A 105,750-nucleotide genomic window follows, 5' to 3' on the forward strand; every position below is an offset into this window, starting at 1 on the left:
AGGTGGGCAAGTGGCCCATCGCCCGCCCTCTGCGGGAAGCCTGACGTGCCAACTCCCACAGCTCAGCCCCACGCAGCACCAGCTTTAGCATGTGCCGCCCAAGTTGTCGGTTCCCAGGTCTCGCCCAGCCCCACGCAGCCCCCCCCGCAGCCTGGGCACCCCGTCTTTGTGCAGCCGTACAAAGGAGAACCTGTCCGGGCTGCTCTGTGTCCCAGGAACTAGCTGATAATTAAACAAAAGCAAAACAGCCCTGGCGTGAAACTTGACCTTTCCAGAGCTTGCGGGGGGAGGGGAATTTTGCATAATTTCTGGTGGTGGTTATTTTTTATGCATTACGCTCGTTTGATGGGGATCTCTGTGCTGGGGGAGCAGGGAGTCCCCATGCTCTGATGACGGGCTGGGATGTGGGAGACAAGGTCCAGGCTGACCCTTCCCAGGGCACTTCATTCCCTCTGTGCCCCACAGATGGAGGGAAGCACCCTCTAGCCAGGAGTCCAGGATAACAGACAAGGCCCTCTCGGATGGAGGGATCTCAGCGCTGGAGGGATGCCAGTGCCTAGGACGTGCTGGCCCCGTCCTCATCCCTGTGTGGGAGGGAGGCAGTGACACCGTGCCCAAGCCACCTGCATCCCAGCTCAGGGACCTGATCCCCAATTTTCAGCAACCTCTGCTTTATAAAGAGCCCTGCAATGCCAAGGTGCCCAAACCGCTCCCAGGAAGGGGCTCTGCTTGGCTTCTCGCCTTGGTCCCAGCTGTGGGGGGTCCCTCCCCTGCGCCCAGCCCATCCCATCCCTTGCTGCACCTCCCAGCACAGGGCTGCCACCTCCTCTCCCCAGACCTAACAAAGCCCAACAGCAAATTAATCTTCAACTGGGTACCCAGGATTGTTGCTGTGATGGTTATTACACCGTGTCCTGCCCGGCGTTAATGATTAATGTCCCATGTTGAATGTCAGCTCCTGCCTTTTGAATAGCCCTTCCATCGCCTCCTCTGATATCCCGACAAATAACCAGGGCACGGAGCTGCCCGGAAAGCACACTTGGGGCTGGGTGGGCACACAGGGTGATTTACCTCTGGGGCAGGGAGGAGGAGAAGGAGAAGGGGAGCCAGGGAAGAAGGCTGTGCCTGGCAAAGGGTGCATTGCCTCACTTCTTCCTCCAGGCCAGCCCATGTCCTTTGAGGATGTCCTCTCCTCCCCGATCTGATCCAGGAACGTCCTGGCCAGGCTGTTAGGGCAGGCAGGGGATATCCCCTGCAGCGGGCACTCCCTGGGCAGCTGATACCAGAGGAGTTTGCTTTTGCGTGCCATTCACTCCCTTCATCAGCACAAAGAGTTGTGATTCCTCCTCCCGCTCATGATGAACATGTCACCAAAGCTAATTCCCAGGAGGGAGGGGGCAGCTCGTTTCCTAAAGCTCTGAGCATTGCCTGCTCCCTGCCAGCACACAGCCCTCTGCCATGCAGGGTTTTGCCTGTTGTGCCCCAGGGCAGGTGATGCTGGTGGTGAACGCGCCCTGCAAATCTCCTGACACCCGTTGTGTGGGGCAACACATGAGCCATCACCGCATGGTGATAGGTACATCACCCCATGGTAATAGATGAAGATACTCTTCAGGAATCTGCCTTCCCCATATAGCCGGGGGCTTCAGCCCCTCACTTTCCCCACCCTGTGCCCACGGGGATCCTAAACACCCCACCGGGCAGGAGGCTGCCGGATCCACCCCACCCGGCCCGTTCCTTCTTGCCTCCTGGGGCGCAGCGCAGCTTTGAGCCTTCCTGCTCCCCAAGCAGAGGGAAATTCCCCACGCGGGCTCCGAGAGTGGCTGTTTGCCACAGGCTTCTCCCAAGGCTGCTGCAGGAGGGGGAAATATGGTGACATCGGGCCAGACCCCATCACATCGGGGCTGTGGGGCCGCAGCAGATGGGATGAGGCTGGAGATGCCACGCTGTTCCCAGGGGCTCCAGGCGGGTGGGGGTCTGCGTGCACCCGTTTCCCCGTACAGAGCAAACCCCGGAGCGCGGGGACCAAACACCACCCGTTTGCTGAGCCTGGCCCTGACAGTGACCTCAGCTCTGCTGCCCAGTGTCCCCCCACATAACCGGGTCTCTCCCCTGCCATTCTCATCACCTCCCCAGCCGGGAAAGGGGCAAACCCCACCCAGGAAAAGAGCAAAGTCTGCCCTGGGCCCAGCCACCCTGCCCTCCGCTCCTGCCGGCTCTGCCCATCCCGAAGGGTTTCTGCCCGCGCTGGTGCAGGCTGGTTGGCACCCACACAGGGGTTATTGCCCACGGTGGGTGGCACAACCCGTGGCAGGGAGCACCAAAGGGTGCGTAGCTGGAGACAGCAGTGACCCAGGCTCAGGCGGGCGGCAGGGCGCTGCCTGCAGTCCCTGCCAGGGAGGTTTCACCCTCCTGCTCTCCCCCACCCTGTGTCACGGGTGGAAAAGAGGAAACCCCCACCACAGCACACACACCCTGTCAGCTGCTTGTGCACCTCGAGCCCAAAGACACGTTCCCAGGGGCAATAAGGAAGTTTCTGTTTGCTACCACGTGCTCCCGCGGAATATTTGGCCTCACTCTCTGATGCCACAAGTGTCAGCTCTTGGGGTGCTGCCAGGCACCCCGGGGTGCCAGTCAGGGGGAATCAGGCAAGTCTAAGGGTTGCAACATGCAGAGATGCCTGGTTGGTGGGGATGGGGTGGTGAGCTGGGGTGCGTGGGCTGGTGGTGGACCGGCTGGGGTGGAGTGTCCTCCCAGAAGCTCCGGCGGTGGGAAGCAGAGGGCAGGGGCACAACGGGAGCACCGGGGAGGCTGCACCGGCCTGGCTTACCCCCCGCTGCTGCCCTTCGGCTGCCAGGGGAGCAGAGAGTAGGGGAGGGCGATGGGGAGGGATCGTATCTGGGAGGAGAAACTGGTCCTTCGAGTTTCCCCAGCAGGTGGAGGGGAGGAACCAAGCCCGTGGTTGCAGAGTTATTGCCAAAACTCAGCACCACAGAAACTGCCCTGTCCCGGAAAAACCCCGCGGCAGGGAAGAGGCTCCCGGCCGGCCAGGCATTGCCCCCACGCCTGCTCCACCCTGCGGGGATGATGGCAAAAGGGGTCGGCTTGGCAAAGCAGCCCTGAAAAGAGGGAGCAGAGGGTGACACAGCCAGGCCAGGCGTGCCCAGCGGTGCCCAGCTCGGTGCCAGCTGACAGGGCTTGGTGCCATTTGGCATCATCGTGGCTCCTGGGCACCACAACACATCCGGGAAGGGCTTTGGACAGCACTGGGATCCGGGTGTGCTCAGGGAGAGAAAAGAGGATCAAAAATCCTGACAGCACTCGTGAGGTCACCAGTTTATGGTGGAACCTGGACTTTCACCCATCCAGCGAGTAGGAGGAATAGACCAGCTTCCCCCACGCCTCTCCATGGGGCAGGGCCAGAACCCCCGTGCCCGGGGCTGAGTCACCCAGAGCGGGGAGCAGGTCCCTGTGCCCGTCCTGTTGTCACCCAGCTGCTCCTGCCAGCACGTCGGGTGCTGCATGGCACTGGGGAGATGCCAGACCTCAAAGGGCTGCGGCGGTGCCCCAGTACGGCTTGTGCCGGGTGCAGGAGCTGATAAGGGGTGTCGTGGCTGGCACAGAGCAAGGCAGCGCCCGGGGAGGCTGTTTGCACACTGGCCTCCTGCCCCACTGCTAATCACCCCGTCCTTCACCGCCACACAGCCCTCCTGCTCTGCCCCACAAGCGGGGAGGTAGGGAGCCTCATGTCAAAAATGGGGTGAAGCAGCCCTCGACAAGACCCACCACCCAAACCGCCTGCTTGGCCTTGTTTTTGGAAAGGGGAAACTGAGGCACAGTGAGCGGATGCTCAAGGTGGGGTAACCTTCTGGTGCTGAAGCCAGAGAGGGTGCGATGCTGGGGTCCCTCCCACGACCCCCCCCCACCACCATCCCCAGACATTGAGGGACCGTAGGTGCATCACACAGGTGGTGTGGGACCATGCTAGGGGATGGAGATGCTTGGAGATGGGGCCGGCAGGACCCCCTCCCCACCCTAAACACCCTATTTGGGGTTCCTGGGGCTGATGGGGACACCAGTACAGCCCCCCCCAGAGCCAGCCCTGCCTTTCAAGCCAGGCTGTTGCTCAGTCCGTGAACCGGCATTGCCGGGCGAGGGGCAGCTGGTGCGGAGGGCAGGGAGGGTTTGCAAGGCAGATAGTAGCCCCTGCCACTCCCCGGCTGTTGTGAAAACACCAGGCTGCTTGTTTCCAAGCACAGGAGCAGGTGAGGAGCCGCAGCGGAGGGAGGGCAGGCAGGCTGCAGGCAGGATACGTAGGGCTCATGGGGCACAGGGGAAGGCAAGGCAGCCCCCCACCCTGCTGCGCTTCCCCAGGGAGAGACTAGTGATTGAAGGCAGCACCGAGACAGACTCCAGAAAATAATTTGTATCCAAGATGAAAAATTTATTTGTTTTTCTTCACAGCATGGAGAGGGGCTCAGCCATGAAATGACAAGGGGTACAGGGCAGGTACAGGGTCCTCAGGGCTGTGCTTCATGGCGGGGCAGGGCAGAAACTAGCCAGCACCTCTTTTAGGGGACAACACCGTGACGGGGTCAGGGCTGGCAAAGGATGGGTGTAGGGGTAGGTACATCCCCATTTGAGGGTAGTTACCACCTACAACACCTCGGCTGGGCAGCAGCGCGAGTTTAATGGAGTGATGCGGGGGGTCATGGACCAGCCCCAGTGCCAGCCCACGCACAGGGAGGCCATGGGGACGGCGTGGGAAAGGTTCAGTACATGCCTGCGAGGGTTTAATCAAGACATCAAGACATCGCTGTGCCACTGCCTGATCAGCAGCCCTGATGGGCCCCTGTACCGCTTTATCTCCCAAACAGGCCAAGCAGCTTCCCCCTGTACCCCCTTCAAAAAAAAAAAAAACAACCACCAAACCCAAAAAACCCCCAGACAAACCCCAAATCTATGTACAGACTCAGGCGTGACATATCAGTACAAAAATATACACATAAACTCTACAGATCCCAGCTCAGTAGATCAAACACAACTATAAATCACAGTGAACAGGACAGCATCAGGCCTGGGGAGCAACGGGGTCCCCCCCCAAGAGCACGGCACACCACAGGCGTACCCCGGCATGGCGGGGGGGGGTGGTGTGGTGGCAGATCATCCTCCTGCCTCGTGGGGTCATTTCTGATCCAGATGACAGTACAGGTACATGGAAACTGCCATGGCCGCAATCTGGGGGTGGCAAGAGGCAAGTCAGCCCCCCTAAATGTCCCCCCCAGCACAGGTCTGGGTCACAGCCCACAGCATCCATCCCCAGCACATGCCAGGAGGAAGAGCTGGGTGTGCCCAGGGAAGAAGGCTCAGTTGCCTCCCTGGGGTAGATGGTGGTCTGCACCAGCCCCCAGCAGCCCCTCGGCCACCCAGGCTGGTCCCAGCCCCACTGCTCACCTCCAGGTACAAGGAGGAGGCAGCACAGCGATGCTCAGGCACTCACCTCCAAGGCAGCGATGCCGGCTGCAACGCCACCCACCACACCTGCGTTAGTCCTGATTTCTTCCAAAATCTTATCAAAACAACCCTGCAGGAAGCAACCACACAGGTAAGGATGAGCAAGGGCTAGCGATCCCCTAACCGCTGGGGAACAGCATCCCCAGAAAGGGAGGTACAGTTCTCCAGCCCATGGAAAAGAAGGTCTGCGGTTTCAAGGGGCAACTCATCTCAACCACATCTCAGGCCAAAGCACAGTATTGGAGGGAGGGAGGGGGAAGGGGGAGGAGAAGAGGCAAGGAAATCACCCAAAAAGGCAGCGTGGTGCCTGGGTTCTTGCTCAGCTCCAGGCATGCCACCCTGCTGCAGAGGCTCCCTTAGGACTGGAGCAGAGGTAGCAGCTTTGCTTGTCTCCACCAACGACAAGCCAAGGCCACCACAAGATCCCCCAGGACTTAAAGCCCACGGGACTGCCATGCCCAGAGCTGGGGCTGGAGCTACAGACCAGGTCTCCCTCCCCATGCCAGGGCACACCCCAAACCAGGCTCTGCCAGAAGGTGAGAGCCACTGCTGCATCCGTACCTGGACCTCCTCCTGTGCCGCGAGCGTGTCGTTGCAGGGATGCATGCCCTTACAGCAGGGCTCTGGGTAGACTCTGTATTTCTCATACCAGGTGGAGTTGGTGAAGTCCGTGTAGTTATTCAGGCCACAGCAATGGACCTAAGAGGGAGAGAGAGGAAGGGATGGGGAGAGCATCCTGCAGGTCTCCCTCCTAGGTCAGACATGGTCTGGACCCCTCTGCCCCATGGAGGGGTCACCCAGCTCAACCCAGCTCTGGGGGGATACTCATGGACCAGGATTTTGTCCCACACTCCAGCATGTACAGCTGTCACCCCAGCAACAGGACCTCTAGATCCCAAGTGCGTAGGTCCCAGGCACCTGGGAAGCAAATGGGGTGGCGATAGCTCTGCACATCCAAGACCACGATGATGTCCCCATCCCCATCCTGCTGGCCCACTCAGGTGTGCACCATGAGGCCTGTGCCGGGAGCATCCAGACCCACAGATGGGGGCCACAGGGCTCAGCGCACCTCCTCCATGGTGACATTCCAGATGTGTGTGAGACTGTCATCCTCCCCATACTTCTCCTTCAGGAGAGGGGTCACCACACTTGTCAGTAGCATCTCTGCCTGGAAGAAGAGGCAGAGAAACACCATCAGAGAAGGTCCTGGGTAGCACAACAGAGCCAAGAGCCCCTATACTGGTCTCAGCCCATGGGGAGGAGGCCAACCAGACCCAGCACATCACACCTTGTCTCTTTGGCCCAAGGACAGCTTGCCCCCTTCCCCACTAAACAACACTTTATGGCACCAAGGCCATTTATAACCAGTGAGTCATCTGATAAGCAGTGTAACTGAGGGAGCCAGGAATGACGCTTGCCCTGCGGTTGACTTCTGTGCCTAATGAGGCAAAGTGCACGAGCGTGGGAGCAGTCACCTTTCTCCTCAGGTGGTTTCTCAGGTGTCTAATAAGGGGTTGAGTTTGCTCAGCATGAAGCATTAGGGACTTCCTCTCCCAAGTGGCTCCTACCATCAGAGGTGGAGAGGTGTCAAGCCTCAGCTGGTATTGGAGTCAGGGGTTTGAAAGAAAGTGGGTGAAACTTGTACCAAACTCCCATTTCTTTAGGGCAATAGGGATACCTGTTCCCATCAACTTCAACCCATCCAGGCCACCCCAGCCTGCCCATGTAGCTGGCGCCAGTAGGGACCAGCATCCCTTCTTCCTGCAGCAGTGCCCACCTCTCAACTTCCCCATCCATGGGCAGCACTGCCAGTCCCCCAAAGTCTCGGGTTGGGCAGGTCTCAGATTAGCCCAACCCAAGACTCAGATATGCCACTCACAAGACCTGTGTAGACCAGAGCCACCACAGCAGCAGCAACTTCGGCAATAAAGATGATCAGCACCACCGAGAAGAACTAGGATACATCAAGGGGAAGGAGGTCAAAGAAACAGCCAGAGTCCACAGAGCCCTCAGGAACCCATCTGCTTCCCAAGGGCCGCAGGACCCTCCCTCAGGGCTCAAGCCCTGTCTCATTGCCTTCAGCTCTGCTCCAAGGCAGAAGCAGCACAACCTTGGGGTCCTCCAACCCTCTGTCTGCATGGAGCTGACCTCTCCGGACATACTCCAAGAGAGACCTCTGCTCAGCACCAGCTTCTGCTCCCTTTCACCCTTCCCCACAGCAGACTTTGGGTCCAGCATTGGCTTTCCGAGGTTCACCCAGCCTTCCACCACATGGGAACATCCAAGGAGCACACCTCCACAGAGAAATCTGTCCCTCAGATCTCCCCCACCAGAGACCTAGCTCAAATGAGGCTTGATAAGGAGGTGTCAGGTCCATACCATCATCAGGAGACATTTGCTCTCCTTCTGGGCACCGTAGCACCCAAGGAAGCCAATCACCAGCAGGATGGAACCGATGACGATGAGGAAGTAGCTCACATTCACAACCTGCAGGATGCTAGAGGAGAGCGTCCCAAATATATCCAGGAATGACTTTTCATCCACTGTGACCCAGATGCCAACTCCCAGGAGGGTCCCGCCACCGAGCTGGGAGAAGAAAGACAATGTCATCTCCCAGGCAGGCAGAGATCTGCGATTTCAGGAAGGTCCTGGCACAGCTATTTCTCCCCTCTGCAAGTTTTTGCCGTACCAAAACAAGACTTTGTGGCCACCAGGGGCAGCTTGGGGCATTGCCACCGTACGCTTGGGGCAGCCGGATGGGTGACTACCCTGAAACACACCCCACCACCAGCACATCCGTGGCTGCGGTGTCGCAGCTGCCCCCTTCTCCAGCCCAAGGGGTTTCGGTGCCAGCAGCGGGGCAGAAACCTCCATGCAGGGCAGCCAAGCCAGCAGTGCCACCAGCCGCTCCCTGACCCCAGAGGGGCCCTCATGGCCAGCTCAGACACTGGCCACCATCACGCTGCCGCAAGTTCCTCCGTCCGGGGAAGCTGCCCACTCACCTAGGGGAGCGGCTGAGCAGCCACAGACGCTCACATGCTCCTGGCAAGGTCAGCTCAGGGCTGCCTCCAGCCTGCCCCAGCCCTGCCCTCCAGCAGCTTGTCCTTCGTCACCAGCCCCAAGTCATGGCAGGAGCTTTGAGGAGGGAGGATTTCACCAGCGCGAGCCTGGAGGCTCTGCACCCCCCCTTCCCAAGGCTATATCCCACCACACCACCTTCCAGGTGGCTCCGCTGCTCCTGCAGAGCCAGGGTAGCTCTCAGGAGCTCCACTACCCTTTGCCTTGGGCGGGAGCAGAGGCTCTGTGTGCTCTGGAGACCCTCGACATCCGAGACCTCCAGCACTACAGGTCACTGGCACACACATGGGCTGCTCCCCTACAGGGATGGGGTCCCCCCAAGCAGGGACTCAGCAAACGCCCCTGCTCTGGGGCACACACCAGATCTTGGCGTCCCAGAAGCACAAGTCCCACCTACATCCAACCGCCCACACCACCTGCTCCGTCCCCCACAGAAAGGGGCATACAGAGGCAGGAGAGCCATGCGGGCAGGCTTCACCCACCCCATGCCCAGCTCAGGCTGCTCCCCAGGAGCTGCTCTCACAGAGCCCAGCCCCTCATCCCAGTCTCCTGGGGCAGACGAGGGGGCTGCCAGGCTCGGGCCCCCCGGGCAGAGACAGCAGCCGGGGTGCACTTACAAATATGGCCAGGTTGAAGAGGATCATCATGACCTTGATAAAGGTGAAGCACCCCATCTTTGCACCTGGGGAGAGCAGACAGAGGTTATCAAGGGGAGCCCCCACCCCAACACAGCCACTGCTCTGCTGCGAGTGGGACCTTAGCCCCCCTCTAAGGGGAGTCTGGGGGCTCCCCACGGGCAGAGGGGGGGAACCCACGGGATCCACTACCCACAACCGAGCCCAGCCTACCTGAGTGGAGAGCACGTCCCAGAGCCCCGACCCAGCCCGTTCTGCCACCCCCTTCCCGCCGCAGCCGCCCTTTAAGCGGGAGCGGCCCCGGGGCCGCCTCCGCCGCTGGAGCCCCCCCGCCCCCCGCCGGGGCCAGCCCCAAGGGGGTGGCGAAGCCACGCGTGTCCCCGGGTGCCTGGTGACTTGCTGCCCTCTGCCGCCGGAGCCGCCCGCCCCGGGGCACCGGGATAGTCCGACCGGCTGCCGCCCGTGCCCATCGCCGGGGCCTCTTGGCGTGGGGTGGGGGAGATGATGTCCCCGTCCCGCTGACAGCCCAGGACTGCTCGGGCAGGGATCTCTCCAAAACCCAAATCTCCGACCTCCTGGGCCAAACCAGAAGCAGGCAGAGGAGGGCACAGGGGGATGGATGGCCGTGCTAGGCAGTTTGCGAAGGAAAAGCCGAAGATTGACGAGCCGTCCATAACTGCTGCGCGGGGAGGCAGATTTTCGCTGGCGGGGACAGAGCAGGGTGACGGCAGGAGGGGACAGTGACAGCCGTAACAGGTGCCAGCGCTGGAGCAGGTCAGCAGAGACCTGCCGTTGCCTAAGGGCTGCCAGAAGCGATTTTATTTGGAAAGACGCATTGAAGCAGGGCTGGTTTCCCACGGAGGGGGGCTGCAGCAGGGAGCCAAGCAGTGCACGAGGGAAAGCTGCATCCCCGGGCCAGACTGTGGGGATGGTCCTCACCCATCCAGTATGGCTTTGGGGCAGGGTCTTGGGGTTGGTCCCCTCCCCAGCACCCACCGTGTGTCCCAAACCAAGGCCGAACAATGTGGGAGGCTGGGGAGCCCTCATTCCGCGACAGCAAGCAGCGAACGCAGGCTCTGGCTGCTCAGCACGCCCCACCCCACGCCCCGCTCCCCCAGAACCTCACAGCAAATTCCCTGCTTGGCCATAATGATACATTTCAGCAGGATGAAGTCAGCCCTGTTGGGGCGCAGCCAAAGCCCAGTGGCATTTGGGGAAAACCTTCAACCCTTCTGGGCATCCTGGGTATTAATGCAACCTGTGCTGGAGCGGGGGGCTTTAACCCTTTCTCCCTCACTGCCTGCAGCCTCAGCCCTCCCCTGCAGCTGCCCATCCACTGCTGCCACGAAGCCGCACGGAGCGAGGGGCTGAGCCTTCATCCCTCTCCCAAAGGGGGACCGCTGCCCCCTAAATGCGAATGAAGACCCCCATCATATTGCCCCTCTCCCAACAGTTGCCCCATCCCAGCCTGACCCCATTCACTGTATGCAATCCCCCCACCCTGAAAATAATTTCTGGCAGATATGTAACTACTTGCTGTCATTCCCAAACATTCCCAGCCACAGGAAGGATGAGCTATGGGCTGCTCCATTTGCCTCCCCAGTGCCTGGCACTACAGCCTGGGGTTTGGCTGCTCCCCAGCATCACCCATCCAAGCCCCAATTAGGGAGCTGGGGCTGGATTTTCTGGCTCTCCAGGAAGGCCTGGCCTGGCCACAGCAGGACGAGCCTGGTGACATTCCCATGTCCCTCCTGCCCGGCAGGGCTCCGACACTTCCCTGCTGTCCCCATCCCACACACAGTGCAGCTGGACCCCAGGCATCCCTTTCCCCGGAGCGCGGGGATGCCTCTCACCAGGGCACGGGTACCACGGCTCCTTCCCAGCAACCCTGCCCTGGGAGGCTGAGAGCACGGAAGTGGCCATAAGCAGTCACCCCCGAGGTCCTCTGTCCCCAGCCCTGCCACTAGTCCATGCCCGAGGGAGCACGGGAGCCAGGCACAGGTCTGGTGTCAGGATCCAGCCATGGTGTCTGCACCGAGCACCCCTCCCTCAGCTTTTCTTCAAAGAAAGGCTGCAAGCTCTGCTCCCAGCCTCATGCCTCTTCCAGCTCCCGTTCGCATTTTGAGCGTTCAAGTGCTGAACTTGCACCTCGCTGATGATCCCGGGCCTTGGCATCCTCTGGTTAACAGCTGGGCTCACTGCGGGCACAGCCTTCCCCATCCCTCCCACCCCTGTGCATTGGGACCTCCCTACTCAGGGCTCCAGCGAGGCAGCGCAGGCAGCTGCTGGGTGCTCCGAGGTGGGACTTCAGAGCAGCCATCCATTCCTCTCTACAGGCAAATTAGCCTGTGATACTAACAAAGCATCTGCTTGGGAATAGGAGGAGGGGGAACCTAAACTGGCATCTCACACCCAGCAGGGCATGGGGTGCCCTGGCAGCCCTCCCGCCAGCGGGGCTTGCTGGAGCCTGCTCAGCCACCTGCAGGAATTAGCAAATGCTAACGAGCCTGAGCAGTCTGCCAGTGAGGAGGCCAGGTGGGTGCTCAGCCAGGCTCGCTTGGCTTAATGCCATCCACAGGGACTCAGCTGGGACCCGGGGATGTCCCCCCCTGTGCCTCAGTTTCCCTCCTGGTAAAGCATTGGGTAAACAAACCCGAAGCAGGGCCAGCCACGGAGACTAGAGACCAGACAGGATTTCGGGGTAGCCCCAGCCAGGTGAGCACCTTGCAAAGGGCTTTCATGTGCATGTTTTGGGCTGGCAGCATCTGTCCAGCTGTCTGTCCAGCATCCAGTCGCCTGGAAGTGGTGGATGGATGGACACACTGCGACGTGCCAGAGATGAACCTGGCTTCGGATTTGCAGATGGAAGTTACTGAATGTTGCAAATTTGTGCTGAATTCATCACTTCCTGCCTCCTGCTGGGGAGAAATAAAAATCTGCAGGAGCCAAAAGTTTTTGACATCTTGAAAAAAGAAGTATTTCAGTTCTCAGATTTGAAAGGACTCAAAGCATTTTGGCTGGAGAACTGTGGAAATCACCGACTCCCCCACGCTGGGAGGGACTGGGGAGTGAGATCAGACTGATTTCCCCACGGCTGCAGCTCCCGCTTCAGGGGCATCCTCCTCATTTCTGTGGCTATGTGCAAAACCACAACTTGAGTCCGAAAAATGGGAGCTGCCTCATCTGGTGCCATGATCTGTGCCGTGCAGAGCCCAGGGTGTAAATACGGGGGCGATAAGCTGGGGCTGCAAGCATGTCCCAGGGGTGCATCCCCCTGGTGTGAGACCCTCAGGGTAAGGATCCAGCCCTGTGCCTTATGGAGACGATTTTAATCATGCTGCTGTTGCTAGCTGCGTGTTAATAATGCAGTTAAAGAGGGGCTCAGTGACACATCCCTGCCTGTGTATCAGGCTGAGCTTCTTCCTGTGCATTTACCCCCTGGCAACAAGTCGTGTCGTCCCGTCCCCCCGTCCCGTCCCGTCCCCCCCGGTGCCTGCCCTGCCGCTGGCTGCCTGCCAGTGCCCCTCCAGATAACATTTTCTTGTTTCTCACATGTGTCCAGGCTGGTAAATCCTTCACGAATTAATTAACAAGAGCCATGCAGAGGCGCCAGCTGCCGTCAAGCCGAGCTGGGTGGGTTCGGGGATGCGGAGGGCTGCGCTGCAGGGTCACGTCAGGACAACCCCGTGCCCGAGCGCTGATGCTCTGGAGGTTGCTGCAGGCGAGAGCCGGGCTGCAAAGCCTTCGCCGTCACCTTGCCAGCGAGGATGGCTGGGGCTGCCCGGTTGATGGAGCTTTCTCCCATCACCGGTCAGGGTGCCCAAACCCAGCTTGGGGCTCGGTGCCGGGGTGCGCTGATGCCCACTGCCCAGGGAGGTGGCGATGAGCGGCCATCGGTCCCCAGTGCCGTACTGGGATGCCCTGCCTGGCACGGCCGTCTCTCTGCTGGCACCTGCTCCGGCAGCTCTTGATGCCTGCCGTGCTGTGAAGCTCCAACCCTGCAGAGAGGCACAGGAAAGAGCCCCAGCGCCGCCCCGGGCCATGCCCTGAGCCTTTCCTTACGTTCCTCAGGCTTTTTCCAGCATCTCCCTCCCCAGGCTCAGGGGTACCCCCAGCCCAGCCGGGCAGCTCGGCGGCGGTGGCAGAGCGTGGCTGCAGGAGCGAGCAGCTCCTGGCTGCCTGCAGGCACCCCACTGGGAGGTTGTTTGAAGAAGAACTTGGCTCTTCCTAAACCAAAACCCACAGAGGCCAGAGCTTACTCCCAGGCACCCTGGGAGAAAACCGAGAGGGAGTTTTCCTGCTCCTAAAGAGGAGAAAGCAAAGCGTGGCAACCTCTGGAGGGGGGAAACAGAGAGGAAACCAAAAATGCCGACTCCAAAATGTCAGCAGAAATCAAACATAATTTCTTTCTGATTTCTCCAGCTGGGCAGGGTTCAGCCTGGTTTCACAGCCTCACTTACTCCAGCCAGGCACGTTAACAACTCTATTTATGCTCTATTTATTCACAGCCGTGTGGCTAACTTCCCCCAGCCGCTGGTGGGAAGCATGGACCTGGGCAGCCCCCTGAAACGAAGAGGGGAGCAGTGGAGCTGCCCCTGCTGCTTTGGGAAGGATGGAGTGGGCAGCTGAGGCGGGTGCCTGGTGAGCATCCCCTGGAGATGCTCCCACCAAGGGCTGTCCTTCCAGCCAGGAGAGGAGAGGGGCTTGCAGTAGGGCATGGTGACCCCAGCAAGGAGGCATGTGCCTCTCCCCGCCATAGCCCAGCCTGGGCTGTACGGACAGTGAGCAAAGGGGGGCTTGAAGGGGAACGTGGGGTGCAAGGTGCAAGGATGCCTCCTCCTGCATGCCTGGCAGAAGAGCAGCAGCCAGTCAAGTCAAAGGCAAAGCTCTCATTGCAATGAGTGCTGCTCATTAGGCAAATGAGGAAGGATCTGTAGCTAATCAGGGCCTGACAGGCAGCTCCTCTGCTTCCTCAATAAATAGCAGTGAAGGCCTAGAACACTTTTCCCTTCTTCACAGGGTGCTGCCTGGGGACTGTCTGCCCACCCCAGGGGATGCACCCACCCCTCTAGGCCTGGGGCAAGGTGAGGGGTTAGTGGGGGTGAGGGGCAGCCCAAGGTGGGGGACTTTGGGGAATGCCCGTGCTGCTGGGGTGTGGGTAAGGGGTGCTCTGGGGGATGTCTGGAGGCAAACAATGAGAAGGAGCCCTGGGACAGGATCTGGCCATGCTGGGTAGGGCTGGGGTGATGTTCAGCCCTATCCAGTGGAGAGGGGGGGCAATGGGACTGGGCTCCAGCAGGAGATGGTGCCTTTGGCCTTGGGGACCCTGAGGTATGTTGGGAGGGGAAGATGTTTCCTGCTGGGTGTGAGGGGTCCCCCTCAGCAGTCTGGGAAGAGGAGATGGTGGGTGTCATGCCAGGGGGTTCCCCTGCCCCAGAGCCCTGGGATGGTGTTAATTCCTGGCCTGTATGTAGGGTTGATCCCAGGGTAGGATGGGTGGTAATATCAGATGCTGATGTACCCACCAGCCTCCTCAGCTTTAATCCTCTCGCAGGAGGAAAACTTGCTTTTCCCCCTGGCAGCCCCTAGAGTGCTGGCACTGTGCCTACCCCTGTTTGGCTTGACAACCCCAGTGGGATGGGCTGGGGAGACCAAGCAAGGCAGACCCCCATCATCCCCAGTGGGGCACAGGGAACACGACTGGGGCAGCCCCAGGCAGGGAAGCAGATGTGAGGGGAGGGCAGTGTCTGGCTGTTTGCAGCTGGGCAGTAGCCAGGAGTGACTCCAGCTCTGTCCCAGCAGCTGTGGCAGCAGTGTGGTGCCAGCAGGAGTGGGATGGGGGGGAGAAAAAGCCCTTTTAGTCCTCAAAGGCCAGCAGCTTGGCTGGACCCTGGCTGGGGAGCAGGGTGTCGGGGGCTGTGTGCTGCCCAGGGAAACGCAGCTGGAGTGAAATCCCCCTGGGATGCTGCTGTGCTGCACAGTCAGGCCACATGCTGTGGGGAAAGGAGGGGGGAGTTTGCTGAAATCATGGGTGAGAAGGGCTGTACATCTCCTGCCCTGCTTTGCTCAACTCTGTGCCTCAGTTTTCCCAGCCCTTCCCCAGCACCTGGGGTGCCTCCTTGGACTTCGTGCCACCCCTGCACTGTTCTAGCGCTGACTCAGATTCAGCCAGCATGAATTTCCCAGAGCTTACATTTTAGGTACCATCTATTTTTAGGATGCCCAACCTGCAGCAAAGACAAGGAGCAGCTGCCGGCTTGAGAAGTCAGCGTGAGAAGCAAGGATTAAAAAAAACCCCAGCAACCCAAGCCTCTGCACTTCTGGGAACCTCACATCCATGCTGAGACTCAAGGAGACATGAACCACATCAGGGCAGAGGCACCCCCAGCATGGGTGTCCCCAAGCTGGATATGAGCTGGGAACTGATGTTCTTGTTGCATGCAACCATGCTGCTGTTGCCATGGGCTGATGATGTGCATGTCCCTGCTGTGGCAGAGCATGGCCCTTTCCTTATGAGCCCTACCAGCTCTCTTCAAGTTCTCGGCCCCATTATATTTTAACTGCTGCCTCGTTAATTTTTAAGGAACCTCTCTGCATGCAGGAGCTCTTGCAGCATCGCCCTGTGCTGGTTTATGAGGTGCCCAGCCTGGGGAACGTTTCTGGGCAAACACTAAGGAGGAGAGTGAAGAACCAGAGCATCCCTGGGCTGGAATTCTCCATGACAGCTCCTGTGTGTGTTTTCGATCCCAGCTAAGGGATGGGTTTGCCTGTGGGTGGGTTGGGTGCTGGGGCAAGAGCCGGCTGCCAAGAGGGGTGTCCATGGGGTGCTGGTCCTCCCCTATCCTTTAGCATCCCTAAGGATGGATAGAGACCTCCCTGTCTGTGGCTCTCCATCCTACAGAGGAGGCAATTTGGGAGCAGAGATGCTGCATCTGGGGATGATATCATCCACCTACTCTTATATTTCTCCCCCCTCCCCGGTAGCCGGGCGTCCCCCCCCCGCCGCAGCGCGGCGGGGGGGGGACGCCCGGCTACCGGGGAGGGGGGGGAGGAGGGACGCTGACATCACCGCCGGAGCTCGGCGGGGCCGAGCCGGCTCCGCTCCCGTTCTCCGCTCCCGCCGGGGCAGCCGCCGCACCCGGTAAGGCTTTGGGGGAGGTGGGGGAAGCGGGAGGGCTGTAGGTGGCGGATGGACGGAGGGACAGCCGGATAGACGAACGGCCCCGCGGTTGTTGCTCATCATCCATCCATCCATCTCTCCTCCACGGGGGTCCTACGGGAAGATGGGGGGGGGGGGGGGCGGGCAGCAGCATAGCCTTTTTCCCCCTGGGAAAGATGTGTGTGTTGGAGGATTATTTAAAAATGCACCAAAAAAAAAAAAAAAAAAAAAAAACAAAAAAACCAAAAAACCAAAACAAACACCCCAACAAAATCTGAAAATCCTGTATCTTCATCCACCGGCTCGGTGCAGCAACGCCAGGCTGGAGCTGCCAGCGGGGATCTGCGTGCAGGCGGGAGGTTTCTCGGCACATATGTCTATTTTAAAAGCCCGTGGTGTGATCTCTTGCCCTACTTTCCAGACTCTTGCCGGTACTTTCCTTGCGTGCAGCAGCCGAGCCTTGCTGGCGGGAGCTCCCCGGGAAGCTGGAGCTGAGCGAGCCACTGGGCTCTCCCTGGCGTCGGGTGGGTGGGATGGGGGACAGGGCCGTGAGTTTGGGGGTCGAGACAGAGGTTTGGTTGGTAACACACTGCCTTTCTCTCTGGCAGAGAGAGGGAGGTCCCCTGTGCCATGTGGATGAGACCAGGCTGAGAAGAGGAGGGTGTGGTTGTACCCAGCACCCCAATTATTCTTGTTTGCCCCGGCAATGAAAAGGCTCCCTACCCACACCTGAGCCAACCCTGCCAAGCTCGAGGCACCAGTGTGGCTCCACAAAGATTTTCGGGCTGGAGGGGTCAGGAGCCACTCTCCAGCATTGAGATTTTCCAACACTGACATTTTATTCTGCGTGCGCAGGTAAGGGAGCGCTCCCATCCCTGCTGCGTTGCTCCAGCCCGGCCATACCTACCCCGTGCAGACACCCCATACCTCTGATGCCTGGCTGGATTTGGGCAGCGTGACCCACGGCACATCATTGCCATGGCTTCCTCGGACGGGCTGCAGTACCGGGCTCTCTACGAGTACCAGAAGGACCGGGAGGAGGACCTGGCACTGTGCCCTGGGGACGTGCTGACGGTCAGCAGGGCCGGGCTGCTCAACGACCCTGATTACAAGGACGGGGACGAGCGCAGCCCCCAGGGTTGGCTCCACGGCCTCAACGAGCGCACCAAGGAGCGCGGTGACTTCCCCGGCACCTACGTGGAGTACCTGGGCCCTGCACGCATCGTTGCCGCTGCTGCCAAGGCCAGGCCACGGCCCTTGCCCCCACCACCAGCTGGGACCCCCACACCCTGGGGTGAGTGCTGGGGGAGCGGGAAGGTGGAAGCCCCCGGGGGGGGTGTACCCTGCAAGATGGTGAGGGTGGCATGGAGCCCAGGAGGGATGGTTGCTTTTGGGATGGCTTGCTGGTGATCCACCCTTGGGATGGGGATACAGCCCCAGGAGGAGGAGCTGCCCTGGGAATTACTTGCCCTGGTGTGTCAAGGCAGCCGCAGGAGGGGCACAGGGTGCCTGGGGTATCCCCCCCCCAGGCAAACACGCTGCAGGGATTGCTCTTCTCCAACACCCCAGGCTGGCTGCTGGGCTGGCGTGGGATGGCCGAGGGGGTCCACGTCTGAGAGCACAGGAGAAGATGCAGAAGCCCCATCCCCGCGCCGCAGGGAGGAGCGGAAATCCCCATGGCAGTCCCTGGGGACCTTTTCTTGCAACTGCTCTTCTCTCCCCCACTGCGGCACCCGATTCTGGCTGCTCTCGGTGCCCGGGCGAGCGCTGGCACCCACCCAGCTCCCGGCCTCACCGTCCCTTTGTGCAAGCTGGGACAAGGGACAGTCTGGGCATGCGATGGGGTCAGTCTCCGGGGGGGGCTCCTCCATCTCCAGGGGCTGCAGCACAGCGCTGAGGGGAATATTTGGCATGGCCCTTCCTGGCATGGGGACTCCGGCCATTTCTCTGCTGCGATCTGCTGAGCTCGTGAAGCCGCTCTGCCCTCACCACTTACCATGGCCGGTGCGTCGGGGCTGGGAGGGATCTCACAGCAGTTGCATAATGTACCCAAGCTTAAAAAAAAAAAAACAACCTAAAGAAACCCCACTTCCACCAGGCATGACCCAGTGACCCCAGCCAAAGCCGTGGTGCTCTCCTTCTCTGGGATGCCATGGAGGAGACATGGCTGTCCGTGTGGGCCTGGGAGAGCAGCGCCGCCTTTAAGCCGCAGCTGCCCAAAACCAGCCCGGCATCACCAGCACCCTCCTCACCTGGTTTGGGACCAAGGTGCAGATGTGGTAACTGGAGAGGCCATTTCCCTCCTGGGCTGGTGGGGGTGTTAGAGGGGCACCCACTGGCAAGGAGCCCATCCCTCTCCAGGATACAGTTCAAGGCCCCCTTGCCACTGTGATTTAAGTGGGTGGGGAGCACCCAGCCCCTGGGCTGAGCATGGCAGGACTCAGCTGGTGTTGGGCAACTCCTTCCCCTGACGCCATCCACCACCACCTATGGGGTTTGCTGTGCGGATCCTGCCGCTCAGCCCCCCCCCAATGGTGCAGCAGGGATGCTGAGAACCCCCTTTGCCTCCCATCACCGAAACAGGAGTGCTCCTCCCTGACCGATGCCTCGAGTGCGCCAAGGCAGATGCTGTCCTGGGTCAGTGAGCAGCTCTGTGCTGCCATCACAGGGAGGAGGAGGTTGCTTTTTGGGGGTGACCCACCCCCTTCCCGGCCTGGCACATGAGGAGCCCTCTGTCCCTGGCTGTGTGGCGGGCAGAGCCCTAGCAAACCCAGTGCTGTAGTGTGGACAATTTGGGTCAGACAGAAGTGGACCCAAAGGTTTTCCAGCCCCATTCACCAGGATTTTTAGAGATGGGAGAGTATGGAACCACCCTCTTGTTTCTGCCCCTGCTGCCCATCACTGCTGCCTTCGGGCCTGCCCCACTGCGGGAGTGGTATGGGCTCCCCCCCAGGGCTGGGAGGTGTGCCTGGGGACCCCTGCCCGCGGGTGCCAGGGACGTGGCCATGCCCCACAGATCCAGGCACGGCCCCAGCAGCAAGCGCAGCCTGGCCGCTACAGCAGGTCTCGGTGCAGGAGCTCCAGCCCTTCACGCGCTTGGGCAAGAGGATAACAACTTAAATTAAAAAAAAAAAAAAAGTAAAACTGAGATTTTTATTTTTTTTAATAGGGAAAAATCCATGAAAACCAGATTTTGGGGGTAGATTGGGAAGGGTGCTGCCATCTGCAGGACATGCTCTGGCCATGGCCTTGTGTCCAGCCCCACTGCCCAGGGGGACATTGGGTGCTGCCTCCCCGGTGCTGTGCTGTGGGGTGCCCCTCCATGGGGTGCCTCCCCTGAAGCGATATTGGGGTGCATGGGTGCCTTGGCAGGAGACAGTCATGGCCCATGACCACGTCTTTCTGCAGCAGCAGAGCAGCATGTACTGTTCTATGTCGCTCTAAACCCAAACCTCCCAGCTGGCGGGATTTCTCTTAGAGTAAAAAATTTCCGACATACTCTAGAAAAAGAAGGGACTTTTTTTTTTTTTTTTTTTTTTTTAAATTATTCCCATACTGTTTCCATTCCCAGATGGAGGTTTTGAGGGATATTTGTTTTGGCTTGCCCAAATGCTTATTTTTCTGCGACAGCGGCATACCACCCTGCGTGCCCTCGGTGCCCACTGAGCCCCAGTGCTGGCCAGGGACCCTGAGCAGGATGAAGCCCTGGGGGGAGCCCTGCATGGGAGAGAGATGTTGTGTTTCCCAGCCGTACCCCAGAGCCAAGGCTGGTTCTGCAGGGAGGAATGGTCTTTTTTTTTTTTTTAATTAAATAATATCCTAAAAATGGTTCTGCAGTGGATCCAAGTCCCTGGAGGACTTCCCAGGAGCTCAGTGGCTGTTTTGCCCCTGCCTGGTTGTCCTGGGCAGCATCACTGCTGCAAGGCATCACCTCCACTTCACCCGGGGTCGGAGCCAAGCGATGTGTCAGGATGCTGGGGTCCAGCCTGGCACCCTGAAGGGAGAGCATGGGCCAAAGCTCCAACCTGAGCTTGGGGCTATTCCTGCTGTTTCCAGCAAGGAGAAACAGATGGTTGTTTTTTGCCGTTGCTTCCTTTCCCCAAGCTATTGCCTTGGAGGCCAAAACCCAGTTTTCCCTAATTAAAAAACCACCTGTGTGGTGGGGACATTTTCCATGGGCTCCCAACTGCCTATTTTGCTTTAAACCCTGCAATCTTCCCCAATTTCACCCAACACATCCCCATCAGGCAGTGGAGGGGACCCTGTGGCCAGGCTTGGGGGTCAGAGCCATGCCTGGGGACCAGATCAGCCACCTACGAGCAGGAGGTTGGATCCCTCCTCGCTCTCCAGGGAGCACCAGGGCATCACCGTGGCAAAGATGAGAGCCTGGATCTACCCGTTGCAGCCAGGTTGTGTTTTTGCAAAAGGTCAAAGGCAGGGTGGTCCTGTCCACAGCTGCCTTTTTTTTTTTTTTTTTCCCCCATTCCTTAAAACCATTATGTGTTTATTGGCTTCACACGAGCTCCCTGCCTTCTGTCAAGCAGCAAAAACCAAAGACAGAATGAATCTAATGCTGGAGTTGGCCTGGCTGGAGCGTGCCTCGCTGGGGGGGGAAAGTCACACTCGGGCTTTATTTAATTTGCTACAATTTTTTAAAATTTATTTACACCAGAACAAATCTGCTCACCACATAAAACAGGCAGAAGAGCTCTTGACACATCAGCCTTTCCAGATGCTATCCATGTCCCAGTGGTCACGCATGGCTCTGATGTGCTGCAGCTGGTGGCAGCTCCCTGTTCCTGCCTACCCCCTGCCTGCTGCCTTCCCGGGGGGGGGGTCCAAGGCCACTAACGAGAGAGTGTCAGAGTCTCTGTCAGGCATAACCCCACAGCTGGAGGGATTTATCAGCCAGGGTGAGATGGATGGATGGATGGATGGATGGATGGATGGATGGATGGATGGATGGAGCGAGCCCTGGGGTGAGAAGAGCCGCTCTCACCCCTGCCAGGGGAGTTGTTCCTGCCTGGGAGGGTCTGGGGTGAGGTGTCCTTGGTATAGAGCCCAGGAGCCAGCAGTACCTGGGGATTTATGCCATGGGAAGCCTGGCCCATGTTTGGCTGAAGGGCTCCTCAAGGGCCGGTGGAGTTCTACTCCAACCAATGTGGGCAGCTGAGTCCTCCCTGGGCTTGTGCTCAATCCTGTTGTAGACACTAAAGAATCCAAGTGAGTGAGAGCTGCAGGGAGCCATGTCCATGCTGGGTAGGGATGTGCCCCCCTCCAGCTCCTGCCTGGTGCCACTAAGGGCTGCGTGTGATGAGAGGGCACAGTTCTCAGTCCTGCGGGGAGAGGGCTGGGGAACGGCTTCCGGCCCGAAGGAGCTCCACGCTCAGGGAGGGATGCTCCCCGCAGCAGGGCACGTGCCCGAGCAGGTCTTTGCATCTCAGCAAGTGGCTGAGCCCCCAACAGTGACTCTTACTGCAAAAAGATGATAAAATAAGGGAGAAGTTTTCCAAAATCAGATGCATGTGAGCCAAAGTGTTGGTTGTGGCTGTGCCAAAGCAGCAGCTTGAGCCTGTCCTGGGGCAGCTGAAGACAGAGGCTGGAATTCCCGCAGGCAGGAATTTCCAAGCCTCTTTTCCCCATCTTTCTTTCACAGGGCTCCCTGGGCAGGCAGAACTCGCCGAGCAGCCCACCCTCCCCGAGCAGGCGCTGCAGACTGTGGCCAGGCTCATCGAGGCGCTGGAAAAACAAGGTACGGGCAGCCGCAGCATCTGTCTGCAGGGTGTACGTGGGTGCACACGCGCAGCCACCCGCTCTGCCCGTGTTTGGAGATGCCCCAAGAGCATCACTAGAGCCAAACCTCTCCCCACGCACCCTGGTACCCACGCAGGGTGGGCAGGGTGAGGGAGCCTGGCGATCTCAGTCTCTGCCCGCTGCCATCGCGTTGGAGGCAGGATTTGGGGCTCAGGACTGACCCCTCTCTCCTGGCTGCTCCCCAGGTCTTGACAGCGAGGTACTCTACAGATCCACCCCTGGCGTGCTGGGGGATGCTGAGCTGAAGCAGGCTCTTCTGGCAGGTAAGTCCCAGCGCCGCGTCCCTCCCCGTGTCCCTGGGCAGGAAAGGGGCTGTGGAGGGGATGCTGCCAGGCGAGCGATGCTGCCCGGGCACAGTGGGGATGGGTTACTGGCTCTGACCTCGTTATAGCTGTAATTACAGCTCTGTAAGGCCCTGTTTGCATGCGAGCCTCCCCCCCCTCTGCTCCCCCCAATATCCCAGTGTGATGCTGCCAAGAGGGATGTAGGCAGAGGGTTGGGGCCCTTCACTAGAAGCTCTATTTTTTTTAGGGCAAAAAATACTTTGTTTTGCAAAACTTTAGGGTTTCTATTTGAGAAGCAGGGCAGGGAGAAAGCCTCTTGTGGGTGTGACAGGAAAAAGGGGAAGAAAAAGCTCATTTTTTTAGGAGAATGGGAAGCGTTTTGCAGGACTGGGGGGACACAAGCAGGGTGGGGAGGAGGGAAAACCCCTGAATTCACGGCTGGGATGGCACGGAGGCGTTGGGGATGTGGTGGATCCAGTGCGCCACTCAGATCTGGAGCTGGGGGGGCAGAAAGCCTGCGTCGAGCATCTCCATCCTCCCGGCCGCGGTGCCCAGAGGGCGGCACTGTGGCACCAGGCACGGTCCAGCCCCGCACAGTCCGGTTCTGGCACCGTGTCCCCCCCGCCTGCCCTTGGGCCCAGCATCCCGGGAGCTGCCGGCCGGGGCCCGCGGCATGGCACAGCGGGGGGGGGACGGCAGCTCTGCCAGCACCGGGAGCCGGCAGCAGCCGGGCCGTGTTGCTGGGGAGAAGGACTGTGATGAAATCGCTATATTAAGTAACATGACCTCATCGCTTCCTCCGCACACCGGGAGACAAGTCTCCGCCGGGCGGGGGACTGGGCTGCGGAGAAGGAAGGGATGCAGGAGAGGAGATGTCGGGGGTGCCGTGGCTGCTCAATCCCCGCTGCCCAAGGAGGGCTCTGCTCCCCCAGGGATGATGGGGGGCACAGCACACCCCACTACCCTGCTCTCCTCCCCTTGCGTAAGCTGCAGCCTGGGGATGGAGGAGCAGTGGGGTGTCCTTTTGCATGGCCTTGTCCCCCCAGCCCAAATTTCCCAGCTGCTCTCCAGAGGAGGTGAAGGCATCTGGAGATCATTCCCCATGGCCTCAGCTGCCCTGGGCATTGATGCCCAGGCTGGGCAGGGACAGGGACAACAGCATGCGAAGGATGCTATTTTCCCAAGCACACAGGAGTTACGGGTCCTCTATCCTCCCCACGCAGCTGGTGCAGCATCCCTGGCAGGCACAGGGCTCCCCGGCAGCACCGCAGTGGTCACTACCGAAATCCTGCCCAGCCTCAGGAGACTCCCCCAGCCCAGGGGCAAAATCCACTGGCTTTGCCGGAGCCTGGGCTGGAGCTCTGAGCAGCTGCTGGGTCCGTCTGGGTTTTCACCTCCCACTGCAGGACCCAGCACCGGGCAGGGAAATGCCATCATGGTTTTCAAACTGTTTGAAAGCCCTGAAAAATCCCCAACAGCCCTGAGTGACTTGATGCTCCCAAGTCCCCAGGCTCTTCTGGGATCTAAACAAGGTCTTTTATTTGGCATCTCAGGGGGCCTCGCGTGCTTGGCAACACTGAGCTGGGCGAAGCCAGAGCTCCCCAGAGCTGGCTGGAGAGGGTAGGACATGTCACACGTTTGCTAGCTCTCAGCTGAAGGTGCTGATGCTCAGCCCTGCCAGAGGGATGCTCTGCAAACAGGATGGGGATGATGTTGCTGCCAGGGCCAAGCATCCCGGCAGAGCCCAGGCTTGGCAGCCTGCTCTCTCCGCAGCCTCCTGCAGACCAGAGACCCAGCAGTGCTTCCCCAGGGCCCTGCTGGAGCCCAAACCGGGCTGGGGAGGCCAGCCATCTCGGCTTTGGCTGCTATACAGGCCCTTTCATTGCATTTGGTGGAGTAAAACATCCCTGCCAAAAAATGGGAGTTTACATGCCCCATGCACGAGGTGAGGGTCGCGTTTCTCTTCCTCCCACACCCCTGACGGTCCATCCCCCCAGCACCCCGTCTCTGCCAGCAGCCTGCCTGCAAAAGTCAAGCTCCATCTTGGGGAACAGGGAGAAACCAGAGCCAGGGCTGGTGGCTGAACCACATTTCAGCTGGGGGCAAAACTGGGTTCCCACTGGGAGTTTCAGCTTCCCTGCGAATACCCAAATCACGCTGGTGTTTGGCAGTGGTGGCAGGAAAACTGCTAGAGAGTGTAAGGAAAAAGGAGCAGGGGCTGGAAAAGTTCAGGTGTTGGCTTTCTAACCCCCAAATATTAATGTGTTGGAGAAAACAGGGTGTATTCTACACCAAAAGAGCATCTGAACTTCCGGGGGGGGGGAAGGAGGAGGAGGAGGTTTCTCTGGGGACAAGGAGCCATGCAGGTCAGAGTGGTCCTGGCTGTCCCAGGGACTCCGTGGGCATCATGTCCCTGTGGCCGGGCAGCACAGGCACCCGTTTGAGTGGTGCTGATTGAACCCTTTCCCCATCCCTGGCTCTTTCACAGCCCTTACCCATGGGGGGAACCTAGCCTGACTGGGCAGCCCCCAAGCCAAACATCACCCAGGCTTTGGGATGAAGGTTTCCCATCCTCGTGGAGCTGCGGCAGCATTGGGCACGGCACACTTGGACGCAGCGCGGCTCCTGTCCCCATCCTGGTGCTGGTAACACCCTGCAGGATGGTGACATCTGTGCACCAAACTTAGTGTGTCCATGTTGGATGATGCAAGAAAAATTATTTATAGGGAAAAAACCATAAAAATGAAAGACAGAGCTCATCGATAAAGGGGGGAGCAGTGAAGTGAAAGCCTCCTCTGCCACCCAGCTGAGATGCCACCAGGGCCAGCAGGTGAAGCAGAGACTGAAGGGTTGTTGGGCTCGCAGCTGGCTAATGCTGGCTTCAGAGGAGAATTAATTTTTAGGACACTCGATGCTCAATTCAGACCCTTATGCCCTGAGAGGCAAGCAGGGCCATGCGGCATCGCTGAACACGGGAGTCAGAGTCACGTGGCAGCACCAAAAAAGGGACTTAAAAAAAAGCCGCATCCCCATGGGCGGCCGGGAGGACTCACCGAAGGGTTGCAGGCAATCAGCCAGCTGGGAGCCCTGCTGCTGCAGCAGGGGAAGAGTTACGGGCAGAAAAAGAAGAAGAAGAAAGTAGAGCTTTAAGAGGCAGTGGCAGGGTGCAGCACTCGCCTCGGCTGCCCCCAGTGCTCCCTGCAGTGCCCGGCTGCAGGGCTGCTTCATGGCCTGGGGGCATCTCTGTGCCTGTTGTGCCTGGCGTCACACACTGACCCTGAGGGTTTCCAGTCCCCAGCACTCCCGCTGTCCCCTGTGTGTGGCTCAGGGGCTGTTTGGAGCACAGAGGATGGGGCAAATCACCTGCAAAGGCCCCAGTGCCTGTGGACTCGAGGTGTACGAGCCCTTCGGAGCTGAGGGACCTGAGCTGGGGGAGGCTTGGCATGGGGATGGCTGCAAAGTCCTGCGTATAGTGGCCAGGCAGCACTTTGCCACCACTGGGTAGGGATGGTCTGCATCTTCATCCCTCTTCCCTGGTGGGGAACGGGGCACAGAGACCCTGCAGGATCCCCCCCACCCTGTGGCTCCATATGGCTCAGACGGGGCTGAACCCATCCAGGATGGTGGCAAAGCACTGAAACCTCCCACGTTTTGGATAACCCCTGCCCCAATCTGGGCTACGGTGTCCAGCCACAGACTCAAATACTGAGACCCTTCCCCAGATGCACAGGCAGCATGGGGGAAAAGCCTCTGCCAGTGGCAGGGCCAGGCAGGAGCTGCTTGCACCCTGGGGTGCCGGGGCGAATCCGGCAGCAGCACGAGGCGGATTGGAGCCGGTGTTTCCAGGCGTGCTGTGCCTGCACTGCCATCCTGCACGCTTTGATCTTGGCCCCGACACAGAGCAGTCTGCCTGGAGACACGCTCACGTGCCCGGGAATTAGGTCAGGCCTCGGTGGGGATTAGCAGGTGGTGGTGGGCTCTGGGGCTTCACTGGGGCTGCTGGGAGCTGCTGCTGGGCAGAAAGGGCTGGGGTTGGACTAAAGAGCAGCCTGGGAGGACTCACACCACTCCCCCCATCATCACGTTGTGGATGCCGAGGGAGGGGGCACATCCTCATCCCTGGGATGCCAGAGGGAATTGGAGGCTCCCAGGGCACAACGACTTTGCTCCCGAACACAAGGCACCCCGGTGCCTGCTGTGCTGCTTTTTATTTATACCTGCAGTGGAAATAAACCCCATGTCATCAGAGCCTGGCAAGAGGCATGAGCTCATTGCTTATATTTGGTGGTAACAGAAGAAGGGTAAATAAACGGCAGCGGCGCAGAGGTCCCTGCCAGACCTGTCAGGGCAAATTGGGGATGAGCTTTTGCCATCCCTTCCCATAGCTGCTGGGGAAATCAAGGGAGGGAAGCAGAGGCAGGGGAAGGCAGCCTCACCGGGGGGGTCCCAGCACCCCCGCCCTGGCTGAGTGCAAGCCAGGGGTATGCTGAGATGAAACCCAGCTGGGAGGGTGTTTGGGGCTGCCAGGAGCTCCCATGCATGGGCAGGGGGTGTCCCAGCAGCTGCCAAGGTACCAGTGAGCTGGCATAGAGATGTTACAATGATGCTAAGTCCAAGCTGGGGAAATATTCCCTGATTTGGTGCACAGCTCCCCTGTAAACACTCACTGTGGGATGCCCAGGAGCCTCAAACGCCTGGTCGGGTCCAGGGGATGTACAGGTCCTTGTGCAGGCAGCATCCATGTGGATGGGAAGCTATAGCCCCAGGACTGGGTGACAAGGACATCCCTGCAGCACCAGCTGACAATTAAACCTAAAAGGTCTGGCAGGGGTAGGCAAGCTCCCAAGTCAGCATTTAAGTCAGCCCCAGGTATGGGTGGTTTGGGTGCCCCTCTGCCACGGGCACCATGCACCCAACAGCATCACGCTGCAGCAGCACTTGGCGGCCAAGGTCCAGCTTAGCCTGTAGGACTCCCTGCTGCACCCTGCTGCGAGAGGGGCTGTGGGTGCTGGACAGGGTCTGCACCCTATCACCCACACACTGGCTAGCGATATGGGGCACAACCGTCACCTATGTCCACGTGCAGGGGACAGGGGACAGATTAGTGGGACCCCCTTGAGCCTCTCCTTCAAAACACCCCCCCACCTCCTCCCTGCCACCTCTTGGCTAAAGATCCTCTGCGTTTACCGAAACTCCAGGCTTACTCACGCCTCCCCGGCTGGCTGCAGCTGCTGGGAGAGGTCCTGGCGTTTCCTGCCCAGCCTGACTCAGCCCAAAGCCCCGGCACCCCTCTGCCTCTGCTGGGATGCAGTGTCTGGCATCCCAGCGGGAGGAGGCTGGGAGCACCCATTGCTTTTCCCTCAGGGCCGGTGGTCATCCCACATACCCCTTCCTCAGCCCCAAATTTATTCCTGCTTTCCATCCCCCATGGGCAAGGGATGCTCTCCGTTGGTCCCTGGCTGCTTGCTTGCTCTGCCGGCAGGTCAGCAAGCAGGTTGTGTGCTGGAGGGGGTTGATATGGGGTTGAGGTTGGGGTTTTTCCTTCTATTTGTGGCAGGCGGATGGAATCCCTCCGTCATTCCCCTGGGAAAGGGATGGGAACATCTGGAGAGCAGCGGGAGAGCCGTGACTCATCCTGCAGCATCATTAACTTCTTATAGCTGGTTATCATCTCCCTCTGATAAGGAGAGAGCAGCATCCGTGGGGTCAGGCCGGTGGTAATTGGCTGGGAAGACTCCAGGGTTAATCCTTCCCCGGCTGCTGGCTGAGCCTCCCTAAGCTGCTGGGGTGCAGCTGGTGGTGGGGAGCAGCTCGGAGCACCCCCTCAGCCATGCGCTCAGCCCAACAAGGAGCCCAGTGCACCATGGCAGCTCCAGGGGAAGGAGGGGAGCTGGGGCAGGAGGATGCCACTCCATCTCCAGGAGGTCGGGGGCACCAGCTATTTCTAGCCAACGTGCCATGGAAGATGAGTGCCATCAGCAATCGGTCCGTGTTAGCAGGGTGTGAATCCCGCCCCCGCCCCCCGCTGCCCCCAATCTCCCCATCGTGCCTCTCTCTGGGTGTAAAGATGTTTTTGAGTCTTGCTTTGAAACTGGCTGAGCTTCCCTTTGAACAACCCCCCAGGCCCATGCCTAACGATGCAAATGAGCTAATTAGGCCTTGGTGGAGCCTGGGGCTGATCGCCTGGGGCCAGCGCCCGGCAGCAGCCCCTTCCCTGTGCAAAAACAGCTTGCGGCTGCTCTCCCCCATCCACGCCAGCATCCTTAAGGCGAGTGACAGGTCCCTGCAGAAAGCTCCGCTATGGCCAAGGGAGAGCAGTGGGGCTCCTCCCCGTGTGAGAAGGGGCTTGGGGTTTGCCCGGGGCATCCCGCTGATGGGAGCAACTCTCTGCAATGCAGCCGCCTGCCCAAGCAACGAGACTCTGAGACCCCCCAGCAGCATCCCTAGGTTTTAGCCATGTACTGGGGGGTTTCAGCCCAAAACAGGGGTTGGAGCATCTCAAGGGATCCCTGACCCTGCTCTTTTCTCCCTGCCCAGCTGGAGCCAACCTGCCAGCTCACCTCTCCAGGGCAAGTGCTAGCAAAAATGGGAAATTGGCTGTCATCCTCCTGTAAACTCTGGTAGCAATAACCCTTTTGGCCAGCTGAGAAGGTCCAGAAGTGTGGCTGGGAGATGGGAGCATCAGCATGGACCAGAGTGGGGCTGGGCTGCAGCAGGCGAAAGCTGGAACAGCCCTGCCCACCTCGAGGATGCTGAGAGCAGAGTGATCCACGGGGTAATGCTGTGACATCAGGGCATGCCAGAAGGGCCGCACCCACCTTTGTCCCGGGTCACATTTGGCCACGTTGGGTGGCTGCCCGCCCCGGCGCGGTGGCATCTCTCCCAGCCGTCCCCACGCTGTCCCAGGGTACGGTTCCCAGCCAGCCGGGTGCTTGCTCCTGAAAATGAGGTAGTGTCTCCGACGGCTGGGTCAAAGGCTTCGCTTCGGGCATTGGTCAATCTGTTTTCTCTCCAGTCACTGAGCCAAACGGCAGGCGCTGTCAATAAGGGACCTGCCACAGCTTCTTGTCCCCGAGCAGGCGGAGGAGGAGGTGGGAAGGCTCCCAAGCTGTCTGGCCCATGGTGGGGATGCCAAGGAGAGGAGATCAAGGTCAAGGTGCCCAAAACCAGTCTTTGACAGGAGTCGGGGCGCTGCTCCCCATCCTGGACCCGTTGGCTGGGCGACTCCAAAGCCTTGCCCTAAGAAATAGCTTTTCTCCACTCTTTTGGGCTTATCACCCCAGAAGGGAATGGCGGCCACACATGGTTAGCTGAAATGGTTGGAGACTTGAGGCATTTTCTGCTGGAAAATGTTTGGCTGGGAGATGGAGCGTCTCCCAAAATGGCACCAATTTCAGTAAAGCTGCATTTGAGGGTAAAGATCCAGACAGGGGAGGGGAAGGGGGCTCAGAGCAGGGCAACCTACCATCTTCTTCTCAGTCACAACACACTGGGCCATTTGAGGCCTGACATGTCCTCTTGAAGAAATTGCAATTTTTGCTCTTTTCTCAATATTCTCATTTAGAAGAAGCAAGAAATTCAGTTTCTACAAACGAACCTTTTCAAATGATCCCAAATATCTTGGGCTTTTGGGGGATTTTTTCTCCCCCCAAGATTTCTCCAACGAGGAGGATTTCAAAACATTGTGTTTGGCTCCAGTTCAAATCAAAGGCAGATTTTGAAACCTCCAGATCTTTGCAAAAGGGACTGTTACCCTCCGGGCAGCCACCTCCCAGCCCCGCCGGGCTGAGAGACCTCCAAGAAAAACGCATGAGGCAATACCAAAGGATGCTGAAAGGGTCCTTCTCCCTGGACCCTGGTGAAGCAATGTCCACGCACTGGCCCAGCCATGGGGCTCAGATGGATGTGTCCTGCCAGACATTTCTGCTTGGAGTTCTGCCCCCATCCCGAGCCCAGCCTGGGTTGGCTCAACCTCCGCCCCGGGTGCTTTGCCCCCTCCCTGGAGCATCCTTCACCGCCTCCCCCAGGGCAGCTGCCTTTTGGGGCACGTTCGTAGGGTTTTGGGCTTGCTGGGAGTGATGTGGGCCTTCTGCAATGGGCATTGCCTGGGGACCACAATCCCGTTCCATGGATGCATTTTTCCAAGCAGGGCTGAGGTTGGCCCATGGTGCCTGGCCCTTGATGGCCTGAGGGTGCCTGGGGCAGCCGCTCAGCCCGTCCCAGGGGTCCCATCCTCCAGTGGGACCCCGGTGGGACGGCGAGAGCCCCTGCCCCATGCGCTGGATGTATAGTGGACACGAGGCAGAGAACTGCCTTGTGCTCTCCATGGGCACATGGAACTCTGGGTCAGTGGAAGCTGGGACGGAAATATTTGCGGGGGGGGTTGTTGGCAGGGAAATCACGGGCTGCCACACCTCGGGGATGGGGGCACGGGCAAAGAAATTGGCACCCATGTCCAGAGGAAGGCCGCGCCGGAAAGCAGCAGCATGGACTGAGGGCTCCCACTGGGTCTGTCCCTGCAGATGCCTCGGCCGTGGACATGGACCTGTACGATGCCCAGACGCTGGCGGAGGCCCTGAAGTGGTACCTCCAGGAACTGCCATCGCCTCTGATCCCTCCAGCTCTCTACAGCGACTTGGTTCACATGGCTCAAGGTAAGCACAGTGAGATTCCCCTCGTGCCTGGGACCTTTGTGGGGCTGGAGGAGCTTTGGGAAGCTCCTAGAAAGGCTCCCCAGCATCTCCAGGGCAGCTTCTGTCCCCATCCCCTGCCCAGCCACTGCACTAAGGGCAGATCCCAAGATAGACCACTGGGAACATCCCCTACACTGGAGCAGTGCATCAGCTTTTGGGAGATGCTCTGGGAAAGAGAGAGGAGACCTGGGGGGCAGCTTTGCTCTGGCCATGGCATGGTCCTCTCCTGCTGCAGTGCCCGGAGGAGGTGCTGCCTGCCGGGACGGACGGCTGCCGAGGCTGGGTGATGCTGGCCCCAGAAGAAAGCATTATTATAATATTTTGGCTCTGCTGCCTGGGAATTTTTTACTGTAATCTCGTTAACTCTTGGCTTTATATGGGCATAGAAAATTCTCTGCTTTTTCAGCTTAGTGCCATTAGGAAGTGCCTTTAGATCCCTGCAAGATTTCCAGCCTCTGTGCAAATGTGTGAGACTGACAAGGTTTTGGGTTTATTTGAATTTTTTTCAAATAGACAGGGCAGAGTTAGTACCCAGGTCAGCAGAGTCCACGGTTCATCCCAACAGGGAGCCTGGACCAAAACCCATTTGAAATGAGTCCTCGCAGAGCCGCTCAGCCCCTCCCAGCCTGAGCCCCGCGGATATTGCCAGGCACATGCCAAGCCCTCGCCCACCGTTTTAGACAGGACCTGAACACCTCGCCACTTTCGAAACCAGGATTTCCCCTTTCACACCAGCTCTCGTCTCGCTGCCGGTCGCTGCAGTATCTGCCATCCCTGTGCATCACCTCCCCGTCCTAAGCCAGATTAGCGTTTGGGCAGACCATGCTCTTGGCTGCCTTAAGAAGCACCAAAAGATCACCCATGGTCGGACCAGTGTGGCCCTTTCCTACCATGTTCTGGTGGGAAAAGGCCATAGGCCCTTTGTGGCCTCCAGCAAGGCAGGAGGGACGCATGGAGAAGATGAGGGATAACTCACACTCTCTGTGCAGGACAGGGAAGACAGAGCCAAAAGAAATAACCCCAGGGCCAGTGGCACTGAGACGCTGCCTTCCCCTCACCCATCGGAGAGAGGAGAAATCAAAGGCTGCCTCCCTTCCAAGGATAAAAATGCAATTAGGAAGCAATTAGCTGGGTTGCCTCGTTAAGCAACTTCAAAGGGAAGCGCCTTTCGCCGCAGCCTGCGCTGGAGCGGGGTCTGCTCCTGGCACAACGGGTGCAGGAGGAGGAGGCAGGAATGGAGGCGAAACTGATGGGGATTTCTCTGGGGTTTAAAAAAAAAATAAAAATAAATACAAGTCTTTCAGGAGACGGTGCTGGTTTTTGGCAGTCTGCCCTGGCAAGCAGGCTCCTTCTGCCCTACTCAAGGCTGCGGGCTGGAAAAGAAGTGAGCTGACCACCTGCAAAAGGAGGTGGAAAACATCCCCAAATTCTTCCTTTGGCTGTGGACCTTCCCCCCGTGACATCCCCTGGGTGCAAAAAGGTGCAAAAAGCAGCTGATTGGGGCAGGGGAGGCCTGGAACGAAGCCAAGCATCCCCTGGGAGCAGCCTGTCAGATGTAGGGGCACCCCATCGCCCACCCAGTGGGGTCAGCCAGGTCATGGACTTACTCCAGAGGGGTTCCTGGACCTGCCACCCCTCTGGCTCCGGTGCACTCCAGCCCCAAGGATGGATGCCAGGAGCTGGCTGGGCATCGGCCAAGCCTCAGCTCTGGTGCAAAGAGCCGCAGGGAGCTGAGTCCACCCCCGGCCAAGCCGGGCTTTGAAGCCGGCTGAGAGCAACAGAGCCCTGGGGACCTCCCTGTCCCCTGCAGATGAAAGGCCTGGCCGAGGCGGGGATGGAGGATGGTTGGAGAGCAGCTCTTTCCCGTGCCTGCGGCAGGACCATGGTCCCAGGCTGCTGAGCTCATAGCTCACAAGATCTAGGAGCCCTGGCCAAGGCTGGCAGAGGGCACTGGGGACACGGGGGGACACTGGTGGGAACACCACAGGGCTGTAGGCTGCTCAGGGCACCTGTGGTGGGGTTCTGGTGGCACCTCCATGATGTGCAACACCATTAGGTGCCTGCTTTTATTCACATGGGCAATTCAAGTATCACTGGAAGTCGTTGTCCCCAGATCAGCCCTCCCCGCTGCCGCATTTCAGGGGGGCAAGACAGGCCACACTGGGAGGGCTGCAGGCACCTCACTATGGCCATGCCTGGACCTCTCAGCCCGGGGACAGCTTTTTTTTCTCCTAAGATACCTTTTCCCTCCCAGCTTGCTTTTTCTGCAGGGGAGGGCTGAGCCTTTAAATTCAGCAGACCTTCCCCCTGCTTTGCTTGGCCTTTTCCGTGGCTTTGCTGTGCACCAGGGCCGGGCTCTCGCAGCTCTCCTCCGCTGGAGCAGCAGTGAGGGGTGTTTAGGTGCAGCCCCTGCCAGGTGAGCAGTGCAGGCCCTGATGCTCCCTACCTGCCTGTGCCGAGAGGGGGAATGTGCTAAAGTCACCCTAAAATCTGACCTGGGGTGACGTGAGCAGGTAAATGGGGCTGGCAGCCTCCAGCAAGAGGTATCCCCTCCAGGGTATCACCTCTGCGTACCCCGTGCTCCCTGGGGTACCCATGTGTCCCACAGACTGTCTGCAGCAAGGGATGGGCTGCAAAGAGACAGTCATGTTTTTTGGGGGGAGAGGTTGAGGTCAAGTATTTTTGGGGGATCTGTGGGGAGTAGAGGCCTGACACAGCTCATGCCATGTGTGTTGGTAGGTGCTGGGCTCCTGTGAGAGGCAAGGGGATGCCCTGACTTTCCGAATTGACCTTTCTTCTCCTGTTTTCCCTCCACTGCAGAGACCCCGGGCCTGGAGGAGTGCGGCCAGCGAGCCAGAGCCCTGCTGGCCCCCCCAGCCCTGCCGCAGCCCCAGGCACTGCTCCTCCGCCAGCTCGCCCGCCACTTCTGCTGCCTCTGCCAGGGCGCCCGCAGGAGCCGTCTCTCGCCCCGGCTCCTCGGAGAGCTCTTCGGAGAGCTGCTCCTCTGCCCTGCGGCAGCCAGGTGAGGTGCCCCTGCCATGCACGGGATGGGGCAGGCGAGAGAAGAGTGCTTGTACCAGGCACCGGCACGCTGACCCCAGCCAGGCTGGTTTTGCTGGATGAGAGCCCGTGGGCAGCTCAGCCCCGGGGTTTTCTGAAGGGGGAGGCCAGAGCTGGGACCCCCCATCCCAACTGTGATGCTCTGACATCACACCCATTCCCACAGTGACCAGGTGTGGTGACACACACAGGACTGGGACATGCAGCATCGCCCCAGTCCCACAAGAGATCCCTCAGGGTGGCTGGCTCCTGTCCCAGGGATGTGGGGGGTCTCCGGGGGGACTGAGCTGCCGGCACCCTCACGGACCCCCCCCCCCCGCCCCTTCTCCCTGCAGCACCGAGGCGAGCCCTGAGCTCCACGCAAGGATCCTCGAGTCCCTCATTGTGGCCGGCGAGGCGATGGAGGTGCCTGCAGCCCCCGGTAAGAGACACCCGGCCGGCGGTGGTGGGGACAGCGGGAGTGAAATTCGGAGAGGCGATAGCAGCAGGTCACGGGGCGGTTTTGGTGGCCAGTGCAGTGACGGGAAGGTGCCTGCATCCCTGTGGTGGTGGCCGGACTGTGCTGGCATCCTGGCCAGGCACGCTGTTTTCCCATTTCCCTCCCTCTTTTCCCCTCAGAGAGACTGGTTTGGGGGCATTTCTTTGCAGCCTCTCGGAAGGTTTGCAGCTGTTTTCTTGCTTAATGTCTGTGTTGCTGCTCTTTGGTCCTGGTGTGGTGCCAGCGAGTCCTGCTCTGTTGTTTCGGGGGGCTCAGTGGGTGCGGGTGCTCTCAGTCGGGGGCTGCTGCGCGACTTGTTTCAGTGAGCAGGGATCTGGCTGCAGTTCAGGAGGAAAAAAAATAGCAAGACAACTATAAAATGGCAGGCTGGTGCTTGCTACAGGATCAAATCTGGGTTTATGATTTTTGACTTGCGTTTAGTTTTCATGTGGGTGGAATTGTGTTGCGTCCAACGAGGCACTGCTGCCCCAGCCATGGGGCATCCCTGGGGATGGGGATGGGCCCTTGTCCCCCACCTCTCCATGCTCGGGCAAGGAGCTGGGAGCATGTGTTTTTCTGCAGATCTTCATTACCCCGCCCAATCTTCAACCCACAGGACTGCGTTTATTCCCCTTTTATTATCAACACCAGCACTTGCCTCCACCAACAATTTCTCTTCTGCTCTGGTGGTTGAAGTCCCAGCCCTCCACTGAACACCTTCTCCTGCTGTGTCCCTCTTGCTTGGTGGCATCTCGTGTCCCATCAGTGTCCAAAAGCAAAGGGTGTGCCCCTTCTGCCCTCTGCAGCACTCCAAGGATGGGAGGCGAGCGGTCCATCCAGGCAGGGATGTAGGTAGGAGGGAAGGAGGGCACTCAGTGGAGCACAAACTGCAGACCCTGAGCACCACAGAGGTCCATCCGTGTGGGATTCCATCTCTAGGCACTGGAGCTGCCCAGACCCCAGGAGGCACAACTGCTTCCAGCCCTCCTACTTGGAGATGTGTCCGTGTTGGTCCCGGTGAATCCTGTCTCCTTCTGATGTACCCGGGTCCTTGTCATCACCCTACCTCCCTGAGGGGTGGCCAGGCCAGGCAGGATTACGACTCTTAATATTCCTTGTAAATCAGCTCTTTCAGACCTGTCATTTATTGCTCTCCCCCAAGCTCTCGCCCATGAGTTTGTTGAGATCCGTATGTCTCTTCCCCTCGCTGATCCAGATGTTGGGCAGCTGCAGCCTGGCAGTCCCCGGAGTCCCTGCTGCCATCCCCAGACCCTGTGCTGTCACCGGTCATCTCCATCTGAAACTGAGCAGAGGGGCTGGGCAGGACTCTGGGGTCCTCACTCCCTTTCTGGGTCAAAATCCCCTTTATGGGCACATCCTGATGTGGGCACCCCCCAAGTGTGGGGCAGGGCATGGGGCACCTGGGCTTGCTGCCCCATGGGCTGCCTTGCTGCGGGACTTCGGATAAGTCCTGCCACCTCCCCTCTCTTCATACCTAAAAGCGAGGGTATTATTACTTGGCTGTCATCACATTAGGATGTTGGAAAGCTTAATTAAATGCCTGCAAAGCGTGCATTTTTTGAGAGCTGTGGATGAAAGGGGCTATATATAAAGTGTGAAGAATTATTATTAGCAGTGGGGTCCACACCCCGGCCCCGCTCCCATCGCTCCGACCCCGCTCCCCCGCTGCCCCCACATCCCGGCACCGTGATTATTTTTGTGTGTGTGTGGAGTTGTGGTTTTATAATTATACATGTAAAATAGCTATAAATACTCTGCAATAACACAGCGGGTGTGTGCGCATAGCACAGGAATAGGAGTCGGTAGCTGACATGGAGGAAACCGCGGTATGACCTCATTCTGACTCAGGCGTAAATATACCTCGTGCGAGCGGGTGGCTGGAGGGTTTGGGGGCAGCTGGGGGTGGTTTTGGGGCTGCTCGGGGGCTGCAGGGACAGCGGCTGCCTTGGAAGCAAGGGTCATGTTTTGGGTGAGGTCCAAAGCTGGCTCTTACCCCCAGGGAGGCTCCTGCGGTGTCAGGGTCCCTCCTCTCCCATGTGTCCTAGGGCTGCTGGTAGAGGCTTGGATGTGAAAAATCATCAAGAATGAAAAGGTAGATTGTGAGATCTGGTTCCTGGAGGGACTTTCTGGGGTGGATTCGCTGTTGTTGAGTTTGCCGCATCCCTTCCCGCAGGCGCTGCTCCTGGTGGGTCTCTGCGGCCGCCCGCAGACAGGCTGCGAAGGGCAACGGCATGGGATGGGTCCGGGATGGCTCCTGAAAGCTCTTCCCAGCGACCAGGGGATGCGGCAGTGGGTCATGCTGGAGGCACTGGTTTGTGTGGGGCCGTGCACTGGTTGGCACAGGGCAATGCCATGGATCGGTGGCAAAGCTGGGACGGAGCCTGGGGCCGAGTGGCCACATCCAGGCCTCCTCACCCGGCTCTCCAGCAAGCTCCCGGCGCTGGGCAGCCATCCTCAGCTCAGCCCAGGGGCATGGGGACATTCCCCAGCCCCATGGGGACTCAGGGGGCACACAGAGCCCGTTGCAGGACCCCAGAGCCCGCGGGGGGACTGTTTCCCAAGCAGGGTGAGGGGGCAGGGGAAGGCAAAGGGAAGAAGTGATGCAAATACCAGCTCAGCTGAAGGAAGATGACTTCATCTCCTTTTCCTCTCCTGGTGCTATTTATAGCCACTTTAATTTACTCCCCTTTGCTTTATTATCTCTCCAGCAAGCCGTTAGCCCTCAGATGGCAGGATGCTTTTACTCACCATGCAGCACAGACTTCTGGAAAAAAAAAGAAAAAAAACCACCACCAAAAAAACCACAAAAGCGGGGGTGGGAGGCAGGGAAAGGTGGCAGAGCACTGGGGGCAGGAGCATCACTGTCCTGTGGTGTAGGTTTCTGGAGAAAATGAGAGGATTTTGGCTCCTTTTGGGGAAAAGAATGAGAATTGGGCAAGGGAGGTGTCCCCCTTCCTCTTCAGAGCAGTGGCCGGAGGGGACAGGACCAGCCGTGCCAGGGTCCCCTCCTCACCCTAGGACGGGGGCTGTTGTTTGCTGGACCCTGCTGAGGCAGACACCCCCTGCTCCCCCAGGACCCCCCAGCCCTGCCCCGGTTTACATGGGGCAGTGGTATAATGCCAGCGGGGGGATCAGGCTCCAGCGCCCAGCCCAAGCACCTTGAAAACACCTTCCCAAAGAGAAGGTTGGGCAGCCCTGTGCCATGGGGAAACTGAGGCACGGCCTCCCCATGGAGTCAGTCTCCCAGCAGCTCCCAAATCCAGTCCCTGGGGGGGTTGGTCCTCAGATGCCCAACCCTGGGCCTGGCACCATGGCACCCCACACCCCAGTGCTCAGCAGGGATGGAGGCTACAGGGCTGGTGGTGGGTGACACCCCGTGACATCTCATGATGAGACACGCTGGGCACTTTCCAGCCCGAGCCCCACGCAGGCACCTCTGTGACAGCATTGCCGCTGAGGCAGATTGCCATGTTCAACCAAATTAGAAATATCTGGCTTTGAAGTTTTTAATTAACTTTTTTCCTGTTTGCTTTCTTCTGATTCCAAGGGAAAAGCCCATCCTCTCGCTCTCCCCAGCTCACGTGTCAGCATGTCACGGCAGAGGCTGCAGACTCAGATGTGCAGGGGGTCAGGAGGGAGCAGAGGGCTTGCCAGGAGGGGCTGGCCCTGGGGGTGCAGACCCCCACCTGCCCGGGTTGTTGGGGGCCTCATCCAGGTGCTGCCCTGCCTGCATGGGGCAGGAAAAAACCCAACTGAAAACCCCTGGGTGGAGGGTGGCGTGGGAAGGCTGCGGCCGAGCGGTCCCCTGTGCTGCGACATCTGATTCTGCCTTCCCTAATCTGCAAATAATACAGAGAAAACAAATTAAGGCTGGGGAAGGTGGGAGGGGGAAGAAAAGAGAGCAAAAGCCCAGCTAGTGACGTGAGATAGGGAGAGTGGCTAAAAATAACAGAACCTCAAAGGCACTGGGAGGAACACGACAAGGATACACGCTCCCGCCATCCCAGAAGGCGGCCTCACGCCTCTCCAGCTGCTCTGGCTGTAACGCTGCCGAGCCCGGTGAATCTGGAGAGGGAAAAGCCTCTGAGATGGGCAGCGGCAGGGAGGCGAGAGGCGCAGAGCTGTGCTGCGGAGCAGGGAGCGATGCTCCCACCCACGGCAGAGGATGGGGGTCCCCCAAGCACCCGGGGCGCCTGGCTGGGAGGCAGCCGCTGCCTGACCCACTTGCAGGCAGCCGGTGGGCGGTGGGAGGCTGCTGGGAGACCCCCGGGGTGCTGCCTCCGCAGCTAATTTTAGCCCGTGTTCAATTAATCATGGAGCAGGAGGGGATCGCAGCATTACGGCAAGCCCAGCTTTGCCGGTGCCTCTGCCAGCTGCCCTGCCTGCCCCATGCTCGCTGCCAGGAGGGCTTGGAGCAGCAGGGGCCAGGGTGTACCCCCACACCATGACTGTGGGCTGAGGAACCAGGACCAACGCTGTGCTGCAGTCCCCTTCCTCCAGCCGGGTGGGAGCAGCTAGGGCAGCCCTGGGAAGGATGCCTGGGGACAGGGGGGCAGGAAGCCTCCCTCAGCATCTCCCTGTGCCTCAGTTTCCCCTCTTGGCTGGCAGAGGTGGCTTTCTCAGGGTTGCTGTACTGTTCTGGGCAGGTGTTTTCCCAGCACACCAGGGTGGGGGAGCAGTGACACCCAGCCAGGGACGCTTCAGCCAGCCCAGACCTCTGTCACACACCCTGGCACCAGCCCCTTCCCTGGGAGCCACCAGCTCTGGCCCCTGACCATATCCGAGCTCCGCAGGTGGCTACGGCACAGTGCCAACAGGCAGAGCTGGGGCAGGAGCCAGCCGCATTGCTCAGGGTCTGGCAGCTTCCCGGGTGTGAGGAAGGACCCTCGGCAGTGCCGCAGGGATGTGTGCTGATGGCCCCACAGTCCCTCTCTCCCCGTGGCAGCCACAGCGCTGCTCCACTGGCTCTGGTGGTAAAAGCATGGCACGGCCAGCCCCCCCCTCCGTGACAGGGGCAACAGCTCCAGATGGAATCACGGCTTGGATGGGATTGAAACCCTTTTCCTCCCTGCACCGCGTGGCCGGAGCTGATAGCAAGCTGGTTAACCCAAAGCATTGTGTGTGCCGCCGGCCCCCAACCTGCCGGGGGTTTCGCAGCCGGAGAGGAAACGCTCCCACTCAGCCGGCTGGGATTCAGATGGAGCCTCCATGAGTGCCAGTGGCCAGGCTCTGGGGCTGCCCTGCTGTCTGGGCAACCTGCCCTCCCTTTTGCCGGTACGTAAAGTTTAGGGATGGCTCATCAGAGCCTCACCGGGGCAAGCCCAGGCCACTGTGCCAGCAGGTGCCGGCCGGCGCTCGGATGTACAGCCCAGAAAACCTGGGGGTTCAGGGACGTTGTCTGGTGCAGCCAGGGTTTGGCCCTCAGGGTCTGCAGGCCTCTCCAGCCGTGGCTTTGCACCTGGGACAGCCCTGCCAGCTCCAGAGGGCAGCTCCCAGAGGCCAGGCTGGCTGAGCAAACCCTCCCCATCCCGGATGGAGCCACCAGCTTTGCTGGCGCAGCCCAGCCAGGACTGGCTCGCTCCTCATGCCGGCCGCTTGCCCAGCCAAACTGCAGGAGCATTCGTGGCAGCGCACGTGTCCTCCCGGCTCCAGCCCTCAGACGCTGTCTGGGCTGGAGTCACTCTTTCTGCCGCAGTGACTCCAGCTAAGCACCACCAGCGGCCTCACAAAAGATGGGGAGGGTGACAAAGCACCGGTCACACCGCCAGCCACAGACAGTTTTCCAGCTTGGCACCAAAGCCAGGAGCATCCTCTCCTGCGCAGTGGCATTTCTGTCCCCTGCAGCCTGCCTGGCAGCAGCTGCTTTTGGTCAGGAGATGCCAGAAAAGGGCAATGCTGGCCATGGGGAATTTCATGCTGGAGCAGGAGGGCTAAAGGGCAGCTGATCCCTCCATGATCCCACCGGCACCCCTGGACCCTGCCTCCCTCAAGAGCATTCCGGCTCCACTCTGAAGGGGTGGGAGGAGGCAGGCTGCCTGGCACACACACAAGTGGCTCTGGGGAAAGGCAGGATTTGTGTTTCCAGGAGGGAAAATGAGTCACGGGGGGACGGCAGGGCCATGCCAGAGGCTGCGTGCGGGACCGGGGTAAGCGGTGACTGTCGGCTGCTATCCAGGAGGTCAGGCAGACATGCTCTCACAGGTCTTGCCTGGCTTTAAGATCTATTAACGTCATTTTACCATTCAAGACGAGAGCCGCACAGGCAGCAGAAACGTTCGGGCATGGCTCAGATCAGAGCAGGATTTCAATTACAGTAATCAAAGGTGACACAGATAAGAAACCCCTGGTCTATGAAGCCGCGACAGCTGTCCTCTGGCTCAAACCGGCACCCATCCAGAGCGGCTCCATCAAAATCACTGAAGTGGTACTAGGGTAAAATTGGATTGCGAATCCATTTTCATCTGCTGTGGTGCAAAATGCTTTCCCTGCGCTGCTTGGGGAAAAAAGCCACCTTCTCAGGGGAGCAGCAAGGGAAGAAGGTGCCAGGCATGGAGGAGGGGACATTGTCCCCTGCAAAGGCACTGGTGCCCATTTGCGGATGATGGAGGCAGCAGGAGGAACAGCTGGGATGCTGGAGCATTGTGGCTCTACCTACTGCTTTCCCCTCTGCCCTTCAGCCTGGCCCAGCAGGGATGCTTGTAGCCAAGGCAGGGATGCGCTTACTTGGCAGCAGCCCCCTCAAGGGATGGGCAGCCCTCCGAGCCCCACCACAGCTGAGCACCCCAGGCTGTGCTGCAGGACAGACCCCCCCGCCCCAGCAGGGTGGAGGAAAGCCTAGGGTGAGGGTCAGGAGGCTGGAGGGGGAGGAAGAGGAAGACCCCCATGGCACAGGAGCTTTCGTCTTTGCAGATGCCTGACTTGGTCCTGGGCACCAGCTGGGGAGGATGCTCGCAGGGTGAAGCCCAGGAGCCCCACTCCTGCCTCTGCCACTGCTTGAACGTGTCCCCACTCACACACACGCACACACACACCCCCCCACACCCCACCCCACCCCAACTGCTTTTGCTTCCCGTAGCCTGGGGTTGCAAATCTTTCGGGTGGCAGCGGGGCAGCAGCAGTACTGTACAGCTCCATGCACCCCAGTACACTGTCTGGGCTCCCCCACCTCACCCCTTTGGGATCCCACCACCGGCTCCTCACCACCACCCCACGGACCCACCGGTGACCACCGCCACGGCCTCGCAGGACCCTGGGTGTGACCGAGCCGCGGGGGCACCCCCCGGGTCCCACATGCACAAGGGGCCCTTTCTGCCCCGGCATGGCGGGAGCCAGCCAAAACACAGAGGGTCTTTCTGCACCCACTGGCCCCGCTCCAGCCTGGCCAGGTGTCAACTGCCCAGCCGTGGCATGCCCCCCCCCGGTGCCCCCCGGGGAGTGCGAGCCCTTTCCCGAACACTGGGGGTTTGTGCGGGGCGGCAGGACTGAATGGTGGGTCTGTGCAGCCAGGGCTGCTGGGCAGGGAGGGAAGGCGAGCCGCTTGCCTCATCTGTTTACCTGGAAGTGGAGATCGTGGCCAGGCCGGGCTGCCACCGCAGCGGGCGCTTTCATGCTAGAGTTAAGGGGAAGGGGAGTGCCATGCTGCGCCCATCCCTGAGCAGCTCGCAGCGTGGGCTGGGGATGCAGGCAGGGACCTGGCACGGCTTCTCTCCCACGATGCGCCTGCGTGGTGCTGGACCCTCCTGCCGCCGCAGCCTGAGAGCCGGAGGCCAGGGAGGCATGAGGGGACGGGGACAGGTCACCAGAGGGGTGGGTGATGCTGCTGGTCGTCCTCTGCCCTGCAGCATCCCTGCACCCCAGGGCTCTACAGGGTCCCCCCACCTGTGTCCGTGGACTGGCAGGGTCCCCATCCTGGCTGTTTGTCCCTCGATCACCAGGGTCCCCACCCTGGCTGCTTGTCCCCATACTGTCAGTGGTGTCCATCCTGGCTACATGTCCCTGCACCATCCTTAGCTCTCTGTACCACTGGCTGTGGACGCCTGTACCAGCGCTATCCCCATGCAGGCTCTGCGTCCCTGCACTGGCTGGGTCCCCATACCAGCAGTGTCCCCAGGGGGACATGGGAGCCACTTAGCAGCTCTAGGAGAAAGGGGATACCCATGCAAGTGGTGGGTTTTGTCCTTGTGTGAGCCAGGACTGGTGGCCACACACAAGCTGCTGAGGAGGGAAAGGGGACAATAGCATCTTCATCAGCGTCTGAATGTGTGGGGACTAACAAAGCTGGCTTTCTGTCCCCAGGGTTGAGGTTGCCTTATCTGTGTGTATCTGTTCCTACCCAACCAGCGCTAGAGTTGCTCCTGATGCCGCACAGCTAATCCCAGAGGCTGCCAGATAGGGCAGGGACGGCTGCCTCCACCCGCACCTCCTCCCACACCCTGCCTGCACTGGCAGGGCCAGGAGCACAGGGCTGCACCATGACCTGCTCCTGTCCCCTGGCCAGCTGATGCTGGGGATAACCAGAGGTCCAGGGCAGAGGTGCAATGAGTTTGACGTTCTCAGTCTCCAGCAGTAGTACGTGCAGGGTTGGGAGGCAGGCACTGGCATTGCCACTTATCCTGACGTCCAGGCTCGGTGATCTTCCAGTTCCCAGCAAAGCCGCGTCTGCCCAGTTCCTCTCCACTCATCCTTTCCTTCAGCTGAAAAATTTATTGCCCCGTGTCCATGGCCAGGGCTCAGGGACTACACCAAGTCTCCAGGAGGTCGTGGCCGTGCTTGGGGTCACTCAGTAGATTTCTCTGATTTTGGATACTTTTGGCATTTGGGGAAGGGTGCAGGCAGTGAAGGAACTGGGATACCTGCAGAGGCTGGCATCTCAGCGAGCAGCCTGGCACAGCATCGTCCCCAGGAGGCCCAGGGCTGGGGCTGGATTGTTCGACCTCATGCCTCACAGATATGGCTGCAGCATCCCCACTGAGCATCCTCAGCTCTCCCCAAGTACCTGGAGGATCCACAAGTCCTGGCTGTCCATCCCCCACACTGCTGGCAGGGTGCCCTCCCACCGGCCTTTGGCACCCCTAATTTCACCGCCCTACATTGGCGCTTCATGCCCTGGGTAGGGAGGAGCATCCGGGGCTGTGCTTCGGCACCGTCCCAGATTTCCAACCCTGGCATGCACGGTGCCATAGCAGTGCCTTTATTTTTTCAGCTGCTTCCCTGTTTTCTTTGCAGTCAGGCTCTTTCACCGGGTGATGGCGATCACAGGGGTTATTTGGGGAGGGCTCAGCGTGCCGCTGAGCAAGCAGCCTGCAGCGTGGTGCCCAGACCCAGGACCTCGTGGTGGCCTGCCCTGTCACAGACCCCACATCTTGGATGGCTCTGACCTTCCCTGGCTGTGGCACAGGGGGAAAAACATACAACCTGGGCTTAGGAGAGACCATTTGGCTCTGCAAACCCCAAAGTCACCCCAGGGCCTCAAAGCCACCCATATACCACAGACATGGACCGCCCAGACTGATGTCCCTGAGGTCACCAATGCCACTGGAGCAGGTGCCCAGCATCGCTGGCACTGCTCTTGCTCCAATGCCGATGCCTCCCACTCCCAGGCTGTGGCTTCTCCAGACCATCAGGATTTAAAGCTATGGGGAAGGTGGCCTGGAGAAGACTTTGCAAGGTGCCAGCAGGGAATGATGGCAAAGGAAGCCACCCCAGGGGAAAGAGGGGGGTCAGGAGAGCACGAGCCCCCAAGACTCTGTGTGACCAAGGTTTGAGGACTGAAACCCCCAGTGACAGCGTTTGGGTAATGCAAAAAGCCCCGGCCCCAGCTGCCTGCCTGAACAGCCTCGCTGGGTTGTTTCGGGAGCAGTCATAACCATCGGGTGGCTGCACGTTTCTGAGGGGAGCTCTGCTCCACAGCCTCCGACAGCTGTTTCTACAAAAGCCTTAAATTGAAACATCTGGAGTGTTTCAGAAAGAGAAACCTGAGTGTTTTGGGGTCCAGAACAATTCAAAAGATCCAAGACAAATTCATGAACCATCAGGCTTGACCTGAATCTGGTCTTTTCAGCGAAGAAGCCAAAAGCCCTCGTCCAAGTCGTTTCCTCCCAGATTTTAGCGGGATTAGAAGCGCAGTGTCCTGCGCTGGCAGGCGTCCCCCCATGCCGAGCACATCCAGCCCCTGAAACCACTTTGCACCGGCCTCAGCGTCCATCTCAGGATCCCGACGCTTGCCACTGCCATCACTTCCAATTTAGACCTTCTCGTGGCAGGGACCGATATAGAAGCACTTTGCAGGACGGCGCTTCCCCTCCCCGGGGAGCCAGCACCAGCGCTTCGCTCTTCCCACTCGCCAGCTCCGAGTAAGAACGAGGAGCTTGAATTACTTTTTTCCAAGAAGGGTGGATTTGGTTTGCAGAAAGATAAGGGCTGGGGAGCAGTTTTTTCTGCTCCGCTGAGCCTTTTGCCATCTGGAACAGCTTTTAGTTTCCTTCTGGATGCCTTTTCCATGGCCTGTGTCGGCAGGGCTGGGCGAGGGGAGAGAGGGCATTGCTTGGATCGCTGAGGAGGGGAAGGGCAAGGAGATGGAGCCGGGGGACACACGGGTTTGTCCCCATGCACCCTCTTTGTAGGGGTTGGGGAAAGTCAGCCCAGGCAAGTGGAGAGCTGGTTTGTGGAAAGGCTTGGAGCAAACCCCACTGTGCCAGTCGTGGTTGTCCCCCCGGCAGCCCCTCCAAGGGATGTGTCTGCTCTGAGCTGCTGCCTGCCCGTGCCCTTGCCGCGGTGGTGGCCATGAGCTCCTGCAGCCGCTGCTTCTCACGCCGTGTCCTCCAGCCCAGGGGTGGGGAAAGCCTTGTCTTCTCCATCCTCCCTCTTTCCCTGCTTCGGAGAAGGGTAAAAGCAAAGACATCAACACCAGGGCTGGATCGCCTGGTGTCTAAAGTGGGGAGAGCTCTCCCCAAGGCGGGGGCACCGCTAACCCCAGCCCACCAGGTGAGGTCACTGGTGTCTAGTAAGGGGTTGTGTTCCTGCAGCTGCTTTGCTCTCAGGGAGGCCACAAAAAGTGTCTCCCAGTGCTCCCACTGCCTCTTCCCACAGAAGCTGGGGGAGAACTGGGTCTCTTGGGCACGGTGCTCCTCCCAGCTGGAAAACACCCCGCAGAGCTCTGCCAGGGGGTGGATGTGAGCTCCCATGGCACCGCGCAGCTCTGAGCCGGTCGTGTCTTTGCCGGGATCCCCTGGTCCCCGCCGGCTGCTTGGTGGCTCTGGCGCCAAACATTTCCTATGTGGTGGCTTTGATTTGGTGTCCCCGTGGCTGACACCTGGTTCAGGGCGACACTGCTGGTGCCCAGGCAACCTGTACTGTCCTCAGCATCCAACGCTTGAAACCACAACCTTTCGGTGAGCATCCTCCCTGGAGAGACCACTGTCTGCAATTAATCCGGGCACGGTTTATGCTAACGACTCTCCCCACTTTAAATTATAAATGGCCCTTGTCATGTGTGCACACAAACACACATACGTGCGCAGAGATCCTTTAAGGCCATCATTAGCTGTAATTAGCGGGATCTGTCACTCATCTTTGGCAGTTAACGATGAGCCCTGAGTCAGAGGAATCCGGCAGCAGATAAAATAAACACGATTTCAAACAGTTTGGAAATAACAAGCCCTCATTAATCAGACAAGCCCCAAAGGGAAGCACTTGGAAAAGCAGCGGCTTCTTTGCTGTTGCCGAGAGCGGGGTTGGGTGGGCTCTGTGCCGGCCCCCCCCCATCCCACCCCCTTCCCAAACCCCCCTCTCCAGCAGGAGCGGGAGGCAGGATGCTTTCTTGCTTGGCTGACTTCATGGCAGGGCTGAGGTGTCACAGCCGGTCAGCTCGAGCAAGAGGCCTGAAAACTTGTAAAACCCACCCAAAAGGGCTCCTGCATGGCCCCTCTCTGGCTGAAAGCAGCCGAGGCAGGATCTGGCCCTGAGGTGCGGGTGGGGGTGATGCCAGTGCCCCACGGCAGGAGCAGGGGCTCAGCTCTGGCTGCAGATGAAGCAGCTCTGGGGCAGCACATCCCATGGCCACAGCTCACCCCAAGCTGCGAAAGGCTGCACGCCAAGGGTGTGTTGGGAGCAGTGGGAGCATTCCCAGGATCCGGCCGCACAGGGCAGAGCAGGATTTGGGGAAGGGGCTGGTACGAGGGACATTTCCTAGGGAGCAAGGGGAGCTGGGGAGGTTTCTGGTTGTCACAGCTGCAGCTAAATCACAGCAAATAGGAGGGGAATGGGACACATGAGGCTGGATTATATTACAAAGGAGCAGTCCATCATGGGGTATTTAAAATAATCCGCTTAGATGCACAGTAGCAGATTTGGAGTGCTAAGGGAATTGAAGGCGCTGTGGCTTTGAAAGGCTGGATCAGATCTAGTTAAGACGCCACTTAGGACAGCACATCCCATCCTGCCTCGCTGCCCCAGGGGACAGGCACATGGCACCCACAGACCCTGCGAGGCCACCCCCACCCCGCCGGAGAGGCACCCAAGGTGACACTGGCTGCGTTAGGATGGGTGACAATGTCCTGCGGCACCTCGCTGGGACAAACGGCAGGTTTGGGTGGTGCCGCCCCAGAGCATGGAGCCATGGGCTGGATTGGGTGCAGGGCAGGGGATTCCCATGAGGGCCAAGCCTGTGAAGCGGTGAAAGAGGTGTAATCGGTGCTCGGGGGTCCGGGGGACACTGGTATAACTCAGCGGCACCTTCGCACCGCAGCTGGCAAAACAGCTCAGACTGGGGGATGCCTGAGAGGGAGCTGCGCCCACACTGCTGGGGGATGCGGACCTCCTCTAAGGGCATCCCTGTGGCATTTGCAGCTCAGCTGGGGCGGGGGACCCAGCGTGGGGTCCCCAGCAGGCTGAGATGGGGTGTCAGGGGAGTTGTGTGGGGCTGTTGGTACCTGTCTCTGCTTTGGGGGGCAGCTAAGGCTGGGGCTGCTCTGAGGAATGGTGGGCCCATGTGCAGGGATGCCAGCTGGGCTGCTCTGCCCCAGCGTGGGCTTGCAAGCCCCCCAGCATGGCTGGTGGTTTCAGAGGGGGATGGCTCGCTAACACCATGAGCTAAGGGGTCCTTTGCTGTGGCACAGCAGCCTGGGGTCTGTGTGGGAAGGAGCGTGGGCCATCTCAGCATCCCTGAGCGTCCTTGCACCACTCCTCCGAACTGAGCTGAAAGCTCAGCCCCAGGGAAGCCAGCTCAGTCTGAGAAAGGAATTTCATCCCAGAGACTTCACCCCAGACAGGCATTCCCCTAGAAGACCATCCTTTCAAGAGCAGACGGTTTCCACCTTGGGCTGGTAGTCCCTGCACCTCCAGGCTGCTGTGATCCAGGGGGGGTTCAACCCACAGTGGCCCTGCAGAGCCAGCCCCAGCAGCAGCCTCTCGGAGCCCGACAGCGTTGCCGGACATGACCCCGGCATGGAGCTGGCCATCACGCTGCCCATACCCTTGCACCCAGGAACATGCCCACAAAATCCGAGGCCACATGTCAGATTAGGCCACGGGACCGCCTGCCCCTCTCCTTGCCCTTAACCTGTGCCCTCTGTCCCCCCCTGACCCCACTGCAGTGCCGTGCTCAACGCGAGGGCTCGCTCCTGCGGGTTTAAGCACTGTCCCCAGCTCCCCTGAGCATTAATCCAAGGGAGGATTAAGGTTAACAAGCTCCTGGAGCCACCCAGCCCTCACACATCCCAGGATGGACCACTCTGTCCCAGCCCCAGAGAGGGCACGGTGCCCTGCTGTCCCCCCGGGACTGGCTGCTGTCCCCCCACCGTCCCCCCGAGCCTCCCAGCCTCTCCTCTGCCCGCACGCATCACCAGGGTTGCACAGATGCTCATCTCTCCCTGAATTGGGGCCCACGGGCCATCCCTGGGGCTTTGGGGGCTTCCAAGCCTCTCTGAGCATCTTCCCCCTGCTCCCTGCAAGCCCCAGAGATGGGGACCGGGGGGACCTTGGCTTCTCCCCCCCAATTCTGCCCTGTCCCCTGGGCACTGTGCTCCAGGCCACTCATTCCTAGATATCTCTGAGTTTGTGACAACTAGTTTAAATGCATTGAAAATATCTTAATCCCTGGTAAGCCCCTGATCCCTGCCTGCCTCGTGCTCCCCGTGAGAGCCCCCCACTCTGGCCATAACCCCTGGGAGAGGTCACCTGCGCACCCTCCTGCCCTGGGGACAAGGGACGTGCTCCAGGGCAGCCACGAGCTCCTGGGGCCGGTGCACCACGGGTGCTTGTCAGCCTTGCCCAGGCAGTCCTCTGTCACCTGTGGGGGACGGTGGGGACAGGGTCTCCAGGGATGCTCCTGCCGTGGGGCAGCGAGGGTCACAGGTGGAGCTGCCACCCTCCTGCGCCTGCCTTCGTGCCACCAGCTCAGGAACAAAGGCTTTTAGAGAGAACCAGATAACTGTTACCTATTTTGATACAGTTATAGCTTTTTTTTGATTTCTAGTTTGCATTCCTGTATGCTTCACAGTGAGCGGAGCCCCCCACATCCCAGCCACCCCCCCAGCCCCTGCACCATGCCCTGCAGAGGGGCTCCCCGGGATGTGGAAATGGAGAGGGCCCCGGCTTGGGGATTGAAAGAGGGCCCTGGTTCTGCCCCCAGCCCCATTTCCCCACCACCAGGAGCTTCTGCTGCCTTCACCTGCCCTGACCCGTGGCCCTGCGAGCAGTAATCCCCCTCCTGCTGCACCTGCAGGATCAGAGAGAAGGGGGCACTGGGGCGGGTGGTAACAAACCCTAATGACACCCTGGGGAGAGGAGGAGGAGGAGGGTGACAGGCTCTCCCCAATCTCTTGGGTCTCTAAATAGGCAGAAGGAAAAAATCCCTGTTTGCAGAAGTGTCTCCTATATTTATAAGAAGCAAAGACGATGCTGGGATAGAGGCTGAGCCGAGCTTTTAACCAGCCAGATTACACTTAGCAGGAGCATTTACCTCTGCCTCTAATCCGCCTGCCACAAAGACTTGCTAACTCCTTCCCGGATTTAACTGGAAGGCTGGAAATCTTCCTGCAGAGGAGAGAGTTAAGCCCGAGCTGGTGCTGGAGGGCTGGAGGGCCAGGGTCAGCGCTCCCCGCCAGGCACATCAGGTTTGGGATGGAGGCTTTAGCCCCAGACTCATTTTTTTTCTGGTGAGCCAGTCCCACAGGCAAGGATGGGCAGGGAAGGGGGAGGCGCTGGGAGCCCCTCGGTCCCCAGGAGCTCGGGGCTGGTGAGATGGGCTGGTGGCTTCAACGTGGGCCCATGCAGAGCGAAAATTTGGATGTTCCCAAGCAAAAATTGCCACTGCTCAAATGCAGAGCAGAAGTGAGAGGAGAGCTCTGAAGGAGTGGCCGGGCAGGCACAGCCCCTCTTGTTTTCAGCTGGATTTCTTGCAAGAACAGAAAACATCCGTAGCCGGTGCTGGGTGCCTGGGGCAGGTGGGGGGGGCGGGGAGGCTGCTGCAGGAAATGGTCCAGCTCCTGATCCCTGCAGCTGGCGTCCCCCAGCTCCCCTGACCCCCCACCCCAGAGCAGCCACGTACTCCATCACCCATGCTGGATCAGGCCCATCGTTCCTCAGAGCCCAGGGCACTGATGCCCACTGGTGGGCACCAGCACTGTGGCTGCATGCAGGCAGGATCCGGCCCTCTATGAGTATCCCCCGCAGCATGCTTCGCCTCCATGCCAGGGAGGGGAGAGACAAAAATCCCAGCCCTTGGGCCGCAGCACACCCCTACGGCACCCCACGACACAGTGAGCCCATGCCACTGCTGGGGGCCGCAGCGCCCCGTTAAGAGATTTTGGTGGGAGGCTTTGGGGTGAGTGGACGGGGACGCGGTGCGGGCTGACGTCATCGAGCTGGCTGGTGTCAGGCAGCACACGGCTCTGACAGTGCTGCCGGCACAAGCGTCTCTGCGGCAGCCCACAGCCCATCGGTGCAATCCGCTGTCAAAGACGGCCCAGCTGGGAGAGGAGCCAGGAGAAGGGCTGGAGTGGCCGCTGGCGCTGGCGTGAGCCCGGCTCCGCTCCGCAGGACCCAGCCTGAAGGGCTGCCCACCCTCGGTCTCACCCCATGCCGCCAACACTAAGCCCTGAGGGCCTGGTTTGCAGGCTGAGCCGGGAAGGAAACGTGAGCTGAGACAGCAGAGCCAGGGCTGAAACCTCCCCTGACTTCTGGGAACCTGCTGGTATCGGAAATTTCCCTCCCGGCACGGCTGCACGCGACGGGACAGTGAGTCCCTTTGCCCAGACCTGGCAGGGTCTCCATCCATCCGGCAGCACCTCCCGGGGCGCGGGGGGGGTGCGAGCCTCTGGTGCAGCCCAGGCCAGGGCGACACGGATGGCCACCGCACCACCACCGCCGCCCCAGCACTGGCTCCTCGCACAAAGGCCGGAAGCCAGGCCCAGCCAGGGAGTTTCCCGGCTCGGCCGCAGCCCCGGATGCCCCAGGGCTGAGCCGGCTGCCAGCCAGCAGCGTCCAACCCGGCCTCTGCGTGCCTTTGCTGAGCTGCTCAAGCGGTTTCTGCCATGGTCGGGGCTTTCCCTGCCTTTCCTCTGCTGGCACAGCCAGCTGCCCCAGTGCTGCCGTACTGGAACCAGTCTGGGTGACTGGGGGCTCCCCAGGACGTGGCAGCAGCTGTAGCCGCTCCATCTGGGGTTAATGTTCACAGTTGAGTGTTACACTGGGCAGCAGAAAGTACCTGGCAAGAGAAAATCCACCTCACGTGTTTCCGAACTTGGCACTGGGACCTGTGCTGGGTGAGGATGCCAGGCTGCAGCTGCTAACGGCAAGGCGGCCGGCCACGACGGCCCTGGCTGTGGCAGGAGCCCTGGCTGTGCCAGAGGGGGAGGATGTCGGCCCCGAGCAGGTCCCAGCCCGGCCAAGAGGTTTGCTGCCCTTTGGGATGTATTTTGGGGCAATCGGCTGCTCTGGCTGGGGTGGCAGGGAGGGTCTATGCCAGCTGGGTCTGCATGCCAGCTTTCAGAAAACACCCAAAATCCTACATCAAAGGTGCCCCTAGCACCTTGAAGGCATCTAGGCAGGTTTCAAGCCCACCTCCTACGTTTGCCCCTGCAGTGGGTGAGCTCTACAAATGCCACCAGGTGCATGAGGACACTCTGCAACCAGCTCCATGCTGGGATGGGGGTTGTTGCTGGAGAACAAGAAAGTGTGATTTGGTCACCACAGCTTTTGGGAGATTTGGGAATGTTGCCTTCCTAGTGGAAGCACAGGGCTCCTGCCTCTGCCACACTTCCTTAGCTGTCGCCTGGCCCAGGGCTGAGCAGTGATGCCCACGGGCAGTGCTGGGTCCCTCCTGTCTGAGCCCACTCAGAGCTTCTGAACATCAGAAACCCTGGCTGTGCTCTGCCATCCCCACCGGCCACTGGCTCCCCCAAAAGCCCTTTCCAGGGGAAAAAACTCCTGAATTTCCCTTGGAAACCAACAGTGCTGCACGCTGGGGGAGCGGGAGGGGAAGGGGGGCCGTTGCTGGACCATGGGTCAGAAGAGCCAGCCAAGTTTCCTTCCTCTCTGGCAGCCCCGAATTCACAGTGACCCAGCCACGATGTGAACGGAAAATTACCCATCCCTAATGACAAGCCCTATGGCCATGTCACGGCATCCCATCCCCCCTCCAGCTCCTCCTCCCACGCACCCAGCCCCAGGTGAGTGTGCCCCAAGGGGTCCAGCGCACAGGCAGGGGTGCTCCGACCAGGGGCAAATGGTGTCATTTCGAGGGTATGAGGAGGCAAGCGGATCTGCGCCATCAGGCTGCAAAGAGCAGGACCTGGCTGTGGATTGAGGCAGGTTTGCAGGCAGGAGGGGGGTATCCTGTGCCCAGCCGTGGGACCCCCCCCCATGCACACCCTGCTGCCCTCCCCAGCCCTGGCACGGCTGGTGCCTGTGGGTGCAGCTCTACAGGATCCAGAGGGGGACGGGGACCCCAGAAATGGTGAGACATGGCCCCGGCTGGGGGTTTCCAGCCAGCGCGGAGGCGGGCGAGCAGGGTCCGGCGTGTGTGCAAGTGTGTGTGGATATGTGTGTGTCGCACACACCCAGGAGATCACCCCCGTTTCACCACTTGTATTCTTCGCCTGCTGCCTCCCTAACAAGCAACCCACCAAATTTCAATGCTTTTGCACAAACAGCAGCAACCTCTGGGAAATGCTTTTCCCAGGGGCTGGGGCAGGCGGGCAGGGCTGTGGACCCCCCCCCCCGCTCCCCTCCTCCAGCCTGCTGGGCAGGGGCCCAGCTTGGCTCCCGCGGCCCTTTCTGCAGGCAGCGCTGGTATGTTCACCACAAGCTATAGATGGCCCGGCTGCCGCTTACAGTAAATCTGAGTAAGTTGTTTTGGGCAAAGCGTTTGAAGTCCCGCAGGCAGCAAACCGGCCGTATCCTACTGGCACAATCATCTGCCGCAGGCGTCTCCCCTTTCCAGCGCACCCCTTGGCTTTCCCAGCACTGACCTGCTGTGCGTCAGCCTCCATAAACGGCACGAAGCCGCTTTCCCAGGGCTTTCCCCACCTTCCCGGAGGCAGCCGAAGTCTCGGGGAGAGCAGCTGCATCTGCCGTCACCCGCCCTTGCTTTGGCTCCAGGTGTTCAGGAAAGCCATCGAGGAAGGATGCTGGGGTATGCAGTGCTTGCCAGCATGGTCGCACAAACCGCTCCCCGGCCACTCTCTTGCTGCTTCTTTCTCCTGTCATTGCTCTCCGGCCATCGGCTGCAATCTCCAATGGAGAGTCTGGGGGATTTTTCAGTTTTCTTGGGTGAATGTGAAATCTTTGCCCTTGCAGTGGCCAGTGGATGAACCTGAAGCGCCATTCAAGCATTTCTTTAAGGGCTTAAGTGGGCTTTAAGTGGTGAAGATGCCTGCTCCAGCCCTCTTCATGGATGGGCAACCCCAAGCATTGGGAAAATACAAGATTTGGCTTAACCAGAAGGATTTATCTCAGCCTTTGGGATCATGTTTTGCATTTTTCTCTCCCTAACCCACAAGGATTTTCTCCCTACCCATTTGTTAAGTGAAAACCAGAGAGTCTCACGTCACCGATGCCTGTGAGGCTTGGGGCTGCAAGGACTGAGGACTGTCCCACACCTCACTTCACATTTGCGCCCCAAGTCCAGAGGAAGGCAAGGTACACGCTTGTGAGAGATTCAGCTCCATCTGTTGAATGAGCAAGAAGCAGAAAGCAAGCAAGGCACTAAGTCACCCAAGGACAGATCACCTCCCAGATGCTGAGCCCTGCCACCCCTGACCCAGCAGCCTGGCGACATTGCCCCAGAGCAGCTCTGTCAGCCCCACAGCATCTTCTGCATTTGGCCCAACCCTTCCCAGCACAGGAAAGGATGCCTAGCAGACACAGGCAAGGGATTTTCCAGGGTGGGAGCTTGCTCCTAGTCTGGTTTCTCAGAAGCAGGCTGCAAGCTTGCGAATTCGAGGTATTTTTCAAGTTGGTTCCTGCAGTGGAAATGATCAAATAATTGTTTATACATCCGTCTGACCCGATGACTTCCGCTCATGAAGCAGAAACTTGCTGTCAAGGCTGCTGAGATGTGGCTCCCCCATGATGCTATGGCATGCTTTGAAGAGGAAGATGTTGAGGCCACAGGTGCCTTTCCAAGGCAGAGCAGTGCCGCAACCTGGGCACACTGCTGGCCAGCCGCTGGGATGGATTCGTGCCACCTTCCTCTCCGTGGAGCCACAGAAGGGTTGTACCTGGCAGCAGACTTTCCCCTATTCCCCTTGCCCAAGAGGGTGCTCCCAGCATCTTCTCCACCCCTTGTCCTCTCCTTCCCTCTCCCACCAATCTGGAACTCCAACAGTCCATCTGTGCCTCTTCCCACCTCCCCGTGCTCCCCGTGCTCAAGCAGGCGTCTGGAATGACCCTGCTGCTCTGAGTGAGGATGGAGGACATGCATCCTCATGAGAAAGTCAGGCTGTCCCAGCAGCAGCCTCCTCCAGCCCCCAAAGTGACGGTGACGTGAACATTTCTATTCACACCAACTGTGTTTTCAGGCATTCTCTAATGTGTTTTTCTTTTCCTCTCTCCTTTGGGGATGGAATTATTCTGGCTTTGTGCAAAAAGCAGCTCTGAAGTGCTTGGGGAGTGGAAACCTCCCATTATACTTTTGAAAAATAATATTAATTTTCCCTATCCTTTTATGAAGAGCTCTCTCCCCAGCGGCTCAGGACTAGAGGTAGGCATTTGATGTGGAAATAGCCCTTGCTGAAAGAGCCCTTTTGATGTTTGATTTTCAACTCCAAACCAACTGCGGGGGGCACCGGGTGCTGGCGGGGCTGGGCCCCAAAGGGTGCCCAGGAAGGACGCAGGGCGAAGGGGAGGTGCTGCCGGACCGTTATCCTGCCTGCCTGCCATTTGTCTGAGCAACAGGCAGGTCTTTCCAGGCTTTTAAAGACAATAAAACTACAGGGATTTCCATGAATGAAAACTGCCCTTGGCTTGATTCAGCTCCAGGACCTAATGCGGGTGCTCAGCCTGGAGCGAGCTGGAGTGACGGATGAGGCACTGCTCGGTGCTGGAGCGATGGCATCGGCCAGCGGGATGATCTGACCGTGGGATGGCACGTCCCCTTGGGGAGCAGCGGGAGGAAAGCAGGATCCACTCGGAGAGCTGCAGGGCTGCAGAGGCAGGCAGGGACACTGATCGGGGGCCACCTCTGCCCTGGGCACCGTGCCCCTGTGCCCACCCTGGGCCCAGGATTAAGGATGCAGCAGCTGAGCCACGGCCGCTTCCCAGCAGCTCTCCCTTTGCAAAAATCGGAGCACCCAGCACGCATTACCGCAGTGGGAAAGAGAAGCCCGGGCAGCAGGCCAGCCCTGTCCAGTGCTGCCAGGTGAAGTGCAGCCTGATGTCCTCCCCTATTGCAATTTGCAGGCACAGATAACACCCTGCTACCCGGGGCAGGGTGGGGGACGATGTGTCCCCTCCAGCCCCAGCCAGCTGTGGGGACCGCAGAGGGTGGTGGCGGTGGCGGGACTTCTTACAGCTGCAAAGTGTCTGCAAGAAGATCGGCAGTGGTCCTTCATTTCGGGTTGATTTGCTGGAGAAATGAGCTCTCGGCCATCCGTGCTGCCTTCCCTCTGGCAGCACGGCAGCACTGAGCGCTGTGGTCCCATAAGCACCACTGTGCTGGTCCTCCCATTACCTTCTGCGTCAGCGATGCCCTGTTCCCTGCCGCTGCTGGCAGCAGGAGCCCGTGGCTCTGGCTAGGAGACACTCATGCTTCCAAAAAGCAGGTTTCCATCCCTTCCCCAGGGCAAGAGAGACGGCATCTCTCCATCAACTGCAGAGTCCAGAGAGGAGTGCAAGAAGCAGGATTTGGCCCCAGCTGCAGGAATGCAAAGGCAAAGGGAAGGAGAGGACACGCTGATCCCATCGCCCACCAGGGTCCCCAAAATGCCTGTGCTGAAACGCACCTGCTGCGGGGAGCCGGGGCCATGGGGCCGTGCCATGAGGATGAGGATGATGTATATGTGGAGATAGTCAAAACCTGCCTGGACACAATCCTGTGCAGCATGCTGTAGGTGATCCTGCTTTAGCAGGGAGGGTTGGACTAGATGATCCTAGAGGTCCCTTCCAACCATACCATTCTGTGATTCTGTGATTCTGTGATTCTGTGATTCTGTGTTTGAGCTCGGGGTGTGCGGAGGTGCGGGTAGGTTACCCAGAGTGCTGCAGATGCAGACAACATCCCCCCCATCCTTGCTGCACGGACACAGGGGCTGGTGAAGTGGTTGGGACCACCAAGGCTCTGTCTCGAGGGGCCTCTGGTGGCAGAGAGCCTGGTCACCTGTTTGCCTCTTCCAGGCTGATATTGGTCCTATCTCATCATTTACTGGTTTAGTATCCACCAACTTTGCCTCCTGCAGTGCAGCAGCAAGCTTTTCTCTCCTTCCCCTGCCTCTCTCCCTCCTACTGTTTTCTCTCATTTAATTCCTCAAAGCACTTTTAAGAGGCCGTTCGTCTGGGAGGTACCGCCTAAAACAAAGTTGTATTGTGTACGTTTGGTCAAAGCAAGATAAGAGCTTCCAAGCGGCGGGGCAGTAAAGGTGGCTTCTTCAGGTGCTGGCAGCTCTCACAGAGCACGCAGTGTTCAGATGTGTTAACCCACCGGCTGGGATTTGCATAGGCACAATACCCCTCTTCACTTTCTGGCAGGTTCTTGGCCTGGAAACTGTTGTATTAAACCTTAGACCAGTATGTTGGCCCCGGTAATCAGTATCACACTATTTACTTTGTCTCTCCCCTTTTTTCCTTTGGAGACAATAAAGATTTTATGCTTTGTCAGCAGAAGGCAGGGCAAGAGCTCACCCTTTGTGGCGTCCACCTCCCCCTGGAAGCTGCAGGCACCCAGCGCTCTGGCAGCTGCCGGCTTTGCCTACGCTCTGCAAAGAGCTCACATCCCGCGTGCGTTCATGGCGCCGAGAAACAAAGTTTTTGAACTTTGGTCTCTACCAACCTATGTGTCGTGAGAGAGACCCGGTCGCCTTTTTACCCAAAACCTTTGTCCTCGGTAAAATCTGAAGATGTTGCAAGTTTTGTCTGATCCTTGAGGAACAGAACTGCCGGACATCTGGAAATCCCGGACACGAGCACTGTGCCAGCACAGCTCAGCCCTAAGGCACGTGCTTAGCAAGACCAACGCTCCCAGGAGGCAGGGGACCAGCCGCACGCATGCTGCGCAGCCCCTCCATGCACGGGCAGTAAAGCTGATGCCTTCCAAATGCTCTGGATTTGTTGCACGTTTAGAGGACATCTATGCAGCGCAGGCAGTGATGGGCCCAGGCTCCCAGCAAATGGCCAAAGGATTTACCTGGTGTCCTGGGCTGGTTTTTAGCCCAAGCTGAATTTCATGCTGCGGTGGCTGATCTGCAAGTACATGCCCATCGAGAGCTATGCCACTGCAGCCAGAACTTAGTGAATCTGTGAAATCTGGGGGTTTGATGGTGATAAAGTCCTGTCTGATGGTGCAGAGTGGTGTGGTGGTTTGCAGGGACAAAGGAGATATTTTCCTGCATGTTTCTAGAGGATGCCTAGGACTCCGCAAGGCAAGCATGGCAGCGGAGACACGGAGTGAGTTCTCGGTGCCCTAAAGTCCCACCTGTCCTTCAAGAAACTAATATTCTTCTCTTGGGAACTCAGCGTTACTTAACTGAATTCCCCTTTTAGGTTTGGAAATCTTCAGCAGGGAAAGAACCTTAATGCAAAAGACAGACAAAAAACAGTCTTAAAGAAGATGATCTGCAAGTTGTCTTTGCTCAAACCCTCCCTGCCCATCACCTTGGCTGGACAAGGAAGGCATCGTGTCCATATGCTGGTTTTTAAATTATTATTCTACACAGCACAGTTTTATTTCCCGGTTCACGTTCAGAGGCTGTTCTTCATGTGCTTATTTACTGTTAAGCAAAGAAAGCCAGGGAAAATGATCTCCAAAGCAAATAAAGCCATGTTTCCATTTGGGAAAACTTAGAGGGAAAGCGCGTGTAGCTAAGCAACAATGCATGATGGTAAATGGGTCATTTTCCAAGGCATGAACTGCATGTGGATAACTGCAAGGAAACCAACCCCAGCCAGCACGCTGCCTACGTTTGAATTCTTGGCCTAAGTGATTAATAAGAAATTAGATGACTTTTCAATACCCCCGAGAGCTCCCTGGGTTGTTATGGGTTTTCTTCTCCCACTTTCAATCTCCACCCAAAACCTGGGACTCTCCGTTACGGCGGCTGGGCAGAGCTCTGAATACGGATGCGTTGCAGTGAGGTTCCCTGGACCCGAAGAGCGATGGGTCAGCTCCGCCACATCTCAGGGAAGGGGATGGGGACAGGGGAGTCCCACGGCAGGACTGAGGACCCTGCCACGAGAAACTTCCTCCTGTTTAGAGCGAGAGCAAAGCTGGTGTTTGCTCATGCATTAGCACCAAAGCCTGATCTCAAACCACCCCCAGCAGTACGTAGGGATGGCTTTGCTCAGTTATCCTCCCTGAGAAACTAGATGATCTCCACTGTAAGAAAAGGGGGTTGTTTTCTTACCGTGGGGTAACATGTTATGGATATACAAGGGTACTAGTAGTAGGATAGCACTAGCTATGGGATTGTAAAATTGTTCGGGAAGCCAGGAACAGGAGACTTTGCTGGAAGATAAAAGGGTGAGGTCAGGTTTGGCCGGGGGCATAACATCTACGTCACATAGCTGCTGCGTCGTGGGTGACAGTGCCTGGCCCAGCCATGGGTGAAGGGTGAGGGAACCCTTCAGCTTTGCATCCCAGGGCAGGAAAACTATTGTGTTGGGTTGTTAGGACTTTTTTCACAATAAAAGCAAACCTACAGACTTCAAGCTTTGCATTTGCAAAAGTAACCACTCATCTGGGCTTTTCCAGAATTCCTCCTACCAGGAATGGTGCCACCTTCAAACCAGTGCTGGCAATTCAGCCTGAAGGTCACCAAGTGGGATGGCAGCAAAGCAGGATAAGACCTGGCTTTTCCCAGACCTGCCGTTGATTTCCTCTTCCTGCCGCCTGCATCGCTGGCTGTGATCAAAATATACGCTGCCATGTTTATTAAAAAGAAAGAGTTATTGCAGGAAGGTGCTGGGATTATTCCTTTCCTCCATGAATAAAGTTCTGCAGTTCCTCTTAAAATCAGACCTGAGGAATTTACAGAGTGGTTATTGTACATTCCTTGGAAAAAAAATCTGAGCAAGTAGTTCCATTGCATTAAAGCAATGAATAGAGGAAGTGAAAAATATTTTAAATTCCTATATAGTGTTCTATTTCAAAAATGTCCTGGTTAAGAACATTAGAATTGGTGGGGTGCCTTTTTTCTCTCTCTTTTTTCCCCTCTAATTTCTCTGAACTTGTTACAAGTCTCCTTCCATTTTGCTTACCATTTCCAAGCGACCAAATAGAGAGAGGCCTGGAACGATGACAGAGATGCGAAGTGCACAAAAGGACCGGAGTGTGGTCCGATAATTCTGTAATTGGAACTGCTTGAGGCGAAATTTTTTTTCAAGCCAGTGTAAATGGGGATCGCTGAAACCCTTAACAATCGGTCTGTCAGGCTGCTTCTTTAATGGATTGCTCTGTTTAACTCTCTCTGTTTGTCACTGGCAAGATGACAAGAGAAATTAGTGTACTGGAAAATATAAGGTAACTGGCAGCTCCCCAGCCCGGTTCCACGGCCCCGCAGACCCCAGGGTGCCGCAGCGCCGGAGCCTGGCTCACTGGCTGCTCTGCCACCTCTGTGGAGGAGGAGGAGGAGGAGGGGAGCTTGCAACCTCCTGCCCTTCCTAGGGGTAAAGGTCTGCAAAAATACCCATCGGCTCTGGGACAGACATCGTGAAGACTGTGTGTGGGGAAGAGGGGTGTCCCCGATGGCCGTGGGGGTCCCTGAAGCACTGTGCACAGCTAGGATCGGGGTGGGGAGAGGACGTAAGTGTCCTCCCAAGGCCAAGTCCCAAACCTTTCATCAGCTACAAAACAGCTTTGTCTTCTGCTTTTACACCACAAATACTTTTTTTTTTTTAAGCGCTGTGGGTTAATGTCAGTATTCTGGGGGCACTGGGTGTAGGGTGGGAACACTCACCATTGGAGAAGATGCTTCCAGTTTGTGTGTGAGCGTGAGTGTGCATGAGCACATGTGAGTGCGTGCAAGTGTGCACTGCCTTGGAGATGCTCCGACACCTCCATTGTTCGCAGCCAGGCTCTGAAATTTGGCAGCGACGATGCCCCGAGGCTAGAGATGTACCTTTCGCTTTTCCCATGAAATTCCATTCTGGTTTGGCTGAGTTATAAAAAAAAAAGTTTGAAAATCGCCATTTCCCTTCTGCTGCCTGCATTCCTCAGGAAAACTTTGGCAGCCTGTCAAAACAATAACTGAACGTGAACTTTCTAAAGAGCTGGCCCGGTGCTGTCTGCCAAAGCAGCAATTCAGCACAGCTCAGCGCGGCGTGTCCTTTCCCTCACCCCCCTGTGCCCACCCCCTCGCACACCCATCCCCGGGCACCCTTTGGGGCAGACGTGCCCACTCCGGACACCAGTGGGCAGAGCACAAGGTTGGCATACACAAAAGCCCGGCTGCAAAAGCCACACACACCTCCTCTCCCCTCGCCAGAGAGCAGCTTTCTGCTTCCAACCCTGACCGTTACTCCTGCAATTTTTGGGGCAGAAACCTCTGGAGCCGTGAGGAAAGGCCAGTCCAAACCTTGCTGAGGAATACCTTAGGTCCAGCTGCAATAACCTACGTTGTAGACATTTATTTAAAAGATCTTATTCCTTTTTCTTTTTTTAAATGTTATTTCCTATGTTAAAAGAATGTTGTTTACAATGCAAAGCCAAATGCTTTTAAGTTAGGAAATGCCTAATGTATGATTCCTCGCACACTCAACTCCGTGTGCATGTATTGTGCTACGACCTCTAGGTGAGCCCCTATTTCAATCTCTTTCCTTCTTGTGTGGAAGAGGGCTGCTCCGACAGCGGTAAATAAGACACTTCCTAACACTGAAGTGTTTCATTTGAATGCTTTTGCGGACCGCATATTATTCTTTAATACAGGTTTTTAATGCAATGTGTAATTTTCAAACCAAAGCACCCGATTTCGGCACACTTGCCAGAGTTTTTCTTCACCACAGAAATGCGGCCGCATCTGGGGTGGAGCAAGGCAACTGTTTTGCAGTCTATTAGGACATAAAATTACTCTAAAGCACAGAGGAGGAAGCAAATTCTTTTTTAAAACCACCCATTACATTTCACATGAAGGTGCAGGAGTATGCGGGGAGGGAAACTGCTGCTCCTTCACCCCCACAGGGGTTAATACTCTTAATCTGGTGGCAAATGCTTCGTGGTCCTGGGGTATTTTCGGGGCTCAGATTGTACAATTCAAGGGACGGACAGTGCTTGCACCGTCCCCGTGCTGCCAGCACCGCTCTGGTTCAGGAAGACAGGATGAACCTCTGCCTTTCCCACCACTTCTTCTGCCAGCAAGCTCCAGGTTTGGCTTGCAGCACGCTGAGCCGTGCTGAGACCCCGGTGGCAGTGTGAGCCAAAGCAGACTAACCCTCCTGCCTTCCCTCGTCTCCTCATCACCAGGAGGTGAGAAACAGGCAGGAATAATCTGTTAACTAAACCCAACCGCCGCAACTGGTTGTTCTCGTGCTGTTACTTGCAAGATGCGGCTGCCCCCGTGGGAAGGTGGCCACCAATTATGGCAGATACTCCACAAATCCCGGTGTCTGTGCAGTGCACTGCCAGTAATTTTGCGTAGCATTTACTGCCGGGCAGGGAGTCGTCCTTTCCAACGTGAACACAGCTCTACCTTCTACAAGCTCCCCTCCAGCGAGACCCTGAGCTTGTGCTAACAGTGAAGCTAATATTTGGCTCTCAGGAGTGGCCAGGAGTCTCCAGCCAGCCCCAAAAATCTCTCATCATTTCAGTGCATTTGGCTGGCAGCACTGTGGATTCAGCCCCCCTCCCTCCTCCACCCCTCCAACTATAAAAGCCTGTTGTGGCCTACATTCAGCTGTCGGATATCACATTATCATGGCTCGGCAAAGAGGAAACCAAGCAGTTTGGCACAAATGGCTTTTCTGTGTTAGCCGGTTCCAGCGTGGGTCCGTTCGGCTCCTTGTGAAGCACATGGAAGCGCTCAAAACTTCAATATTTAATCTTGCCTTGAAATGCAAATTGTCAGATCCAAGGAAATGAAAGCGAGCGAATGCATGGCTGTCGACACGGGGACAACGGGGAGGCAGCAGACATTGTGCTTGCTTCTTGTCTTTCAGCCTTAGCGTGGGGCACCAGGACCCTTTCTCGAGCACTGTGCCCCCTGCTCAAGCATTGTCATTATCATCATTATTTTATTTCAGTGTTTGAATGCAGCTTTTCCCAACTTGGGGTGATCTAGTGCTCAGCCAGACCTCGAGCATCCCCGAGCACTCAGCTTGCTCCCAGTTTTGTTTCTGTTCTCTGAGGGCACTGCCATGGTGCTGGATGCTCAGATTTTGTGCCCATTGATGACAGACACACAGGCAGAGGGGATTTTGCAGTGTGTAAGGCAGCACATGTGCCTTTCTCTCCCCCCTCGGCACGCATATGCATGCAACCATTTGCCCCTATTGCAAGGCAGGCAGTGGGGTAGGAAAGGGAGCACCCCATGCGCATGTGTGTTGGGAGCCAAGTAATCCTGGATATTTTATAAGCACAGTTTTGAGAAATAAAAACACATTAATATTCTGTTCTCTCAAGGCATTATCCTACTGTTTACCATTACACACAATCCTTTGCCTTAAATTGCATCTTTGATTAAAGCAGCAATGAGAGAAACCAGTGCTAATAACAAAATGTATTCGGCTTTAAATCACTAAAGTGAAAACATCAATAAGCTGTAACCATCAGTGCCGCCATGAAAATGAAGGCAACCACCATGGGAAACAGCAAGGATGAAATCTACTTTGCCAGCATAAAAGCCAAGTAATTAGGTCTTATGTGGGTGGAACTTATAATGAGGTGCAGGAAGGGGGAAAATGAATTTCAACCCTAGCCTGCCTCCTCCTCCCCTCCTCCTGCCAGAGCTGCTAATCCATGTTTTGGGGGCTGCTGTAGGGACAGCAGTCCCATTTCTCAGCTCTGGAGGGTCTGCAAAGCAGTGTTCAAACCTCCACCTGCACCCACCGCCCAACCCTCATGGGGCTGAGCAGCCCTGCCCCACGCACCGCCAGCAGATGGTTTGTGCCCATGGTACCAACTTAAATATCACTGGGGGAGAGGGGGGTGCTTCCAAGGAGGACACTTCACTTTGAGCAAGCTCGAGCTGATATATTGTATCGGCCCAAGAAATTTAATTTAAAAATTAGAAAAAGGAATCATATCTGCTTATCACGGATTAATCAGAGTTTATGGATGGGGATATAAAATTAATTTATCTACAGTAAGTTATTTGAATCAAAGCTCTGTGCTCCTCTGCAGCTGTCCATCCCTCAAGGAGCTCTATTACTAGAACAGCACTGCTCTCAGTTGCTTGGCATGGAAGTTGTGATACATCGGTAAACTTCAGATCCTCTGCACCCAGCTCTTCCCACATACTCTTACGTAGGGTATAGCTTTTCAGTTATTCAATGTTGCAGTCATCCTCCAGTTCACCTAAGCCAGGAGTATGTTTTCAGGAGCTGTCTACCTAGTGCTAAAGCAGGAGAAATTAGTCACAACTTAGTCTTCCATGCTTCTATGTGCAAATAAAGCAGACAACTTCAATGCTGGGTTTTCTAATGTTCCCTGACATCTCCACAGCAGATCAAGGTGCTCATCCATCCTTGTGCCTGTGTTATTGGTTGGAAGTCTCCGGAAAGGGCTTTTTCTTAATTTCTCAACAGCTGTCATTTTGCCTTTCTTTTAGGATACTTCACCGTGCTAAGACCAAGGCTGACTGCCGAGCTGGCTGCATTTCTGCCTCCCAACAGTGCTTGTGGGCTGCGGGCTCAGGGTCTGGCCATTGGGATATGGCTGGCAGGCAGGCTGAGGTTCAGTTCCAGGTGTGTTTGCAGCTCAGATTTATCCCAAGGCTTGTGAGAGGTAGCCATCCGGTTTGGTGCCTTTTCCTCTGCTTTTTTTCCTCTGGTTATGTAGCTATTAAGAGTGTTGGGTTTTCCTGAGGGTTACACTCTATAGTTACTGAACGGTTATGATGCCCTCTGAAACGTTCAGGTTATCATTTGGAATACACAGCAGGCAGCTGCCAGGGATCTGCGGAAGTACGGCGGGGAGGAGAGCCCGTGTTTCTGGCAGCAGCAGCAGGGCAGGCAGCTTGGGGGTGGTGCGGTGGGGTCGGCCAGCTCAGGCCCCTGCCGGGGATAGGGACAGCGGCTCTACCTGCGAAGGGCCCGCTGGGCCTGGGCCGCGGCCCTCTCCCACAGAGCCCATCCCCAAAGGGGGCCCGGCCCTGGCTGGAGGGTAGCAGGTAGGCCCGGCGCTGCGGGGACCGGCTCGGGGGGGCATGCACACACACCCCGTCCGTGTGGGCAGGGGCCGTTTGCCCCACCGGTAGCGTCGGGGCCGGCTGCAGCGCGGGGCGCACTGCCCAGCCCGGGGGCTGCCCCGGCCGAGCTGCGGGGCCCGGGTCCGCCAGTGCCTGCCCGCTCGGCCCCTCAGCCCCGTCCCCCCTCTCCGCCTCAGCGCTCGCCTTTCTTTGTCCCGCTTAGTAACTGGGGCTCGCAGCCAATCACCATCGAGCCGGCCGGCTTCGCCGCCAGCTGATTGGGTGAGCCGGCCGGAGCTCTCTGCCAATCCCGACGCTCCCTGCTCGCTCAGACAAAGACAGCAGCTCTGGCAACTGGGCTCGACTCCCCCCGCCCCCCGCGCGTGCTCCGCGGCAGCAGCCCCTTGGCGACAGGCCAGCCGAGGGACCTACCACCTCCCCTGCTCGCCTCAGAAAAGAGGGGGGGAGTCGCTAGGAAAAGGCGGCGAGAGAGGCGGCCGAAGTGGCGAAAAGTTAAGAAAGTGGGGAAATAGATTTTTGTTTTGTGCCAAGCTTTCTTTCTGGACATGTCTCTGCGGCGCGAAGAGAGACGTTTCCTCCTTTTCCTTTTTTTTTTTTGCTCACACCCTCCTCTGCCTCGTGGAAGCGCCCGCTCGCACAGCCCCCCCCCCCCCCGGTCCTCCCCGAAGGGGTTAAAAAGCCGGCGCGAAGCCCCGCCCCTGGGGCCCCTCCTGCGCGGCGTCGGGGGGCGTGGCCTCGTCCTCGGCAAGAGGCGGTTGGCGACGGTTGGGCCCCTCAGAGCCTCTTAAAATGAAACCTAGCGGGGCCGGCAGCACCGCAGAGAGCCCGGGGCTGCGACCTGCCGGAGCCGCCCGGCGCTGCCGCCTGCGCTGTGCGGGGCTGCCAGCTGGGCACAGCGGGCGACGCCGCCGAGGGCTGTCCGCCCAGCGCTGAGCTGAACCGAGCCGGCGGGGACCGCGGGCCGAGCGGCCCCCAGCGCTGCCCGCCCCGCTCGCGCTCCGCGCCCGCCGTTATTGTTGCCCGCCGTCCGCTCCTTTCTCCTCCGCCGGCGGAAAGAATTCATCCAGAGACCGAAATCGCCCCTTTTTATCCGCTTCTTCCCACCTTCTCCTTCCCCCCCACCCCCCTTTTTGTGTGGGGGTTTTGTTTTTATTTCAGCCCTTTCAAAAATACCCCGAAAATGGCGATTTTTAGCGACAATTCGGGAAAGTGGCTTTTCTGTGGAAAGGTGTCTTTTTAAACAAAAAGAAGCACTCTATATATTATATATATAACTACCTATCTTAGTTCCTGCAGGGCAGCTGCTGAGGTGGCTTGTGTGGTGGGGTTTTTTTAGTTAAGTTTAATTTTGCGATTTTTAATTTTTTTTTTTTTTTTTTTGCGAGAAGTGCTTTTTTTTTAGAGCGAAGTGGATTCTTCTTGGCTTTCCCCCCCCCCCCCCCTTTTTTTTCCCCCCTTCTCCATTAAAAGCCGAGAAAACCAATCTCTTATTTATAAACCTGCCGGGACTTGACTGTCGCGATGTACAACACGGTGTGGGATATGGACCGCGATGACACGGACTGGAGGGAAGTGATGATGCCCTATTCCACTGAGCTGATATTTTACATTGAAATGGACCCTCCAGGTAGGGAGCCGAAGCCTGTGCACCCCTCGCAGCGGGTCGGGGCTGCCTTTCATTCCTGCCTTCTCTTCCCTGCCCGTCCTCCCTCCTTCTTGCAGACTTTTCCTGTTTGAAAAAGGAGGGGGAATCTGCAGAGGGGGAGGAAAAAAAAAAATCTGTAGTTCAGCTTTGTGTAAACTTTTCAGGGACTTGAACCTGTTGTCTCCTGGGCAAAAGTATTTTAATACTGTTTTTGGGGGAGGTGGGAGGATAACTGCAATTTGTGGTGCCTTTTGGGAGGTGGAAGGAGGCAGGAGGAGAGCTGCTTGCAGCCCCTCTCCTGAGTCTCCTTTTTTTAAGCCTTTATTGAAAACCGTATATTTTGGCTGTATTCACTTCTAGAGGAGCGTTTTTATTAGCCTCTTCACCTGTGTGCCTTTATGTGCCTGTAACACTTTGATGGTAGTGATTTACCTACCTCCATTCAGTTCCAGTTTAATCGCTTTTACAGTCTCTGAGACCCTTTTCTCGCCAGCTCTATTCCAGCATTGACAGATGAGGTGTGTGTTGTCGCTGGGTTTTGGTGCTGGGGGGGATAATACTTGGGAACAGGCTAGAATCCATCCCTGGAGGCACCATTACTTTGATAATGCTGAATAACCTTGTTCAAAAGGCTTTGATGCAACTTTTTTTTTTCCCCCTATGGATTGCCAGTGCTGAAAATGAAGAAATGTGTTTTCCCTTTGCTTGCCTGAAGTTTTTAGATGGTACAGAAAGTTTCTTTCATATCTGAAGAGTGAGGGAAGGCTCACAAAGAGAAGAGGTTGAGTCTTTCTTTGGTAATGAATTAAAGTAAGCATAAATGGGTACTGGTGAAACCGTATCTATACCTCTAAGAGTCTAACAGGCTGAGAGAGCAGTAAGGTAATTGAAGGGCCTTTATGTTCTCAGGTCTCTGATCTGTACAGCCAGAAGGTACAGTAAAATATGCATCAAAAATCTTAGCCTGCAATTGATAGCAAATAAGTGCTTCTAAGTGATATCTTCTGTGTGGCATGTACTGTTAGACTTTTGAAATGCACTTTTCAGTCTCTGCTTGAATTGTGGCTTGTATCTCCAAGTGTGGTTTAGTCTCTTTGTTTCAGCACAGTGAGCTCTTTTTTTCCTCCCCTTAGGTATGTGGTGGTACTTAATTAAGGAGGTGATCATCCTGAGATTTTCGGATCTCAAGGACCTGTACTCACTTCCTCTGGTAACTCTGATGGTTTAAAAATGGGACAGATCTCTCAGACACACAATATTGGCCACTGCTCATTAAATTCTTGCTTAGCTGATACTACCTATTTTTAGGTGTTACTCACGAAAGCATGAAGTTCAGTCAAATCTATCTGCTTCTGTGAATTTTGGACAGCATCTTTCTTGTAAATGTTTTTGATTTTAACTGTTCATGAGCTTAGTATTTGTATTTGCTTGTATCAAGCAACAAAACCCCAAGTTCCATTGTAGGTGGCTTAAAACAATTGTGTGGGGTTTTTCATTAAAAAAAATAAAGCCCCTTGAATGGCTTAGTGCATGGAGGCTGTTAAAAAGAGGCTGGCCTAACTGAACTGGTCAGAAAACAACTTTGCGATATTTGTGCAGTAATTCAGCCATGCAGCCTTACAAAGTTTACATTAAGAAGCTGTGCTTCTGTCATCAATAATGCCAATATTTCCATCATTGAAGCCCTATTGCCAGGGATCAAGGCTCTGCGTAGTCCAAACGCCAGTTAGCAAAAGGACTTAATATTACACGCTGATCCCTGAAGTGCTCAGGAACTTAACCTTTCATATTTTTAAACTAGAAAAGCCAGAGCTGGAAACGACGCATGGGATGATCCCCATGTGTATGTCCTGATTTCATAGAACTATAACTTTTAAATTGCAGGAGGAGGGAGGGAGGGAGGGAGAGTGTGGCTTGCTTTTTCCTCATCCAGAGGTGGGGTGAGAAAGCATTTTCTGGTCTGGGATGATAGGTCATCCCTAAGGGCAGTGTGGAGGAATTTATTTGGAAGACTTAAACACTGAGCATGCCTTGAGATAAAGTCACTGCGTTTGCACCCAGTAACAACCACAACTTCATTTGGCCCGCTTCCAACAAAAATTTGTGAAAGTTTTCAGTGTAGCATTCCCCCGCGCGGTGGCTGGAGTGCCTGAGCAGCTGAATGGTGGCAATATGTTTTCTCAGCAGCGCACAAACTAACAATATGCAGCGAGTGTCCCCGCTGCCAAAGGAGGCAGCACGGTCTTTTGTTCACAGAACTTGCGTGAAGAGATCCCTGGTTGGTCTTTATACCGGGAGCCAAGTGTCTCAAATCATGCAAGACTACTCATGATATTACATTTTAGTATGTCTAAACTTCAGGCAGAAGACAAAAGCAAGGTGAACATAATGTGTGGTGTCACCAGTAACCTCTAAGTCAAGGGTGGGGATACTGTTTCTTGTTAAGGGCCAGTAGACCTTTAATTTATCTTGGCAGGCTGTCTCAATATCCACCTTAGCGTTGCCCAGTAATAACGCAGAAATAAAATCTGTGATGGCATGCAGCCTGCAGCACAGCCGTAGCTTCTGTCAGCCCTCAGTGCACCTGCACCAGCTTATCACTGTGCTTGTGTTTTCTGTCTGGGCTTGTAGGTGTAAATGGATGCTCAGAGCAGGTCCTGAAGCCTCTCTGCTAGAAAGCTTGGTCAAAAGTTCAAAAAATAATAATGAAGGTGATGCTTCTCTCATGCAGGAGGGTTTTTTTCCAGCAGAGGCAGGGTCAGGCAACAAGGGATTGCTACCTTTGACTCCATCCCTAAATATAAGAGCGGGACAGTTTTCCTAAATAGGGCGGTGGAACTAGGGATTCAGTTCCGCTAGCCTTGCAAAGCGAGCCTTACAGCAGTACTGCTAGCACAGGAGCAGCAGTGGTGACAACCAGCAGGGTGACTCCTGTTACCTAATGCTTTTTCCTTCTGCTTGCATGGCTTTTGGCATAATAAAATCTATCACTGGCATAAGGTAGGATCTGTATGTGGCAAATAATACTGGGTGCAACTAAATCACTCAAGACAAAACTGGAACTATCAGTTGCATATAGCTAACACAGTAGCTTCTAAACTTTCTGATCAGGGTTAATTTAGAGTATTATGGCCATAGCAGCATCATATACTGGTTCTGGCATTAGGAAACTGGCTGTCAGGGATTCACTTGCATGTTTGTTCTTGCTGTGGGTTTTGTGTCTGAAAAGACAAGGAAATAGAATACTGGATTGAATTTAGTTTTTCTTTAATGACATCTGTTCTGATGTGCAAAAAAGTTGTTACTGCTGTAAGTTAAGTTTTTGAACAGAGGACGTTGAATTGACTTCAAAAGTTACCAGAGTACTTAAAGCATAACAACCTATGTATTACCTCGCTCCTAGTAAGTAGGACTAAGTAATGTCTTTCCCTCTGTAGATCTGAGATATATTATCAGTTGTGTTGATGATAAAATGTGTAATCACTGAATACATTTTGTCACAGTTGGATGAAAATCAGTAAGAGTGTTCCGCTGGGATTTCAGACACAGATGTCAGCAAAGATATTTGGCTCAACTACAAATTAGAGGTTAGTTTCATTTGTGTGGGTTATGAAGAAAACCACAAGTTTAAAGTAAGCTTACTAATGCAGAATGGGCTCTGTCTATTTATGAGCAGATAATAGAGTAAGTGTTTGTCCTAAAGCTACGTGAAAGCTACCTCTTGGAAGCCTGTTAGGCCCAAATATGACCGACTACATTTAGAACTTGATCCAACTGTCTTTTTTTGAGAATATTACTCTTCCTTGCCTCGTGTGCTGAGACCGGCTGTAACAATGCTACTGTTACAAAATGTTTTAATAATGGGGGGGGGCAGCAGCAAGAAACTATAGGCCGCTTAGTTTAGTCTACTTTGCAAAAGCAGCACTCCCTTTGAATGAGACAACTATTCAAGGGAAAAAGTGCATTTATTCATTATAGTTTCTATTTTCTTCTCATATATAATTTGACAACCCTTGTTTTAAGGGAATGATACTATAATTGTAATTGGGAAAACATAGGGTTCTGATCTCAAGGGCAGTGTTTACTCGGATATCAGTCGTGCTGTATCATTATCAATGTTATAGTGGAAACTGAATGTGGCTTCTCAGATGGGGTTTGTGGTATGCGGTAGCCAGATGTAGGTGAACGCTGCGTGTCTACGCCTGACTAGTTTTCCAGTGGGAGAACAGATGCAAATTTTAATAGCATTGTCAGTATTGTCCTTCAGCTTATCTGAACTGACTCCAGAAGCTTATCAAAGAAAGGTTTTGCTCTTACACATCTTAAAAAAAAAAAAAAAAAAAAAAGTAGTTCTACTAGTGCATGTAATCAAGACAGCAGCACTGTAGCAGCAACTGTCTTTGTTGCAAATTTAAGTCTTGCTGAAACACACGTTTCCAAAAATGCAGATCTTGGGAGTTAAGAGTTTCCTTATTACAGAGGGAAGTTTGTGCAGACTGTTTTGGGGTAGAGCAGGGCATAAATAAGGCTTAGTCACTTTTATTCTGCATCTCCTGGAAAATGGTTTGAATTGTAGTCTCAGCTCCTGTGAGGACAGTGATGTGAATGCTTGTATTCTGGTTTTGTTACACCTAGATTTCTCTACTGGCCTTCGCGTTTAATGACTGCTGTAACCATTTTTTATTTCTGTTTGCAATTTCAAGCTTGCTTTTGCATTCCTTGCATTTGGTTTTCATTTTGATGGCTCTAACTGTTAAAGAATATCACTCATCAGCTTTCAATTAAATACGTGAACACAAAAAATAGCATCATTAATATAAAGTGAAATGATGTTTTGCTTAAGATGGGAGAGCCTGCTTTAGAAAGGCTGACAATTTTATCAGTAGGCTTTCAGAGGATGTAGAAATAGTTGGGGAGGGAAAGCTTGGTGAAGGGAGTTGTTCATCTCTGTGTTCTGTAAAGCTGTAGATTTATGCAAACTAAAATATGGGAGAACATTCTTAGAAGAAACCAAGCTTTTCACCACATGTTTGAAGGCAAAACCTGCAGCAAATGTTATTTCTGCAATTGTTGTTCCAAACAATTTTGTGTATTGCATGATGCCTATACCTGACAGGAGTTAATAACTGTGTTGCTCCCTTCTACCTCACCTGTTTAAAAGGAGAAGACTCTTCTTGGAGTTTCCTTTGGGGAATACTATTTTCCCAAGCAGCAGAGTTGACTTCTGCCTTTGCCTGCGTGATATCTTATTCCAGAATGAAGCTGTTTGGCCTTATCTTTGCTCTACAGCTTGGGAAAACAGAGAGGCATAGCTGGTCATACACATCTGCACCCAGTACTAAAAGCAATTGGGTGCCTTACATCATCTCATGTTGGTTGTTTAGTGAGTCACTTTTTGGGCAGAGAACTAGAGAACACTGGAAACAGCAGCATAAAGCATACTTTTATCGACATTCCTGTATGTTTTAAAGCTTAGGCTTTGTTATTGTCAAAAATACTGTTAACTGTTGAAATAAGTTGCTGTAAAACTTTGGCCCCATTAAAGCAATAGGTGTGTTCTAGCTGGATTTTTTGAAACTCATTTTCACAAAGTAGGTTGCTGAGTAATGCTTAAAGAACAGTCTCTGCTTGTGTACTAAATGCCCCTATGGAAATGAGTCAGATTTTCTTTTTTTTCTTCTGCTTTTTATCTCATTTCTTCTGACAGGTTAAAATCTGCACAATAGCTAAGTAAGCAAGAATTTGCTTCTCCACATAATCTAAACTACAGCATGTGAGCTGGTGCTGGGTCCCCAAACAATGTGAGGGGATGTTACCTCTTTAGAAGAGATTTTTCATTGTCCTTCATCTTTGCTGTCCTCCACTCAATAGACAAAGATTTTGCAGTGTTTCAGTGAATACATTCCAGTACCTTAAGTTCCTCTAGTTCTTCTGAGAGAAAACCAGCTATATATAGGGAGTTTTATACGAATTCATACAGTTCAAAAGCAAAGTGTAAGTGGTGCCTTTTGTAGTCCTTTCCAAAAAGGACCCCAGCTGCCCTGCTGGACACCAGCTGCCTGGTGAATCCTGATGCCAAAGCACAATGCACTCTGAAGCTTTCCAGTGGCTGAACAGGATCCAGGTTCTTCTCTGGCTTTGAGTCCGGCAGCACACTTGAGATGGCTACCTTCCATCCAGTGCTCTTTGAAAAAGGAGATGAAATATTTCAACTGCTTCAACCTGTGACTGCTTCCAACAGTCGCCCAGGGTCTCTACCAGTTTTTGTGAACTGGAAAAACATTATTTTAATGATAGTTCATAGGAATGCTACTTCTTCTAATATCAGATATCCTTGTGGCTGACTCATAGTTATTTAGCAAAGGCTTGAAAAACGTTGTGTTTCTCAGCACAAAAATTTGAGTTTGGACCCCACCTGGAGTACAGTGTTCAGCTCTGGGGCTGTCAATGTAAGAAGAACATGGCCCTGTTGGAGCAAGTCAGGAGGAGGCCATGAAGATGATCAGAGGGCTGGAGCACCTCTCCTATGAAGACAGGCTGAGAGGTGGGGTTGTTCAGCCTAGAGAAGAGAAGGCTCTGGGGAGACCTGATAGCAGCCTTCCAGTACCTGAAGGGACCTACAAGAAAACTGGAGAGCAACCCTTTACAAGGGCATGGAGTGATAGGACAAGGGGTAATGGCTTTAAACTAACAGAGAGTAGATTTAGGTTAGATGTTAGGAAGAAATTCTTCCCTGTGAGGGTGGTGAGGCACTGGCACAGGTTGCCCAGAGAAGCTGTGGATGCCCCATCCCTGGAAGTGTTCAAGGCCAGGCTGGATGGGGCTTTGGGCAACCTGGTCTAGTGGAGGGTGTCCCTGCCCATGGCAGGGGGGTTGGAACTAGATGATCTTTGAGGTCCCTTTCAACCCAAACAATTCTATGATTCTATGAAATAAAAAAAGAAACCAAACCCAAAACATATGAATCCATATCCCCTTTATCTTGTGTGTTCTTTGACTACAGAATAACTTGAGTTTTGGTTTGGTGTCACTTTGGAGCTTTTGTACTTCAGCTCAGTTTTCTCTTTCCAAACATAGACCTCCCATTTCATTCTATTAGCTGCTACTACTTACTCTCTGTTACTTTCTTCATCTTCCCCATGAAAGAAAAAAATCCACAGGGGCCATTTTTTCAGGGTTTTTATCTTCTGTACCCTTATCCTAAATTTCAGCCTTTGTAGACGCTAAAATCTGATTCTGCACATGATCATCTTTGCTCTTGGATTAATTCTTTCCTTCCATGCCTCTGTCCCCTCAAAAAAAATAAAAAAAACCCACAAAAACACCCCAACAAACCAAAACCAGAGCTGCTACTGCAGTGGAGCTAAAGAAAAATTGCTGTAATGAGGGAACACAGCCCACTGTTTGAGTGTGTTTTGCTTTGAATGTGGGCACTAGGGCTTACACTCCAACACCTGCCCCAGGAAAATGTTTTAGAGATGGATGAAAGGTTCACTGGCAATATTGTGTATGTAAATTCTGTTGTCTGTCAAAACCCAAATTTGTACATTGCAATTAAATTTCCCAGGCTGTCGGTACTCATGCTGCACTGCCCTGTATAGTCATCTCAGGGATATTATAGGAATATAGATTGTTGGCCCTCTGAGGAACTGCTCCCAAGTGTCAAATTAGAAGTCTTTGGTGTTTGTGGCATCTTTACTCTGATTCATCACCTGTCTCCTGAAGGATAGAAAGAAATTTGAATCAAGGAGATGAATGTTTAAGAGCCTTTCCACTTCGAAGGGTACAGTACAGTCTTTCTGATAAGTTTTGGGACAGTGAAAGAAGTCAAACTGCTGCTGTGAAATGGATTTCATTAAAATATTTTGAAGATCACAGCATGCTTACATGCGGGGATTGAATCCACTTCTTTTGTTACACCTTGAGATCTCGATATGAGCAATGGCCGTGCAGTCTGACCCTGGCTAGACTATTCCATGCCTGCTCTGAATCTCAGCTTCTGCTGAGGGCACTGTGTAGGACTGCATGGGTTGGGACTTCTGCCTCAGTGGAGCTTCCTTCAAGATCAAGGTTCTTAGAAAAGATGATGCGTGACAAAACATACAACAATTTTCCTCTGAATACTTTTCTACCTTCACATTTCTTCTGGAGTGTTGATTTGAAATGCACCTTTTGATCTTGATTTAGATGGCTGTCTGTTAGCAATTTAGACGGTGTTGAAATATTGCTACTTTGGTAACTAGAAAATAGTTTGACATAGCGCAAGGACAGGTGCTGTATAAGGAACAGTTTTACATACTGCTCTGAAAGATGTGAGCTAGTGGTAAGCTGAAATAAAAGGCTGCTTAGAGCAGCAAGAGTCACATGTATTTACAGCTGTATTATTATTATTATAAGTAGGCTCTTGTGCAGTAAACTTCTCAGTAGCACCGATTATTTCTGTGAATTAGCTCTCCTATGAGGTTTGTACCTGATGCCTGGATGGATGGTTAGTCTTTGAAATATCTGGGGAAAACAGCCCTGGGCTTTTTTATTTAAAATGGCTTTTTCTTTTGGCTTTAAGTCTCCTAGCCATAGTGTGTCACTGCTCGGGTCTGACTTCATTCTCCGTCTTCCACAATGAAAAGCTAGTGCTTTGTTCTCAATCACTGTAGCTCTGTGCTTATTCTAAATTTTGTGTTTTCCTTGCTATTATACAAAAATCAATTTCCATGTATTGACCAAAGAGTATTTTTTAATAGCCATTTGAAGACTACCTGTGGAGGGGTAGAAAACATGCTGTGGTACTTCTTCTGTGAAGGCAGATGAGGAACTGCTTTAGTTAATATGTGAAAAGGAGAATTTACTTGCTCCTTGCATTTTATATTTACTTTTATCGTATAGTCTTCTAGACCTGCCATTGGATACTATAAAGTACAGTTGTTGGTATTGAATAGTTCAGATTTTCGTAGACAATAAAATATCTGCTGAGGACTTTCATCCAAAGAGTTGGTGAAAGCCTGGGCTTTCTGGCTAGGAGATAAAGCTGTTCGTTCCTGAAGTGAGATGAGCGTGTGATGCTGGGTAGTGACAATCTTTGAGTGATGAAACATGGCAAAAGTTCTGAAATGTATCCAGCTTATTAATAGTGTGTTAATTATGCTTGGTAGGTGGAAGAGGGCTTGTCCTTTTTATCCTCCTCATGTTAACTTTGGGACAGTCATCTCAACCCTGTTGATCATGGAACCTCTGACGCTGCTGTAGCTTTGCAGCTGTTATGCTATGGTCTGGGTTGAAAGGAAAGCTGTTTTTCATTGAGTAGTGAAAATAATTGAAAAGTTGAGGGTTTTTGGCTTTGCAACTTCATGCAAAGGCTGGAACGAAGAGGAGACGCTGTGTTACTTTATAATACAGGAGTCAAAGATCGCAGTGCCATTTGTCTGACAGTGAGCATCTTCCATTTCTTCCATTTCAGTCCGTGAAGTTAACAAGCCTTGCAACACAGTGAGAGATGCTTGTGAACTGCCCAAAAGAGTTCTGAATTTGAGCCAGCCTCTTTTCACACACTGTTGTTGTCTACCATTCTGCGGGTGTCCCATAGCAGATAATCTTTTAACCTGTGCAGTAGCTGTGGATGCTCGTGAAGAACAGAGTGCAGCAGAAGTCTGGCAGGCTGTAGGAGGTGAAACAGTGGTTGGAGGTGTGGGAGAGGACTGGATAGCTGGGGAGTTTTCAAACAAAACAGATCTTTATCAAAAAGCCAATTAATCAAAACTGAAATATTTCTTAAAGGTGTTGGTTTTTATGAAAGTTCATAGAAACACAAGCAAAGCTATAATGGGAGTGTTTTCATTGGAAGCCTGCCTGGCTTTCTGCCAACTTGTCTGCTGTTTTCTGTAATGAGATATTGAAAGACTTCGGTTCTTTGAATATGGCTTACTCTTTGGCATCTTGCCTGTTTTGGGGGAGGAAAGCAAAAATGTGAGCATGCCTGAGGTTCTGTGGCCCGCAATAATGCGATCGAGTAGCTTCCTTCTCCGTCCCTTGAGGAGTTCTCAGTGCGTGTTAGCTGCCCTTTGAGGAAGGGCAGCTTCGAAGGGCATTGGTGCTCAGTACTTTGCGAAAGGGGTCTTGGCAAGAGAACTGACGACCTGAGATGTGGAGCTGCCAAGATAACTTACCTGCCAGTGGTGGGGAATGAACTGCTGTCAGCAGGTGCACACGACCCTCCTCTTTGTCAGCTGGAAAATCTCTGCAAATGCATGGTGCCTTATTGCTCTGGCTTGTACACGTAGTACACAATTTCATGGAAATGGTGTGCAAAAAGCACCTTTGTTCAGCTTTTTTTTTTTTCTTGAGTGTCTTGCAGGGATCTCGTGCAGCAGGGACAAGTACAGAACTATTGAGGGAGGGGAAGATTTTGAGACTTTACCTTAAAAGTGTTAGAGCAATTGAGAAAAGTGTTTCAGAAATTGACTAAGACTACAGAGAGCAGTTCAAGATTGAGGAGACTATTTTTAAAAAAGCTAGCCTATGTTTTCATTACAAGTCTTCATCTATACCTCCAGAGGGAAAACCCTTCTGTCCTTAAGGACTATGTCATTAAAATGTTAGTTGGCCTAACCATGGATTACTTGCATGTTTCCATAGTAATGTCACTTTCTAGACCTTTATATTACAGTGTGTAGGGTATCTACTGTACATCAGCCTCTTTGAAGCTGGGTAACTATCGCAGAAATCCTCTGATCTTTTTTCCTGCTTGTCACAATGTGCAGGGAGAATAGATTGAGAGCATCAGAAAGAAGGCTAGTAAACAAGCTCATGGAAGTGCTAAGACTTAAAATTGAGTTTATCAGAGTACTTGGTAGCTGTGATTATTTGTAACAGTAAGGTAGAGTTAATCCTGCATTTAAACCTGCTATGCTTTTAAGTATCTGGCCTGCAACTCTTGGAAAATACTGGAAGAAATAAGTTATGGAGCCATTCTTAGACTAAGTGGCATCTGCCTTAAAACTGCAAATTAGAGTTTAATCAACTGGCAGGTTTATCTTGTATGCAAATACTGTAGCCAGAGAAGAAATGGGCTGCTTGCCTGGATCCCGTGTGGGATGTAGCACTTGGAGACCCAGGGCATTCTTCATTTTTCACTCCTCCTGAATTAGTGCCATTGAAAACCCTCACACATAGGGCTCAGTGGCTCTTAGATCGTGTAAACTTGTAAAGTTTTTGATTCAAAACCTGAAGTGCATATCTCATGGAAGTCACAATGTACTTTGCTGAAGTTAAATTTGGGATTAATATAGCCTACTATTTTCTACAAGAGACTTTAATTTAAAAAAAATACAATAGTACTAAACTTCAGACACTTGCCAGCTTTCTTGGTCGTCTTGGTGTTGGAGGTGGTGTTGAATTTCAGGGAATCAAGTCGGTTAAATCTTCAGTAGCCTTTTTAAAAAGCAATTCTATGCAGTCAAGAAACCATCAAAAAAATTACCTTGGCAAGGTCTAATCAATAGGCTTTTCTCTCGAAGGACCTGCGCTGCGGCTCCGCAGAGCAGCTCAGCTGAAGCTACCTGCAGGAGCCGGCTCGGCAGCCTTCTGGGCCTGACGTCAGCAACATCCGATCCCGGGCCCGGCCCGCATTGGCTGCCGCCACCTCTGCTCCATCACCAGCTCTTTTTTATTTCCCCCTTGTAAGTGACAGTGATCTGGGATTGGGATTTAGCTCGAGCTAGGCTGCTTGGGGAAGCTAGAAAGAGGGAACTAGAGTTGCTAAAGAAAGAAAAACAGAGATGCCTGGTAGTGCTTGAGGGAGAGCCAGTCTGCTCTCATTGGTGCATGCCAGGTGGTCACTCGGGGCTGAACCTGATCTTGGGAATGCTCTCATGCAGGAGTGGAAGGGTGCAGCCGAGCTGTTGCCTTTTGGGTTTTGGAAAGATCTGTGCCATAAAGCTGTCCTAGACACATGGTAAGGGAGGGATCCTTGTGTATCTGATGCTAACAGCAAGTCCTTCATTAGAACAGATAGATCCATTGTGCTGTTAATCACTTGAGATCAATGTTCCTTCTCTCCCAGGAAAAAGGAGGCAAGAAACTATCAGGATCGTTCACTCTAATCAGAGCTTGTTTTGAGATAAAGTAAGATTGTGCCTGTGGCTAGATCAGAATTGGACCTAGTGACATGGAAAGAAACACGGCTGCTCTTGAAAGCATTTCTGTTGACTTCAAGCCAGCCTTATTTTACTTTACTGTAGGATTTTAGCTCTCTAATGTTCATCAAGTAAGGTATATTAGACTGGATTTTTTTGGAATTTAAATAAAAATCTGGAGACTCTTTAAGGTTCTCCGTAGCTTCTCATAGAAACATCACAGGATTTCTCCTAGCAGGGTGGTTAGTACCGTATAGGTACTAGTAAAAACTATTTTAGGATGCCTCTTCTATTAACCCATTGGGCCAGTGTTATGAGAGCAGCAGTAGGGTGGAAGCTGTTCTGTTACAGCAGACTGGCTGTGCTGTTACAAAATGCTCCCCTTGTGTCATCACAGGTTCTGGGCTGTGGGGTTTAAACTACCTTCGTGCTCAGTTCTCCATTTGTACAGACTACAGTCATATCAGGCTGAGGGGGTAGCCAAGAAACACTGAAATGGATGGGCATGTTAGTCTACTGGGTAAAGTAATAGCAAGGGCCTGGTTCTGTATCCAAGACAGGAAAATCTATTATGATTCAAAGAGCTCAAAGTATTGAAAGTAAAAAATTAGATCCATAGCTCTCTGGAAACAGGATCCACCCTTGCAAATACTTTTGTATTTTTCAAATGTGCAAGCTATTAAAAAGCATTTTTCAAAAGTCTATTGTGAAAAGGACTGGCTTCCATGAGTCAGGTTTTGCAGGAAATGGTCCAAGCCTTATTCTTCTCCCTGGAAGAATTTCCTTCCAAATTTCTCATGCAGAATGAAGTTCTGCAGACAGCCCCCTGATAGTGAGAACTGATCGCAACTGAGGGAAAGAAGGAAAACAACCCACCTGTAGTAAGGACACTTGGTGTAATGTCTAGTGCTCTGTGTCGCATGCCAAACTCCTGTTCCTTACTTTTCTGGTCTTTGTTGGTTTGCTCTTCTGTGCCCAGTGCTTTAGAGTGAGCCCTAACAAAGCTGCTAATTAATTCCACAGTATATAAAGGAGCAAGACTTAATCTTTCAAGGAGGGCCAGAGAAGTATTCAAGTACTCTAGAGATACTTGAAAGCCTCTTCTGGAAAGCCCCTATTACCAGTGTAAAACAGGCTTTTACCCTGTAAAATACCTTGAAGTTTTTGATATGTCCAAGCTTTAACTTGCAGGACCCAGTGAAATAATTGCTGGTGCTGGTATAGTTTTCTAAGAACTCTCCATGCTGTTGAGTGGTTTTTACACGAATCTTCATGCGCTTTTTGATGACTTAGAATCTATGAAAGAATCTGAAGTAGATCAGAACATCTACAGGTTTTCTGAACTCAGATTTACTGCCGTGTGCAGACACCGATGAGACTCAGAACTGCTGTGTCTGTCCTGTTGCTTGCTTGGAGCGTGTAGGGTAGCACAGCCCAGATGTGAGCTGGGGAGAAGTCCTGGAGACACTTTTTAGTTCAGGAACTTTGAATGGGGGAGACGGAACAGCATAGGGCACCATAAATACAATTGATTCTACAGGCTTAGCCTGGATATATGCTCCTCTGACCCCGCAAAAGTGGATATAGGGCTGGGAGCTTGAAGCAAAGTAGGGTTAGAACTGTTTCTTACTCTCAATGGTGCTTTGTACAAATGCTTAGGTGCTATACAAACAACTGTAGTAGTTGAGCTAGGAGTAACTGAAGCCTCCTAACCAGGAAGCTACTTCACTGAATCCAAAGGTTTCCACCTTCCTTTTATAACAAGACCTCTTATTGCCTCACTAGATATGTGCACACCTGAAAGTTCCCAGCTTACCCCATAAAAAGAACCTGTATGCTATGGTTTAATGCTCAGTCCCGCAGAATGAATGCTGCTATCTGAATCAGGTGTTTGGTCAGCAACCCCAGGGTGCAAACGTCTGGGTCAAGGTTCAGATTTAGTTTAGATTGGCTCGATTAGAGATTCTACTGGTTTGTCTGAGAACAGTGAAGTTACTGTGTCAGATATTCAACATGAAATGGTATTTGGAACTGCAGTTGGAACACTGTTTTCTCTTCTTTAATGTGGGAGGTGTGGCTCGGAGGTGAGCAGAGGGCTGGTGCCAAGTAGCACACCTCTCAGTGTTGAGCCATTCCGCTTTGGAGCTGGAGATCAAAATCTTCTTTCTGCTCCCTTTATTTGTATTTCTGTTTATACACTGGGATTGTGTGCATCTGAATGATGGCTGTTGTCAGTGTGTGTCAGGTCTGCTTGCTGATGCTTGTGTAATCTGATGGCTAGGGCATAGGGCTGGGAGCACAGATGTTCAGGGTCTGACTTAAAAATGCGCTAGCAGCAAATCAATGTTTGTAGCTGCTTTCTTACTCTGAATTCAAATGTTACTTACCCCTGTAAAACTTTCTGTCTCATGAAATGCCTGAAAAATGCTCAGTTTCAATGGTAGTGTTCTTGATGAAGCGTTCAGCCTCTGCAAAGGAGGGGAGAGTACTCAAGGCATCTTTCTTGAAGAAAATAGCGTAATGCATTTCTACTGACAGACAAGTATCTCCCAATACATGAGCATGCCTGTGGCTGCTGAATTACTCCTGATAGAGGGCTCTACATTCAAGACCATGATAAAGTTAGTTCAGCAAAAAATGACCAACTAGAAAGAGCTTCAGTGCATTGTATGCCCTTACATTGTGTAACCTATTTTGAGAACAGAAGTAAAAGCCTGTTTTCCTTGAATTCAGAATAGGGGAATTCTGGGCAGGTATGCACTAGGCCTACAGATGTGCAGTTCTGCCTGTTTTTCAAGGATTTGTAGCATCCTTTTTCCTGTGGTAAACACTTCAGCTATGAAAAGTGGTGCAGGCACTCTAATAATGACCTAATGTCCCCTTTCCCCTTCCTTTATCACTTCTTGTCTTGTAGTATTCAGAGAGTTGTAGTTTTTGTTCTTAATGGGCTTAAATGACAAATCTAGTATGAGACATGAACCTTGGGTCTATAATGGATATACCACTGCCCAGCCACCACTTCTCTCACTAGCAACGTTTTTACCTCTGAAGAAGAATCCACCCCTTTGCTCTTACAGGTTGGCATAAGGACTGGTGACACCTGCGCAACTGGAGTTTTTCCATAGTGGTGCACACTGGTCTCCAGGCTGTGACTTTCAAACACAATACACCTTTGTAACTCATCTGGAGTTTTAGGTGGTGATTGTCCTTGGAGTCATGCCTAAGCCAGTCTTCCTTTTAACAAAAACTCATGTTTCCTCAGACTCTTTCCCTTTCCCCTCCCTCAAGCCCATGTTTAGTTTGAGTACTAGGAAATCTGGGATCACAGTGTCGCTGCTGACTTCAAAGTTCTTTAAAAATTACAAATTCCATTTACTTTCAAAGAGCTTGAAATCCAAGTTCAAGATGCACGTTTTCTCACACTTTTTCATGTCATTTTTTATTAACAGATTAGTGATTAGTTTCCCCTGTTTACCATTCTTTAATCTGTTCTTCATTTTCAGCTCTTCCTCCAAAGCCCCCCAAACCAATGACTCCAGTCAATACAAATGGAATAAAGGACAATTGCAGTTTCTCTCTGCAGGAAGCAGAGTGGTACTGGGGGGACATCTCAAGGTAAGCAATATTACTAAAATATTTTAATTACAATATATTAATATGTGTTATTAAAAATAGAATAAGCCTGTTAGAATTCAAAAGAAAAAGAACATGCCTATTTCAGGCAGCATTTTACAGGACAGAAACCCTTTAGGACTATACTTGGCAAAGCACCTAAATGAAAGTATTTGACTGGATTCAGGACTTGTGTTTAAGTTGTGACTGTTCTGGTTCAGGTATCGCCAGTCCTGGTGACAGTTATTTTGGGTTTCTAAATTTCTCCAGATACACAAAGTCTTTAAAAAAGAGAAAATGATTTTGTTCAAAAGAAAAGTGCTTCTGCATGTGCTAGCTGATAAGGTTTTGTAAGCATAAAACCCTGGGATGCATGCAGTTCAGGAAACTTTCAGTAGGAGGCTTGCTCAGAATAAAAGGAGTTGCATTTTTATTTTTGATTTCTTTAACATTTGGTTAAAATTGCATCTGTATTAATTTCTATTACATGGTGGTATAAAAATAGCTCTTACACATGCTAACCATCACCAGCTATACTGAGCAGATGATACAGGCACATACCAAATAAATGAAGTTTTACCTCTTAAGGAAACCCTTTTCTATGTGCTTGAGAGAATAGATGGCTTGGGTTAGGTTCAGAAAAAGAACTGCCAGTTTTTATGTACTTAATAGCATAAAAGAGCTGAAGTATCTTTTTCCCTCTTAAGGCACTTCTGAAGAGTCTAGAATTTGGAACTGTAGGGGGAAATATGAGCATGCTGGGAGCGTGATCAGGAATTGCTCAAACTTGTGCATGTAATACTTTGAAACACTTTGTGAGATAGAGGCAAGAAGAGTGTTTTGTCGCAGTAGTTCATTGAAGTTCTGAGAAGGGAAATAAAGTTTTCCTATCTTTATTGTACCACGCTTATCTTTATAAAGGAAACCCACATAGCTCTTGCTTTTGAAGGTCCTCGGCAGTGATATTTTCTGTTAATTCTAAATCGAAGCAGAGTGGCAAAACCTGACTACAAAACCCACTAGACAGGGTTTGTTTAAAACTGCTCGATATTGGTATCAGTTTATTGACTGTAGATTTGTTCCTCAATTAGCAGTGCACGTGATGGCAGGAGCTAATGGAGTACAAATCACATTAGAGTGGCTTTATTAGACTAAAGTATGATACACATGCATGTAAAGATGGAATTGTTTGACCCTAAGTTGACAGCCAGCAGGTATGGACTGCATTGGGCTGTTAGGGCAGGAGCCGTGTTCTTCAGTTAAGAACTTGCACTGAAAATCTTGTCACGAGCTCCTGGATGCAACTTGCAAGCCCAAACCCTTAGATCATACCTATCCATTCAAAAAGGAGAAGGCCATTTGAATTAGCTAGGTCCAACCTGTAAAATGTTCTGAGACAGGTAAGTGGATATGTACATGATACTTTATAGGAGCCAGTTTTACTAACAGAATGGTTTTCAGGTAGCTAAATCAAAACTAAGGCTATCTTGTAAGAGTACTTTTGTTCCTTAGTATTTGAACAAAAAAGCTGCTGTTGAGTTTTCTTTGTAAGATTCAAGTAGGCTTCCTACCTCACTTAGATAATGTTGAGACTACCTGATAAACTTTAGCTTCCAAATGATTGTATTAAAAAGTACTTAGTGCTTCTAAGAACCTGTGAGGGAGCTGTTATAAAGTGAGATATGTAATCTGGGTGAAATGGTCAAACCTGGCGAGACACTTAACTCTTCAGCTGAAATAATTTTCTTAATGCTTATGGGTACTTGCTTTCACTAAAAGATTTCTTGATTTAGCTTAAAGCTCTGGACTGAGTATCTTTTTGCTTCAATTGTGAATGAGGAAAAGTTGCACTGAAGCAAGCAAGGTTGTAGTGGTTTAAAACTGCTGTAAATAAGATCAGAGTTAAGCTAATAATGAGTCTCTTGAGACTAAATCTGTGCTAAACTCTAGACACCTTTGAGCTATGATGCTAGAGACCATTTCTTAAGAGGTCAGGACAGGCTTCTTAAAGGGCACCTGTTTCGAGTGTAGACTTTAAAACCTGAGCAGATTACACGGAAAGGTTGTGAACTTGGAGACACAGCCACTACTGTTGCTTAAACAGAGACTTCTTCCTAAGTGGCAGTTGGCTGCAACTGCTATTTTTAGTATAACTACACGAGTTCAGACTTGCTTTAGATGGCCTGAAAGACTGGAGAGCCTGAGTGTGAAAGAAGATTGCCTGATATTTTGAAGATTGAACTCCTTACGCATGCTAGTGTTACTGGCTCCAATATCGATACCTGTAGCAAAGATGGTCATGACCTTAACGCTTCTAACTTTGCCTTCCTTTCTCTTCTCCAGGGAAGAAGTAAATGACAAATTACGAGACATGCCAGATGGAACATTCCTGGTGCGTGATGCATCAACTAAGATGCAGGGAGACTATACTCTGACATTACGGTAAGCATTGAGCAATTGTCCACACAGTAAAACCCTGAGTAGCTAGTTGCTATACTAGTGACAGCAGTGGCTGTGTAAAGCCGACGTGACTCAAGTTGAGAGATGTTTCCAAAGGTACTGAAGATCACAGAATGAGCAAATAAATAGCCAGGTCTGATAGTCTGTTCTGTGCACTGAATCCTGTCCCTTGCTAAACAGTAAGGATCTCTGTGTGGATTACATGGGACTCAGGGAGGAGAGCCACTCAGTGCTTCATAGTTTCAGAACTGCTAAGGTAAATGGTGTTTATAAGCTAGGGCTTTGATTAATGGGAGCGTGTAGAATATCTCATCAGCATGCAGCTCTGGAGAATTGAACACAGTGTCTTTGTAAAAAGAATATCTTGTGCTTTCTGATCTAAAGTTTAGGAAATACTGAATTGGAGCCATGTTGTTTTCTTCATTAAAATTGTCCGCGAGTGGCAGACTTCCCAGAGTTGCCCCAGCCCCATCTACTGCAGTTAGGCACAGACCTCATGTGACTAGCTGCCTGGTGCCTTGCCCAGCCTGTCCAGCCGCTTGCCTCTGCCAGGTTCCCAAGATTGGCTGTTAGAGGCAAACAGGTGAGGTGCATAAGCCACTGCCTTTGTAGCACACCTTTGGGAGTTACTATGATATGGTAGATATTTGGTCTTGCCGTGAAATTCCGTTGTCTTAATGGCAGGTTTGACCCCAAAGGTGTAGTTTAAATTCTGCTTTGACTTCTGCCGTGAAGTTCACAGCTTGTGCGCTAAGGTTTGGCATGATTTGGCTATTTTGCTGAACGCAGATGTCTTTATGAACCAAAATTGAGAGTGCAGGAAGGACAGGATATTACCTAAACAGTCTGTTGGTGAAAAAAGGAAGAAATAAGCCCTATATTTGTGGAAACCGCTAGAATGTATAAATCTGGATAATGTAAAGTCCTAAACTTAAAACCATCTTGTAATCCTCAAAGGATTTTGTTTAGGTTTGTGTATCCTGTATTAGCATCCATAACTCAAAAGACTTGTTAATCACTGTATAAATGTATACTCAGTTGTATACTATTAGTGACCTCAAATTGCAGGAAATTGTGGGTTTGGGTTTTCACATGGCTCCTTTACTCAGCCTTCCGCATCCTCCTTTTCCCTTGCAAAACTAGGTCTTAAATACCGTAAGCTGGCTCTGGAATGAACGCATAGGAAGAGATTTACTTTGGGCTTTGCTCCTGTTCAAATAACATCTGCTGATAATTCTGTGTGTATTGACTCTTAAACTACCCAATGGAAGTATGTAAAGAATCACAATGAAGGTGTACAGTGTCAAAGCCGCTTGCCCAGGAATTTCACTGGTGTCTCTGTTAGCAGCCTTAGTGTCAAAGAGGGATAGGAGGTACACGGCAAAACCTCTAAATAACTGACCACTTTACAGGAAGGGTGGCAACAATAAGCTGATAAAGATCTATCATCGGGATGGAAAATACGGCTTTTCTGATCCACTGACGTTTAATTCAGTTGTGGAACTGATTAACCACTACCGCAATGAATCTCTTGCTCAGTATAACCCGAAGCTTGATGTGAAGTTGATGTATCCAGTGTCCCGGTACCAGCAGGTAAGATCTTCATTGGACTCCAATAACTATTAGTGCAGACAAGAAAAAAAAAATGCAAATGTGTGTATGATTCTGTTTTCTCTATGTGAAGCCCGATTTTTTTTTTTAAACTGAAAAAAAGGTGAGTTTTCCCATTTGACTTCACTTTGCACGTAATAATGGGACTTCCAAATTGCCTGGCCATTTAAACTTCTTCATTTTACCAAGTTTCCGGTCTCCATCTGAGCAGTCCAACAGAGAAATGAAACCCTGACATGCAGCAGACTTGAGCCTCTCTGAGAAGCCTTTTTTTTGTTGGTGTGGGGTTTTTTTTGGTTTGGTTTGGTTTTTTTCCCCTTGGACCCTCGTGGACCCACAGGGCACTGTTCTAGACAGTGTTGCCCTTGAAGCACATATGAGCAATGCAGTTGCTTGCTGTGTGCATAGCCATCTAAATTTTTCAAAAATATTTTTTAAAGTTTTATTCAGCAGCCCAAGACAATATCCTGCATTAAGGAAAAAGAACTGCAGAGCTCTTTTTTTTTTTCGGGGGGGAACCCAAAAAACTCTGATCTTTAACTTCAGATTCCAAGCAATTCACTTCCTCCTTTCTCCAACAGAGGATAGCAATCCTACACCTAGGCTGCTGTGTGGTTTTGGAAGCTTAGTATTTTGGCATAGTTCTTGGTGTCCCATAGTTCCGGTTCCTACTGTCTGTAAACTGTAGAACTTGTTACGTGGAGGAAGGGGGATATAGATACGGTGGTTTATGTTCTGTAGATTATAAAAATGATGCTAATAGCTGTAAAATGCAAATGTGCATAAGTGGACAAATGAATACTCTTAAGGAAAAGCTGCTTTGCTTGAAGACTTAATAGCTTTTTATATGTACAGGATCAGTTGGTGAAAGAAGATAATATAGATGCAGTAGGTAAAAAGCTTCAAGAATACCATGCTCAGTATCAGGAAAAGAGTAAAGAGTACGACAAATTGTATGAAGAATATACCAGAACATCACAGGTTGGTTCTACTTTAGCTATCTGTAGTCTGTTTCTTGTTGTCTAAAAATTAAATTATTTCAACCTCTTATGGATAATAAAGGTCAGAAAATACAAGGAAAAAACCTCAGTAAATTGTGGAATAGAGCAAGGTGGTTTCAAAGTTGATGGAAACACAGTGAATATTACTTGTTGCTGATAGTCCTTCAGGTATGGTGTAGGGCAAGAAAGAAACAGGAGCTGAGCTTCCTAGTGTAAGGTAGAGCGGTGCAAAGGCCATCACCTACAAGCTTTGCACTGCAGACTTCTTCTTTGGCTGCTGAGTATTTCCAGTTGCTGTATGCTGCAGTGAGAATTGAAGAGGGGTTTGTCCAGGTTTTTTATGAAGCCACATTCAAATCAGACACCAGATATTATGCATTAAGGAAGTGTGAATACAGTATTTGGGCTGCTTCTTGTAAAATAAGATAGTTCGTATATGGGGAGGAGATTTGCTGGCAGTCTTCCTGCAAACTAAGATGGAAAATATGACTAAAATATTTGAGGGGTTTGCAGCCTAATAGAGAGCATCATGTGGGGGAGGAGGGTGGACTCACAGGGAGTAAGTCTTCCCTGTACTTGCCTGACTTTACTCGGACATTTGACTAAATTTAAAACTGATTAATCACATTTTGAATTGGGGGGGGGAGAAAAGTCATCTTCTCAGTCAATTTAGGGAACGTAATTGAGTCTTGCATTGTCATCTGTATCATGAGCAAATGATGAAAGACTCTTTTCTTACATAGGAAATTCAGATGAAGAGGACCGCAATTGAAGCATTTAATGAAACTATTAAGATATTTGAGGAACAGTGCCACTCACAAGAGCGATACAGCAAAGAATACATTGAGCGATTTCGCAGAGAGGGGAATGACAAAGAAATAGAACGGTAGGCTCTCAAGTCGTGTTTGCTTACAAGGAAGAACTAGTGTCCACATTGACACTCCCATGAAATTCTTTTATGTAATATTGCATCATATAAAATGCTTTGTAAACTCAGTATTTTCTCTGAGACCTTCCCTTGAGGTGTCTGAACCTTCAGTAAAGCCCTCTTCTGACAGGGAATTGCATTGTAGACAGAAGAGGTGAGAGATCTCTGGATTATTCTCTCTCATCAGTAAAGCAAGATACTGTGATGGAGATCAGGAAATAATAGTTGCATTTGCTTATCCCATTCTATTTGGATTTGCTCAGAATATAATTCAGAAAAATCTTTACTTGTAAACTGCAAAATGGACATAGATCTGGTAAATCTCATGCTCCGTAGTCACTTTCAAAGATGAGTCTTTAATTGCTATTACTTGGTAATGGATAGTGGTCATCTAATAGAAACTCAGTAAGGACCTCATTTGAAATTGCCCTTCTGTGAAGATCCTAGCAGAAAGCACTGTATCAGGCCTTTGAAGAAATGCCAGGTGTAATGCTTAACTTAGCACAGCACTTTGAGTCGTGGTAGAGTAACCTTAAGGAGACTTTGACTGAAACAGTTACCTTTAACAGTCTCAGTGTGCGATTGTGGTGCTTCATTTTGATGAAGGATCAATTAACAGGGGAAATATGTAATTTTCCTGAATTGTACCAAACTTGCAAACTAATCTTGAATGACGAGATGAGCAGTGTTACTTCCTGGTAGCTCTTGATCAGTAATTGAAGTCTGCATTTGAAATCTTGCTAGTACTGATACCTATGGTGGGATTGCATAATTGATATACCAAAAAATGAATCTGACAGTGAAGGAAGAATCTGTTTTAGCTTACCCTCCTAGAGATAACTTGTTCCTCTGCCAGAAGGAAATGTATTAAGGTAAACTGAAGATTCAAACTTTGCAAAAGGGTGGTAGGCCTTCTGGCAGTAGGTCTTCTGGCACTCTTAACAGTCATTTTCTTGTTAAAATGAGGGGGTCAAAGGGAGGAGCTGCTGTTACGGTAGTTTTTGTGATACTTTTACATAAGCGCTACCGGTAAGGTTTAGACCTTCTAGACTGGTTTGACCTCACCTCTCAAATATTACACTCATTTGCAGGATAATGATGAACTATGAAAAATTAAAATCACGCCTGGGTGAGATCCACGATAGTAAAATGCGCCTGGAACAAGATTTGAAGAAACAAGCTCTGGACAACAGGGAGACTGATAAGAAAATGAATAGTATCAAGCCTGACCTAATTCAGCTCCGCAAAATCAGAGATCAGTATCTTGTGTAAGTAAGCCTGACTTGTACCTCAGAATAATGTCTCTGATGAACCTGATTAATGATTGTTTCTATCAGAATAATGGGAATTTAATTTTCTTTTCATAACCAAAGATCTCTGAGTGCTAAGGTACTACATTCTGGCGTGGGATGTCTGAGTAATTGGTTGGTCTCTTCATGATTTCATTCCTTTATTATGCTGTTGTCAGACTTAAGAGCCTGCCACAACTAGGTGCACATTCTGCAACTCATTTAAATAAAGCATTTCAGATAAATGAGTTAAAACAAAACCTGTTTCTGCTGCTACAACAGAGGTTAGTACTTTTTGTGCTGGGTGCAGCAGATGTTGCTTGTACCCACCCTTGGTTTCACTGATACCCGTTACCCACCTCCTAATGTCCTTGGGCTAGACTCGGTGCACTAAAATTCTGGCAGAAGACAGAGGGAAACACACTATCTCAGATGGTGATGTTAGGAGGTTAGAAGAAGCCAGTGGCAGTACCCATTTTGTTTTCCCAAGAGACGCAGGCAGCTGTCACAATTTGTGTTCTGCTTCCTTTCTGGCCTGCACTGTCCAGAGACAACACCTCTTCCTCAGCTCTACCCTCCTCTTTCTCCATTTAAGAGGTTGCTTCATGGCTCCTTTTTGCTGTGTCCAGTAAAGGAGGTAGTTCAGAAGATAATGCAAGGAAGTGCTTTTATGGAATCTCTGGTCTTTCTGTGGCTTTTGCTGCTGGAGAACGAACTAAGCTCCATATTGTTTCTTTGTGAGACCTTGTGTCCAAGCTTCAGCTTGCTCAGTAAGAAAACACATACATGTACCCTGAAGTAATGTATTAATGCTCTCTTCTTCTGGCAGATGGCTCAATCACAAAGGGGTGAGACAGAAGCGAATAAATGACTGGCTGGGGATCAAAAATGAAAATATTGATGAGTAAGTGTCATTATACATATGATTTTACTGAGAAGTGTTCCATTAATAAGTGTTTTCTTGTGGGGGTTGATAATACAAAACACCAGTTTCTCAGTAAAGGACTGTAGGAAAAGGAAGGACTGCAGAAAAAGGGAGAAATTCTCTAGGGGAACTGCATGTCATGTGAGACAGTGAATCTGCTGAAACACTTCGGATTAAACAAAGTTGCAAAAATTAAGTTCTGAGTTGAACCCTTTAATATATGTCCATCAGAAACCTGACTTCCCAATTTGAGTGTGTTCTGGTATTTCCTTGAATGGTCTCTGCAAAAATAAATCACTGTATTTATTAACTTTTTTACTGACTACTGGTTAAGTTAACAAATTTATCCTCTCTTTCAGCACGTACTTTGTGAATGAAGAAGATGAAAACCTGCCACATCATGATGAGAAAACTTGGTTTGTTGGAGACCTCAACCGTATCCAAGCAGAAGACTTGCTCTGTGGGAAACCTGATGGAGCATTTTTAATTCGAGAGAGTAGCAAGAAAGGATGTTATGCTTGTTCTGTGGTGTAAGTCTGTTTTCCTTTTTGTTCTCACTACTAGATTCATAAATCTCTACCACAGCCAGGCCTAGCCTAGGCCTACCCATTGGAACATGTTGCGTGTTTGCAGGAGGACTAGCATGGTAAAAGCTTTATTGCAAAAATGTACTTTGAATGTGCAATAACTGTAGTCCTAGCAGTCTCTTCAGTCACCACAGTAGCTAGTACAAAATTCTGAAGTATTCCAACTTGAAGCTCTACCGTCATAAGTGAATTAAGGCCAAATTCTCCCATATTCTTCCCGCCAAGGAACACATAGGAAGAAGAAAAACAGGGCTGTAAAGCTGTAACATCTTCCGTTCTTATTTTCAGACACAGCCACATCTAGATACGTTCTCTTACATGTTTAAGATAACAGTGATGCTTCAGAGGGGACATTTGTGAGCAGTGGTTTTTATGACATTCAGAGCCTTGCATTGATTTCTTGTGTTTCACTTCATTTTATGCTGGTGTAATGGAGGTCAGAAATACTGATTCCATTATCTAAAAATCCTTCAAGCCTGTTGTGGAGTACTAAAATGGCTTTCACAGATTTATTTCACATGAGGTTAATTGCTTCTGAAAGCAAGTCTGAGAAATGAATATGTGAAGGTGTATCACCTCAAGGTAACTGAAGATTGTAGTATCTGCTACCTTCGGGATACTGTTTGTCACAGTCGCTAAAAGCAATGGGTTCATCACATACTTTTGCTCAATTGGTATCATACTACAAGCTAGCAAAGGGGTGGCATAACGTAACCTGTTCCTACACGTGACTGGGATTGTAATATGCTCCAGTACAGGGATTACATAATACTCGATCTTTCTGGCAGATAAGTTTTTCTAGCAACTTTGGAAAAACTGTGTTGCAGTAACTGCTTTGCCAAGTTAGGGACTCAGTCGTTACGACTTCAGATAATGAACCAACTTGAACCCGTGCCATGCTTAACGTTAAAAAACGCACACTGAAGGTTAGTCCTGCATTTCATGAAATACTCTGTAGGTCCTAAGAATTTGTGGATTTTAGCTTCTTCACTTAGTGGAAAGGTTTCCAGATAGCTATGACTTTCTGCATAACTTGACTTCAGGTGCTTATCTTCTTGGTTAAGCTCTTGACTTTTTTACCAAGAAATATTCAGAGAACAATGCAGTAGGGAATTGTACTGCTGGGATAGAAGAGGCCTCTTATGTGGATTATTATGCAAGAGTGTTTAATCGCGTGCCCTGAAGCAGTGTTTCTTCACAGACTGTATTAATCTCCTCAACTTGCATCTGCTGAGTCCTCCATTATGTAATTTAGTGACTGGCGGGGTTGCTGCATTAGTTAATTGTTAATAGACTGTCACTTTGGGTTTGTCCTTTGATGTTAAACTCTCCTGGTTTCTTTCCTTGCAGAGCTGATGGAGAAGTGAAACACTGTGTGATCTACAGCACTCCAAGAGGTTATGGGTTTGCAGAACCGTATAACCTGTACAGCACACTTAAGGATTTGGTTCTTCATTACCAGCAGACATCCCTTGTCCAACACAACGATTCCCTAAATGTCAGGCTTGCCTATCCTGTCTACGCACAGATGCCCCCCTCTCTCTGCAGATAAATTTTGGGGAGGAGGAAAGTGTTGGCTATCTTGGATTCTTTTCTACAATTTTTATTAGAACTTGGAGGGCATTCTTTCTCCTTAGACTGCTTGTTTTGCACAAGAAGTGATTCTGTGAATGTGAATCAAAAAGAGGCCTAGCAGCAACAAGACGACAACTTGGGTGTAGGTGTCCTGGTGCTACCTTAAAAGCTCAGCTGTGCTTTTACACTGATACTTTTGTTTCCTTATGAGGGGAATAAACTCAATGCATACAAAAATACTGGAAGCAAAACATCATTTTACGGAGATAATTTTTTGCCAGGCACCTTCAGTGGAACTTTGAATTGGATTTTGTTTTCTCTTGTTCTTGTAGAGACAATTTGAAGCCTCTGTTTGAGGCATCAGTAATGTCTTTCAGTCTTAAACTCCCAAGGAACTAGGGGGGGAAACTACCACAGCAATTCTTCTCTGTTGATTTTTGCAGCTTCACTGCGATTCAGCCGAACTTCCGAAAGAGGGCTTGTCTTGAGGTAGCATGGAATTTGGTGAGAGAAGACCAAAGGAATTATGGGAAAGCTTCAGGTTTTTATTTAAATGGAAAAATGCTTGTAAAGAAAAGTTGCTTTATTTTTTTGCCAACAGTAACAAAGTTTTGGTTTCGATGGCACTACAGGTCTTCGCTTAAAGGAAACATTTATAACCAAATTGAACACACCAAAACTTTGTTCGTTGCTAGATCGAGCACTTATGGGGAAGGTTGCATTAGCATCCGCACACACTTTCTACACCAAAACTTGAAACAAATAAAAGGAAAACCTAAACATTGTGTGGCTTCAAAACACTAAATTTGTCTGATCTGATGTAATTGCTCACTCTCCTCTTTCTTCACCCCCCTTCCTCCCATTCCTCAGCATGGGATTCCGCTTTCAGTTTTTAATGATACTGTGCTTCAGAATGTAAACTATGGAATGAAGTTTGCACTCACCTGTTGCAGTTCTCTTATTGAACAGTGACAGACTCTTAGAACGATTGGTTTTGGTATAGAAGAGATAGGTGCAATTGAATGCTTCTAGATGGCTTATTGTACCAAATTCGTATTGTACCAAACTCTTTCATGAGGTGTAGTCATTTCCAGTTGTACAGAAGCAAGCATGCTAATTACAGATCTCCTCTGGTTTGGTCTTTGCAACCTAGGTTCTGAGCTCTCACACCACTGCAGCCAGGCAAGATTTTACACTGATATGATCTAAATTCCCTTGTAGTTATTTTGGACATGATGCAAAACACAGGAAGGGAAGAGCGCTGTATTCGTCAGTTACTGGGTGTCTGGTACCATCCTTTGGCAAGGGCTGCTGTCGGATACTGGAGTGGGTAGTCCTGGGCTTCGTCAAATACAGCAATCATCCAATAAATCCCCTCCCTGGAAAGTATACAAAGCAGCTTATTTCCATTCCATAAGCTTCTAAAATGAAAAAGAGCTAAATTTGGCAAACTGAACCACTTGGCATCAAAGCACAACTGGCAAAGTAATTGTTCAGTGTGCAACCTTGAAAGTTACTTTTGTTCCTATTACTGGAAGCAGTTCCCTTGCAATGCACCCATTGTGCAGGACAGGAAGCAGACAGTCATTCAGGTCTGAGAATGCTCTAGACCTGTTTCTGACCCTGGGGCTGATTTCCTGTTCAAATGGGTTTTTTCTGTAATGCCTGGGCAGTAGTGCCAGGCTTACTGATGTTTAATGTTTACACTAGAAGTATTATTTGGTTGAATGTCATGAATTTGTAAGCAGGGAAATGACAAGGCTGGAGCACTGGCAGCCGTTGCAGGAAGGGTAGTCTAGTTGCTGGCATGCTTGTGAGATGTTTTATTTTGCACTAATGACCACGACACATCCCAGGCGCTTTCTAATCAGCCAGAGTGCAATCTTCAGGCAAAGAATTCTGTAGATGCCACTTTTCTAATTGAATGAAAAACTGCAAAATTTAACCAAAACCAGGTGAGAGGAGAAGAAAATTCATGCAAGCTGCTATGTCAAAGTGACCCACATCTGCTCTTGCGTCCCTTCTCTCCCACTTCCCCAAGAAAAGGAAAAATGAGGCGTAACTTTTGCTCTTAGTGAAAATCTCGAATGGATGCCTCAGTGGTATATGGACATGGAAACTTTTCTTTTTAAAGATAATTTGCAGTTCTAATCTGGTAGCTGTAAAGCTGTCATTCTCACACCTCTTGTGCATCTAGCGTTCCCTTGGTGCTGGGCTGAGTCCAAATGCCTGAAGAGGGAAATCAGTTCAAAGGCACAAGTGATAGCCAGGTGCCTCGTGCCTGTGGAAAAACCTGTGCGAGAGGAGTGCCTGACTTTTCTCTGCCTTTGCGATCTCACTGGGCTCTCCTCTTACAACGTTAACGTTCGAAGCTGATGGGGTGTGTATTTTTGATCCCTGTTTTTGTAATAGGGACAACCTGGCTCAAGTGTTTCACATCTGCCTCATTTTCAGATAGGGCTCAGTTTTGTTTTAAACAAGCGCACGTCTGCTTTCAGGCTCATAAATCCTGGCACACCCTCGCAGCACTGACAGCAGCGGGATAGCAAAGCGGGACTGTCTGAAGTTTCCCTGTAGTGTGGAATCTGACTGATCCTGTGAGGTCTTGGTCCAGGCTCCAGCCCCGGCTCTGCCAAGGTAAATACAGTGTAATTCCATTGGCGTCTGTGAAGGTAGCTTGGCTTTATAGTGGTGTGAGTGAGTTGGGAATCTGGCCCCTCGCTCTCTGAGATCTCTTCTCTAATCGCAGGTGATGTATTTGCTGTGAATGATGTGCTCAGAGCCAATAAGCCATCTTGAAGCATTCTTTGAAATTCTGCTTTGTCCAATCCTTCGGATCAGGGCTGTGGGCAGACTAAGCCCACGTTCCTTGTATGTGGAACTCCATTATCCTTGGCTGTCTCCCTGAGGCTGTGTTTTGCCGATGTATCTCTTTGTGTTTGGTTTAGGCACCTGAAGTCCCAGCTGCTACAATCGCTCCCCTTTGACTCTCACATGCCATTGCAGAGATTTTTTTTTGCATCCATTTTGCACTTGTAGGGCAAATGAAAATGGGTATAAAACTGACACGTGTAGTTACTGAGTTCTGCAGGGCAAGGGCTTGGTCTTGCTGCACTCATTGTGCTCGGCCTAATTCTGTTTGCTCAGTAGCGTTAGACCTGTGAGAAAGCCCATGGCTTCCAGGAGTTGTTCTACACTTGCATGATTGAGAAATCAGAAATGGGCCTGTGAGGTGCAGGATTACACCCTGGTACAAAAAGCAGCTGTTAAGCCTAAAACAAATACAGGAAATGTGAACATAAAGGCAAAACAAAGGAACTCAAGTTCTTTTAAAACAGTAAAATGAAAGAAGGTTTTGGCTTCAAGAGTCAAAACGTCAGGAGGAAAGGAAGTAGTCTCACTGTTGGAGCAGCCGTCTTTTATCAGACTGCAGTTAGGGGAGTACTGATCTCATTGACCCATATTGTATTAAATATATATGTAGAGTTAACTAAATAACTTTTGCACAGTGTTAAATGGGGGGGGGGGAATGTTAAAACTCGAATATGCACAGTTTCTTCTAATCTGTTTTGAAGTATATTTGCAGGGATCAGGGGTGATTCAGTATTTTGTATTGGTATGGATGGAAATCAGGTCTACTTCCACAGTTGTCATTGGCCCCATTGCGTCAGCCACGAGTGCCATGTTTTTGAAGTTAGTAAGTTATAATTCTTTTCCCACTAGTTTCTTCATTGATTACAAGTAAACTTAGCATGGAGAGAACCAACCTAGGAACAGAGGGATGTCCCATCACATGCTTTACTGCCGTGTGAAGCAGCAATAGGTGATTGTCTGCCTTCTGATACTGGAATGCTCTAGATTTGGGGGTTGTATTTTGGGGTTTGTTTGAATTCTCAGCAGCAGTGGATTGGGTTGCTGCTTTGCACCATTGGTAGTTGCAATCTAGAGTTATATCCGGTACAGCCCTCTGTCTTATGCCAAAAATAAAATGCTCTTTCCACACTCATCTCTCTTGATGTGGCAGATGGTCAAGAAGTTTTCCATTTAATGTCATGGGCCTGATTCTTTTCTCGCTGACACAAGTGTAAGCAAGACTTCCACAACCAAAAACCATTCCCAGGAAAAGAGCTTGTATTTAATTATACCTGAATTCAAGTCATAGAGGGGCAAAAATCAAAGTTTGTCCTTTGCAAAGCCAGGCAACTGTAATGGGGACTGTGGAAATGAATGCTGACACTTAGTGCTGTTTTGGGGAGGACAGGGGAAGGAGGGTCTTTGTTGCCTCAAATCCTGGGCTCTCTGTAGACTTGGGTGGCACTGGGTCTATAACTGAACGCTGTGGCTGTTTAAAATGGCAGAATTGCTACAGGACCTTAAGTTTGGAAAAGCCCCTTATTTGGTACTTGAACAATCTCGCTTCTGTTTTTGAATGTCTGTTTATTTTTTATTTTTGTTACACTAACAGGGAATAAAAATCTGAAATGTTAGTGAGTCTTGTATGCTTGCTGCATTGTGCAGACATGAAACAGGTACTGCTTGTGGATCAGGAGGGGTAAGAGGTTCAAAATGCAGTTTTACAAAACACTATGATGGGTTGGGGGTTGTTTTGTTTAAATCATCTTTAAAATCAGATTTTCTTAGGTGTAGTTTCCTTGTGTTGATTTGCAACCTCTGCTTTTGGAAATGCAAAATCAAAATAACGTTCCCGAAGAACAAAGATGCTGTGAGGGGGCAGGGGGGCTAGGCTTGCTCAAATTCAGCATTCAAAGCGAATAGCTTTAACGAAGAGGAAGGGTCAGGATCCTAAAGCATCCCTATGGATGCTTCGATGAGGCGCTAGACAGACCGTGAAGTAGGACTCTGCCTCGAACCACGAAAGAAAGGAGAGATGCCAGAGCAGAGCCTTCCCTTTGGAATAATCGATTGTATTCTCCTAACATGTGCGTGCAAGGACACAGTTAGGAAATTAATAGAAGTCCTTAAGGAGTTGCTCCTCTTTCTGTATTGGAAGGAAACTTGCATTGCTGATCCCCTCGTTTCCCTTGGCACAACGTGTGCAGCCAGGAGAAAGGAACAGAGTTACTAGCCCAAATAAATGTGGACCTGTTCATGAAGCAGCTCGGCTAGTTAAGTACAGCGTGAGGAATAGCTTTGGACGGGATTAGATTAAGTTTGTCCAACATTTTTGTGAATCTTGCATTCTGTGGGCAGAAATACTTTCCACCGAATGGGAAAGGAAAAAAATAAAAATCTCTCTTGAAATCTTTTCAACTCCTTCCTGTCTGTTCACAAGGACAGATAGGGAGCGTTAGCTGTTAACCGTTTAGATGATGACAGTGCTTGAAGTGCTGGTCTTTGGGGCTGGCTCCATACAATTAATGCAGAATTTGCATTTTTTTTTTATTGCTATTGGCATAGACTCGCCATATTTTATGACTAGACTCAGCATTTGTTCTAAAATTTGCCTTTAAAAAATGTAATATGAGCTTCAGAGGCAAAAAAATAGTGAGAATGGGCCCTTATTGATAGAAAAACCACCTCGTTGATCAACCTGTATTAGAGAAAGCAGCTTTAAAATTTGATGCCCCCCTCCACCGCCTTCCCTCGGGATTGCTTCTGCAAGATCGGCATTGCCAGATGAGGGGGTGCATATCTCCCTCTGAATTCAGCAGCGCCATACCACTGCGCTCACCAAGTTTAGGAGCGCTCGTAGCAAGGGGCTCGGGATTGTTTGGAAAAATGATTGCATCCAAAGACAAAAAAAGTGTCCAAGGGTGAGTATCACCCCCCAGCATCAGTCTTGTCACTTCAGGGGAGTTGTAGGATGCTGGGGCGCTGCCCCCCGGTCTCCGTCGGGTACGGTGTGGGTTCGTGTTTGGTCGGCTGGTTGGGGTTTTGGTCTGTTTTGTTTTCGTGAGTGACTTCTACATTCAGCAAAGATACGTGTGATGAAACCTGTTAATTTTGTGTATCTGGCTGTTTATTGCACCATGGGATTGTAATGGTCTGCATCATCTGTGTGTGTGTGTGTGCGTGTGTGTATATGTACTGTATGTATATAGATATATGTAAAATATATTCACGTACACATTTATATGCATTAGCTGTAAGTGGCACTGCCCCTTAAAAATAAAACAAAAGTCACTGTTAGCACGTTCTGTCATGCATTTAGGCAGAACTGGGTTTTTGTCAAATGAAAAGGAGTTTATTGTGTTCATCTTGCATATGTGCTTCTGAAATGCTGAGCTCTGGATTTCCTTGGGGGGGGTTACTACTTTATTTGTAAACCGAATTGAATTTGGGTGTTATTAACTGTGGGACAAAGCATTCAAATTTGTTCCAAGTGAAGGTTTAGCAAAAGAAACGCTCTTGCTCTCCTGCGAGATGCAGCCAACGTTTGCACGTTTCAATAGGCCCCCAGCCCGCCCCCCTGTCCAGAGCCGATGCGCAATGGGTGGTGTTGGTACGTGTCCCTTTGTGAGTGGACTCTTTGTATAAGGTGTGGTTCAATGTAAAGCATGAGTGAGTGTTTGATCTTGTATTGAGGGCTGAAATAACAGCACACTCCTTTGTACGACCTTTGCATTAATGTTTCTGCTTTTCTTTGACTTCTATTTTCTTTAAGGGAAACTGCATCTGTTAAGAACCTGCTTCTCCAGAAGCTATTGAATTATTTTGTTTTCCAGATGAATTCCAGCATGTAACTTTGGTACTCTTGTTTGTTATTTGTGTAAAACCTGTTCTTCTGTCGTTTATGGTGTAGTTGGAAAAAAAAAAAGAAAAGGAATTCATGTAGTTTAACTTTAAAAAAAAAAAAAAGAAACAAACTGCTTCATAAGGAAACCAATTGTATGTTAGTGTTTTCAGACAAGTCATCCTGTAGTTTCTAGCTCAGTAATGCAACACTGTACTTGTCACCAGGTGTGTTACAATTTTGCTGTACTTTCTTTTACTAGATGGTTGGGCTTTTAAATCCCAGACACTAAGCATCCTGGGCCTACTTGCTCTAGATCAAAAAAATGCAATAAAAAATTGCAATAAAGCACATTGACATGTAATGTTTTAGAAGGATGTACTGACAGCTGTTTCTAATAAATTCAGAACTGCAGCGTGGTCAGGCTGTTGTCGTGTTAGATGTGTTTGTGTCTCCTGGCTGAGGCCATGAGCATCATCTTTAACGGAGACTGTAAAAACAGAGGTCCAGCTTGCTCTCGGCTGGAGCTGAAGCAGCCGGGCCCCAAAACCCTCTCGGGGCTGAGGCAAGGGAGGAATACACGCAGCACACGCACGCTCCTTAATGGAGCCTTTCCTCTGTTCCTTTTACAGTGTCTTCAGAGAGAGGAGGAGCCATCGGCAATGTTCTTGTAGGCCTTCCTCTGCCGTCAGGGAAAACCACGTTTGGCGATGCCGCTCCTGGTGCTGGGGACAGAGGGGTGGCTGCAGCTCGGCTGGCTCAATTTGCTTAGCTCCATAATTTTTCAGGAGCTTTTGTTTGGTTTCCCAATTCCTTCCTGAGCACCAGGCAGGTGGCATTGCGGATCCTCTTCCACTTCAAGGGCGGGCGTTAGCGGGAGGCTCCTGGCACGCTCGCGGTGTTGCACTGCTGAGCTCCAGGCGCTGCACCGGCACAGCCCCTCGCCCGCAGCCCCGGGACCTCCTGTGCCAGTCTGTGACAGCATGGCCCCCCTGCAGCCCTGGGAGCTTGGGGCAGGGGGGTTACCGCAGCAGACACCTCTCCGTATGTATGGTTTACATTTTCCATTTGAGGTCTTGGGAGCTGCTGGGGAGAAGCCTGAGTTCCATGGGGCAGCCTGAGGGTGGCCGCCCAAAGGGCTTGGGCTTGGGCAAGCTTGATGGCTGTCAAGGGCAAACCAGGGGGGTCTTCACCCCTCAAACATGGGAGTTGGGTGGGATGCCACAGCAGCATCATTGGAAAATAAGGGCAGGGGGAGAAATGGTCTGTGCATGGCTCAGCTGGCCGGGGTTGCAAACGGCTCGGTGTTTTTCCAACCTGCTGAGTCGACCATTTCCCAAAAAATGCTGCACCAGCATTTTCTCACATTGCCGAGTAAGCCTTTTAAGCTGCTGAGTCAGCATTCCCTCCATTCCCTGAGCCCCAGACCCCTCTGCCAGCAGGCAGGGAGCACCAACAAGGGCAGAAAAGCCCCTGTTCGGGGTGCAGAGGAGCAGCGAGCACCCACATGGACCCTGAGGGCTCACTTCAGCCTTCTGTCTTTACACCCAGCCAGGAGGATGCCCCATGTTAAAGCACCCGGAGCTCAGGCCCCCTCTGCCTGCCCCGTGCTCCCTGCTGCCCACAGTGCTGCCTGCAGGCACGGGGCACAGCGCTGGAGGGATGCGGCCGGCCTGGCATCATCACCTGGAGGTGACAGGAGCCACACGGCTCCCCACAGATGAGCCGTTGACGTTGTGGGCTGGTGGCCGCTCATCAGCCCCCTGGGCACCCCAGCGGGAGGAGAGCAAAGGGCAACATCAGCAAGGAACTGGGAGAACTCTGCAAGGCGCTCCTAGGGACTGCCTCTTTTTTTTTTTTTTTAAATGTATTTCTTTTTAATAAAGGCTAATGAGGTAGAATTACAGGAAAGATGTAAGTCACTAATTGGCGAATCATTTTTCAGGGCTTTGCCAGACGGGTCGTTTCATTATGAAAACATTACAGCCGGGAGCTGGTGTAGGAAATTTCCAAGCGGCTGTGCTGACTGGATGGAAAGAAAAACACCTCCCAGCTCAGATGTCTTCTCGGAGAAAGGGCAGATCCCTGGGATTTTTCCATCCTCGGCAACGCCACGGACCTTCCTGCAAGTCCCCTGGGTTCCCTCCCCTGGTCATACACCGGACCCTTCCTGGGGCAGGCGATGGCCATGGCACTGCAGGGCAGGGGGGTGCGATGGATGGACAGATGCCCCCGCAATGCTTTCATGGGATTCCTGTTCTCCCAGGGCATGAGATAGTTGAAGTGGGACTTTTAGGGGGGGATCTTACCAATGGGAAAAAAATCTGGGGTGGGAGGGGGGAATCATCTCCAAAAGCCAATCCTCCGCCAGCCAAAACGCCTTGTTGTAAGGCACCAGGGTTTGGTTCGAAAGCCATTGGCTTGTTGCAGAAACCAAGCTGCTCCACTTCTCCTCCTTGGTTTCAGCTCTCTCAGGGAGACACGAGGAGCATGGAGAAGCATTCACACTGGCCACGAGCCCCAGTGCTCCCGGCAAGACGTGAAAAGCAGTTTCCCTCCCCAGAGCATCAAGTCCAAGCTCAGAGTGGGGGCCAGCAGCTTTCAAGTAAACCAGAGGATTAGGGTTGGCCATGGACCCAGAATCCCCATTGCTCAGGAAATCTTGTCATCTCACTTGCTGGGTTTCATCCAAATTGGAACAAAATGTTAAAATACAAAATTTGACTCTGGACAGTATTTTCAGTGGGGGAAAAAAACCCAACACAACGATTTTGGTTCAGCTGGCATAGTCCCATGCCAGAGTTAGCCTTTATCTACCAATACAATCCAAACGCCCAGGAAGGTTTGGAGGACAGAGGCTTCACCCCTGACCGAGGTAATCCACTTCACTGGCTACTATTTTCTCCCTGAATTTTCATCAAATCTGCACTTTCTGATGGCAAAACTTACTCCCTGGGAAAACCAAACTGCAGAGAAGTGAGGGGTAGGGGACACGCTGATGGGGCACTCTCTACACGACAGCTTTGTGCTCCCTGGGGCAGATGACACAGCAGAGTAGAGAAGGAAAGGTGCAGAGCACCAGTCTGGGCTGCTGCCTGCCCTCCTGCCTCCAAACCCAGCCTTGGTGGCAGTGGTGGCTCCTGGAAAGCATCTCAGCCATGACCGCCTGGCCGTGCTCCCCCAGCCTGAACACTGGCACCGTGGAGCGAAAACCAACTCCAGCTTCCCCATGAGCACCCGCTCGCCTCCACGGTGCCGTCTGCCCTTGGAGCCCCTTTCCCTTCCCCATCCCTGCCAGACCTGAGCCGAGGGGCAGAGCCTTGACCCCTCCTTCGGAGCGGGAGGAGGAGCAGAGGCAGCCTCCGGCCAGGCTCCTCACACCCGGCTGGCTCGGCCTCAACACCCTGATGCAAAGCAGAACAATCCAGGGGCTGGTTCCTGGCAGAGGGATAAGGAACAAGAAGGGGAGCATTAACTGTCGCAGGGCCCCGGGGGCAAGCAAAGGCATGTCCTGGGATGGAGCATCCAGGGCAGACCAGGATGCCTGGGACCAGGGATGTGCCCCTCCATCCCACAGGTGCTGCAAAGGTGGCAGATAAACCTCTCACCGGGCTCCTGCACGGGGTCCTGGGAGAGATCCTGGTTTTTTTGGGCGACTGTCACAGGTCTCCACCCAGGCGAGGCACTTGCTAGCTACAAGCCTGCTTCAAGCGGGACAGGCACTGGAGCATTTCCCAAACCTTTTCCCTTTCCTCCTGCTTTCAAGGGAAGGGGCTGGATGGATGCGCTGGGAGCAGAGCCAGCCTGCCCGCCCCGGGCAGGTGCTGTGCACACTCCCGCAGCTGCTCTGCCAAAGGAAACACAAACATCCTACCCAAAGAAAGCACTTTTCATCAGCAACACAGGTTCCCATTTTTGCACAGGGCTGGCCCGTTCTGGGCAGCTTTCCCCACCGCACCACTGGGCTGAGCGAGAGCCCGGCCGAGCCTTCCGGGCTGGGCTTCGGCCAGAGCTGCCCTTCCCATCCTGCGTTAGATCCACCGAAACCAGTCAATGTGACCACGTCCAAGACCTGGAGAGGATTTAAACTGGCCTGATGTGAGACACTTCGGAGTTAAAGGGGGCTTAAGTCAGCCTCAGAGCCCCTCCTGTCCTCAGGGCAGGAGCTGGGGATGTGGGTCCAGGGGGATGTGGGATCTGGGATGCGGGATCTTGGGAATGTGGGTCCAGGGGAATGCAGGACCCCAGGAGGGTGTGGGACCTGGGAATGTGGGACCCAGGAGATTTGGAACCTGGAGGATGTGGGACCCCAATTCTCTTTGATTCTGGCAAGGGGGAATTTGGCCAAACCTGGCTGTCCCCAGCACTGCAGATGATGAGCCCCAGTACCTAGAAGCAGCTGCTGGAGGGAAATTCCACTTTCACGGAGTGGTGCAGCTTATGAAATAGGCCAGGGCAACAAAAATAGCTAAAAAAAAAAAAAAAAAAGACTGTAACTTTGGCCTAAAGTTTGAGAAGACGTGAGGAGAAGACAGGAATCAGGGCAGAAGAGGGGGCGAGCAGGAATGTGAGGGCCCTTAGACCAACATCACACATGGAATAAATAGCTCCGGGTATTTTATACCTGCCCTCAGTGGCGGCCAGCCGGCCAGGGAGAGGCGCAGCGGTGGTTCCTCATCCTGCTCCTCTGCGCCCATCAAAGCGCTGCCGCTGAGTCAGCGCCGGGCCGGTCCCCACCGGCCCCCAGCACCTGCCCCCAGCAGAGCCGGCACGGCGGCGGAGCGCAGCCTCCCTGGCTGCCGGCGGGAGCGAAGTCCACAGGGGCAAATGTGAGGCCGAGGCCCTGGGAACAAAGCGGCCTTTCACGGCAGCGGCTTGGCCAAAGAACCCGGGGAATATTTCTGTCCAAGGGCTTCCAAACGGCATCTAGCTTTGATCCCGGGCACGGGGTGGGTTGTTGGGTTGGGGTTTTTTCTTTCCTCCTCCGCGTCGCGCTCATTTTTTTTCTTCCTGCTTCAAGGCGTAATTTTTGGGAGTGTTTTTAATTTCTAGGAGGAATTTCTTGCCGCCCCAGGAGCTGGAGCTAACGCGCTCCAGGGAGACCAGTGCCCAGCCGGAGGCACGGGGTGGCTGCGTGCTCCAGGGGAAAAGGAAACATCTTGCAGGGAGCAAGGGGCAGGTAACGCACGACCCCTTTACCCTGTCACGGCTTTTCCCCACAGGGCAAGGCTTCAGCTGCCCTTTCTGCTGAGGATTTCAGGTGCAGTGCCAGAGCGTGTGGCTCCCACAGTCCCTCTGAGGACGTGGCACCCCTCCTTCACACCCAAAGGTCCTCCTAAGGGAGAGAAACCTGCTCCCCAGGGCTCGCTTCAGATGCCAGTGTCCATCACTTTCATTTTCTGCTCAGAGGTTGGTTTCTGAACCCGTCTGATAAATCCCAGCCTTGCTCAGGGTGGGAAACCCAAACAGCTCCGTGGCTGTGTGCTTTCCTCCCAAACCGTGCCCCTTGCAGAGGAGGACCTGGGCTCTTGCATGCTCAGGTGGCCTTTCAGACACCCCCCACCAGGTGATGAGGACAATCTTCCTCCTGACCAGCCCCCAAACCTGCTGGATTTCCAACCAGTTTTTCTGTCATCTGCCTAAAATCTGCTACCACACCCCAAATGTGGAGGGAGGGGACTGACACACACACCACCCCCCCAGCCCACCTGAAGCTGTGCCCAGCCCCGGGCTGTCCCCTCCTGCAGCACGAGGGAAGGTCCCCACGAACCCGAACACCCACATGGTGTGGGGTGCACATGACACCCCGCTCGGCAGGGCAGGCAAGCCAAGCCTCCCCCTGCCTGCTGCCCACATCCCAAATATTTTTAGGCAGCAGGAAACATGCCTCTGCTGCCGCCAGCCTCCGGCACAGGGATGGGAGGAGACGGGTGGGATGGAGAAATGGAGTCAGCCCTGCGAGGCGACTGCTGCCCTGTGAGCCGGCAGCCAAGGGAATAAAGCCAGCCCCTCTCCTCTTTCTCTTCCTCCTCCTCCCCCCAGCCCCACTAGCCACCTTCTGACGGATGTTGCCTTTGGACGGGACCCTCTTGCAGCCCAGCTGCTGAAAAAAATGCCGCGGCGAGGTCTGTGTGCCCATGGGCCATCTGGAATCCATCGCTGGCTGCACATGGGGTTGTCGGCCAAACCCCGGCCCTGCCTGCTGCTGGCAGCGCTTTGCTTTCCAGGGGAGCACCTGCGGGTGCAAAGGGGTCCCCCTGCTCCCCTGGAGCATCCAACTGGAGACCCTGCTGTGCCACCAGCAGCAGCTGGAGAGGGGAGCGGCTGCCCCACCACCATCACAGTGCCAGCAGGATCAGGGAACCCCAAACCGCAGCAGCCCACAGGGGCCAGCCCCAGGCTGGGGCAATAGAGCTTTTTTCCCCCTGCCAAGGGATGGATTGGCACCTCCAAAGCATGGGACACAGAGCATGCTCCTTGCCAGCTTGCCAGGAGGAGCGGTGGGAACTCGCCGCTTCTGCTTGAGCTGGGAGATGCTGTGGGTCCCA

The 105,750-nt window shown here is 53.0% G+C and overlaps 2 protein-coding genes across 4 annotated transcripts; one reads left to right on the forward strand and one right to left on the reverse strand.

The window, feature by feature from the left end:
- Window positions 1-4,423: 4,423 nt before the first annotated feature.
- TSPAN1 (tetraspanin 1) lies at window positions 4,424-9,492 on the reverse strand. 2 transcript variants are annotated; one of them, XM_075759517.1, is made up of 8 exons: window positions 9,441-9,492; window positions 9,210-9,274; window positions 7,894-8,100; window positions 7,394-7,468; window positions 6,584-6,682; window positions 6,076-6,213; window positions 5,501-5,584; window positions 4,424-5,238 (listed from the first exon to the last, which is right to left on the reverse strand). In XM_075759517.1, the coding sequence occupies exons 2-8, from the start codon at window positions 9,264-9,266 to the stop codon at window positions 5,185-5,187; spliced, it is 714 nt and encodes a 237-aa protein (XP_075615632.1). In that variant the 5' UTR covers window positions 9,267-9,274; window positions 9,441-9,492; the 3' UTR covers window positions 4,424-5,184. The 2 variants fall into 2 exon arrangements, with proteins under 2 accessions (XP_075615632.1, XP_075615633.1); XM_075759518.1 differs by lacking the exon at window positions 7,394-7,468.
- A 6,776-nt stretch (window positions 9,493-16,268) lies between these two features.
- Window positions 16,269-99,291, forward strand: PIK3R3 (phosphoinositide-3-kinase regulatory subunit 3). Of its 2 annotated transcripts, XM_075759519.1 has the most exons (16): window positions 16,269-16,368; window positions 16,995-17,680; window positions 22,043-22,138; window positions 22,386-22,463; window positions 31,007-31,138; window positions 33,998-34,199; window positions 34,573-34,658; window positions 82,024-82,135; window positions 84,476-84,574; window positions 86,005-86,185; window positions 87,059-87,184; window positions 87,948-88,090; window positions 89,224-89,400; window positions 90,251-90,325; window positions 90,706-90,876; window positions 92,284-99,291. In XM_075759519.1, exons 2-16 carry the CDS (start codon window positions 17,365-17,367, stop codon window positions 92,483-92,485), a joined length of 2,196 nt encoding a protein of 731 aa, XP_075615634.1. In that variant the 5' UTR covers window positions 16,269-16,368; window positions 16,995-17,364; the 3' UTR covers window positions 92,486-99,291. The 2 variants fall into 2 exon arrangements, with proteins under 2 accessions (XP_075615634.1, XP_010307876.1); XM_010309574.2 differs by lacking the exons at window positions 16,269-16,368; window positions 16,995-17,680; window positions 22,043-22,138; ... (2 more) ...; window positions 33,998-34,199; window positions 34,573-34,658 and adding an exon at window positions 65,487-66,374.
- The last annotated feature ends 6,459 nt before the right edge of the window (window positions 99,292-105,750 follow it).

This window comes from Balearica regulorum, chromosome 8 (assembly GCF_011004875.1).
Source record: "Balearica regulorum gibbericeps isolate bBalReg1 chromosome 8, bBalReg1.pri, whole genome shotgun sequence".
Lineage (NCBI taxonomy): Eukaryota > Metazoa > Chordata > Aves > Gruiformes > Gruidae > Balearica > Balearica regulorum.

Bases quoted from the DNA above. Each gene is read 5' to 3' on its own strand.
- TSPAN1 (XM_075759517.1), bottom strand. From the start codon at position 9,266: ATGGGGTGCTTCACCTTTATCAAGGTCATGATGATCCTCTTCAACCTG. The intron at 6,214-6,583 runs GTGCGCTGAGCC...TCTCCCTCTTAG, and splicing joins GGAATGTCACCATGGAGGAG to GTCCATTGCTGTGGCCTGAA. The intron at 5,585-6,075 runs GTACGGATGCAG...TGCTTCCTGCAG, and splicing joins CGGCACAGGAGGAGGTCCAG to GGTTGTTTTGATAAGATTTT.
- PIK3R3 (XM_075759519.1), top strand. From the start codon at position 17,365: ATGGCTTCCTCGGACGGGCTGCAGTACCGGGCTCTCTACGAGTACCAG. The intron at 34,659-82,023 runs GTAAGAGACACC...CTTCATTTTCAG, and splicing joins GGAGGTGCCTGCAGCCCCCG to CTCTTCCTCCAAAGCCCCCC. The intron at 90,877-92,283 runs GTAAGTCTGTTT...CTTTCCTTGCAG, and splicing joins TGTTATGCTTGTTCTGTGGT to AGCTGATGGAGAAGTGAAAC.